Source organism: Solea senegalensis, linkage group LG1, assembly GCF_019176455.1.
Source record: "Solea senegalensis isolate Sse05_10M linkage group LG1, IFAPA_SoseM_1, whole genome shotgun sequence".
NCBI lineage: Eukaryota > Metazoa > Chordata > Actinopteri > Pleuronectiformes > Soleidae > Solea > Solea senegalensis.
In genome coordinates this window covers 5,493,505-5,617,529 of record NC_058021.1, presented here as the reverse complement: position 1 = coordinate 5,617,529, position 124,025 = coordinate 5,493,505, and the positions used below count along the sequence as shown (strand labels likewise).

Sequence of the window (124,025 nt, the reverse complement as noted above, 5' to 3'; positions counted from 1 at the left end):
ACATCACTTTAATGGGGGTTAAACAGAGGGTTTAATCCGCATTGTGTAAACTCTTTTGACAATGGTTTGAATGTGAGGAAGTATACATATATATATATATATATATATATATATATACAGTATTTATATGTATGTATATATATATATATATATATATATATATATATATATATATGTACGTAGGAATATTTTTGGAAAATAAAAAAATAGATTTTTAGATAGCTTTTCAAACTTTTCCATTCACTGCTGGACCTTTTTTATCACTATTGCAAAACATTGGTGTCATATGGTGCTTTGTCATTTGCAACTGGTGAGTCTTAAACACATTATTGTCATGAAAGAGCTCAATGTTCTTTACTTTACTTCAGTAGTTCATCTGAGTCGATCTGCCTTTTCATTTCATGTCCCACAAGCTGCTGTAGGTCATATTTAACCTGGACACTTTGTCCTTTATGACATGGTTTAGTGTTTACACACCAATATAATTGCTCTTTTAAACATTTGCCGTCATTGTTTCCAGCCCTTGTTTTGTTGTGCTTTGGTGTGTTTCAGTCACATTACCTGCAATATTTTTAACCAAATCCTCTTTTTAAACGCAAACTTTTTTTTCTGTGAAAAGTGAAGGTTGTGCCAAGTGAAAGCAAGTCTCTGCCTGCTAAAGCACCTTTTAGCAACTCCCAACCTTTACCTGAGTCTGATCTTTGACCTCACGGTTGAAGATAGCAGAGAGAAGAAAGAAAGAATTTCTCCTTTGGGGTTAAACGTTTATCACTACAAACATCTTTTTATTGCATTTTTCTCCTCACTGGTGGATGTGTGAGAATTATAAACAGTTCACGGACATGCAATTGTTAAATCTGATGGCTCAGTGAGAGACAGATGTTTTATATTAGAGACTTCACACTCTGACTGAATTTCACTTGAACTGAATTTTGGAGGAACTCTCTCAGAACCTTTTTCCTGATGGCAGTTTTTTTTTCCAGTTGTCCAGACTGCGAGCCACTGTTTTGACACCGGCTGTGTGCTTGCAGGCCTGTTTGTCTGGCTGCAGCTTTGTGATATGTTTCTTCCTTTTTGAGGTTTGTTTAAGTGTGCCCATATGCATGATGATGCACTTTTCCCTTGGCTGATATACAGGGGTGTATCTGCACATCTATGGGATCTGTGTGCATGAGGCTTTTTGTCTGTGTGTGTGTGTTTTAAGTGGAGACTGTTCCTCAGAAATGTATCTTGGCTCGCGACGCGGCTTCCTCCTTCCTCATGTTTTCTGAAGCTTCAAAGTTCAGACCTCTGACTGCTCAGCACAGCACTTCCACAGAAATTCACTGGTTAGTTCATGCTGTAAGTTTCGCACACTGGGATTGACCATTTGAGTGCTCGACCCTATGTGTGTGCTCAGGATGCATGATGGTAATGACTCCCAGCTGCCTTGTCTGAACACAGAGCACATCTGGCACAGAAAGGAGGGGGGGAATATTGACTCCAAAAAGAAGCTGGGAAAAGGCGAGTTAATGGTAGCTTATCATAACTTTAATGTAATATCCTGCTCATTTGTTCTCAGGTCTAGAATTGTGACGAGAACACCTGGAAGTAACACGTCTCTGTAACTCTGTGTATGCTGCAGAGAAGCATGAACATGTATCTGCTGTCTGACAAAAGCGGATGTGGCCATTTGCATTTGGACTGGCATGCTGGGTTTTTGCGTTCACAGAGCACAGACCGCTTCTTTGTGTGTGTGTGTGTGTGTGTTTGCTCGTGAAACTGACCGGAAAGTTTTTTTGTGCATTGTCTGTGGTTAGGCTGTGAGGAAAAGTTGCAGCGATGTTGGCAGCATCGAGATATGATTCTGGAACTGATTGTGTAGAAATCCCTCCCTAGTGAAACCCTCTTTTCAGTCCATGTGAAAGAAGCAAGGGGAAAAACTTAAAGAGTGAGAGAAAGTCTGTGTGTGTGTGTGAGAAACACAGAAGGGGGAGAGAGAGACTGTCTTACTCCTATTTGGGAGGGAGGTAATTCTTACTATATGAGTCACAGTTTAAGAGAGACCAGAACCCCTCCACTTGCTCCCTCCACCTCCACATCTCCCCATCACACACACACACTCTTTTTAAGGAAAAAGCCGTCAGGAGCCAGGAAGGACAGAGAGGAGAGATGCACAGTAATATTTCTGGCCAACAGCTGGCCTCCTCTTCTTTTCTTTTCTCAGCACACACACACACACACACACACACACACTTTGGTTCCCTTGGCACAAAGCTGTTTCATCTCCAACTACATTTAGATTCAAAGTTAAGTCACAAAGCAGAGGTAGCAGCATTTTGAGGCTCGTTCCTGCAACGACTGTGGAGTCCATCACTTTTGTTGGAAACTTTCCTCTGCGTGATCTCTGGTAAAGGTTTGGTCGTGCGTGTCAGCATCTGCCACAAGGGTTTAACCCTCAAAGACCCCTATAATCTCCATCCGCCGTCAAGTAGCCTTATCGTGTACCGGATGTAAGACTTGGATGAAAAAGCCAGTTCCTGACATTTGCCTCCTGTGTTTCTGGGCTGGACTATTCATTAGTGGCAGTGTTACTGGTGGATGCACTGACTGCTCTGTGGGCCACATCAGGCACCTGGAGCAGCAGCGAGCGTCACACAAACATCAACAGCAGTACGGAGTAAAACATTACTTTCCACCCTGAAGTGTAAATGTAAGGGCAGATGTGCACAGGCATGGTAAAATCCTCGTAAAGGGAGACCTCCCACTGCGTCCATGAAGAGCTGAACACATACAAATAGGCAGAGGGGCAGCTGAGGCACCTACATGCATGTAAACATGGTGAGAGAAGACTCATGGACACACTGTCAGTGTTTACACCGAGTGTAAACCCTCACTGACAAACTAATTGCAACCAGAGCACCAGACTCAAGCAAGGGTCTTTTGTGTGTGTGTGTGTCTGCTCTTTATCCTGTTCTGTTTTACTCAGACTCACCTGATGATGGACACTAACCTCCAAAACTCCAAAAAGAACATGAAAGCTCAGAGTGACTCTGCTGTGTCACATGTTTCCCCTGAGGAGCCACGTGATCCATACATTATCACATTCCCTAATGATAAGCAGACATTACAATCTATTGCTGGAGTTTCAGGCGTCTCTGGGGCGTGGGGCTAACTCAAAAACTCTAGCTCCGCTTTGGCATCGTTTTTTATTGGTGCATGGCTGCAACACAGCGGCGCGCGCGCACGCACACGGGTTCCTGCGGAGCTGCGGCGCCTCCAAGCGGCCAGTAGTGGACATTGGGGTGCGCCGTGCGCGCACAGGAGGAGGGATCAGAGCCTGCTGCTGGGGCTGGACCGGGACAGGAGAGCGAACGATCCGCTCCTCTGCGTGAAGTGAACGCAGCGCATCCACGGCTTTATCCCCCCTTCTCTCTTCCAGTGTCCCACTTCTTCATCGGTTTTCCCGCCTGCTGAGATGAGATAATCAGCAGAACACCAGGCACTCACGACGTTTTGAAGCAGTTGGAAAGAGTTTGGGTATGTTGTAGCACTTTTACGCACAGCCTTGTGCTGCGCTCGGTTTGTCGTCCTCTCTGTTTCTCTGCATACTCCGTCCGCCTTTCGCTCTCTCTCTCTCTCGGTCTTCCTTTTTTTTGCATGACCCAGATTTTATTCTCATTCTCTGTATTGATGCCTTTGACTTCTCATCCAACGACTTGCTTTTGACGCAAAGCTGAGAGTGTGCGCACTTTTACTGGTGCTTTTACCTCAGCACACCTTACCTGGTATTTACCGGTGCAGTTATTTTTTTTTTCTTCTTCATTACTGTTATTATGAAACATTTATTTATTTAATTCCTTTTTTTTATGCGCCGTGAACTATGCCTCTCTGTCTCAGAGAAGTGGGCATTTGCAAGAGCGACTCCTCCGCGGTCTTCAGGTGTCTGTCCGCTAGAGGGAGCCACAGCAGAGAGAGATGTGTGTTGTAACTGGCAACAGTTTGGGTTATGTTCAGTGACATGTGACTGATGGTGTCATACAGTGTAATTTTGGTGTGAGGACAGTCATCAAAGTCCTTCAGTTCCCTCATAGTCAGTCGAGCTCCACACCACTGGCCATTGTAATTAGTTTGTTGTTGAATGTGTGCAACTAAAGTGATACATGGTCCAAGTCAAACCCCCCAAAATTACAAGCATCCATGTTTTAATCCTACCGTGACATCTAAACCGGGTCGTACAGTGAGGTCGTAGAGTAAATCCTCCAGGGGGCAGCAGAGTATCACCTTGTACACTCTGCTCAGGCTGCACTGTTGAGGCTTCCTCAATAAAGGAAATATGCAAAACTTTTCCATGGCTTGAAAGGATGACGTACTTTATTATGATGAGTTAAGTTAGGCCTTTTTAGATGAAGTGGATCTGATAGAAAATCTAGTTGAACATCCACAGGTTGTGACCGCAGTGCTAAATTGTGTCCTGGTTGAATAATATATAATGTTAGCATGTCATTATATCATTATAATATATAATGACATAAATGTTATTATCATTATTATCATTATTATTAATAATAATAATGATAATAATAATAATAATAATACATTTTATTTGTAACGCACTTTATATTCTAGAAAAAATGCTTTAATGTTATGTTTCATTATGTTAACCGAGTATCGTTGACTCGTGATGGCTTCAAACCTATTACATAATTGTGGTGGCCATTTTGTTCTCTTGGCAGCAGTCAGTAGACATTATTTGTTCATGTTCAATCTTGATGAATGGATAAGTAGTTTTCAGTCGCATCGTTCAGTTTTTTCCCCACTTTCTTTGCTTTTTCTCTTTGATTTCTTGACTCGGCATGCAAGTTTTAAGGAGTAGGAGAGGAGGGAAAGAAGGGAGAAAAAAACAGAAATGGTTCACTCATGTGACTGTAATAGTGTCATATATATGAATAATAATACTATAATACTGTTATAAAAATGAATAATGGCACTTTCTGCCTCTGAGAAATGTCCCAAAATCACCAAAATCACTGACAGGAAATCAGGTTGAAAGTATAAATTCATTGTTCTACACGTTTGTCAAAACCTCACCCCAGGATGCAGACACAGTGTACACAAGAAGAAGTACAATATGCCATGTCTCAGTGGTTTTACCAGTTATGCAGCTACAGTTTGGAGAGTTCCCTCCCTAGAGACGGAAGGTTACCAGGTAGTTTGATGATCCAGTCCTGCACTAACCGAAACATGAATGCTATATAATACTATAAAAGAAAAAAGTTCAATTGTTGGTCATCAATCATGCTGATAATTAGTCATACTGTCCGTGAATTGATGTGGAAACACTACTCCATACCGTTTGGATGTTGTAAGTTGAAAGGTTATTGTTGTCTCTTGGCTTGGGCTCATCTTTATTCCTTTTCCCTCCACATTCTTTTTTATTCACTCTTATTTCCATTACTTTGGAAAGAAAAAAGAGACCAAAAAGACTGCTGGCTGAAACATGTGACCTGTTCCCTCATATATCAGACAGGAGAAGAAGAAGAAGAAGATGCTGGGTTTAGAGGTCATCGGGCTCTGTCTTCTTTTTGGAGCCCTGACTCACGGACAGATGACAGAGTGCAACAGTTGAGTCCATGTGTTAACACAGCTTCAATGCTACAGCATATCTTGTTGTCTTTTTTAGTGGTTGAGGCTTTACATGCATTCTGTGTGTCTGTGTGCTTTACAGAGAAGAATGAATGTCCCATCGACGTGTACTTCACCATTGACACATCTGAGACTATCGCCCTGCAGGAGTCGCCCCCTGGATCTCTGGTGGAGAGCATCAAGGTTCCTTGTATATCTGCAATTTAAAAAAAAAATAATAATTTAAATCAACACGGACATCCCATTTTATGCTGTCGATGCTGTTCCTGAACGATTGGCTGCGTTTGCCTTGTTGCACACTTTCATCTTTGCATTTTGTTCCTGTAGAAATTCACTGAAGAGTTTGTGCAGCGTTTGGATGATGCTGAACTCAGAGATGCGGTGCGGATCAACTGGAACATCGGTGGACTGCACTTCTCCATGAAACAACAAGTGTTCAGTCGCATCGGATCCAAGACCGATTTCATCACGGTGCGTGACGCACACCATGGCATGCATGTCACGTGAAAGTATGTGTGCATGCAGCTTCTTTACCAAGTGTTAAAAAAGTAACTTTGGCCTGTAAGGTCCAGAACTACTGAGAACAGTGACATCTAATGGTGAGAATTCAGAGTACAACAAATGGAGGACCCCTCTGCTGACCCCTCTGCTCACCCCGCCCTTTTAGCGCACCAGTTTTTCTTCTTGGATGAAAGCTCCCATTTCAAAATACAAATGCAAAATGAAAAACAGGCTGCTGTAGAAACAGTTCCGCCCAAGATGGCAGTGTCCACAAAATAAACCCTCGTATGGTATGTATTCTACAAATACAAATGTTTTTATATGGAAGTAAATCATGAAAACATGGGCCGAGATATATAAAATACTTTATATTTGCTAACAGTATTTTTAATACTAGTAATGATACGAAATTAAATTACACACACACACAGAGATGTAAAGTATATGTATCATACGTACATAATGTGTGTATGTATGTACATATATATACACACACATATATGTATGTATGTGTGTGTACATATACATATATGTATATACATACTGTGTATATAAGCTTGTTTTGTGTTTTTATTCACTTAATTTTAGATTTGTTTCTGTTTTTAACATTAAAATATTTTATCATTGTCAAGTATACATCCTTCCATATCAAAACAAGCACTTTTACTTCTGTGAAATATCGTCATGAATATCTTTGTTGCGATATCGTGATGGAATATTGTGTTAGAATTTTATAATCTATAATCTTTATAATCTGATGAGGATATATAGGATATTAAAGGTGAACAAATGTTTAAAGTCAAAGGGTAACGAGTGTTTAGTCATATGGTGTAACTAAGCAACACAAGCCCATATGGTGAAACAAGCAATATAAGTATAAGTGTTATTTTCCATTACAAGTTCTCAATGGTTTGTTCAAACTACAGAGGTGCTCTTTTTTCCTGATCCTCTTGACCGAAAACCCCCTTTCTTCATACAAATGAGTGTTGCTGGCTTGTGGCCACCCAATACCCCTTTGTTGTACCAAATGTATGTGTTGTAAAGACTTTCATTTCGGGAACATGACCACACTTGTCCTCATTTTCAAGAGATATGATATCCCTGACCCTATTCATTTTCATCCTAAGGCCAGAACTCTGTGGTACCAACAGAGCAATGTAGGTCATGCAGTGCAATTCAAATAGCATTGCACCCACACGCAGAATAACAGGTTAGGTGAAACGTAAAACCTTCACCAATTTAAACAGGTTATATTATAATAAATTTTTATTATATTATTATAAATAATAACAGAACATTTCACTTGACAAGCATCCCTGCCAGTCAAATACCTGCCTACACCAGTTAGTGAGAACTGAAGAAGCCTCTTGGATTTTCTACCACTTTGTCCTCCAATTGAGGGAGAGGTGAAATGTCTTCAGCTCATTTCAAACGTGTCCAGTTGCCTGTAACCAAACTCCTGAAGACGACTAAGTCCTGGACGACTGAGAACCTTCACAGACATTAGGACATCACTAATCCCAGGGATTATCAGTGGTGTTTTTATCAAAATGAAATGCAGACACAAACAATACTCGCCGACAAATCACAATTCAGACTATTGTTTCACAAAGGAAACCTAATTTCAGTCAGACAACTCACGATTGAATGTTTGGCTATTTATTGCATCCGAATAAAAATGCTTATGTTTGGTGTCCAGAACACAGCGCATTTCAGGCTGCTTTTTTTTCCATTACCATGTCTAAATGTACAGTATATACAGAGGCTATAAGAATGTGCAATATAATAGGGAGGTGTGTGTGTTAAACACAACTGTCTCTGTGTTTTCTAGGTTCATTGTTCCTTTTTTGCAGTAGCAAACTATGTTTTATAAATATTCTTCGGTGAGAATTAATCAAACCCCTCCACATCCTCTTCAAATGAATAATGTAACTTTCTGCCTCTCTTCTCACTGAATACAGTACATTTCTTACATACAGTTCTTTTAAACGGATACGAGAGTGGCGTTAGTCCTCCTTTTGTGTTCTTTTTCTATTAAACAAATATGCACATTCCCTGTTAATGAAATGCCTTTTTGGCCTTGATGACAAGTCAAACTTCCCACTGTTTGCAGGGTGTTAGAGGAATCCGATACCTGGGTAAAGGCACCTTCATCGACTGTGCTCTTGCCAACATGACCCAGGAAATGCTGCGTTCACCCTCGTCCCCCAGGGCCCTACGGTTTGCTGTGGTCATCACCGATGGTCATGTGACAGGAAACCCATGTGGGGGCATCAAGGTGGCAGCGGAGAGAGCTCGGGATGAAGGCATCCGCATATTTGTGGTTGCAGCATCCAAGAACATTGACGAGACAGGTCTGCGGGAGATCGCCAATTCTCCAGCGATGGTCTACAGGAGGGACTTCATGGCTGTGGATCTGAGCCAGGGAAGAGCCGTCATACAGACTGACACCATTGACCGCATCATTAGTACAATGGTAAGACACAGACACACATACAGAGACCCACAGGGATACGTGAAATATGATGATCATGTTTTCACATGTTGTCTTTTTGTTGTGTCTTCACAGAAACATTTGGCGTATGTAGAGGTAAGAGGAGACAGAGACCAAATAATCCGAAATGTCAAATGTTTTGTATCGCATCATCACCGGATGTGTCTCCTCATTACTTATTCCACAGTGCTACAAAGTGTCCTGTCTGGAGACACCAGGGCCTCCTGGTCCAAAAGGCCACAGAGGACAAAAAGTGAGTTCATTGTAAACATGGATCTATTTCATTCAGTATGTGTGTGGTTTACAGTTGGTTTCAAGAGGTTGCCACTTAATTTAGCGCGTATTTCAAATCTCAGGTGGAGGTTTTGGGGATGGTTAACAGGGAGTGGGTGGAGGAAAGAATAGCATCAGATGGAAATTCATATTTATAGATACAACACAAATGCATACCCTTTATTTCAATATTATGGAAGAGGATTAAGGCCACATATGAATTTTTTTGGAAACAAAATTTAAAAAATTAAAAAGTCAGAATTCTGAGGAAAAATAAGTCAGAATTGTGGCTTTAATCTCAGAAGTCAGGCTGTTTTCCTTTCTTTTTTTTTACATTTGGCCATAATCCTCTTCCATATAATATGTCTAGATAATATCCATATATGTATTTGATGGCCACTTAATCTTGTATTTTCTTTTCTTATCATGTAAAAGCATATGTACTAGACAATTGGATTTATATTGCACTTATGATTTACTGTGATTCTGCACAATTCTTCAAACCACTTCACATCGCAAGTCCGTCAGTCAAATCTAAATTGGAGGCGAAAACGTAACAAACAGAAGGCTTTTTAAATTCATTGCTACATTTAGCCGAGAAGAAGACAAAGCGTATTAGATATGCCTACTCAGTGTTCGCTGAGCTTGTGATGTAAGAAAAATAAAATAGAATGCTTGAATACAGCCTCTTAAAAAAAAAAGGACCTCAAGTTAACATGCTTAAATTTAAAGTGGAAAAATATCTGTATTTCAGATAATACTGATAATGGAACTGCCAATAAATCAAATACACATAATCATATATTGATTCCCCCCCTCCCCTTATGTGTACTATATGTCTTCTGCTATGCACATGTGCATAATATACTGTATCTATTATACTGTACAGTATCTGCCTTGTCATTTGTTTTATTTCTGTTTTGACAGTCACATCCTCTGTAATTCATGTTCAAGGAAAAAGCATTAACTACTATAGATTTCACAAACCACCACCAGTCACTCTCATTCTCAGTGACAGTCTCTCCATTGCCCTCTTTGAATGCAGGGAGCTAAAGGTGACAACGGGGATCCAGGTCTGAAAGGAGAAAGAGGTCGCCCAGGAGACCCCGGTATTGAGGGTCCCATCGGTCAGCCCGGTACAAAAGTAAGATGCCATACTGTCATATGTACCCGATATTCACGGCAGAGTACGAAACATTCATTTTGTTTGTGGCTTTATTAATGTTGTTCTTTTTTACATTATAGGGAGAAAGAGGTTTCAAAGGCGAGAAGGTGAGGCGCTGATTGTTGAGTACTAATAAGTAAGTATTAATAAGTACTAATGCATTGTACATGAAATGACATTTGACCTTTTGTCTGCCCACAGGGAGAGCTAGGATCTCAGGGGAAGAAGGTGGGACTTTTTTTTTCCTTTCTAATTTTCTCTTAAACCTGTCAGTGAATCCTCACCCTGGAATGTGATTGCAATTTCTCTCGTTTCAACTGTTCCTTGTCTTTTGTTTAGGGTGTGGGTGGCATCCCAGGACGTGATGGGACTGATGGTCAGAAGGTGAGAGCAGCACAAATCTGCGTTTTAAACGAACAACATTTGTAGAGCTGTACACAGTGGTCACTATTCTGAATTGCTCAAATAGTGGATTTCTGGTCTTATTTTTGTTCACGTAAAGATTTTTTTAACGTAAACTTTTCTTTCCTCTCTTTTGCACTTTAGGGCAAAATTGGACGTATTGGTGCTCCTGGCTGCAAAGGAGACCCAGGCGACAGAGTAAGAATTTGCAAAAAAAAAAAGTACAGCATTATTGGTGCACAAACATTGTTTTGCTTTATGATCCATTTATGGTGTCTGTACAATGTTTGACAGGGTCCTGATGGTCACCCAGGAGATGTTGGAGAGCGTGGTCCCTCTGGAACTGATGGCGAGAAGGTAAGCAGTCGCGTCTCTACTCAAAGCAGAAACAATCATTGTAATATAATTTTGTACGCATTCTGTCTTCAGGGAGATCCTGGACGCCCTGGTAGAGCTGGTCCCCTTGGCCCACCTGGAGAGCCTGGACCAAAAGTAAGCCTGTCCCTTTATTTAGACACTTTAATAGGCCAGAACATGGTGGAGGTAAAAAGGCTAACAACCGGTGTTTCCTCTCTAGGGAGAGCAGGGAGGTGCTGGAGCACCTGGCGTCCCTGGACAGAAAGGAAACCCAGTAAGACTCAGTTCATCGCTACTGGTAGAAATACATCCAAACACAGTACAGTATGTACTTAAGTGGCTCACAAATGTGTTGTATTTCACAGGGAACAGCTGGACTTCCAGGAGCCAGAGGAGAGCCTGTAAGAACACCTAACCCACATATGACCTTTCCCCTGTCTATCTCTGTCCTTGTGTTGCCGATTGTTTTCTTATGTTTGTTGTTGTGTTTTAGGGGAGACGAGGGGACTATGGGACAAAGGGTGCTCAAGGGCCAGATGGAGGAAAGGGAGAAAAGGTATAGTTACATAAACACAAATGCACAAGAGTGAAACGGTGAAACATTTCTGCATGATCGTAATTTCTATTCAGATGTGTTTCTGTCATTTATTTTGCCTACTGTTGTTTCAGGGTGAAATGGGGCCCGAGGGCTTGAGAGGGCTTCCAGGTGAATCCGGAAACAAAGGTACAAAGGTAGGAAGAATTGAATTGTCCTTATAAAATTCTTATATATGCTCTACAATAGGACATCATACACTCTTGACTGTCAACGCTCTCTCCTCTGAACAGGGAGACAATGGTCTGCCAGGTCCCAGAGGAGCACCAGGGGCCCCAGGAGAGGCTGGAAAAATTGTAGGTTCAACATATTTCTAACATTGTTGTGTGGTGTACTTGCATTAGCTCGAATGTTTCAAACGCAATCCATATAAATCGGTATCCTTTTAATGACGTTTAATGCGAGTATCATTGTATTGCCTGAGAGACCCGTAGTGGCAGAAGTTACATACTCATATTAAAGTGCCCCTTTGAGATTGTTTTAACACTGTATTGTAGGGTACCAGGGGTGACCCTGGTGATGCTGGGCCCAGAGGAGAACCTGGACAGGCTGGACCAAAGGTGAGCATCTGTGTGTCAGTGTGGCTGCTTTTTCCTTGTGTCGTTTTCTCCTCTGCTGCTGCATTTTTTTTGTCCTTATTTAGGGGGATACTGGAAGACCTGGCTTCAGCTATCCTGGACCAAGAGGATCACCGGTAATGTACTCACGCACTTTACTGCCCTTACAGGTGCTAGTTGCGGTGACACATGTTGGCTGACAAAGTGTTCCTGTGTTCTTCTGCAGGGTACGAGAGGAGAGAAGGGTAATCGTGGACCTCGTGGCAGCAGGGGAGACTGTGGTCAAAAAGGCGAGCCTGGAAATAAAGGAACCCCAGGAGAAGCTGTATGTACCTCATTGTTATTAGGCTTCGCTTGAAGAAATATGCAGTGTGTGCATTGTTTCATTTGTAATAATGTTGTTAATCACAATAGGGTGAGCCAGGGCCTCAGGGTGAACCTGGACCAAGAGGATCAAGAGGAGAGTTTGGGCGTGATGTAAGTGCTGTACATTCTATACATGTGCCCGCCTGCTTACTGTCATAGTGCCGATGGAGCAAACTGTCAAAAGCTTGCTGCATCCAGGCAGAAAAGGCCAAACATAGCCTATGTGTTTATAGTTTTACTTGTGTACTCAGTTAAATGCTAGTAATCCCAAACACGTCATTTTGTGCGTTTTCCTCCCCTATAGGGAGATCCAGGTCCCGAGGGAGATCCCGGCCTCACTGTAAGAAAATTTTTTCTCACTATTGTTTGATGTCTGGCACGTCATCTGAAAGACACAGAGAACATAATGATGGGTTCGGTTTTTCCTGCAGGAATGTGACGTCATGAACTACATCAGGGAGACATGTGGTTGTTGTGGTGAGTTCATCCGGCATGGCTTTGCCAATCATGTCTCAGAACACTCTCTGAAAGGCTGTGGGTTCATTGCGGGCTGTGTGTTGTGTCTGCAGACTGTGAGAAACGTTGCGGAGCCCTGGACATTGTGTTTGTGATTGACAGCTCAGAGTCTGTGGGACTCACCAACTTCACCCTGGAGAAGAACTTTGTCATCAACACCATCAACAGACTGGGATCTTTTTCCAAAGACCCCCAGTCAGACACAGGTGAAAATACAAATACAGTATAATGGTATGGGAACATAGCAAAGCCTGGGCCATTGTCACAATGTTTTTCTTTATTTAAAGCATGTGTAAAGCATGTGTTGCTGTGGGTTGCACCCAAACAAACAATGTCAAAGTCATTGTCACCCAACAGGAAAAGGTTTTACTAACAACCTTGCCAAGCTGAAAATGTGTCCGTGTTTTGAATCTTGTTTTACCAGGCACAAGAGTGGGAGTGGTGCAGTACAGTCACAATGGGACATTCCAGGCCATCAGACTTAATGATCCGAAGATTGACTCATTGACAGCTTTCAAGGTCTCATGCGAAGCACAAATACAATCATTTTATTTGATTTTATCCGTCAACATTAGATGACATTTGAATGTTTAGGCAACTTTGCATCCATAGGGCAGATAGAAGTCATCATCATCACAGTCACTTATTTACATAGTTACATAGATATACAGTATAAATGGTTTACTGTTTATTCCTACATTTACCAAAAAATGTTTTTTAGTCAACAAATGTTGACAAAAAAAACAATTATTGTAGCTAATTACCCTGCGTCATGCATTGTTGCACTGGGCGTTAACTTACTCAGCATGTGCACTGTAGTTTAAATGTCTATTGAGTAGGGCATCAAATGCATGTTAATACACAATGGTGAAAGTAGTCCCCAACAAATGCTCTATTTATTCATACTGACTAAAGTGCGCTGGCAAAATGGTTTAGGTAACTACTTTGCCATTTTTGAGAATTAAATAAAAACATATTAAACCCGGTTTATAAAGATTTGTTTTATAGACAGGTTGAATATAAATGTAGTAAGAGACGGACAAATACATTGTGCACTTCGGTCTTGACAACAAAAAGAAAAAGAGAGTAACTCAGACAAACTCAGTTAAACCAAATCTACAAAATATTGTAATTTGAGCAGATCTTACACAAGTGTTGTCAGTTGTTCTGTGTTGTGCACATCACTCACACGCAGCCTTCTCCACCATGCAGGATGCAGTGAAGCGTCTGGAGTGGATCGCTGGAGGAACATGGACCCCATCGGCCCTGAAGTATGCCTACGACAACCTAATCAGAGACAGCCGCAGAGCTAAAGCCAATGTCACTGTAGTTGTCATCACGGATGGACGCTTTGATCCTCGAGATGATGACTCACTGCTCACCTACCTCTGCAGGTGCTTGCAATTCCTGTGCTGTTTTCACTTTCCATATATACTTTTCAAAAATGTCTAACCAAAGTTCTTGTATTTATGCACTGCATGAGCAGTGATCCCAGTGTTGACGTAAGTGCGATTGGTATCGGGGACATGTTTGACCAGATTGAGGAGAATGAGAGTCTAAAGAGCATCGCCTGCCAGAGGGATGGCAGGGTGCTGGGCATGAGACGCTTCGCAGACCTGGTGGCAGAGGAATTCATCGACAAGATTGAGCATGTGCTCTGCCCTGGTACAGGCTTTACTGGAATACGTATTACATTTTTGCTCAGACCAGCTATGAGAAGCTGTTTTACTTTTTGGCCCTATCCTCTGACACTGTCATTGTCTGTTTTTTCAGATCCTGTCATTATATGTCCAGATTTGCCATGTAAATCAGGTAAGATTTTTGAAACGGGTGTCATTTGAGGCATCAAATTAGTTTCCCTTTGTGTTTTCAACAAAGTTCACACATATATGTTGCATCAACATATAGGCATGAATAATAAGCATTATTAAGGTGCCAGTATCCTTTAAACAAAATCCTTGTCAATAAGGTATGTGGAGCAGTGGTGGTTGCTGGTCTTTGAAACAGGGGAAGCTCATTTTTAGGCCCAGTTTATATATTGAATTCTTGCATAAATCCTGCAAATGAACAACTAGAATGAGAATGATAATTATGTAAAACTGAAATGCTATAATAGTGCTTTTATTTACAGTGTATATGTACAAATGAAAATGGGCTATATTGCTGAGCAAATAACACACAACGACCAGCTGTTTGTCTACACACTTCCCTCACAAAATCCACACAGGACTAAGGCAGAAAAAGGTTCTTCAACGCTGTCAATCAAAAACTGGTTCCGCCTTTCAGACAGTTCCTCCAGTCATCATGCAGAAGCCCAGCGTCAGTGTCCGCCCACTGCTCCACTGACATGCAGAGAAGCTGAGCTTCCCTGGAAGTGGTGTTTTTTTGGCACATTTGTCCAAAAAAACTATTCTGTGTTCATAGAGAACAGTAGAAGCTGAGCTTTAAGTAGTAAATGCGGAGGCTGCTACGAGAATACGAAAATCACGTTAGACGTAGTGAAAGTAGTGACACGTTCTAATCGTGTTCTAGCGCGCGTTTGGTACTGAAATGTAACTACAACACAGTACATATTTGACTTCCCTTGTTTTAGAGCAATCGACACTGATGTGGAGGTGAGACAGAGTGTTAGGTACATATACAGTAGGTTTGTTTTCTCAGTGTAACAAGATGTTGTTGAAAGTTTTCTCTGCTAGATTGTATTTTGGATTGGATTCATGCTTTAAACCACTCCCTGATGGTAGGGGAGGTCACGTCTCGATTCATAACTGGGTGAGACTGATGCTTTTAAACTGTGATAGGATTAGATCCAGTGTGGCTTTAGCTGAGTTTAAAATGACTACATATTAAAGTATTACATTAAATTGTGTGCTTCTAAAAGAACCAAACAAGACCAGTCTTGCTTTGATGTGCAAAGTGGTATGCGTTCAGCATCTTATTTGGCTGTGTTGATGCGTCGTGTTAGTGGGACCCCGCCCACAATGTCATTCCGCCCACTTGTTGCAGGAGGGGGCATCACTGTGGGGCAAACCCCTTCCCCCTGGAAGCCACTGGCTGAAGAATGCAGCCCCTCTTTGGTCCCCACCTCTTTGGAGAGTGTGGCCAGCCTGCTGAACGGCCTGAGTGAGCAGCAGTATGAGGTTGGCGTGGCAACCATGGCATACACAGCCCAGAGAGCCAAACTCGCCGGGGGAGCAGACAGGCAGCAGTGGACCCAGCTGTTCATCGACTCCTTCAAATATGTCTATGGGGACATTATGGGAGACCCAGAGAAAGCCATAGGACTCTGCTAATGCTGATATGCTAACAATGCTACCTCGCCAATATGGATGCCAATGATTAATAAGCTTAGCGTGGGACATAAGATTGATCCTATTACAGCAGTGGGCATTTCTTGTAAATCTGTTGGTGTAGTTAACACCTGGGCTGATGCATGATTTGAAGTGGGGGCTATCCTAACATTTCAGAGCAGCCTTCTCTGTAGTTGCTGTATATGATGCGCCAAAATCAAGAGGTGGATTCATGACTCCTCATCAAGTGTTTTCGATTAACTTTCTGTAAGGAAGCGGTGCGCTGTCTTGCAGAAAAGGGATATAAATATGATACATATCATTTCTTCCACGTAAGTGGAAAAACACATGACAAACACATGGAATGTGGATGTCATCCATTTGTTGGACAGATTCCACTGTAGAGTCATTCATGTTGCTCCTGTATAATGTACAATGGCTGCTGGATGAAGACTAATTCCCACTGTGAATCATGAGCTAGCTGAATCACAAACGTTTTTTTTTTTTGTTTTGTTTTGGGGATGTTCGTTGGGGTTTTTTGTTTTTTTTGCTCTTTTGCACAAATCCATGTTTATGGCCTTTTACATATTTTCTGTTCTGTGAATGACTTCCATTTGTAGTGACTCGAAAGGTGATTACATATGGGAAATATGTGATTTTGTGACAGTATTCAGTAAAATGAATCAGAAGCTGGTTTAAGTGAAGGATTGGTTAATTCGAGATTAGGCAAATTGGACACTCTAAATTGACCCTAGGTGTAAGTGTGAGAGTGGATGGTTGTTTGTCTCTATGTGGCCCTGTGATGGACTGGCAACCTGTCCAGGGTGTGACTCAGCCTATCGTCCTATGTCAGCTGAGATTGGCACAGCACCCTACGTGACCCTAATGTGGAGGATAAAGCGGTAAAAGATGGATGGATGGATGGATGGTTAATTCGATTTAGCTCTGATAATGAAGGAGATATTCTGTGAGCTTAATTGGTGTATGATTTTTTTTTTTTTGCATGTGGCTTGGCTGGTAGAATGACTTATGGAAAATCACTACAGAGCAATTATAGCCACAAGTGTTAGGGCATTATATTAGTTATTTGACTGCTGCACCATTGTTTGATATAAAATGAAATGTAGCTTGTGATGTTTTCTCAAGATAATAAAATGGCAGAGCAAACTGAAAGAGCATTTTTAGTGAGATCACTAGTGATTTGAGAACATTTGGACTACATCATGCAGCTGGACAGGAAGTAGCATGTCACATCATACTTTTACTGGCTCTCGCCGTGTTTCAACTGCACCTGTATCATTTAAAACTCAATGTATGTGTGTGTCTTGTTCCAGAGCCGGCTGTGGCTAGCTGTGTTCAGCGGCCAGTGGACGTGGTGTTCATGTTGGATGGTTCTGAGAGGATGGGACTGGAGAACCACCGCCGGGCCAAAGAGTTAATTGAGAATGTGGCCCGTCGCCTCACCCTGGCCAACGGCCCATCCGATGAAAGAAATGCCCGCTTGGCTCTGGTGCAGTACGGCAGCCCTACAGAACAAAGGGTGGAATTCCCACTCACACACAATCTCACAGTGATCTCAGATTCACTGGCAGCTGTCAACTACATGGATTCCTCTTCTGCTCTGGGCAGCGGCATCATCCATGCAGTCAACAATGTCGTGATTTTACCGGTATGACAAACACACACTAATCGGTCTGAGATTAGTTTGCATAAGATAACAACCAGCAGGGGTGTTTCAACAGACTTTGGGGGCCACACCCAAATATAAAGCCAGGTTCCAAGCGACCTGAGCCGATACTAAGTGTGACGACAGACTGATTGGCAGTGAGTGTAATCACTGGAATGAGTGCTATGTACGACACAGGAATCAATGGCGATCTGTAGATCAGGTAAAATACTTTAAAAAAATCCTGAAAACATGCGTTAATCTCCAGCATTAGGACAGAGGGATCTGGTGTATAGCAACAGCACTGCCGGAAGCCGGCGATCTTGAGCCGAATCACAACCCCTTCCGTGGTATTATAGTTTTAGTTTTATTGTAGTCATAAAATGTATAGTGGAAAAGCACCATAACTTAATTAAAGCAAGCTACTATCATTGGTTCTACTCTGGAAGTTTCTAACTATAGTGTCTCACATTAAAGCCGCCACAAACCAGTTATTCCTGGGGTAATTTTTCTGGCACTTCCTGCTTACTGTAAACTCTGTTCATACTGAAAATCAAGATCAAGTGAGGTTTTGCCCTACAGGAGCTTTCTGTCTTCCCTGAGCTCATCTTAGGACAACTGCATTCCCGTTTGACAGGTTACATATTTGTTAGGTTATGTTGTGCTTTCTTCGTCAGGTCTGACAGCTTTGCTCAGTTCAGTTCACAAAGACCAACCAGAATGATACCATCACCAAACCAAATTATCACCAAACATTACACACTTGACCTTGAAGTGTACGTCGGGAGCCTGGAGGTTTTTTTTGGATTACTTTGAACCGATCGTATTCAATTAGTTTGATCTGTACACAAAGTATTTAGCTCTAATTTGTTGTTGTTTTTCTTCTGTTAGAGGAAAGAGATTCTTAAGATTTTGACTTCATTCTCTTTTCTTTCTTTTTTTTTTGCATGCTGTATTTGTAGGGGGGACAACGCAAGACACGCCGCAACGCTGAGGTGGCCTTTGTGTTCATCACCGATGGCATCACAGCCAGTGAGCAGCTGGATGAAGGTGTAACTGCCATGAGAAGAGCAGAAGGTGTTCCCACAGTAATCGCTATGGGAACTGACACAGATGAAGAGGTGCTGCAAAAGGTGTCACTTGGGGACATGTCCGCCATCTTTAGAGGAGATGACTACGCCATACTGAACAAACCCTCATTCTTTGACCGTTTTATCCGCTGGATATGCTAGTGAGGAACTGTAAAGCTCTACGCCATAGAATTAGAATCTATAGAAAGAAATAACGGCCTTCCTTCAGTGTACAGTGTACACAGAGGCATCACCACACCTCTGAGATCATTATGTGTATGAATGATGAATGTATGGCACAGACATGGCTACTTAGCTGTTTTTAAAATGGTGATTTATTTTGCAATAGCTACAACAATCCACACAGGAGCAGCACACAGAAACAAAACCATAGGTTTGCAATACCATCTGAAATATCAACAAAGTTGTTCTATTTCTTCTAAATCCATGGTCAGCTCTCCCAGCCAAAGACACTCATCAGGATCCCAGTGGAGAGGCATATGATGATTGAATGTGTACGAAACAATTGTATGATTATTTTCTATTGGGTTTTTAGTTTTTTTTTAGTTTGCAGAACTCTCTCTCTTTCTCTCTTTAAAAAGTCACAGTATTTACATTAAAGGTGCTGATAGAAAAAAGGACATAACCATCTGATTGGTTTTGAGACGTCTTTTTACATCATATTATGTTGTTGTTATTGTTGTTTGTTCAGGGGATTTGCAAAAAAAACTAAACACATGGAGACATATTTTCATACACAAAATGCCTCACACTCACACCACACAGGAAACACAACTGAACACATGTACTGTAGTTAATTACACAGAATAAAAACAAAGCTGTAAACATGAAGTCCAAATAAAGCCTAGTGTGGTCACCCCAAGAGTGTGTATTGTGTTTACAAGATTTAATGCACATGTGTGTGTTTTCAATCACTGTACACTTTGTTTGAACAGGCTTGAACAATGAGTTCAGTAAAAGAAAGGCAAGGAAAGATTTGCCCCTCTGATGGAATGTGCCATAACATGAATAAACATTAACAAAAAATATTTGTTTTGCACTCTGAGCCCCACAGAGGAATTCCCTTTACGCTTCTAAAATGGGTGTGCACAACTTATAAGTATTAACAGATACAAATGCTCTTACAGTCAAAGCATTAGCTCCATGGTTCTCAAGCTGTGGGCACACAAGCTTCCTCTGGTGGGAAAATTAGAAGAGTGTGTAGAAAATGAAACAAACAACAAAAAATAAAACAAATAAGAATAATGGAGAGCAGTGAAACCCACCAGTTCACACAATGAGCAAGCACTAGGCATCAGTGGAGAGAAAAAACTCTCTGGGAAGAAATCTCTGACAGAACCAGACTCAGAGATGTGCGGCCATCTGCCTCGACCGGTTGGGGTGAAAGGAAAAAAGACAGAAGAGAGGTATGGAAGGACTATGATGTCCTTTATATAAGCAGCAGATGATTCAGGTTACCCTGAGCCAGCTCTAACTATAAGCTTTATCAAAAAGGACGATTTTAAGTCTAACTTTAAATACTGCTTTGTACGTGAGGAGGAGGATTTTAAATTGAATTCCAAACTTACCTGTAAAAGAAAAATACACTCTACTCTGCAATGGACAGTAGCAAAGTTATTAAAAATCATTTAAAATAAAAATTCACCAAAATTGTTTAAAAGCATTTTTGTCCAAAATACGAGCTGCTGTGTGGTCATGGGAAGTACATCTTTGTCTGTGGTGGTTTTGTAACTACAGTTAAGAGCAGGGAACTTATTGATTTTTTTGTCCAGCGACGATGAAAATGTTACTGTAGCTCGTTGAGAACACGATTCTGATTGGGAATAGACCACGCTTGTGTTTATAGAACGTTTCGTTTACACATTATTGAACCGGAACGTCCAAATCTGTCAATATATGTCCAACTTTGCGGAAGTGGAAGAGTTTGACCACTCAGGGACACCTTAGACGCAACGTGACCACAAGTGACTGACTGAGTGACCGTCAGAGTCGAGTTGCTCTAACGAGTCTCAAGTGAAACCCAAAATTCACAGCTTCACTGTTCAAAACAAGAGTTAAAAAGCTCAGTCATCACTCATCACTGCTCACGGGGCTTTTTTTTTCTCTCCAAATTACCGACGAAGAGGTCGAAGAGGCTTTCTGGAAAAAGAACCAGTGACATTTAGCAAGAATCCGCAAGACAGTGTACCTGCTGCCCAGCGGTGAGTTACTTTTAATGATCCTCCAACAGTTTGCTGCGAAAAGTAAAAAATAGTATATAGTTATAATGTGACCCAGTTTAGTTCTCTGTCTACGTTACATAAGCACTGCGACACTGTTTATGACGATTCCCTGTCATGTTGATTATTTTACACCTCAGTCACTTTATTAGGTACACAAGGGAAAGTGTCTGGTATGGTTTTCTGCTGTTGTAGCCTACAGATGGTCTTCTGCTTACCCCTTTTATTTAATTTTATTTAAAATGTATTCAACAAGGGTTAGGGATAGAACCCATTGAGATTTAAATATATTTTCTAAGGGTGACCTGTCCAAGAGGTCAGCAGCACACGTCATAGTAAAAATTCAACCAGCAGACGGGTTTTCTGGGCCAAGACATTTTGGCCCAGAAAACTGCTGTTCACTGGGTGTTCTTTTTTCTTTTCTTCTTTCTTTTGTTTTTGATCATTCTGTGTAAAATCTAGAGCTGGTTGTTTGTGTGAAAATCCCAGCAGATCTCTGAAATACTCAGGCCATCACAGGCACCAATAACCATCCATTTAAATTAATGTTTTACAGAGGTAAAACTTCCGTGTAGAGATAAAATCTACCCGCGTCAACCTACGTGATAATAATACCATAATGCCTCTGGTTCCTTCTTGTTTCTGCTGCTGCTTATTCCACACCTTGCGATTGATTGCGTCCAAGGCAATCTTAGTAGCTGCTGTTTTGGGGTGAGGTACCTTTTTTCAGCATCAGAGACACAAAACAAAACAGTCTGGATTATATAGATCCGATACCTTGACCAAACATGACTGGCACCCCATAAAATCCGGGAAAAGCTTGTTTTACTTGTTATGATCAGTTTTGATCTTGATGCAAATACTTTTGATGTAATGTTTGGACAGGGGAATGTCATGTATTCTTTGGTGTCTGATGTTTGCCATATCTCCAAAAGCCCCGGTGACTCACTCGTTATTGCCACTGAATTTAATACATTTAAGTACAAAGGTCTCATAAGACTGAATGCAGTACCCAGGTCACTACACAGGTCAAATCCCCCACATCAATTTGATAATAGGGTGTTTCTTATAAGTACACTCTATAAGTGTACAAATCATTGCATCACCAGTTTGTAACAAATTAAAAATAAACAAAGGGACTTTGTTTAAAAACGAGTCTTCGTCACAACTGATTAGTCACTACATTATAAATCAAACAGGTGGCAGGGAATCACACATAGTTACTATGTACTATGCACACACCACACCTTTTAAAGAGGTGGAGCAAAAGAACAAGAAACAAGAAACAATAACCACAAATAAAACATTTGGTTCTATGTAAGATCACCATTCATGGCAAGTAAAACTTGCAAATGGAAAAAATGTTTGAAAATGCCTGTACAGTTTGAAAAGGAAAAAGGTCAAAAGGGGGAGTTCTTTTTTCATGTGAATGATGCCTATATGCACCTAGTTGCTGCCATGTGAATGGCTGATGAGGTCTGTTTCGAACAAGTCATGCAGAAATATGTAATTGCATGAGAAGAATTGAGTTGTGTGTGTTCCAGTGCTGCAAGCGGTATGGAAGGGGAGCCCATCTCAGCCCTGTGTACGCCTGCTCTGGTGGTGGACGTGGACAAAGTGAAGAGAAATGCCCAAAGGATGATTGAACGCTTTCAGACACTCGGTGTCCAGCTTCGGCCCCACATGAAGACGCACAAAACCCTGTATGAATGGATGCACCGTTTCAGTCATGAGGCTCACTCATAATTATTGGATACTGTTGTGGTCTGACTGTGTGTTTGTGTTTATGTTTAGCGAATGTGCCGACATAATGACGGCTGGATCGCGGAGGTGCATCGTGGTGTCCACTCTGGCAGAGGCCACTTTCTACGCTGACCATGGATATGATGACATCCTTTATGCATACTCTGTTCCCTTTGACAAGGTCCTCTCAACTCACATTTACCTGTGTCCCTGCTCCCTTATACTAACTCTTAGTGATGTACGATATGAACATTTCAAACAAGATCACATTTTTTAGAAAAATAAAAGGTCTTCATATAATCCTGCATTTGTGGAACCAGGAGAGTAAAAAAGGTTCACTCACACCATTACAGTGATCACAGAATTTGACAAAGCTGTTTGTGCCCTAAGACTTTTGTACAGTATTGTATGTGTTTTGGAAATTTGTCACTTAATGCATGTTTTTATCTCTATGGATTCAGAATCCAGCCAGTTTTTTTCCTTTGTGTGTGTGTGTGTGTATGTTGTTGTCTTAGGTCGAGCGATGTGCAGCTCTTTCTGAGAGACTAGAACTCTTCCAAGTTTTACTGGATCACCCTGATGCTCTGGAACAGCTCAAAAAGAGACCACTGAGGGACGGTCGACAGTGGCACGTCTGGCTGAAACTGGACTGTGGCAATGGGAGAGGTAACCGGATGGGAAAATCACAACACAACAGGTTATCAGCAACTGAGTGCCTGCTGATCACATGTTTGCTCTTTGTCGTAGCTGGTGTGCTGCACTCAGACCCTGCAGCACTCAGACTGGCTCAGGCCATCGCTGAGGCGGAAGGGGTGCAGCTGACAGGAGTGTACTCTCACTGCGGGAACACCTACAACTGCAGAGGAGTAGAGCAAATACAGACTGTCGCCCGGGAAACCACGAGCTTAATTCTGCAGTTCATGGAGAAGTAAGACTGTAGTGAACTGATATTGGCATGTTCCAACTATCTTTGCGACATAACTGACTTGTTTCATTGTTGTGATTGTAAAGGAAAAGAATAACATAAAAAATGACTATCAACAGAAATGGTAAATGGCACTCTCAGTCTTGATGAGCACTCAGAGCTGCTTTACACTACACTTTTTCCATTCACCCATTTAATAAACATTCACTCACACTTTCAGTATGTGTACCCATGCACAAGCTGCTGGCACAGCTTTACGTAATCACTTTATACATCTAGTAGTTGTCTGGTAGCTCTAGGGCTAATGTTTAGTTTTTGCAAATGTAAGTTGTATCGCATTGGTGAGAATGATTGGGTTCAGGAAATGCTGAGAAGCTTTAACAGATTGAAGTATTGATGTCATGATTTTGAACTTGTGTCTTTTCTGGCAGACTGAAGGCGGTTGGCATCACCTGTAAGTCCAGCATTGGCTCCACCCCGTCCTGCAGTCACCCAGTCAAAGACATGGCACAGCTCTGCGAGGTGCACCCTGGAAACTACGTATTTTACGGTGAGTGCATGGATGTAAGTGTAGTTGTGTCGTCGTAACCGTTAGTAAAATCTCTCTGATACATTTTCATCTGGCCACCACATGTCAACGATTGTGCCACATCATTATCAGAGGTGGTCCACATTTGTCTAAAGATAGTCGCCTCAATGCCAGAAGTGTGCCACATCCACGTGCTATCTGGGTTGATATTCTGACATCTGTTATTTTTATTGGGTTGTAGATGTGCAGCAGTGTGTGATTGGTGCATGCAGTCTGGATGATGTGGCCGTGAAGATTTTGACAAGGGTCATTGGACACTGTCCTCACAGGAACCAGCTTCTGATTGACTGCGGATGGAGTGGAATCAGGTGTTTCTCTGTTTATTTCACGAATAATAATGAGACTAAACTATTCCACTCAAGTAAAAGCACATTTGAAAATTCCAGTCTCAAAATCTAATAAAAGTAATGAGTTTTGTTGTTGCCTCCGTCTGTCTTGACATTACACAAATCACTTCCTGTCGGCAGCATGGAAATGCCACTGGGCAACACAAGATCTAAACATTGTGGGAACTCTTTTGACAATGAGACAATGGTCACTTGTCTATTATTAAAGATTGTTTTAAGTAAAAGTGAAATGACAGTTGTTAAAAACCACAAAGTTCTACCTCTGCCTTACCATATTGATAAACGTGTGATTTATGGCACTATTGTAACCTTTAATCTGCCTACCACTCAGTCTGGATGGAGCTGGAAAACTTCCCACTGGATATGCTGTGATTGAAGGGCATCCAAATCTCAAGTAATGCTGTTACACTTGCATCTAATCATGGCGCTAAATCAAAGTGTGATGTGCTGATGTGACAGTTTTCTCCTCCAGGTTGTTGTCTATGACCCAGGAGCATGGTAGAGTGGAGCCCATCTCCGGTCAGCTGGACTACAGCAAATACCCCCTTGGCTCTCTGCTCACTCTGATCCCTTACCATGTTAGTACTGTTGTAGGTTTATCCAAAATTGCCACTTTGTCACCTTAACTTTGTAATTCTTCTCTTGTCTGACCATGTCTTTTGATTTCTGATAGTCATGTGCAACAGCGTTGATGCATTCTGTGTACCACGTACACTCTGAGGGTCGTCTGTTGGGGAGGTGGATACCCACTCGTGGATGGTGATCAGCCGTCCAACTCCTCACTCATACGTAACTATTCAGAGAGCGCACACCTCCACCGAGGCTGCTCAGTGTGCCACAGGGTCAATACGCTACAAAATGTCATCCAAACCTGCTCATTACTTACAGGCACATATCAGCTAGAGCAGAAGAAGAATGTTGATTGTGATTGTGTGCTGTAAGAAAATATGATGGAACTAGGAGTGTGTTATGTTCAAGTTCTTTTGTTTTTGGAGATTATTATAAAAGCAATTGTTTACATTAGGTAAATTGGATGCACAAGACCATAGGTGTGAATGTGAGAGTGACTGGTTGTTTGTCTATGGATGTGTCACCTATGATGGACTGGTGACCTGTGATAATTCGTGGTGTTTGCTCAAAGAAAACAAGGGAAGATTAGCTTCCAGTAAAATGTCATCCAATATGTACTGTGTTGTATCTACATTCTGAACAGCAGAACCTGTTTTCGATTGACAGTAGGGCTGACACAATTACTCGATTCATCGATTATAAATCAATTACAAAATGAATGGTCAACTATTTTGACAATCGATTAATCCGTTTGAGTGGTTTTAAGGACTTAACACATGTTTTCTGATTTCTCAGCTTCTTAAATGTGAATATTTTCTGGTTTCTTTGCCCCATTTAACAAATAAATCATTAAAACAATAGTTTTTGTTCAACTGCGTTATCTATTCACAAAGCCAGCCGGAAAATACACAATGATACAAGAGAAGCAAAGCCTACGTGTAGTACACGCAATGATATGATTCTCATTAATAGAAATAAAGAGAAATAGAGGGAATTATCGGCGCGATCCTGTGTATAATTTAACCAGAACAAACAGTGGTCTATGTCACAGAGTCCGTGTAACTGTGGTGCTTAACACCGTGCGTAAAGGCGCGCTGCGCGGCGGCAGCCCTCGTCTGTGGATGGAGTTTAGACATATTTGCAGCTAAGTCCTGTACGGTGTTACCGGGAGAGTCGCTGAAGACGTCTCAGCGTCATTTTTAGCTGCGTCCCTGTCAAAGTACAAAGGAAGGGAATCCACATTCACGGTTGGTTCATTTTTTGCTGCTTTAATAACCACTGTCTCTCTAAGAGCTGCTGTTTTCATGCCATCTTGGTCGAATCTCTTCTTTCTCTCCCCTTTATTCTTTCTAATACATTTTTTGAGTCACCAGCAGGGGGTGATGCAGCACCCATACTTCCCGCGGTACTGGATACCAACAGTGTAATATTCAAAGTATAACCTGTTTCTCGCCTACAACATTGCCATTGTCCCGATTGACAAGGACAATCATTGAGGACTACAGCCTAAAATAAATACTGAACAAAAGGAAAACCATCACACTTGACAAGGTCAGTAACGATTTTATTTTAAAAGGTGACCGTTCTTCTGTCACATGGTGCTTTAATAGCTTTATAATTATTGTAATAAATAATGTTAACATTGAAATCAAGTACGACTACTGTTTTAAGTATGTTCATTTATACAGGGAAAAAGAAAAGAGTTGCGAATGAATTCTAAATGTTTGTAACTGAGATGTTTATTAAACAAATAAATGTGTAAAGATGTGACGAAAAAAGTTGTAGAAAACAAAACGTCTCTGTTTAACTGTGTGGAGCTAGTAAAAAGCGGTAGAAACCAGAATTGAGTTAGTTTTAGTTTACATTACATGTCATTTAGCAGACGCTTTTATCCAAAGCGACTTACAATAAGCGCATTTAAACATATGGGTACAAATAAGAGCTAGAAGTAAAAAAGAGCTTCAATTAAGCCAAACTATGAAGTGCTAGTCATAAGTGCGACGTATAAGTTGTTGTTGTCGTCGTCGTCCGTTTAGGGTTGGGTTGGGTGGTTGGTGCAAAATCACTTGTTACAATGTAATTTATGAACAGTAAAAAAAAAAAGTAGTTGATTAAATATTCTCGCAAGGAAAGGAACGTGGCGTTGTGGCCCTTCTGATGTTATTTGTTCTTTACAACGTGGCCAAAACAGGCGGAACAGTATAGTAAATATCACGGACCTTTGAAGTCAGGATCCACTGTGTGTGCAGTCTGTGTAGATACTTGTTTTGAGTTATAGTTGAGTTGATGAACAGGTGAAATACAATACTAGGCCAAACTGGTGGGTCCAGTTATTTTGAACAAATCCGATTTTAAACATTTTGAGTACTGTTTGCTCATGTGTGTTTATATTGTAGTTATATTGTATATTATAGTTGTTGCATTTTTTTATTCTGTATTTCTTTATTTACTTCTGGCACCTGCCATTTTAATTTTCACCCCTGTCCTTCCAAATGGCATCCACTCTATGCATGAGCTTCCTGTCCACACTGCTGTACTGCTAGTGTGGAACTATCACTGAGAGAGAGAGAAAAAAAAACTTTGATCATGGAATTCCTTGGCAGATAAACTTCCCTTTATTTGTATGTTTGCTTTTGGAGTGTGACAGCTCCCTCTTGTGAGATAGAGTGTCATGGGTGGCATGGGTTTCTGTTTTGGACTGCAAACAGTCCACCATAAACTATATAATTATATACATGAAAATGATGTGACATCAAGCTCATCAACCAATTGTGGGTTGATTCAGAAATACACAGACACAGACAAGAAAACCTGTGATGATTTTGTTTTCCTTTGATTTTTTTGATTGAACAAATAAGGCACCATAATACAGTATATTGGCAAAGTAATGTCACACATTGGACAAAAACCTCGGATATACAGGAAATGAAAATAAACAAATGAGTGACAAACACATTTTCCATTTATTCAAATGATGCTCATGACCCATCCTTCTCTTTTCCTGGTTTTCTTTTTCAATGGTTGCACTTTTTCTTAACGTGTGTTTTTTTTCTTCTTGAGAATAAAGTCATAATTATTATCCAAGCAAATTCTTAAGTGCATCAAGATGAATAACTCGGGGCATTTGTCTCATCAGCACCACATTCTCATCAGCAGCAGGACTTTGAAAAGTTTGTAAAAGAAACTGTGTCTGTTTCAGGGAAAAAATCACACAGACTTGGCAAAAATCATCACTTCTTCTGTCTGGGTGCATCAAAGGGTTAAGAATGAATCCAGTAACATGCACCACCAGCTGATAGATTGAAAACATTTATCTGAAAAGTTGGATAGTCTGTTTTCATTTTACAGACATAATCATCAACATCATTTTTGTTTTTGTTTTCACAGATGGTTGTCTCTTGCAGTAAAACGCTCCTGGCGATGGTTTTGCTGTTCGGCATGTTATGCCTTTTATTATTGCTGTGCTTGATGCCACCATCTCTTCATATGTGTCCAGGTGCGCCAACGATGCCGACAGTAGCAGAAGAAGAACGTTCTGAAGACACCGTTGCCACCGAAAAGCCCATAGTCTTGCTGTGGTTCTGGCCTAATAATTACAAGTTTGATTTAACAAAGTGCCCACACTACTTTAATATTGATAGTTGCATACTGACTGCCAATAGATCCCTGTACAGCCAAGCAGAGGGAGTCATTTTCTTCCATAAAGCTATAGACGTCAGTTTGAAAAACATGCCTCAGGAGCCGCGTCCAAGTTTTCAGAGGTGGATCTGGCTCAATGTGGAATCTCCATGGAACACATGGAGGAAACCAGGTTTGCAAAACATATTCAACTTAACACTGAACTATCGACGCGATTCTGACATTGTGTTGAGGAATGAAGTGTCAATCAGGAATGAAGAGGTAAATGACTTTGTTCTGCCCAAGAAGGAGAGAGTGGTGTGTTGGATTGTCAGTAACAACAGCCCAACAACTGGAACTGGAACAAGAGAGAGATTTTACCGTGAACTGTCCAAACACATAAAGATTGACCTCTTTGGTGCTGCATTTACAGGGCGTCATTTGAGCTATGAAGAATATTACCCAACAGTTGCAAGTTGTAAGTTTTATCTTTCCTTTGAAAACTCACTCTACAAAGACTACTTTGTAGAAAAGGTAAATGGGCCCCTCGTATCAGGGACGGTCCCTGTTGTTCTGGGTCCACCGAGAGAAAACTACGAGCAGTTCCTTCCCAATGGCTCCTTCATTCACGTCAACGATTTCCCTGATGCAAAATCACTGGCAGAGTTTCTGAAGTATCTGGACAAGGATAACGACGCGTACATGGCTCACTTTGAGTGGAGGAAATACTACAAAGTTTCTCCTCATTATCTGACAATGTACGATAGATTCTATCATCACGTCTGCGTCACCTGTGACTACATTTCAAAATACAAGGAGTACCATGTTGTTAATGACCTTTATGGGTGGTACTTTTCGTGAACATTACAGGGTGACAGGGTCATCATCTGGTTTTGGTAGTGGCTATTTGACAATAAATAATTTAATTTAATATGCGGAGTCATTGAGTTTTTTCCACTGTTAGGTCACTTTATCATTTTAACACATGTTTTAGAACTTCATGAAATAATTTTGGTTAAGAGGTACATTCTAGGGTTTCTTCAGGTGTTTTACCCTACGTTTGTTTCAGAACTTGAAATTAAACTGAATCAGGTGTTTGTATAATCCCCCTGGGAATTCTTAATCTACGTTAAGAGGTTGTGTTAGAAAACTACTACCATTTTAAGTGGATTGGTTCTGTTCTCAACTGTTGTTTGATTTTATTGTTATATGAATCGAATAAAATAAGTAATCACAACGTGTAGCAGATTTTTCACTAATGCTAACATTTGCATGAATCAAAACAGCTGCAAATTAATTATCTCTCTAAAACACAATCATTTTTCAAATGTAGCAGGATGGATGAAATAACAAGGAAACAGGGTAATACTTGCAATAAGGTACAAAAACAAAACCTCGACTTTTGGCTTCTTCTTTTAGTGGTTGCTACAGCTGATAATCTGCCTCCATCTTGTCCTCTTCTGTTACAGCAACTGTCCTCACGTCCTCCTTCACAACATCCATGAACCTAATTATTTCTGGAGACTTCAATAATGTCACCCTGGACTCTACCCTGGCTGCTTTTCACCAGGTTGTCAACTGCCCCACCAGGAAGAATAGGATGATTGACTTACTGTATACCAATGCAAGCATACAGAGTCACCGCCCTACCCCCACTGAGAAATTCAGACCACAACCTGGTGTATATACAGCCCCAATACACCCCCCTGGTCAAAAGGCAGGCTGTCACCACTCGCTCCATCAGGAGATGGACTCCTGAAGCTGAGGAGGCCCTGAGAGACTGTTTTGATACCACGGACTGGGATGTGTTGCTGGGTGAGCATGTTGAGGACATTGAGGAAGCTCCGGTCCCGGAAAGCAGCAGGACCAGACCAGGTGTGTCCACGGTTCCTCAAAACCTGTGCTGCGGAACTCGGGGAGCCACTTCAATTGATCTTCAACCTGAGCCTACAACTCTGGAGAGTGCCCACCCTCTGAAAGACATCATGCATCGTTCCAGTTCCAAAGAAGAACCGGCCCAGCGAGCTGAATGACTTCAGACCGGTGGCACTTACTTCACATCTGATGAAGACTCTGGAGCGGCTCTTCCTCAACCTCCTCAGGCCTCAGGTACAGCACGCTGAGGACACTCTACAGTTTGCCTATCGGGCAGAGGTCAGTGTAGAGGATGCCATTCTCTACCTCCTACACCGAGCCCACTCGCATCTGTACAAGGGAAATGGCACAGTCAGGATCCTCTTTTTGGACTTTTCGAGTGCCTTCAACACCATCCAGCCCCTTGTACTAAAAGAAAAACTCACCAGAATGCGAGTGGACCCCTGCCTGGTAGCTTGGATTTCCAGCTACCTCACAGACAGACCACAGTACGTCAGGCTGAAGGACATCACGTCTGACACTGTGGTCAGCAACATCGGAGCTCCTCAGAGGACTGTGCTGTCTCCCATCCTCTTCACTCTGTACACTGCGGACTTCTGCTACAACTCTGAAACGTGTCACATCCAGAAGTCTGCAGATGACACGGCCATCATGGGGTGTATCAGAGACAATGAAGAGGAAGAGGAATATAGGAGCCTGGTGAGGAACTTTGTTGTCTGGTGCCACATTAATAACCTGCAGCTCAACACCTCGAAGACCAAGGAACTGGTCATCGACTTCAGGAGGGACAGACCCAGTTCAAGACCAGTTCTAATAGGAGCAGAGGAGGTGGCGGTCGTTCAGACCTACAAATATCTTGGGCTGTGGCTGGACAACAAGCTGGACTGGACAAGCAACTCAAGGCATCTGTACAAGAAGGCCCAGAGCAGGTTGTACTTCCTGAGGAGGCTACGATCGTTTAACATCTGCAAGAAGCTCCTGTGGATGTTCTACCAGTCTGTGGTTGCCAGTGTTCTCTCCGACGCTGTGGTGTGCTGGGGCGGGAGCACAACTTAGGCAGACTTCCACAGACTAGAAAAACTCATCAGGCGGGCCGGCTCTGTGGTAGGAATGAGGCTGGACCCTCTGGTGACAGTGGCAGAGAGAAAAAATGTGGACAAACTGCTGAGCATCCTGGACAATGCCAGCCACCCTCTGCACACTGTCATCAGCAGCCAGAGGAGCCACAGAAGCCTCAGCAACAGGCTGCTCCTCCCAAAGTACAGGACCAACAGGCTGGGGGACTCGTTTGTCCCCCGGGCCATCAAACTGTACAACTCCTCACTGGGGAGGAGGAGGGCAAACAAAACAAACAGTACAACACTATGTCCATAATCACAACTCACTGAAATGTGCAATAACCACAACAATAACAACATAATAACATGTGCAATAAAACCTTATAGACAGTGCAATAAAACCCTGGGCAATATGGGGTAACTGTAGGTGACAGACAGACAGACGAGTTTATTGATCCCTTTGGGAGGTTCCCTCAGGGAAATTAACACTGTGTGTGTGTGTACCTGTGTGTGTATGTATGTGCATGTGTATATGTATGTATGTATATATGTATATATACTACCAGTGAAATGTTTGGACACACCAGTCAAAAGTTTGGACACACTTCCTCATTCAAGTAAATGGAAAGGTATGTCAAAACTTTTGACCGGTAGTGTATATACTGTATCAGTGGTGTTTGCTCTAAGACAGCAAGGGAAGCTCAGCTTCCACTGAAATGTCATCAAATATGTACTGTGTTGTATTCGAAACGGCTCCACGGCAGAACCTGTTTTCAGTGTCGCAGAAACATACAGGACAGCTATAGCTGCCGCCCATCTTCTGTATTAGTATTGAATTAACTCCTTTTGCTATCTACAGAGGACATTTAGGGCTTTTCAATGATACCAAATGTGAAGGGGTGGGGCTTTGGTCACAATATTTCTTATTAATTTAAATGTATTTTTTTCCGTGGTAGTCAGGAAGATATTATTGTATTTATATTTTCATTTTTTGTGGATAGGCCAAACGGCATTCTGGGAAATAGTGTTTTCACTAAAGCGGCTGTTCTGATTGGCCACCGTGTGACCCTTCACTGGTCACGTGGTTTAAAAACTTCAGGAGGATGGCGCGGAAAATTGTGTCGCTGTCTTCTGTCTCCGCTCTCTGCTCAGGAGTCTCGCGTTGACGTTTCACCGGACAAACAATAACATTAGCGAGGGAGTCGCGTCAGTTTCGATAAGTTATATCATTCCTTTGCGTTTGTTGGTGATATTCTGCGTGCAGCCGCTTGGCCACGGTTCTTCTCAGCTAAAAACACACTGAGGTCTGAGGTGAGTGACGTCACTCCTCAGCCATGAGTGTGTTGGAAGTGAAGTTCATCGGAGATGGGGACGTCGTGGAACACATCGTGGACAAACAGGAGGGTAAGAAGGAACCACGGAGTCAATGAAGTGGATTTATAGTCAAGACTCTGCTCTTTCGCTCTCTGTCTGTCTCTCTTTCACTGTCTCTCTCTGTCTGCCTGTCTCTATCTACCTGTCTCTATCTCGGTTTAAAATTTCAGTTTCAAAGGGCTTTATCGGCATGGGAATATGTTTATATTGCCAAAGCAAGTGTTAAAAAAAAATAAAACAATTGTGTAGTGACAAAATGAAAGATGAGGCATGGAAAAAAAATAAACAAGTATAAATACAGTCATAATAGTACATACAAATACATGTATGAAATTTTGTGATCTTAATTTTCATGGGTTAAATAGGTTTTGTGGATTCATTTTTGGAGAGGGGACAGAAATGGCTGTCATCCTAAAGGTTGCAGACCCCTGGGTTAGGGAATGCATTATGTCTATGATGTGTCCTCACTAAGATATAAAAACAAGTTTGTGTGTGTGTTTAGGTGTGCAGAGCAGCAGTGCGGCTGTCCACAAGTTGGTGACATTGAAGAACCCGGCCAGACGGCAGCGCAGAGAAGATGGAGCAGCAGCAGCAGCAGCAGATGATGATGATGATGCACATTGTTCCTACGATGAGAAGAATTATGTCCAAGCTTTAGGAACAGAAGGTGAGTGAGACAACTGAATGCGCTTAAAAACCAAAGACGACTCACTACCACTTTGTCATTTGATACCAATATCACAACCTCGATGTCAGTCTGATGAACTACGAAGCTTTTAACGACACAGTTTGTGCTGATAATCAGCCTAAACAAACTGTTTCTACTGTGTTTAACAAATACAGATGGCATCATACCACTTTTTTCGTGTCCGATATCTCAACCTGGAGTATCTGCCGATACTGATATCAGTCCAATACAGTCATTTTAGATCTTTCGGACTGATACTGAGTATAATATCGGCTCATCCCTAGTTACAAATATTCCCACAGAGAAGAAATAAACAGCGCACACAAAATTCTGTTGTTTAATGGAAGCATTTATCTAATGTTTACGTGGGTTTGGATAGTATCAGATTTAAGTTTTTCTTTTTCCCATATCCAGTCCAGTCAGTACATTTACGCAACAAAAACATGGTTAAGTCCAGACCAGTACATTTATGCTCCGTCAGCTTAAATGATGTTTTAAAGTTCATGGATATTATAGGAAGACTCAGAATGGCATTTGACATGTTAACTAGCAACAACAGCTGTACCTGAATATTATTACAACTTTTTTTTGTTGAAACTTGTCACCACATCATAGAAAACACTATCATGTTACAGTATAAAGTGCATCTAATTTAAAGTAACACAAGTAATACTACCTGGCTTTATCAAGGTTGTAATGTTTGTAGGAATTATATTATTGTTGAATCTGTTTTAGAATCTTGTCCACATTCACATGTCTATGTACAGTGTATTAACGCATCATGTCTGTGTGACGTGCATGCGGTGCTTTTTCTTGGTTTTCCAGAGGATGAGGATGGTGTGTCTAGAGTGGCTGGATCCTCCATTTTCACCTTTCAGAAAGTTAAACGAGGCCACAGCATGGCCCTAACTGGTGAGTCTCCCGTACACACACACACACGCTGTCTGTCGTGGATGCATGAACCTTGCATTGTATAGCATCAAAGTGCACGATTTATTCTTGACAAATGAAAGCACTCAGATAGCACAGATCTCTGCTAAGGTCAGTTGCCCACAGTGCCAGAGTCACCACCAATATCTAAACATTTCTTTCTTGACCATAACCAAATTCCCTGACTTTTTGAGTTACTCTCCTCACAAATAGACAGACAAACAAATGCTGCCAGAAATGTATGTCAATTATTCTGAAATGTAACCTCTTTGGCAGATTATAGAATGTCTTTTTGAATGTTGTGTTTTGTGTCCTTAGCAAGTGAGTTAGCACGGACTCCTGGGAAAAGCGTGACTTTCAGCAAGACCCCAAATATTGAACCCTCCACTCCAACTCGAAAAGGCCATAGTGAGTCCAGTGAATTTTCAAACAATATTTTTTGCATACGTGTGTTTTCTGTTTATGTACAACTTATTAATGTAATGTCTCCCTCCTCCTTGCTAACCAGATCCCAAAGGGGAAGGTCGGACACCAAAGAAGGTGAGACAGGGAAGCTTTTCTGCTTTAAAATGTCTAAAAAGTTATTTCTAGTCAAAGTCAACTGACCTATCAAATGCCATCAAGTGACTATTAGTTAGCCAGTGTGTTCTGTTTTGTTATTTCATTTTATTGTGTGTATTTGTCACTAATGGATCACTAATGTCATCAAATTGGGTCTTTTGTTATTGTTTAGATTGAGAAACCACTAACAGCAGAAATAACCCCGTGTGCATTTAAGCATCTCTGTTGACGCACAGAGGATGTTTTCAAGCTCTAATCTTTGCTTCATTTCCAAACAGAACAAGAAGGTCCAGTTTGTATCCACAACACCCCACAGGCTCAGGAGGAGAATTACAAGTGAGTTTGATATGTTTTAATGGAAGTTTCTCCTCTTACAGTAACTAAGCAATGTTAACTGAGACTTCAGTAATCATCTACAGCTGTTTTTATCATTTCAGCTCCGAGCCTTCGGTCAGACAGTGACAGCGAGCTGTCGCCCTCAGACTCTGGAGAAGAGGAGGATGAAGATGGGATAGAAGAAGACCAGAAAGTAAAGAAAGAGGATAAAGAGAACGTGAAGACTTTGAGAACCCCGAGTAAAGGCTCATCTGCAGCTCTCTACAAGACTCCCGCCAAGAAGAGCAAGAGCAACACTTCTGAAGCCCCCAACCAGCCCACTATGGTTGAAGAATATTTTGAGGCCCATGGCACATCAAAAGTCTTGACATCAGACCGCACCCTCGAGCGTCTACACACCCCCAAACTGGACAGGGTCAGTGTATAAAGCCCCAAAGCCTCAATGTGTTGCATCTGCTACTTTCTCGATTTTTTTAAGGTGGAATATTTTTCTTTATTTTATGTCTGCAGGAGACGTTGGTGAGGCTTTTAGAGGGAAAACAGTCCTGCTATACAAAAGACATTCAGCAGCTTCACAACAAACATAGAAAGCACTTTAGTAAATGGATGTTACAGTTACAGTGAGTGTGTTTTTGAACTTTCTTACCAAGAATTTTCTCTCTGCTTTGTTGCTATTGCTTGTTAAAATTGGTTCCAAAAAAAGAAAAGAAAACAGGAGGGTATGTGTTTACATATAGGTTGGGCTTCAGTGTTCTGGTCTATGGTTTGGGAAGCAAAAAAGCTCTGCTGGAGGACTTCCGTGTGTCTAACTTGGCACAAGAAATCCACCTTGTGGTCAATGGATTCTTCCCCTCTATTACTCTTAAATCGGTCAGTATCCTTGCAAATGCACATTCAACAAACAAACCAGATGTAGGAACATGAGTTGAAATTTCAAGACCCCAAAATGTTATAATCATGCCTTAATTATGTATAATATATATTTTGATTGCAGATCTTGAATGCTCTGACATGCGAGATCCTTGACCATCAAGGAAGTTTCCGAACACCCTCAGACCAGATCATGTTCATCGCTCAGACTCTTAGAGACAGTGAGTCCATCTCTGTCAGATTAATTGTGTTGAAGTTAGGGGTGGGAGTCCCAGCGTACCTCACGATACAGCGATTCTGTGATAATCATTGTATTGCAAGACAACCGTAAAGCAATATGTCAAGATATCTGTCTAAATGATGAAAACAAAATGTGAAAAGTAAAAAAGTGCAGGATTTCTCTTTTTATTCACAACATAGAGAACAAAGTGCATAAAGTCTATGTATTTTATGTGGACGGCGCATCTTTTGATGCAGATTTCTCCACCATTATCCCACTGTAAACGCCCTCTTCTTCGGCCAGGTAACTTCCACCCAAGTTTTCCTCATTCATTTGAGCAGTGCCACCATGAGGAGACATGAAGTAGTGACACCTGGCGAGGGAAACTGGCAGGAACTGTTTACGTTAGAGCACCTTGATTTTCTTGTTGATATTTGCCCCGGCGTATTGACCCACCCCTATTTTACAATCAAGCATGTTCCTCACAGGCCCAGATCTACATGTGTACTTGCTCATCCATAACATCGATGGACCCATGTTGCGAGGAGAGAAGACTCAGAGTGCACTGGGGCAGCTGGCATCCCTCCCCAACCTGCACTTGGTGGCTTCTCTAGACCACATCAATGCTCCACTGGGTAGGTGGTCATAAGTGTTTGTAGAGCAGAGTCAATTATTCCGAGATGCACTTTTGCAGCCGAGTCTCTCCTGTGTTTTCCCCAGTGTGGGACCAGTTTCAGCAGAGTCAGTTTAACTGGTTGTGGTGGGAGTGTGTGACGTTCCAGCACTACGCAGAAGAGACATCGTATGAGAACTCACTCCTGGTGCAGCAGACTGGCGCACTCGCACTGTCCTCTCTCACGCACGTGCTCCGCAGCTTGACGTCCAATGCAAGGTAACACATACTTGTTAATATAACAAGCTGTTAAATGGCTGATGTTTTGACTTGACTTCCTCATGTCTGCGTTTCCTCTTTTTGCAGAGGAATCTTTAAGCTGCTGGTGAAATTTCAGTTGGAAAACAAAGACAATCCTTCATACACAGGTGCATTAAAGTGTTTAACAGTTTTTTAGCACAACGCGACTTATATACGATATATTGTTGTAATGTTTTCTTGTCACTATCTGCAGGTTTGTCATTCCAAGATTTCTACCAGCGTTGTCGAGAGGCGTTCTTGGTCAACTCCGACCTCACGCTGAGGACTCAGCTGACGGAGTTCAGAGACCACAAATTGATACGAACGCGCAAGGTGGAGCTCTGTTTTAATTTCAGAGGTCACGGCTCATACTCCATAAATGCCATAAATCTCATCATTTCCTTAATTCCCCAGGGTGCAGACGGAGTGGAGTGTCTGATCGTTGCTGTGGACTCAAGCACTTTGATGGATTTCTTGGAGAACGAGGAGGGTGACTAAAATGAGGATGTTCCCTCCTTAATGCCTGATAAATATAATTCATGAACTGGCTTTCCCTGCAAGGAAAATGTTTGGCTGAATCAGTCACTGATGTGCACATTTGCTATGAGACATGTACCCAGCTAACTCTTTAAATAAAGGGTTTAAGTCAACTTTACTGATGAAATGCTACAATTTGTCCCCAGTGTTTCTTTTATAGTGCTGCGATCTTTCAACACTAACATTTGATTGAAGTTAATATATTGCATTTTATTCTTACTAGTTACAGAAATAGATTTACATTTAACAACATGTACATTCATTTGTTCTTACAAGGCAAGTAGGCATGCTGCTCTGAAAAAACAACGCCAAGGAAATGACACGATTTCTCCACAAGAGAACAGGAGCGTGTAATTTAAAAGAATCGTTGACGATGATTACATGGACACCAATTATCCAGATATTGACCGTAGTATGGATTATAAAACAAGATCAGGTGTGGATGAGTTGGTAATGGAATATACTACTATACTCAAACTGGAATATGTCACATGTCATTCTGATTATTGCTTTTATTTGCATAGGACCTTGTTCTGATTATATGGCCGTGACTTACTCAGACTATTTTCTTAATTGTGGTAAGGCTGGAATATTGCTGTCCATGTAACCATATTGATTGAAAACACATCAACACATGCTTATTGAATTCAGTAGATCCCAGAAGAGACAGAGTGCATGTGCACCAATGGTGTCAAGACATTGTTTTTTTCAGTGCTGGATGTCTACAGTTTTCTGTACCTGCAGTGACTCTGTGAGAGTCTCAGGGTCTAGTGTGTAAGTCTGGAGTCTGTTCTGTGCAGCTGTGTGCACGATGCGAAGCTCCTCTTCGTTTAAATCGTTCAGCAGTAGCAGAATGGCATCAAGAGTGTGGGTCTGAAAATTCAATCCAAGCGATCAGTGAGTGGCCGACACAAATGAGAACATTTCAGATTTTCTTGACAGGTGAGAGGCTACCTTTTTTATCAGTGATCTGGTTTCTCTGGTCGATGGAGAGGAAAGTGAGGGGAACTTGTCTCTGGACAGGGGCTTCATCCCCAACTCTTCCCTGATTTTACTAAGAAGTGAGCAATCAAGAAAAAGGGAATACGTTATAGTATGACTGAAGACACAAAGAAGCAACATGGTTCAGAAGTAAAATCTACTGTTCAAAACACCCAGTTGTTCAGCATTGTCATAGGATGAACACATGCCCCCATGTGCTGCTGTTGTATAGATGAAGGACACTACATTATTTGTTCACAAAGACCAAACAGAGGCAGAATAATAATATCAACAAGAAAAGTTGTACACTGTAGTATTAAAATAAGCCTTGAATGTGTGCATAAGTTACCTATTTAGTTGCATTATGGGGGAGTCAGACCCTGCATTTCACAGTTTGATGCAAAAACAACTTCAGTAACAATTACAATGACAGAATTTTTGATAAGGCCACCATAGTTTGCTGATGGGCTTAGGGAAGAAAGGGGTGAGTCCTTCATTTGTTACTGTCTGCAGTCTCACCATTAGTTGTCATTCATTCATAAACACAAGACCTTACATTTCTGTGAGTTTGTATTTATCTGTAAGGTTTACTTTGTTTCCTCCATGTTGTAGTTGTGTGGGTCATTCTCTGTCTCTGCTTCTGGAAGTCCATTTGTGGACAACTGGGTTTGGACACTGACTGGGGGCGTGGTGACCACTTCACCCTCCATCATAGCCAGAGCAATCTCGTCCTCCGTCACCACTGAACACACAAAACATTGTACAGGTGAGCTTGTGTTTTGTCAGCTGCTGTTTTCAAAGTCCAGAATTAACTTAACATGTTAACCTTCACACCCATGTGGAAATTTAAATCACAGTTTCACAGGTTTTACAATAGCAATTTCCAATTTCTCATTTGTTCACCCAGGGCTCAAGTTATAAGGATCATTTACATGGATGTAAAAGACACTCTTTACACTGAAAACTGCATTATTTGTGATTAAAATAATATAGTAATAATAATAACAAGAATAAAATAAAATAATGGTTTTGGTTATATTTTAGTGACCCCCACAGATGCACAATTTTACTACCTTTATAGGAGCTCAAATTTTTATAGAAGCTCAGTTGCCATTGGCTCCCACATAACTCGAACCCAGCACTAACCCTGATTGTCCAGCCTCTGCAGACGAGGCAGGCAGCGTAGCACAGTCAGCCGATACTTGGCGGACTCAGTTCCGCAACAGGGATTCTCAGCCAACCAGAGAACTCTGAGATGCGTCAGCAGCCGCAGATGAGAGAGCTCGGAGAGTGACGGGATCATGTTCCTCCTCAGGTACAGCTCACACAGAGACATACAGCCAGACAGAGGAGCGAGGGAGGCGATGCTGTTAACGCTGTGCAGCAGAAGAAAGGACATCACTGTCTGGTTTTGTTCCACAATGATTATATATTACAGTATTCAAGCAGGTGTGAGAGACCAACCTCAGAGTCAGCACCTTAATGTTGGGCATTTGGGATAAGATTGAAATCTGGGGAAAGAGAGTATAAGGGAATACTTAAAAAAAAAGGATACATTCTGGGATCTCGGTTGTATAACTTAATTTTACATATTTATTTTTCTGTTTATTATTTTCAGATGGCATAAATACATGTTTTTTTTTTAAAGAAATTCACCTTTGGTTCATCAAAAGTAAAGCAACAAGAGCAGGTTCAGTGTTTTGCGGTATGAAAATAACATGTCACTGCACACATGCTCTCTGTATATATGAATTAATAATCTGATTACATTCAAATGTCTCCATCTACATACTGATATTTTAATCATTTGTATTCTTTTATACTGCTATTGCATTTTTTTTATACTATTACAGTAAGACATCCATCTTTCCATCTGTCTAACATAACAAATATCATGTTTACTTTTTATTTATTTTATTTTATTACTCACATCTGTTAGGCTGCATCCCCTATGGAAAAGAATAATGAAATGTAACATTACTACATGTACAAACAAACTATTTGTAGAACCTCTATCATCGTCATGTAAACAGAGCGCTGACTTCTGGTAGTGGACGATGATAAATACTAACCAGCAGTTGAGCTTCTTCACGCTCTCCAGGTCCGAGGCCTTGGCCTTAGCGAGAACCAGTTTCCGTGTTAGCTTCATAGCACCGCGCTCCGTCGACTGGTAAGAATACGTTGTGTTTAATCCATTATAAATTCACAAACAAACAAAATAAAAAGCATTATGACATGCGGGCAAACAACTGAAGCAACTCCGCAGTACCAACAAGGATGTTGTCATCGGACGTATGAACACGCATGCGCGTATCTACCAACGCGTCCCTAGTTACGGCTTTATAAATTTATAGTTTCATAAAGACATCGTATCCATGATTGTAGAGTGTGTTACGAAGAATAAAAACATTGAGCCAAACTATTTTAAATGTAAGTTTAATTTCTACGGCCCTTTGGCTACTTTATTTGAAAACTCAATGTCCCATAATGCACCGTAACCGAGTGAGTAAATCGCGCTTGCGCCGTATGCTCTCTCTCTTTGGACCTCCGTCTCCACTGAAACGATGGTGAGCGAAGAATGTCCTCCACATAATCCACATCAATCTAATGTGTTTGTGCTATAATTTACATTATATCACATTCTGAAACGTAGCGACACCACCTCTTGTCAGACCCGAGTGGTTTTTGTGTTGCTTTAGGAATTGTAACGACAGATTAAACGATGTTTTCATGTCCTGCTAACACAGAAATGAGTGCCGCCATTGCTCCACTCAAACGGTTCTAGATGCCGGGCAGGATAGTCAGATACGCATGATATCGGTAGCAAAACCCTGAATGTCGCTATTGTTTGGAAACCCAGCCCAGTTAAAAAAAAGTTAATTCCGATATTAATGTTTCAATGTACCTGGTCGTTTCTTTATTACTTCAGGGTAATACAGCCTAGAGGCTAGCTCGGTAGCTAGCTATTCCGCTTGTGACAGAAGCTAATGCTAAGTGGTTCTGCTGTGTTTGCTGCTTTCAGGCACAAAATGTGCTTAACTCAATGTGATGTGAAGGACTTACTACTCCAATACTGTCAACCTCATCCGTATGACCACGCGTGTCAGTATTTGGATGTTTTACAAGGGTTTATTTTCTTATTTCTTGATGGCAACTTTGAGGGTTCTGTTACAGTCATGTGTCTGAAGTGTAAACCTCACTCTATCCCAGTGCTTGTTACTACCTGTTTGCTGGAAGCATTTTAACATTAGGGTGGGAGTTGCTACTTGATGTCTCCTTGCGTCAAGAGATGCCCCATCGGATTTTGTACCCAAATGTTTAAATGCACTTATTGTAAGTCGCTTTGGATAAAAGCGTCTGCTAAATGACATGTAGTGTAATCCACATTCAATACACAGATCTTATGCGCTTATTGTCAACATGTCTTCTTTAGTTAGCCCAATATCGTGATGTATCACTCGGATTGTCACATTATATTGATCATCGTTGTATTGTATTATTGTTATTATCGTGGAGCATGTATCACAAGGTACCCTGCGATTCCCACCCCTACTGTAACAGTCATCGACTTCTTTATAATCTTCACAGGCCAAGCGCACCAAGAAGGTGGGGATCGTTGGTAAATATGGTACGCGTTATGGCGCGTCGCTGAGGAAGATGGTGAAGAAAATTGAAATCTCCCAGCATTCAAAATACACCTGCTCTTTCTGTGGCAAGGTAAGCACAATCTCAGTGGGAATTGTTCATACTCCACTGCAGCTAATTCTTGTTTGCAAATATGAGTGAAGCTGATGGCACAATTTTATGGTTCAAGATTCACTCACCATGCTTATATATTTTACATGTATAACAAAATATTTTTCTATTGACAGACCAAGATGAAGAGGAGGGCTGTTGGTATCTGGCATTGTGGGTCCTGCAGGAAGACTGTAGCTGGAGGTGCCTGGACATACAAGTAGGTTTATTTAGGTTTTTTCCAAAGATAGGTTTGAAGGTGACCTGATTGCTCTTGTTTAAAAGAAGAAGAAAACACTACCCTAGAGACTTTTTTTTGTTTATTTATGGTTAAACTCTTATCTCAAATAGCCACATTCAGTTGTATTTCACTCAGTATGCTGTTAAACTCGTTTACTGTCCCATTTCAAACACCAGAGAAAAACTTATTCAATGAATAAATTGCATTAATGTCCTTTCCAAGCCATTCACCTTGCTTGTATTAGGCATATTCTGGTTTCCTGGTGGCTAGTTATATGCCAGTGTGTGTCTTTGTCAATTAAGTTGAAAATCCTCCTGTTAAGATGGTGGAGCATAAATTTGTTGGTCCAAAATTGCACTGCTCTGGTTTTCAGTGTTCTCACTCTTTCGTGCAATGGCACTTTCTCTTTCTGGGTCGAAGCCCATTGGTGGTGACTGCAGAGCGTTCTTGGAGAATCTAGACCAGTTTTGTCTAGATTCTTGCTAACGGGGCGTCAGTGTGGCAGTCACTCAGTGTGGCTGCCCGCTGCTCCTAATTCTAGGCAGGTTCCTAGTAGAGGATGGGTCAAATGCAGAGAAGAATTTCCATAAGGGGATTAAGAAAATGAAATTTTACTTCCATTTGCATTATATTATTGGTGTGTTGGTCCAACTTGATTTAATTCAATTTCATGTTTTGTAAACATGTAATTGTACTTGCTGACATTTAGCTGTCATCTCCAACATGAATTGTTTACAACTGAATGATCAAGGAGCACATTTATTTCCTGCCATGTGCAGTTGCTATTGTATTTCATTTTTGCAGTGACTTACTGTTAAACTTTGCATGTCCTTAAAAATGTAAATTAACACTGCAAGTTTAGTATAGATCTTGTTTGTAACAGCCCCCCAAATTACAAAATCATGTTTGCATACTTGTAAATAGAGCATCACTCAGGTTTTTGCAACACCTTTCCAAGAAAAAGAAATGTGTGCTCTAGTTGTAAAGTTGTGTGGAATTGGGTTGTGTCTTATTCTGGTTTTAATAAAAATTCACATTGTACGTCTTTTTCTTTTTTCCCCAGCACAACTTCCGCTGTCACAGTAAAGTCCGCGATCAGGAGACTGAAGGAGTTAAAGGACCAGTAAACCACTGCTATGATCATTGGTAGTTTTGTTTAATTTAACTGAGCTGGACATGACCAACGTTCAAAAATAAAGCGATCTGGAGTGGGTTCCTTTTTGTTTGTCTCTTTTATACATCTCGTCATGGTAGCAGTTACATCAGAACTTAAACGCTACATTCTCGCTCTCTCATTTCTCCCTACATGATGGAAGCTCAGGCCGCCAGTGAAGTCATCACATCAGTGCAACTGCCCAGTACATTTGCATAAGCGTTTACCCTGGTCTGTTTTTCTTTTTTATAGCCAATGAGATCAGTAATGACAGATTGGGCCTCTGCACCTGGTACTGATAATTCCAAAAATTGAATCATAAACGTCACCACCTAAAAAAGGGTACCACACTTAATATTTCACTGGACGTTAGCATTGATTATGGCACTCATACAGCCGTAGCATTGTTTCGATAAGTTTCTACAGGTTTGTCAGGTTTATTTCTGTCCAGTGTTGCAATAGTTTTTCACCAAGATATTGTATTGATGATTGTAGAGTTGGACCACTGCGCAAAACCTTCTCCAGCACATCCCAAAGATTATCAATGGGGTTAAGGTATGGACTCTGGTGGCCAATCTTTGTGAAAATTATGTCTCATGTTCTCTGAACCACTCACAAGTTGAGCCTTATGAATCCTGACATTGTCATCTTGGAATGTACTTGTGCCATCAGGGAGGAAAAAAAATCCCTTATTCCACTGATGGAATAATCTGGTCATTCAGGTAGTCAGCTGACCTTGTTCTTTGGGCACATCATATTGCTGAACCTAGACCTGACCAAGTGCAGCAACCCCAGATCAAAGCACTGCTCCCACAGGCTTGTATCCTTGGCACTAGGCATAATGGATGCATCTCTTCATCAGTTCAATCCAGGTAGTGACTTTTTCTTTTGTTGACTATAATACCTGTCAAATGGTAGGCGTAGAACACAAGGTGGTATAGGAGATAAAACGGTGTTAGTCATCATAAATTCCTGATGCTGTGTAAGTGTTTGCAGCAAATTTTGGTTTCATGGTTGTGACAATTGCCTTTTTTATTTGAAGCTTCAACTGGTAGCCCCCCATTTGACAGCTACAAACAAAGAAATTGTTATGATTATTTCATGTTGTCATCTTTCATCTGGGGCACCCCCAAATCTATATACTTGGGCTAACACTATTGGTTGCAGGCCTGTATCTGCTAATTTTCTATTTATTTTGATCCAAAGACTTCCCACAAATAAAAAATTTATAGTGCAATGGTATAGACATAAGGAAAGAAAAAAGTGTAGGTTGATAAGCTTTATGTTATACCTGTATGTTTCTTAATTTTTAATATATGTAACACTTAGAATGACTTGTAAATTCTGTAACTGCAAGGAACCAGTGTATTTAACAGAATTAGGGGCAAAATGTTTACTAGAACAATTTTGAAATAGGTATTAAAAAATAATAACATTACAATATTATAATATTACAATACTTTTTTTTATCAACTTTAATACAAGAAATACTTGTTTACATGTTGTATTTAATATCAGAAAATAACTTTTGATACTTAGTACAGTAGATGTCATACTTTGAGACATTTGCATGTAATGTAATATTATAAAACAAGTGACTTTTAGATACTTTATACTAGACTTTTTGCAGGAAACTTGAAGCAGCGAAGTCGCACCACAGACATGAACTATCATAAAACATCCGTTGGGGGGCGTAGTGTCACATACTACCTTCTTGTTCTACCAAACTGAAGTAGTCAAAAAAAAGTATGGCGACTTCCAGTGTTTTCAGACCAGGCTTGTTCAATAACAGAGTCGCAGTGGTGACGGGAGGAGGCACCGGCATCGGCAAAGCTATTTCTGCAGAGCTGCTGGAGCTCGGTGAGTGGCTCTGTCTGTGTTTGTGTCTGTGTTGTTATTTCTCCTCACGGAACAGAGGCTTCGATGTAGCCCTCTGCTCAATGACTGACTGCAGCTGCCAGGTGAACTTTGGCACAGACAAAAAGGCAGGCTAAAGGTAAAAGTCTGTGCATACATGTACAAGACTCAAACTGAAGAAATTATAAGCTATTTCTGTAAATTGAGTGGTTTTAGGGACCAAGACTAGAGTGTACGAAGGGGGCAGAGACCAGTGGTATTACATTTACACAGTGGTGTATTCTGCGTGATACCCACAGTAGACCACACTTCAATACACACTCCTACACATTTTCCACTCAGAACTTAATTACGGAAGAGTATTAGGGCTACATTTAAAAAATATTAAAATAATTTCTCAGAATAAAGTCAGAATTCTGAGATTGAAGTCAGAAATCTGAGAAAAAGTCATAATTGAACTCACTTTACTTTCTTTCAATTACATTTTTCGTCCCAAAGTTAATTCAGGAAAGTTGATTATATTATTCATGGTATTATTATTGTTATTATTATAATATATAAAATAATATAAAGAAGCCCAAATGAATGTCTATCATACATCTGATAATAAGTTGCACCGATTTATAAAGATCAGCATCAGCCAGAGAAAAACACAAATGTTGACCTCTAAATTAATTCCAGGCTGCAGTGTGGTGATCTCCAGTAGAAAGGCGGACAGGCTGGAGGAAGCAGCGCAGGAGATGAGACAAAAAATCCCTCCCTCCAGCCCTGCACGTGTCACTCCCCTACCCTGCAACATCCGCAATGAAGATGAGGTGAACCCCGCGCTAATTCACACATCATATATTATGTCCTGATCATTTTATGTCTTCTTGTTTGAACTTTCTGTGCTGCAGGTGAAAGCTCTTGTGTCCTCGGTGCTGAAGGAGTTCGGCAGAATAGACTTCCTAGTGAACAATGGAGGAGGACAGTTCAGCAGCCCAACAGAGCACATGTCCTACAAAGGCTGGAAAGCTGTGATAGACACCAACCTGACTGGAACCTTTCACTGCTGCAGAGAGGGTAAGCTGCAGGCAGTTAATGCTGTAGCTGCTTTCAAGCGTGGACTGTGGGTCATGTGAGGAGATTTGAGTCCAGTCAGTCTCCAGAGTCTGTCGGTCGCATATGAAGAATGAGAGAAACATTCACCCCTGCTCCGTAGGAGAAACTCACCCCTGCTGCCTTCTCACATGAGCTTACATGGACATTATACTGAGGTCATAGCTGGGAGTAGGCTGGAGAGTCTGTAGGACCCCCATCAGACCTGGTATTAACATCCGTCCTGAGTGATCAGATTTGAAGTACCAAAGTACACATCTGAACACTCTCAATGCATTCTGAATGTTTTTTCTTTTTTAATTCTTTATTTTTGGACTGCATTGATTGCAATACTTATACAAAGCATATAAAAAGCAGAGGGTTTTTGCAGACCACAATTTTGGAAGTTTTTGAACTTCTCACACAAAGTGCCCATTTGAACAAGAAACAATATTTTAAGTATGTCCAGGAGAGGTTAAGAAAATAAAAGATAGAATAAAATTGAAATAAATAAAATTGCAGGAGTACAATCTGGCTGCTTTACATTTTTGAATTTCTTAGTCCACAACTTGATATATCCTGTTTTCTTGAGGCAGAGAGAAAAAGTAATCCTCTCCATAACATAAATATAATTTACTGTATTTATCCATTTTTGTATTGTGGGAGGTTCAGGGAGTAACTGTCGCAAATGGCAAATGTGTTTTTTTTTTTTTATACCTTCTGGACAGAGACTCACTTTGTCCAGAAGGATCTCATAACCGGACAATCCCATAATACGTGCCAATAATCGACTGACACTAAGCAAAGGTGTTTTGTGGTTATGTTCACGCTTGGCAGCACCTATAAATCCAGGATGCATTTTAATCCCATTATGTGAACCGTTGTACTTGTTGTTATCCATGTGCCCCTGGTGGGCTGTGGAGGTACCACAGGACGTTAAAAATAATTTACACAGCTTTTAATTTTCAGGTTTTGAAATGCCAAAAAATGTCCATGATACATTTTTTTAAGTTGCTATGTTTTTGTGGATGGTTTATTTTATCTGTTTTAATTTTTGTCATTTTGTTTAAATGCCTTTCACAAACAGAGGCCTGAAAGTGTTATTTTCTGACTGTTAAAAAATAATATGAGGCTATGAGTGGAAATGCTTGATTCTATAGTTCTTGACATGAATGTGTTACTGTCCTTGCCACACAGTCTACACTGCCTGGATGAAACAGCACGGAGGTGCAATCGTCAACATCATTGCTGACATGTGGAAGGGTTTCCCAGGCATGGCGTAAGCAATGTCTCCCTCCAATTCCACACACTAACTATAATATGCTCTCTCATACACCCTTTTTCTGTCTGCTGAAACACTGTGTGTCCATCCTGACAGACACACTGGGGCAGCGAGGGCAGCGGTGGACAACTTAACCAAGAGTCTGGCCATCGAGTGGGCACACGCCGGAGTCAGAGTCAACGCTGTGGCACCTGTGTGTACAGATCATGACTTAAAGCACAATGGGTTTTGGACTTTTCCTGTGACATGTGGCATTTTAAATTTGCATATTTGTCTCGATACAGGGAACAATATTTTCCAAAACTGCTATGACAAACTACAAGGAGCTTGGACCAACACTTTTCAAGATGTCTATTCCATTCAGTCCTGCAAAGAGGCTGGGAGTACCAGAAGAGGTAATGCCTAAAATGTGAACTGCAGCTCTTGCTATGTGTAATGCCGCAGTCAGACTACACCATCTTTTGGTCTGTCACGATCATGATTATGCCACATTTGGCAATCACAGAGTCTTAATCCATGCCGTGACATGAGTGAAAGCTTTGACTGACCTAACGTGACCAATCGATGGTAGGTGAAATAAGGCTGTAAACAATCAGTGGTGTCAGAAGTGTTGTGTGTGATACTTGCTGTGTTGGATTATGAGAGGAGACAGGTTGGATCATCGCCCCCTCAAAGAAAACTAACGTAACTTCCTTTCCCCCTCTTTGCGTCATCATTTTGTTGGTTTATGCTCGGTACTCTTGCACGTGCAGAGTGCAGAGTGCTCTCATTGGTCCATGTCACTGGCGTAGAAGGCAGAACAAAAATGCCAGACTTTCTGCAGCAAGGGTGTGACGTATCTCAGATCCATCCTTGATTATCATTCGCTATGACATCCCTACACCATAAAAACAATTGTCTTTCAGGCCTGATTGTTCACGACGCCCCACGTCTGTGGGATTGGAATGTATTGTATGTATGTTCAGTCTGACAATAGATCTGAGCCACAGATAGATAAAGGATGTACAGAGTGTGTGTGTATGGCTCTCTCTCTTTTTTTTTTTTTAATATGCTCTCTTTTGTCAGGTCTCCTCAGCAGTGTGTTTCCTGCTCTCTCCTGCGGCCTCCTACGTCTCTGGAGCAACGTTGAAGGTTGATGCAGGACAGAGCCTGTACCACTCTATGTGGGAGATACCAGGTAAGTGCAGTCCTATAATAATACATACTCCATTAAAATCCATTAAAAATAAATGCATGTACAGAATGTGTGTGAGATAGGCATCTACTGAGCATACATGTATCAGACCACACATACATAAATAACTCATGTCTGCTAGCCTACTATTTTAATTGTCTTTTAAATCAAATGTTCTGTGTTCATAGCAGCATTTCATCAAGTCACATCTGGGATTATTTTTATTCACTGAAACTTTTATATTCATATTTCATCTGAATTAATTTACAGTAATTCTTTTCCATTGAAAATTACTTTTAATTGTACTTGAATCATTATTTTTATATACAATATGTTCACCTAAGATGAAATTAAAGGTAGACCTGGCCAACTGTACGTAAAATATAATTTCCAGATTCTGTGCTTGAACATTTCATCTTGTATTTTCTTGTTTTTCCAGACCATAGTGCATGGCCTGAAGCTCCAGAGGGAGAGAACCTGGAGTCTCTGAAGGAGCTGCTTCATCCTAAAAGCAAACTATAACAAAGCCCAGTATTAACATGTATATTTTGTCAAAGGACTGTGGCTCATGAGTTGTTCAAAACCCAGAAGTCATATTACTGAAACATCGTGGTGGACTGCTGATTTTTAGGCACTTATAACCGACATATATCCTATACATGATTGTTTGTAATTCAGAACAGCAGCAAAGTATGATCACTTTCCTGAATAATGCAATGTGACATCATGAAATACTTTTGGTCTTTGGTAAGTAAACATGCTGTCTTCAAACATGATTACCACAAAGTTCAGTACAAAGGAGACAGAAGAATAACATACATAAGACATAAAACAAGAAATGTAAATGATTCAGGAGACCTTTTTTCCAATGGTATGTTCTCTCGCTCACTCTCTATTTTGGCATTGATGGTTCATCAAGACAGTAAAATGTTATAGTAATGAATGAAAAACAAGTGCCTTACATCAATATAAAGAAATTGTCACTTTTAACTTTTAAGTCATTCTCACATTCATACAGTCAATTGAGAGTTTACAATTAACTCTGCATATTTTTGGACTGTGGGAGGAAACGGGAGAATCCAGAGAAAACCCATGCACACATGGGGAGAACATGCAAACTCCACACAGACAGGCCCCTGGTTGGAATAGGCCTTCTTTGCTATGAGGCAACAGGGTAACTGTCTGTCCAGCATATTGCAAAATGTTTTTTTTGGGGAAAAAGGTCTTTATTTTTAATGGTAGTGGTTTTTCACAAACATTTAATGCTCCTTGTTTAATAAAAACACAACTTGCATAATAAATACAATGTTTTGTCCATTCTCTGTATTTGATCATAAAATACTCTATCACAGGGTACATAGTAGATAGTGTTGTTTACTGTATTAAACATGCAAATTCAGATAGTGTTCCTTTTTGTTTTTAGGTCTCTAAAAAAAATGTTCATTTTATTTTGAAAATTAGGTACAACATGTAGAACAACTGCACTGGGGATGAAGTAAAAATGAGACAGAAATATCCTTTGGCCTTATCTTATGTTTTTGTCCATTATTTGTAATGACTTTGAATATGGTATTTATTTATAAAAATCACCAAGTGAACAGTGTCAGAGCTAATGCGGCCTCTGCTTTGTAGTTTCCACACATTATCCGTCATCAACCATAACCAACGCTTAGTGATTTGGTCCGCGTGAGCTGCCGTACTTCTGCCGTATTACGTCGATATCTGTCGCAACCTTAAGCCCGGCAGCAGAGGTCACTGTCACAACAAAACACTCAGGTACGGTGTTTCTTTTAATAATGGTTGTGTTTTTGGTTGCATATTCGTCAGCTGGTCAGACATAGTGACAACTTTTGATTAAATCAGAGAATAATGTGTTGTAAAACTATCGCCTTCGTTGTATTTGTTGATCGAAACACGTAGCTAGCTAGCACAATGCTAACAGAAGAAACGACGTCTGTCTCTACAAACAGTTATGTGTCTGCATTTTGATTTAAATGAGCCACATTTGTTTTTATGGTCAGTTGAGGGATCTTCTATTTTTGGTTTGAAAGTTTGTTAAGTATTTAAACTCAGTAGGAGAATGTGTTATTGTATTGTGAGGTCGTTATCAGTGAACTTTGCCTGCAACGTATGTATCATGTTATTAATAATTGATCATTATCAATAATCATCAAACAACACTGTCATTCAAATATATTGTCTGGATTAAGGCTTTTACTGAAATGTCAGTAATACCTACAGAGTAATGTTAAATCAGAAATATTCTCAAGACTTGGTGATAATTAGTGTAATTCTGAAATGTTAGTTACCTGTTCTCTGTAGACAAGTAACTGAAATTGAGGGACAACTTGTGAGGCACAACCAAACATTGAGGCTTTTATCATCCAATAGAGGTAACATTTTCTTCACAGCTAGATACTACTTAAAAAAATATTATACTTACAAGACAGATATGAGAGTCTGTTCAAGACATGACGTTTCCATAATTATTTCCTGTTGGAAGTTTGAAATATTCCTCATTGTATGTTTTTGAGACCATTCAAGTGTTAGTTCAAGACATAACATTTCCATAATTATTTCCTGTAGGAAGTTTGAAATATTCCTAATTGTATGTTTTTTTATTTTTAGGCTGAATTGGAAAAAAATACACTCCAAAATTTTGACTGCTGTGTCCAAACTTTAGACTGGTAGTGCATAGTGATTTAAGGTCAGACACAATGACAAGACGGTTGTTTGACTGACTGGCTTTTATGATTTGATTAATGATCTAGATGTGTTGTGATCTCCATAATTACATATTTAGACTTTAGACAATGCATGCATGCTAATAGCACACGTATCATGATCAGTAGCTGGAGATCAGACCTCTATAATAAGAGGTCATTTCTGACATTTTTTTCTATATTCTAGGGTTTTGTCAGGAAAAAGGCTGTGCTTTGACTGAATTGCACCAAAAAATATTTTACATTAATTTCTATATCATTCCGAAGTGGCATTGTGCTTTGTCTCACCTTCTATTTATCTACAGCTGTTACCAGTGTTTCTCACCGAATCATGTCAAGTTATCCTTGATTTAATCTGGAATGTCCTATCAAATGCTATCTATTTAATGATTTGAGGATGTTTCTTTCACTGCATTGGGCCTTTTAGAGTCATCTTCATTAATTGAGCACCTACTCAGAGGAGAGTAGTCGCAAAACAAAATCATCTCTTTTCATTAAGAAAAGTCTCACAGTGCACTTCAGACTTCTGTAACTCTTTGAGGTGATCTTATATCAATTTTACCTTTCTTAATGAACCTTTCCTCATCATAATGCTCTTTTCAATGAGACAAAGTTGACATCAGTTGATTATGATTAAGGGATAAAAACTACAAGACATTTTATAAGTCAGATCTGTTTTTATTGACTAGCTTTCAGATTCACTGCTCACACAAACTACTAACAAGTTGGATATGTATATTTTTTGCAGTATGGGAGGTGACCACGGCCACAACAAGATGCCGTTGCCAGACTGGCGTCAGTGGAAAGTGGAGGGAACACCGCTGGAATTCACGAAGCAGAGACTTGCAAACAGGGGTCTCAAGGACCCGTGGTTACGGTTAGTATTTTTGCCCACATGAGGTACTGTCGTGATTGTTTTGTCTCCAGTATGGCTCCTGACACTGCTCCCTGTCCTTCTGTTTCCTCTCCCTCTCTCTGCAGTAATGAGGCATGGAGATACTCGGGCGGGTTTGCTCGTGCTGTGACTCTGTCAGATGTGCTGTTCAGAGGATTCAAGTGGGGATTTGCTGCCTTTGCTGTCGCTCTGGCTGTAGAATACACTATGTTCCCACCAAAGAAGGGTGGCCATTAATTCTTAAAGTTGTCCCACAAAGCCAGACCATAATGTAGTGTGATAATATTATGTATATTTCTTTATTAAATGTCTTTTTGGCCACTGAATCTTGTTCAGTTATTCTTCTTAAGCCCTACCAGACATTCAACAACAAATTGTTACTGAGTTATAGAACCCTGCTAATCCTGTTTGTTTTTCCTGCTTAGTTTCCGGAAACACATTTTCATGCATTTTATTGTAAGTATTCCAAAAACTAAAACTATGGTTACTAGTGTCGCTATCACGTCCAGGCAGAAATACTGGATCCAGTTTAGCTCATGGACAGCTGACTTGAGATGTTTTGCCCCTTTGTGCCGCATCACATATTCTGTCCAGTATACAGCAAGGTCCAGTGGCCGAATTGGCTGGTCTTTATGCAGAGCTGACAGCTTCTGCATGTTTTCTTTATACCTGCACACAGATGAACCAGCAGTTTAATAATGCAACACAGAACTAAAACAGTATTTAAAAAAAAAATGGATTCCAAAACTCGTCTGACAGCCATATTGTGAGTGAGCTTCTAACTCTTTACCTGACATCATATATGACCTCATTCAATCCTTGAAGAAGGCTTTCTGTAGTGATACAAGTAATATCCAACACAACTCCTGCTCCCCTTTTCGCCATCTTCTCCGCATTATCGGGCTGGTCCCCAAATAATGGCAGCATCACCATGGGAACACCATGACAGAGTCCCTCAAAAAGTCCATTGGAGCCAGCATGAGTGATGAAAGCCCGGGCTCCAGAATGTGCTAACATGTAAACAAGCAAGTTATTTGAACTGGAAGAATTAAGCACATAAACAGTGTGTGATGTGTTCACTGACCTAGTAGGTCATTCTGAGGGACCCATTTCATAATCTTCACGTTTTCTGGGACATTGTCAGGAAGGTGACCAGTGTATCTCCATATCACCTGTCAAGCAAGGTGGATTTTTTTAGTGATGGTGTTTTACAAAAGGCATTTTCTTATACAGCTCTGGAAAAAAATTAGGAGAACTTTTTCTTAAATCAGCTTCTCTCTATGTATAACACACATTAAGATGGCCATCTAATCTTATTTTCTAAAGTCTAAGTTCTAAGTTTATGTGTTATGTTCAAAACGGTGTGAACTTGTTTTTTTCTTTGTTTGTGGTTTTGGCCAATTTTCATTTACTGCAAGTAAATCCTGTCAAAAGGTTTTTGTTGAAATTGTGTTAGTGGTTCAAGTACCTTTTAATTTTTATTCAAACCCACACTTGTAAATAACAAACCAGAGAAAGTTTTTTTTTTTTTTGTATCCCTGTGCTGTATATGTTTGCAACATTTACTCCTTTACTTTCTGTGGTATCTGTCCGAAGGCCTCCAGGAAGATGGAGGTGGTTTCTTCTGGCAGATCTGACACCATGGTGCCCAAAGTGAACACTATGAACCCGTGCTCTCCTGACACCCAGGTCTCCAAATCCTGCAGAACATAAAACCATTGAAGTAAAATCTGCATGGTAACACATTTTTCCAAATGAGAAATGCTCAGCAGTCTTACCTCAGGAAGAGGAGCTCTCACGTTGCAGTTGATACCACCAACGAGTATTACATTTGGCATGACAGGACGTGGGAACTCCAGTGTGAAATCAATCCTGTTTTATCACAGTATCACAATATTATTCTGAATATGAGACGTACTTTAACATGTCTCAGTCATTTGCTGTGTATGTTTTTTGTAGCCTTGATACACATTACCTCAGCAGCCAGATATCAGAGTTTGACAGCACCTCAGCTACGCCCACCTGCTCTCCCAGGAATTGATGGGTGACATGGTCAAAATGCCAGAAAATCAGTTTGCAAAGCAGTGGCTCCAGCAAAGCTATCTGCACGTCAGAGGAAAAAGCAGAAGGTCTTAATGGTTTAAAACAATTTTTAGTTACATTTAAATGATGTTGCTAATGCAGTCCAACTTCAAATAGCTCATCAAACGTTTCTTTCTTTTATATATTTTTCTTGTTATATCCTCTTAACATCATATTATCATATTCAGGATAGTCTGAAACTCAGGAGAAAACAGCCTGATGTACAGTTCAGTCTGACCCAGTCTGGTTAGGTTAATCTCCTCAACAATCTGTCATTTTGGCTCACAAGGACACAATTTTCAAAAACATAATTGATATTTCAAACTAGGTCTACAAGTGCCAGTGGATTTTTTTAGACATTTTTTTTGTAAACGGGTAGAAAAAATGTCATAAATGCAACAAACTGTTGTTCTTTTACATCTATATATCCATATAAGAAACTTATTACATGATGTCATTTAATTTTCATGGTTTTGCAGCTCCATGTTGTAGACCCCTGTGCACACTGGCTTACGTCACTGAGTTTGGCTGTTGTAGCAGACACTCTTGCTGTGTGTCTCTCTGCTTTTTAAGTGTCTCTCTGCTTTTTATTTTATTTATGCTTTATGTTGCATCCGTTGCTACATTTCCTCCCGTCTCTGTCCAGGACACTATATCATCACTGTTTTCAGGACAATTTTACATGGACTGATACTTGGAAATTGACATTTGATTAAATGGTCCTTACTTGCAGTAAACATTAGCCAGTACATGCAGGGAGACAGCACACATCAGGTGTTTGTATAAGATTTATGATGTTTTTGGCCCCTCAAATAAAGCTTAGCTCTTATTTGCCTCTTTAATAACATGATAATTAGTGGTATTATTGTACAATGGCACGTAGTCCTTAATCAATCAATCATTTTTGTGACATGTCATATTTTGTCAGGAAAGGACACATTCTATCATTCATACAGCTCACACACTCATTCATGACATTTAAAGACGATGTCAAGTCGTATTACAGTGATAAATGATCACGGAGTTTGTACAAAATGGACTCCAGATGTATTTTTTTAAAAGTCTTAAATGCCCCAAAGTCTCTATCTTAAGAAGCCAAGAAAAATAACCCTGTTGCAAGTCTTGTGCTTCAGGCTCAACTTTGACTTTCTACAAGTGCTTGAACATAATCAGTGTCGGCTCCAAAGTTCATAGGGGAAATCAACAGTTCTACATTACAGCACATTACTGCCATTAATTGGTTAATTGGTGACTTCAGTGTGTGTTCCTTTGTTCAGAGAGGTTTTTGTATCTTGCTTTTGATGTAGACATAGGGTGTGATGCATATTTTCAGTTGACATAAAATATTAAAACATTTTAATTTCTTGCCTTGATTGCTGAATAAGATGTGTACTTTGAAATTAATTTAAAAAAAAATGTTTCTTTAGAAGGTAAAAGGAGCCACTGCAGGGGGGCTGAAGAGCCACAGGTTGTTGTCCCCTGGTCTAGGAGGATGAAGATTTGTTCAAAAAGATATAGTACTGGTATACTAGTCCAAAAATCAGTCAAAAAGTCATAGTATAGTATGTCGTCCAAAATCACTCAAAAAAGTCATAGTATAGTATGTCGTCCAAAAAAGTGTGAATAAATAAAACAATGTTTGGAAAAATGCTTGAGAAAACCCGTATGTGGATCCAAATGACTATTTCTTAGTTTAAACATGGCTTTATTTCAGTATTGGGAATGTCTTCTTATCACACATGTTATTATTTGTTTGTAGAGACAGTGTCAATTTCAGAAAACAAATCCAGGACAAGACGACACGGACACAACTGCAGCACACTGATCTTTAAAATAGATTTTATTTACCATTTTGTAATTCAACAGTTTTACGATACACAGCTGACAGGACTAAGACATTTCAATGGATTTTGGCCCTAAAGGTTGAAGAACAAGAAGAACACACGTGGTTAGATAAGATAAAGACAAATAGATATGATAGAAGGTACCAGAAGAACTGTGTTCCCTTTCTCACTTGTGCTCGTCTCCACTCCTCCCATGGAACAAATTTACAATGACACAGCAACAACACAGCGGGGTTTGTTCGTTTTATCCTTTAACACTTTCATTCAGAACACTGAGATAAGACTGTACTTTATTTCATTTATAATAATAATTATAATATATATTTTATATATGTATATATATATATATATATATACATACACACATATATATATTATATATATATATATATAAAACAAAGTATAGTCTTATCTCATACATATATATTCAAAAATAATATATGTATGTATATATATATATATATATACATATATATATATATTTAAATATACATATATATATTTCCAGTGTAAATTATTATTTAAATTTTCAACACATTCATGGTGAATGTGCATAGTTTGTCCAAAACTGATTTCCTTAAAGTGCTGACACAAAGAATGATGATTATATGAGCAGTAGTAAGAAACTCAAGAGGTAACGTCTGTGGTTTGCAGAGAGCAACAGAAAAAAAAAAAGGACGCTTTTTATTTTATTTTTGAATACACTGGAGCAGGTGTGCTGTGAGTCTGCACACACAGTGGTCCAAACCTTCATCACTTTCAGAGTAGTAGTGATACTGGACAATTTGAAAACATGGAACTCCTGTGTTTGCATGAGCTGCACTTAACTAGGGGGTTCACCAATGTAAAGTAGCAACGAAACCCTTGTGTGATACATATAGATACGTGGTGTAACGCGTTAAAATGAAACAATATTACGTAGCTACATGTTTATAATGTTTCAAGAGCTGCACAAGAATGAAAAATGTGGCTTCATGGGTCCTGATATTGATTTAATCTTGGGTGTAGTGAGTCATTTTGGTGTTTAGATTCTGAACATTGTCTAACATTTTCTAACAAACACACAGAAAAGAAAAGAAAAAAAAACAACAACAACTGTTCATTTCAAGGGCCACAAATATTAAGGTAAAGATGCAAAGATGTTGTAATATTATTTCTTTCCCTACGTTTCTGAGCAAAGCGGAACAAAAACACGGTGGTTATGCGGCTGTCGTTTACGCCACAGCTCGCAGTTTAAAACAAAACAGAAAAAAACAACGAACCTTTCTTTTGTAGTTCAAGTTTCGTTCCAAAGCTTTTTGTTTGGCAATGCTTTTAGTATCAGCTGGTTTCATATGAAGGATTTCTAAGAATGCAACTTAAAAAACAAAACAAAAAAAAGTTCCATAATTCAACATGTGTGGACAATGATTAAACTTCAAAGATACAACGTGTAGTTTCTTCATCTTCTTTTAGTAAAAAAAAATAAAATGTTTTTTGTTGTAGTTTCTTCATCTTCTTTTAGTAAAAAAAAATAAAATGTTTTTTGTTGTTTTTTTTTTTTTGTTTTTTTTAAGGATAGACTATATTATTAGCAGAGTGGCTAGTTCTGATAGGATTAGAGGAACACTGACATCAATGACACTACACCTGCTCTATGTGCAGGCTCAGCAGTTAGAGCTACTCCACTACACAAAGTACACACAATACACCTGAAATTGTCTACATTACACTACGAGAAACACACAAAAAAAACAAAATGAAAACAGCACCCACCCTCACCCAACACGTATATCAACCCCCAAAATGAAAGCAAAGATAAACACGTACGCACATACACACAGTCCGATTATAGATTTTTTTTACATTATTGTACAAAGGGAGGAAGAGTTGCAGAGGCAGCAGAGATGGAGAGGGAGGGTTGGGTTGTATATATATATTTCTATATATATATATAGATATATATATATATATATAAAGAGAGAGAGAGAGAGAAAGAGAGAGAGAGCTTGGCAACATGGAGGCTAAGCTTCACTTGCTACAACATGACCACACGAGACTGTGAGGCAATAACAAACAGGAATCTGTCCATGTTCATATTCGCCTCGGTCAGCTCATGAAGACTCTCGTTACTAGAGTGGAAATGGAAATTCTGGTGCAACACGACGTTTCTTTAGATGAGAAGACAGTGGTGACATGTGGAGACACGTCATGTGTGGTGTGATTAGTTCAGGAAGAGACCGAATCCAGACCAGAGCTACCATTTTCCATCAATGGGAGAACCTGCTTTATGTTTCTATAGCCTGAGAAAAAGCCTGATATAGAGAAAAATAAGTGGAGATTTGTGCTTGTTTCAAAAAAGGCCCGCTGTGCTTGTCATTCTGTTTGTGCTTATGCACTTGCACTATGTGCTTAACCTCAGAGTCTGCATCTTGTAAAGTTGTTTCCTGTACAACTGTTTGGAATTTTAAGGACATTTTGTGCCAAACTACCTCCAGGCTGGGAACAGTTGCCTGGCAACCAGCAGGTTTTTCTTAGATAAAAGCAACACTATGTAACGATATAGTCACAAAAGCATAGATTAACTGCTTCAACTCATGATGACGGGTCAGTGGCTTACAATAGATTCCCACTCTGCGCCTGAACCACTCTCTCTGTAGGTTTGTTGAGCAGGGAGGAAAATGACGGGCGTGTTTGCTGCCACGTCAGCAAAATAAAGAGGTCAGTATCACGTCAGAACGTGATTTACTGTTAGAACGATGTAAAAACAATATACTATTCATGTTAAAACTGGTGTGCTTTGTGCGTATCCCCCAGAAAATGTCATGTGACGACGACAAACTCCGGAGGACGTCCTGACACCAAATCTGGGGACCTCCCTCAAAGGTCATGTCTGAAAACAGCTCGGAAGAATTGTGTAACTCAATTGTCCGCGGCATCTCAAACTGCCAGGATCACGCTGAGCTGAGAGTCAGGTAAAAATGTAGTGAAAATAGTGGCGTGATTGTTACAGCAACAGCACGTCCCGCCAAAGTTACACAGTGTTGCTTTTAAGGGGCTTTAAGGCCTGAGACTAGTCAAGGACGGAGAAATGTGTTCTCTCTCTGCGTGAAAAGCCTTCATTTCCTCGCAGCCTTCGTTTGGTGCAGCTCGTTCCAGACCCATCATCTGGGCAGAGCTTCTTTCTTGTGTGGTGTCCGACAACTATCGTGTGATTGGCCAGAAATTTGACGTGGGCGTGATTAACGCAGACAAGAAAAAGAGAACACATTTCCGTACAGGCCTTCAGAGGTGACTGGGCCCTTTGCACAGAAGCCAGAAGGAAAATCACAGGTGAAAATAATCAAATCGACAACGTCCGAGTTCCATTTCACTCCTCCCCCCCTCCCCCCCACTCCCAGTCTTAGCCATGCTCAGCTAACCACTGCGTATCAAGCAAGTATGCAAACAAGCCTGGCTCCCACCAAAAGAAGACGACTTATTCCCTCTGGATATAAATATGCTGTCGGCCACAGACTGACTGCCTCACAGAAGGAACACGTGACGCCCACCTGAGTGGGTGAAGACGACCAGTTTCATCAGCACAGTGATCAACAAATGCTCCGTACACCTCCTCCCTATCATATCACCTCCTCTCCAACTAAACAGGGGAGGAATGGTTAACATGGTTAATCATGATTCTGTAGTTAGTTCTTTTTTTTTGTACAAAATAGATGTATGCTGTCTTTATCATTATTTACTAAGTTACTTTACAATGACAAGAGGTAAGATGGAGAACAACACTATACTGTATCCCTACATTTAAAACTATATATATATATATATATATATATATATGTATATGTCATTGATGATCTTATTTTTTATATTCTTCCAGAGACAAGCTGCATCTCTCTGTGTCTGTGTAAATACATTAAAGTTTCCAGGGACTGGAAGAGACTGGGACCAGGTTTAGTCTCTGGGACGCACACGTTAAACAACAAAAAAACAACAACAACAACGCGCGTCGGGCTCAGGTAACGTGTGTAAACGTGGCAGGAGACACACACTCTATGATTCTTGTCACCGAATAACCTCCCCGAGTCCAGATCGTCCGTCACAGACCACATCCCATGATGCATTTCACTCAACAACAAAAAGAAAAGAAAAGGAATGCCTGGAAGACTTAAGATGAGATGGCACTTCTATATTTAAAGTTGCATCCACTTGTGTTACGTGTGTATGTTGTTGTTTTTTGACAGTGAGGCGATTTCAGTCCGTATTATCTTAAACAGGCCATCTTAGTCAAGACGAGGTTCCCATTGGTGAGGAAGAACAACAAACCACAGAGTTTAACGCCGCTTGGACCCTGAGAAATGGCCGTGAGATCCCTTCTGTCAAGAAAACTGGATGCATGTGTGTGTGTGTTTGTGTGTGTGTGTGTGTGTGAATGCACAGGCAGAGGGTTACAGTACGGCTTAAGTTCGCTGAAATTCCTCTGCCGAGTTTTCAAACTTTAAGCAGCTTTAGTGAAAGAAAAGTTAGAAAAATGGAGGAAACTTTTTCTACGGACAAGACAGCGAGTATCAGTCGCCGTGTCTCAGGTGTTAAATGTTTGTGCTCTGCAGAGTGTGTTTCTTTTTTTCAATTTTTTAACATTTTTTTTTTTAAAGGAAGAAGCAGCATAAAAACAAACAAACAGGCTTCGTATTGAGCTGAGTTCAACTATGTTTGAGGTCACCGTGTGCTGTAGAATGTACAATAACGTGAGCGTGTGAGGGCGAACGAGTGTATCCGCCGCGCTCCGTGGCCGTGGAGTTGAGAATATTGCCATAACGCAGCATCAGCGCGCTGCGAATGACCAGGGCGGGCGAGTTCACCCTCCTCTATATTACAGCACCGCAACAACAGCTGTCATTTCACTGCCGCGCCAACATCACCGATCCCAAACAGACCCGACTAACTGAACACAAGAGAACAATGTGTGTGTGTGTGTGTGTGTGTCTCGACGTTGCTGCGTGCACAAAACAAACACATGCAGCCTCTTAACCTGCGGTACCTCGGATATGCATGTGCATGTGTCAAACACACGTTTTACAAAAGGAAAAGACAAACTGCATTATTAAATTATGTTGGACAAATTAACAACTCACTCACAAACTTTCTCGCACGCATGCAAATCTTTTGGATGATGACCTAATTTTTTCTCCTGCCGTTTAATTCTCTTCCTTTATTTTAGAGACGACACACAGATAGATATAGAAGAGGTTAGGATAGATATAATAAGCCCTTACAATATGTAAAGGTCTCCAGCGAATGGGATCTCCCCCACAGAGGACTGCAGGAAAGTGGGGTGAGGATGGAGGAGAAGGGAGGAAAAAGAGAGGAAGGAGATGGTTGAGACAGAGTGAGGGACGCTGTCTATGGGTTGGGGTTGTTGTGTGTGTTGGTGGAGCCATTGCTTCCCTGGACGGTGAGGCTGATTTCATCCCTCCTCTCCTTCTCCTCCTCCTTCAGCTCCTCCTTCTCCTTGAGGGGACGAGACTCCAGTGTTTCTTCGGGGGCCATGGGGGCGTAGCGGCCTGTCCGGTGCTCCTGCAGGGCGGGGCCCCACGATGGATCTGCTTGACAAGCGTTCTTCAACCGCTGAGACACAGAGCGAGAGAGAGAGAGGGAGACAAAGAGAGGGAAAGAGGAACACATGAATTAAAAAGAGCCCCAACTTCAGGGAGTCATAAAAACAAAATTTTGCATCACAGCCGAGCAGAAATTTTGCAGAGAGCCACAGAGGAGACAAAAGAGAGAGAGAGAGAGCAGGTGAGGTGCTGCTCTTATATGCCCATGTGGCGTCGTAAGCAAACCTACGCCCGCCCTTGGAACCTGCACTTGGAACCACACTGCAGTCCATTGACAGGTTGATTGACTGAGAACACAAAATGCAGCGCAGTCTTCTCTCAAACAAAGCCCGTCTTCTTATTGTGCTCAGCAGCCACGTGCCAAGAGTAAAAGAAAATGCTAGATCGCCCTCCATTGTTGGCCTTTGTTTACTGTGTCGTGTTCTTCTTTGTGGAATTAATTGGCAGGCAGACACTGTGTGTTTGCGCTGCTGTGACATCTTGCTATTCACGTCGCTGAAGCAGCTATCGTCATCTGGCAGACTCACTCTGCAGCAAAACGCACCAGCTGGATCATGGTTTTACCATTTGGGACCAGAATATGGAAACATAACTGCACTGAGGTTGTGAGGTGGAAACACAGAGAACAGATAACATTAAGGGTGGAGCCAGACTCGCTGCATTCCGTTGATCAGTCAAACAGAGAATCTAAACACCAGAGAAAGTCATTGATAGCTTGAATTAACACTGTGTGTGTGTGTGTGTGTGTGTGTGTGTGTGTGTGAACTCATTTAACATTGATTTGATTAGTTCATATAAAAAAGTATAAAAGTATAAAAAACTATAACTATATATATATATATATATATATATATATATGTTCTGTTTTTCACCCAATGTCAGCTGAGATTTCAAATAGATGGACAGGTAATTATGTATCCTAGAGAGAGGATTGCTGCTTCTTACATCGCTAGGCAACACAGAGTAGTCGTCAGTTAGAGAGCACGTCGTCTGTATTTTAGAGCGAGGCGCTTATTTTGATCTCTGTACCTCTCTGAAGGTGGCTCCTGGGGACGTGCAGATCTTGTAGATGGCATAGATGGGTATGCAGATCACTGAGGACAGAGCCATGCTAAACCCAATAGCCAAGGACCAACCAGGATACACGTAGTTATTGTATTCGATGGGCTTGTACTGAATCACTGTGAAGACCAGAATGCACTGCATGGGCAGAGGAGAGGAAAGAGTGAGCAAAACATCTCAAACAAATATATATGTTCAATTTTAAAACAACAAACACAATGTACAAACACAAATACTGAGATAAATGCACAGCAAAAAATAGCAATAAGGTGAATACATTTAATATTTCATCCTCTGAGAAACATGAACTCCTGAAAACGTCTGTGGCCCCCTGGTGGGCCCCAAAAATAACTACGGGTGGGAAGATTTTGGATGTGTTATTTAGCTTATTTTATTGCTGTATATTTGTGCACCTTTGATTTTGATACTGATGTTTATACGTGGTACACATTGTACTGCATGGTAGCAAATGGGTAATACAGTTAATCCTATCCTAAAGCTATCGATTATTTAGGATCATTTTTAGAGCATTTTGTGTTGTAATTGTGCAAAGGAAGATTCAAAGTTTAAATGTTAAATTCTGCTTTTTTATTAAAGGAATAATATGTATAGAAATGCAAAGTCCTTGAGTCTGCGTCAATCAGAGTTGGGATTTCAGGCTTTAGTTCTCCAGAGTTTTTCCTGCTGTGTTCTCACATGGGCTCTCTCGTACACTGTCTGGAGATTAGACGTCTGAAGTTACTTTAACAGACATGCCCACTGGATAATTTCAAGAAAAAATCTGGACTTTGATTGTTTTTTTTGCAGATGAATATCCTCACACTCTAAACCCTGACTGCACCCAGCAGCAGTGAGTTTGTTCCATTCCTCTGTGGAGTGAAATGAAAAGAACAAAACTGAATCCACAACAATGACTTTCTTGGTTTGCCCGGCAGCTTAATGGACTAATGCGGCTGCTTGGGAAAAAAAAAACATTGATAACAGCTGCATGTGTCCATTTCCCCAGTCAAAAGATTTCCTTTTAGAGGTTTATGTGGAAACAGGCACAGTGGCAGCCGAACAGATTATAGTGTTGTGATGGCAACTGAAATATAGGTCAGGTCCCAAACAATGTGTCAGCAACTGAGAGAGCATTACACTCCGTTAATGGCTGAAACCATGTACTGTGTCTGTGCGACTGCAACACTGTCACATATGCCATGTCCTGACTTTGTGGACTTACAAAGATGATGACAGGGGAGATGAATCTCCAGCAGACTTTGAAGAAGAGAGGAGGAGGGAATCCCAGCATCATCTCAACATCTTTGAAGTACTTCTGATGACCTGCACCAAAAAACATCATCCAGGGTGAAAAATTTACTTATTTGTTAATGTTACATTTTGTTCACGACATACAATATACACATTTGGTATGTGATAAAATCTATGAGAAGGTAAACTCTTAAACTTTCTCAATAACTATGGAAATTCAAAGCATCTGGTGCTCTAGTGCTCATGAATCTATTTCTACTAAATTGCCTGCAGCTAAGAGACTTGAGAAATATCTCATTTGTTGGATGAGTTTCTGTAATTGATGATGTTGAGGCAAAAAACCCTCATTTAGTAAACAAAAAACGTTGTTTTTATTTACATTTCTGCTTATCTGGGAAGAGAATATATACATTATCTGTTCAGTCAACAGCTGCAGTACATTTACACGCACAGTTTAATCCAATTGTAGTCCCACTAATGGCCCTTTTCCACTGTGGTCCTGGCTCGCCTCAGCACGGTTTAGGTTACATCTCCACTACAAAAAAAAGTACCCGGTATCAGGTACTAGTGGAAACGCAACTTAACCGTGCCGAGGCGAGCAGAGCTGGTGGAAACACGTCTGACTCTATAAGCTAGTGTGTACTGAATCAGTTTCCTGTTGACCTTTACGAGACAGAAAAACAAACAGTGGTGAGATGGATGGTGCTGTGGTTCTGTATGTTTCGTACCTGCTGTACATGTTAATCATGATACAAAATCTCCTTCTACCTCTGGATCAAAGCCCTGGGACGACATTTTGGTGCATGCACAGAACGCCATTAGACTCCAATTTACATGCAGGAGTGATCGGACTAATCAAATTATCCAGGTATGTTAGTGCGACTAAGACTAGCTCAATTTTAGTCGGACTAAGGTGTTTACGTGACATTAAGAAAACCAAATTATTGTCTTCGTCTGACTAAAATCAGACTTTTAACACACATGTTAACACACTGAGAGACAGTGACATGATGATTTCTACAGCCCTTCTACAGTTTTATAAAAAGAAAAAAATATATTTTTTACCATAAATGTACATGACACAGATGCACATGATGCAGGAGATGATGACCAAAGAGAAGCTAGCAGCGTAATTGTCCATCAGTAACAGCCAATAGATCCCTGCCTGCACAGAGAAACCACAAAGACACAAAGAGTGAGAAGTGAATGTCAATGGGGGAGACAAAAACAGCCTGTATTCAAAGCGTCTGGGACTTGCCTGTGACGTTAGTGGCACTCCCAGCAGGAATCCAACTACGGCCACTGACAGTGTTACTACAGTTTTGTTTCTGATGATCCAGTCTGTACCGATCTCATCGACAATGGCCGTCACCAGAGTCTCCAGCAGACAAAACTGAAAGAAGAGTGAGTGTGCGGGGAGAGAGAGAGAAGGGCAAGGATTAACTACATGAGACAGAAAAAAAGTTAACTAGACATCACCTGCAAACAGGCTGCTATTGGACCATACCAGCTGTCAATCATACTAATGTCCACACTATCATCCTCTAAACAGGCCTTAATTTACAAAATTGACATCATGTGCTATCGAAGAAGACCCAAAACTGGTGGAAAACATTTACTTCAGTTGTAACTGAAGTAAGACAGAGGCTGATTTTCCCATTGACTTCCATTCAGATGGAGTTCTTTTTGTAACCAGTGGAGTCGCCCTCTGGTGGCTATTCAATATATTCTTACTTAACCTGAAAACTCCATCAACCTTTTATATCCAATCTTTGGGTAGGCAACAAATCTTTTGGCACAAAAGCCTTTTAGAATAACGTACATAAAGTGATCCGAGAGAAATCTAGACTTTCTAGCCTTAGGAAAAGTCAGACAAATAATAAAATAAAACCTCTTCAAAGATCAGCACCACATTTTTATGAGGCACAATAGAGTTTTGATATACATGCTTGCAATAACAATGCTAACATGACAGTATTCTGCAATTTCCTGTTCACAGTCTTAGTTTTGTGTGTTAGCGTGGTAGCTTCAAGCCCAAAATACTGCTGAGGTTGTTGGAAACTCTAAGAACAGAGTCTGACATTACACTCTTCAAACATGACTTGTAAAAGTTCACTCATGCATTTGTATCAGTCACCTGAGTCCCCAGTCCCAGAAGGATGAGCATGAAGAAGAACAGCAAAGACCACAGTGGTGAGATGGGGAGCAGAGTGAGGGCTTCTGGGTAAGCCACGAAGGCCAGGCCCGGGCCGTGGTCAGCCACCTCAGACACGGGGACATTCAGGTGGTTTGCCATGAAGCCCAGAATGGAGAAAATGACAAAGCCGGCGTACACACTGGTCGCACAGTTGGTGACACTGATGATGATGCTGTCTCTGTGGGTAACAAAGAAAAGAGGGTATAATTAGAGCAGTAAGTATACAAAGGAATGCTTAAAGTTTATTGGGCTCCCAGAAAAATAACCTCTTAAATAATGATCAGGGGATGTTTCTGTGGTTCTCTTTTGCAAATTAAGGATTCTCTTATTTTATTCTAGAGCATGGCGTGAGATCTACACAGTGCTCCGTTTCCTCACTTTTCTTGTTAGTCCAATGATGGAGGATAGTCTTTGATGAATGTGACACAGGTGCCCTTTTTCCACCTCAGACGTCTGTCCTGTGTGTCTCCAGCTCTAGACACATGTGGCCTTACAGGAGTGCAGAGAGCGTCTCCACAGAGACAGAGCTGCAGAAGCTGAGCTGATTAGGCTGCCACGCAGCTGTGCGCCTGCATAGCACAACCTCAAGCTTCTGGCAGAGGAACAAATCACATCTATACCACCACCAACCATCCCCAACACCCTCACTCTGCATCAGCTTGGTGTGTGGATGAGCTTAGATGACAACTTTTCTTCTCCTTATCTCCTCCACTGTGCCCTTTACTCAGTTTAATTTTTTTTTTGGCAAGTGTGAAGACCTTTTTTATCTCTGTTCCTCTTCCTGCACTACCCTATCTCACCTTATCCCTACTCTCTCTCTCTCCCTCTCTCTTCTCACATGGCAATGAAGTTGCCTCCTGCACGTCCGCTGATATTTTTCTCCACCACTCCATCACATCCTCACTCATTAGAAGGATGCAGCCAGCACAGGCTTTTTGCTAAACCTGTATGAATGGCCATTTATTCTAAATCAGCTGGGATTAGATCCAGATGTGTATCAGTCTGTATGTCCTGGATGCTCAAATCAGAATTCAAATTCTCTGTCTCAATGAACACACACACTACTGTGTCAGAACCAGTGCCGTACATATTCACCCATCAAAGCATCAATCTCCAGGACGAGTATTACAATATGCACCACTCTCCTGTCACTGAGGTTCTCTTGTGCAAAGCATGATTTTTCCTGCGTACGTGACTGAAACCATGGCAGGAATGAATGTACACCCATGTCAATTTGTCCGCAATCTCCATTAAACAGTCTGCTGGAGTTTTTATCATGTTCATCAGATAGCTTAAGTCGATTTGTTTATCATCAGTCAGTTGTCAAGTCAAGTTATTGTTTTCATGGCTCAAGTTTCATAAATACCAGACAAACACGAGACCGATATCTCAGCCTGGGGACACACTAGAAATACAGCGAAGTGTCTGAAAGCACTGCCACCTTCCATTGCATATCCATTTTAATCAATTAAAATGTGCCAGGCCGCTGGCCACATGTTTGTCATTTATAGCAAGCAGACGTGCAAAAACAGAGAGGAGCTGGGGAAGAGTGATGCACTTGTACCGTGGATAACTCCTCGCAAGAAAGCAAAATGAGGGTATTTTCCAAAATGCAGTTAGTTTGTACCAACCTGAAACAGTTGTTGTGGAACTTGTTGTAGGAAGCCATGGTAATGAGACCACCCCAGGCACAGCCCAGGGAGTAGAAGATCTGAGAAGCAGCATCTCCCCACACCTGCAACACAAACCCATGTACAGTCACAAGAAGAAGAAAAAATTGATAACTGTTATCAGTAGGGATGCACGATACCAAGATCCGCTGATATGACTAATGACTAATAAGGCTTTGATGTTTATTTAGTTTGTGCATTTTCATTATAGAAGAGACTAAATGACCTACGGGCAAAAGGAAAGACGTATATATTGGTATTGGTTATCGGCCCAAGCACTCCCGATATATCAACATATCTGATATTGGCAAAAAAGTCCATTATCATGCATCCCTAGTTAACAGTTATTTCATCCATCTGCCTGTTTGTGTGAGCGGATACCTTTGCATCGGGACCTTCCCCCACTGTGGAGTCAGGTAGTACTTGATGCCATTGATGGCTCCATCCAGAGTTATGCCACGAATGAAGAGGATGGTCAAAACCAGATAGGGGAAGGTAGCTGTGAAGTACACCACCTGCATATGCAAATAAAAACACACATGCACACACTCAGACAAATCAATCAGACAAATGCCTCAATGGGCTTTGCAATCTGAACAAAGGCTGTCACTTTTTATCTGGAATTCAAATTCAACCTTAAAAACCCATTCGAGTTCCAAATATCAGCTTAGAAGCCCATCACAATGTCTGAACTAATTATTGCATGTGGTCCAGCAGAGGGCAGTGGGCACAGCTTGGCCTTTAATCCACTGTGAATGCAGCAGAAAAAAAACTAGATAGTGATGTTCAGCTGTTAACTTCTCAACCTAAAGTTTTGCAGTGAAAATGGACAACACATACAAACCAAACCAGTCCACCTGAGCAGAAAATCACATGCAAAAAGTGGATGTGAAAACATTTTGGGTTCTTTGGCGTCGACGAGAAAGCTGATGAACGAGCAGGCGGACAGTGCAACGAGTACGAAACCTCACAGGACTGTTTATACGCGTAATAACAATTCATGTCATGTTTGTTTGTTTGTTTGAATGCAGGTAGGTGGTATGGAATATGCAAATATCTGTGAAGGAATAATCGCACTTTATGTTAGTTCAAAGTTGATGTTTGTGTGAAAAAGTGACAGCTCTAATCTGTACAATTCTATTAGAAATGAAGGTTTTCTGCAGCAAAATATAACCAAAGTGTGTCACTACGTGCATGTGTGTGTGTGGGCTGACCTTTCCAGAGGATTTAACACCTCTGATGAGACAGAGGAAGACAACGACCCAGGCTATAGCCAGGCAGCCCAGGATAGGGAGACGGATCTCTCCAAAGTTCCCAATATCATCAGAAATGTTCAACACATAGTTTCTGTGAGATGCAGAGAAGAAAATAATAAGTTTCACACATTTAAGTTCTCTTCCTCACAAAAAGTAAATTAAAAGTTCACAAGCCCACAATATATTACTGATGTGATCTCGACACATATCTCTCCAAGACATCTGAGATCACTGTGAGATCTGTAAGTGATCCCCAAAAATAAAATCTAAACAAAGAGAAGCTGCTTTAAGTCACTTCGAAGCACATGAGTGGAACCAGCTGCTGTTGTTGCAATCTTTAAATTTAGACCGAAAACTTTTCATTCATAAAAGCTTTGAATCAAACTATTCCTGTTTCTTTTATGCTTTTAAGACTATATTTTTGTTTTGGAATGTCTCTGTGAGGCACCTCCTGTGTATGAAAAGTACTTCATAAACTGGGTTAAACATAAAATGAAGAAAAGAATATACATATATGTATATACATACATATATATGTATACATATATATACATATATTTTTTTATTATTATTATTGTATTGTGTGATTCTTATTCCTTTTGTACTGTGTCTTGTTTTTTACTTTTTATATGGACCTTGAGTCTGAAAATAAAGCGTATATATATGTATACATATATACATATATAAAAACAAAATGCAATATGAGAATCTCTTGCTTTCCGCTGCACATTGCTCAAAAGCTGCTGCAAACTCAAGTTCAAATATTTGAACGCTTATTTAACAGGTTTTGACCTGGAATTGGCAAGAAAGGCCCACAGTAAGAGTCCAAAGAGGTCAGTTGCATAACTTGGGAAAACCTGTCAATACTAAATGTACACTCACTTCAAAAATACTAATAGTCTTTTTCTTCTACTCATTTTGATTAATGATGTTGATTCAGCCTGTTGTTTTAACAGTTTTAACTATGACACATTCTTTTTAATCCACATTTAGCATTATTACAATAGACGTACAAAGGCTTACTGCAGAGACATAAAACAATATATCACTAAATTAAATGCAATGGATTTGAGTAAACAAATATGTCTATTTGAAGCTGCAGTGTGCGTCTTCTGCTGATTGCTGTTATTATTCTGCCTCTGTTGATTCTTCATGAACAAAAACTATGTGATGTTATTTGTATGCTGCATCATGAAAATGGGCTCTGTCAAGCAAAACTATCAGAACTGACTGAGGGACTGTTTGTGTGTATACAACAGCAGAGCGGGGGCGGGTGGGGATTAGAAGCCTAACAAACTGCCATCTTGCTTTATTAATGCAATGTTGCTGTTTTGCATCTGTCCCTCCGTACATAAAAAAAAAAGAAACCACATCCTGTGTGCAGCATGAGAAAGCTGTTGGGCACTACGAGACCTAACACTACTATACTGAGAAACACAAGAGAGATTTAATATCAGATTTTATATAATATAGATTAATGCTGCTTTTTAGTTTCTGAAAAACAAAACAAAAAATCTTAAAATAAACTACTTTTGAGTTCAGAGGTCAAATAGGAGTCTCGGTCTTAATTCACCCCACGTCCTCCTTGTATCTCCGGTACTTACTTCCAGTACTCCTCACTGGGGCTGGTCCTCTTTGATTGGTTGACCACCTCAGACACACCTGCGACCAGGCTGGTGGTGGTGTTCATCAGGCTGCCGTTGAGCTGGGACCCGCTGCCCATCACCCCGCTGCAGTCCGCTGTGTTCCAGGGGTTGTTGCAGTAGGTCCATGGCAGCAGGTTGGTCATGGACATGAAAAAGTAGTAAAAGGCGAGGCAGATGACCACGTTGTAGTAGATCCCAATGTAGGTGGACACCACCATCATGCCGTAGCCCACACCTGAGGTGAAAAGCAGAGAAGATGGAGAAACAAAAAATAGAGATAGAGGTGTAACAGAGTGTGTAATTCATATTTCAACCAGCAAGTCGCACACGTCGACTGCAAAGAGGCTCCCATTGGACGATACCAGGTGCGCTGTGCTTTACTGTATATCTTCCCCTAAATGGGAACAACATTTACATTCACATGTTCTATTGTTCCGTAGAAGGCCTGCAACTAGTGATTAAAACCATTAACTCCTCGGGAAAATGTTTATGATGTTCATAAATCCAGCAAGACGTGGGTTCACTTTCCTGTAGACTTCTTTTACATTGGAATTCTTTTTGCAACCAGCACAGTTGCCAGTGGCGAAATGCTACTCTCTTGGGCTTCAACTTTCAAATTGGAAGACTCAATTTTTATATGCACAAACACTAACTGATGGAGCAAATATGGGTAATATTAGTATGCCTCACATGAAGAAGGTCATGTCTCACAATCGTACTAAATAGCCACAGGTGCAAAAACGTTAGGTTCACTTTAAGTTACCAAGACCAGAAAGAAGATAATGGCAAAGACCCTCTTGAAATTAGACCAGTGAGTCACAACACTGACCGTAACCAAACTTTGACCCCGAATGAAGCGTTATCATACCACTAACCTTTGAACATAGGGCTGATCTTCCAAACTCCCAAACATCCAAGGCTGGCAAACTGCCCAAAGGACAGCTCAAGGAAGAAGAGAGGAATGCCACAAAACACCAGCATGATGAGGTATGGAAACATGAAAGCACCTGGAGGAGTGAAAAAAATAACATGAGTCACCAACTTGGCCTTTGAGAAGTTGCACATCAACAACATACTGCAAAAAGAGTGGCTCCAACAAAAAGCACATTAAGGAAAGAGAAAATTGATAAACTAAGATTTTGCATTTGCATTTCAAATTTGCATAATTCAAGGGCTTTGCTTCTGTTGACAGGTGGAAAGGTCCCTGTCAATCGTCACAGAAACATGGCAGTGGCATTTTCCTCCTACTGTTGTCTGACAGATAATGAGAGGTAGATGAGAATAGAGTCGAGAAATGTGGGAACGCCTGGGTCCATAAGCTAAAGGAAACAAAGAAAAGCTACAGATGTGAGCTGTTCTACGAGACAAAACACTAAAGTCACATGTAAGGGAGACTGTATACATTATAACACTGGATTTTAAAAAGGTCCACATTTGTAAACTTTGTAATCTTCTGCATCAAAATGTTAAACACACACTTGTGTCTGCTTGGGCTGCTGTAAAAAACACTGGACCATAAAAAGAGAACTTAAGACACCTCTTTATATTACATATTGGAGACACACTTGCTATGTCCCAGTCCACGGGCTGGATCCTGAAGGATCCAGTACCTCCGTCAACCATATCCTTTGAGATGGAAGTGAGACGGTCTAGCCCACAAAGAACCTACCAGTTAGGACAACAATATTTCTGCTGACGTGCATAGAATTCAGAAATATGGGAAAACGTTGGCCGCATTCGAAGGAGACGACAAATCGACAAATAGCAACACATAACTTTTGAGCATACACCTCACATCCCGTCTACCCTCTCATCAAACCAAACTGCTCCACTGATGTGACTGCACCTTTTCTACCATCTTCTGTGATTGCTTGCTCATGAAATGTACTTATTCATAGCTATCATGATGTGAGAGGACTTCAACAATTAATATTAAAAATGTGTTTCAGAAACAGATTACAGACTGTAGCTTTAATGTATGGCCTATACACACTGAGTCTTTGTGACGGATTACAGGTCTGTTGCACATGTTTGCACACTGATTTAAATATTTGCATGGTAAACTGAAAAGGGAGAAAGGTCTGAGTCATTGATTGAGGGGGACCTTGCTCCGTTAAGCAGAATACAAACTTATATAAGGGCACATGTAATCCAGAGTTTGAGGGGGCAGTTGACTTGGGGACAGAAAGGCTCTAAAACAGACTGATAGCAGCTGAGTGTGAATGCGGTCTCTTTTCACTGTGCTCTTTAGTCTTGAATACAAAGTGAAAACAACACTTCACACAGCTGGAACCTGACAGCATTAACAGCCCAATAAACAATAATGTTTCACAAAATGTGATGCCCAGGAGGATGTCTTAGAATAAAGCAATATACATATATCATGTGGCTGGTTCAATTCAGCTGCACTGTGTGGAATAAAGTTGACACATTAAACCATCGACATGGTTTAAAATCATAATTCATTTCAGTTCAAGTTCCCTGTTTATGTTTTCATATAGTTTAGGTTTTTTGAGTGTAGATTTATGAGGTATTGACACCAAGGAAAAAGAGGGACACAGATGCTTGCATTTTGTCTCGTGCAGTGAGTGAGTAGTTTACAAAGCCAAACAAACATTTGTTTCCAGTCAGAGAAGGTAAGAAGAAGCAAATCTTAAGATATCATAGACATAAGTGGGCATAGAATGGCTAAAATCAGTTTTTCCTTGTGTCTCTATTGGCAGCTGTTTTCAGTGCATAGAACAAAATCTGTGATTTTGCATCACCACACACACACTTCAGTTTCCAGCCTATAAGGCTCATCTAACTGACAGGACTTGGACTTAACAGGCACAGATAGTTTGAATCGGTTTTCCTTAGGTCGCTTCTATGTTTTCATTGAGAGTTTGCATCCATGTCCAAGGCCAGTTCTCAAAGTCAAAGTCTAACAAACTGGTGCATCATTGGCCTGGTATAATAAAGCCAATCAGTAACAACCCGGAGAGAAATGTGCACTATGTAAAGATGCGTACCTCCTCCATTTCTGTAGCAAAGGTAGGGAAACCTCCAGACGTTGCCCAGGCCCACAGCGTAACCCACACTGGTGAGAACAAACTCAATCTGGTTTCCCCAGTTCCCTCTCCGGGAGTTTTCATCTCTCTTCACTGCCTCGCCTGGAACCGCTCCGTTCTACAACAAAGACACAAAGAGGGGTTGACTTCAGGTGGAAAGAAAGCAAGTGGGTTGCTGAGATCGCGCTGCAACAGAAGGTCCAGAACCTGCAGGAAATGATCAGAAGACAGTTAACACAGAGGAAACTGGTGTTATACAACAGTTAAGAGTTTCTTCAGAGGCCACATATTTGTGTTACAGGCAGTAATATTTTGGTCAGTATTACACAGTGATGGTGAATAATACATCTTCGGTGTGCATGTGGAGCTTAATTATTCATGTAGCCTTGATAAGCTGTGTAAAATACCTCTACCCCTGTAAGTCTACCAAAAAGGTGGGTGCACTGGAGCAGATATTAAGTGAAATCGATGCCTTAAGAGCAGCCCAGAAGCATTTGGTCTTGTTGTCATGATTTTCAGCCTCTCCTCTCCTCCCTCCATCACTCCATCTGCTGGCATCAGATGGTCCCTCCATCAGCCCTCAGCTGTGTCTGTCCGTGTGTAAATATGTGTATGTAAGGGCATACACAGCCCTCAACCTCTCGCAGACATATTCCATTGCTGATCCCAGCTACTTGCAGATTGTGATAAAGAGACAATACTCCCTACACTGCAAAGAAACCTAAACATGGCAAGGGGCTATGTTGCAACGTCAAGGTGATTAAAACCATCGCACCTCCACTCGTGACGACATGTTACGAACATATCCGTTCATCAATTAACTGATTATATGGGGGTGGGGTCACTCATTATAAGATGTTGCAACTCCAATGTGGCTCAAAGAAAAAGAAATGAATTACTGTGGAAATGACTGTGAACAACCTGCAAATGATGATGTTGTAAAAGAAAATCTGTCTGTTGTGGAATCTTAAGTATGACAGGTTCTGAAAAAAGAAAGTAAGTTACTGGAGTTGAAAAAACTATAGTGACCTCAAGCAACACAGAAACAAGGTTTCCTTGAAGAACTCTCTCTGTTACAAAGAGGTAAAGAAATAAATTCCCAGTCTCAGCCCTTTTTTGGATGATAAAGGCAGTGGGGGGCAGTATACAGATGACCAACTGGAACTTTGAACAAAAGCCTCCCTGCATTCTTCCTGCAAATGCAACATTTTCTGAGCTGATAGTCAAAAAATGTCACCAACAAGTGATACATTCTGGCCTCCAAGACACTCTTAATCAAGTAAGAGAGAGATTCTGGATAATAAAGGGAAGACGCATGACAAAAAGGATTGTACATGCATGTCTAATCTGTCGTAAATACAAAGTAACACATGCTCAACAGATTTCAGCAAACTTACCTGTAAAGCGCATTGAAGAAGCGCCTCCTTTAAAATTTAGTAAATAAATTGAATAAATTGAGTCAATTTTGCTGGACCTTTGCATTATAAATCTCAAGATAAAGTTTACATTGCACTTTTCACCTGTGCCGGCACTAGAGCTATTCATTTAAAATTAGTGACTGATATGATGATATGATTTAGACGTTTTGTGTGTGACTTTGTAAAACTAAACATTCGGACAATGCAAAAATTTTCAAAAGAGCTGATATGGAACTGAATATCTTGTGGATTTCCATGTCATCAAAGAAAATAACAGGAATTTTTACAGAAAAACAAATTACCTGGAAGGTCAATGTGGAAAGAGCCGCTTGGTTGGGCAGCATGTGGGAGAGACTGGTGAGGTCGGTGAAGACTTGACAGCATAAAGTGATTGGAAAAGCATTTCTGAGGTACAAAGAAATTGAGCTTCCACTTCTGGAAGTGAAAGCAGTTGTCAACTCTCGTCCCATCACATCACCCACACAGACAGTGAGGAACCTGTCCCTCTAACTCCCTCACACTTTTTGATAGGTCAACGTGTGACAACACTTCTCTCAACTGGCAACCTCCACTCGGTGACGTCATGTTACAAACACATCCGCTCATCAATGAACTGATTACATGGCAGTGGGGTCACTCATTATTGAGATGAAATGTTTGTTAACGTGCAGTCATGCAGTCAGTGTCAGTTAAAGGAATGAAATCTAGTAAAAGTCGGACAATAACGCTGACCTAAAACCCCAAATTCCAATGTGTGATGAAAGGCATTTGAACCAGAGTCCTGACACTCTGGAACCCTCTCCCCACTGATCAAAGACACACTATATCCTTAGCTTGGAACATTGAACAAGAACAAGATAATAATTAGAGACATGTAGGCCCAACAATCAACTTTTTTCAAGTTTAAATGCAAACTTTAGCAAGGTCTAACTAACAATAAATAAGATGTTTCCATGGAGTAAATCAGAAGCTGGATAGGCTGTAAATCTACAGAAGGTTTTATTTAAAATTTTAAAAAAAGAGAAGCTTTTAGTGAATGGCGTCTGCTTCCCTTTGGCCACTGAGGCTGGAAAACAAATATGTTGGTGCACAAACGATCAAATGTCTGCAAAAGAAGGGAAAAGATGGTTAACTTCACTGTGTTTCCTCCAGGATTGTAAGGTTATTGTTTCTGCTGGTGCCATTATTGTCACAGATAATGAGGGTCCTGAAGATTTGTTTGAAAATCTATAGACAGCGCTCTGCTTCTGGTTCATGTGTCTCTATGGTGTTTTCCAAGCCCATGCAGGCCCGTGAGTGAGCTGAGTGCATCTCACGTTAATAAAAACTTCATTCATTTATTCATTCAGTCATGCTGCCTGTGTTATCTGTGTGTAGCAGAGCTTGAGAGTGTTGGGGCCTTGTTGAATGGCTGGTCTCATACTTTCACTAAGTGAAGTTTTGAATCTGACTAAAATGATGTGAACACTGGTTATAAATACGCATGTAAATTCCTAGAGTAGCAAAGTGTTTGGGCAACTAAAAACAAAATCTCTTCCTATATCCACATGTATGTTTAATAAGACAGCTCTGTATGTTAACAAGAATCATTCACATGTATATATCGTTATATTTTATGACGCAGCTATAGGACCTCAGGGCATTCTGTTGCACACACGCACAGCCTTGTTCCCACATGAATGCAAAAAACAGCAACAACCACAGAAATCAAACAAAGCTGTAATATCTATTATCTCTATATTCATTCAAGGTAGGTCTGTCCTACCAATTGTCTTTCTGGGTTCCTGTTAAGGTAGTGGAGCGACATTAAATGGAGGGAGAATGAGGGAGATGAGAGGAGCTTTGTCAGAGATTAAGGAATGAGGACGAGGATAAGAGAATGTGGATGAGAAATTATACACAAGACAATGTGCCAAACACGTGATGCTAAGCCAGTGGCAGGCTAAGATGCTGGGCAGGAGACCAGTGCTGCACACATTCCTTGAGGTTTTTTTTCTGCAGCAATTTGGTTTAGAGGGTCATTCTCAAAGACAAAAAATATAATAAATAACAATAAAAAAGAATATTTGGAAATTCTTTCAATGAGACAGGTTGATGTAATTCTGCCCGCGGGCAGTATCGCGTCGTATTGTCACACATGACGTTTCTCACACTAAGAAGTGATAAAAGTAACAGCACATAAATTAGTAATCGATGATGATTCATATAGCTGTCTTGAATTAGCAACCTATCAGCCAATCAGAAAATAGCATTTTGTGTTGCTTGGGAAATTCGGAAAATAGGTTTCTGCTGCAAGAGCACGGCTTAATGACTTTTAACACCGAAACAACACAACCAAAAGTTGTCTATTAAATGCTGGAAAGTCTCTTTGCAGCACTAGAGTGTCTTCTACACAAAGAGGTTGAGACGGACCACGGAGTGAAAACAGTGCACTCTTAAGAGTCCGTCAACACGTTTTACTAAGATCTACTCGGATCCCCTGCACTTCATCGCAACTGTTATAAAGATCATTACTTGGATGTGGGGATAAAGCAGTGCGTAGTGAAATTATGTTGTATTTAGGACAGATAAGACATGCATGACCAATTCTTTTCGTCATTTGCCTTCCCTTTATTACCCAGAATCTCTCTCTTACTTGATTTAGGGAGTTTTGGAGGCCAGAATGTATCATTGTTTCATATATGAGCTCAGAAAATGTTGCATTTGCAGGAAGAATACAAATAAGCCTTTGTTCAAAATTCCAGTTGGTCATCTGTAATCTGCCCCCCACTGCCTTTATCATCCAAACAAGGTCTGAGAGAGTGAATCTGAGACTGGGAATTTGTTTCTTTACCTCTTTGTAACAGAAATGAAAAATCAATGGTACAGAACTGCCATAATAATTTCTTTCAGTGTTTTCGCTTTCGGTTTTTCCGTGCATCCCTATTAAAGTATGAACTTCAAAATCTGCTACACACACACACACACACAGACAATGACCAATGCAGTTTAAGGGACAATTTGGGGCCAAAAAGGCAAAGATTGATTTTAGTGGTTTAGTTTATTTGTTCTTCATTATATTAACATTAACATTATCTTCTTGGTTAATCAGTTACAGCCCTAGAGAACTGGATAATGGCCACTTTGGACTAATGTTAATGTTTCAACAACAAATCAGCCAATTCATTATCAAACTAATCAGGAAAAAGTATGGGAAACAAATTATTTTATTAAAAATATTTGGTGGTGGAGTCGGTCAACACGTTTTACTAAGATCTACTCTGATCCCCTGCACTTCATCGCAACTGTTATAAAGATCATTATTTGGATGTGGGGATAAAGCAGTGCGTAGTGAAATTATGTTGTATTTGGGACAGATAAGACATGCATGACCAATTCTTTTCGTCATTTGCCTTCCCTTTATTACCCAGAATCTCTCTCTTACATGATTTAGGGAGTTTTGGAGGCCAGAATGTATCATTGTTTCATATATGAGCTCAGAAAATGTTGCATTTGCAGGAAGAATACAAATAAGCTTTCAAAATTTTGCTTTGAGTCATCAGATGTTTGCTGCACATAGCATGTGTTATAGTCACACTGATATTGCTAATGTCACAGTAACTGAAACATTTTCAGCATGAGTGCTTTTCTAGAGCTTCTAGAAGTTTATCCTGCAAAACTCAAGAGATGCATTTTTCTCTCCGGGATCTCGACAAACAATAAACTCAGTGGACCAGAGACCAAAGACCGTGTGGTTTTCTCATGTCACATTGCATTTGATTTCTAGTTTAGCCAATCATATTTGACCAGGCTTTGGTTAATCCCAGGGGAATAGTCTGTGTGGAGGGCAGAAGAGGGGGAACACACCGACTGAGATGCATCAGCTACCACTTTCTTAATGTATCCGTAGATGGAGTTAGGGTTAAGATATAATAGTTGGGGGGAAAATGTCTGTGTACGCTGACAAGAACAGAGAGTTCTGGCCCAGATCCACTGTTTGCAGTGGAAAAGAGTTGAACAATTAAGGTCATTTTAAAAAATATGTTTCTGACAGCTGTTGCAATTCTGATTTGATTTGTGATGTACATTTTCAAGTATCTATTTTGTTATCACTGTTAATGCATTCAGCTACATTTCACACCTGCTCTGTGGTTAGTAGATAAGAACCTAGTAGAAGAAGAAGAAGAAAAGACAGAGTGACAGAACAACAATCCCTGGCTGGGTAAGTTTAACAGGTCTACAGGAGGGTTTGATATCAACAACATAATCCACAGGTCTTGTTAACACCGTAAAGGTTTGGGGAAAAGTAAAACCTTGTGTTCCCATGACAACCCGCTCTCCCTTCACTGACCTTGACGTCTGCCTCTCGCTACCCAGGTGTTGTAGCCTGTGGTTTTGGCTTTCGGGAGGCAAAGACAGACGCAGCAGACACTCGACTCTCCGTATCTCTTCATTTCTCTTTCACGTGCCTCTCTTGGACCATCTGGGGTTTACATAAGACCACACATGTTCCCCCTCCCTGCCTCTATCTATTTGGTTTGCAGCTTTGCTTTTAACCCAAGGTCTTTTTCGAGTGAGAGCATTGACTCTCATTGACTGGCTCAAACTCGTGTCTCCCTGCTGCTGCCTTGCAGGAAGCAGCATATTTGACAGATTAGGGGCAAAAGGTGTTGAATTTGAGTCTGTTTGTCTTTGTCGGCTCTACGTGGCTTGACAAAAAAAGTTCTTTGAATCTTGAATTTTGAAGAGTTTGATATTAGTAATCTTGCACCGTGAAGTCGCATGTGAAGTGTCGCTATTTTATGGACTGCTCTTTGCTTTTTGTAGCAAGCGAAGAAGGACAAACAGAAAGCCGACGCTTTCGTGTTAGCTCTGCTCAGAGCCACCGACGTATTTCAGCTCACGTGGATTGTGTGGGTGGAGCAGAGAAGCACTGTCCATGCATGTTAATGCCAGGTGTAAAGGGGGTCTACGTTTCACAGATAATGTTTGCTGACAAACTGCAGATACATTTTGAAGGTCAAGCACAGGTTTTAGGCATGGAGTTTTGATAAGTGGCAGTGGGGGTGAGAGGAAAGGTTAGTTATCGTAACAAACTGCTCCCAAAATGCAGAAATGGTGAGGTTTTATAAAACGTTTCCCTACTCAGAAAACCAAGAAAACTGATTAGAGACCCGTGAACTCTGTAAGCCACAAAAATAGCAAAAAAAAAAAAGAGGCCATAACAATCAAGCATCAGAGATCAACTTTTGCAGTGCAGAAAACTTTCTTCACCTGCTTCTCATTTTTAGAAATTAAAAAAATAAAAATACATTGTTCCAAATCCATCTCAACGGGGCCCCATGATGACAACATTATGAAATGTCAATATTACAATGTAAAAAAAAGAAGAAGCTAGCATTGTCAGATTTGTGTATATGCATTGCCTATCTCTTGGGCCAGCTGCTACATTCTCCACAAATGTTGACAAAATGCTCTTGTTGGCAGCAGCACAGCAAAATAATGACTCATCATAATCTCACAGTTTTGTCAAACAACTGTCGACAAAACACAATGACAAGTCACCAACTCCTCTCTCTGCTGCGCTCATCCTGAAAAGCCCGACAGCCTTTAAATGTGAATGTGTCGGCTCTGACTGAAAGTGACTTTAGTTGGGATCAGCACCATTTTCCCCAAAAACCTGTCACTCAACAAAAGCACTTTAGGTGAGGAGGCAGCATTCACAATCTGTCAATAATTACAGCCGAGTTTATTCTTGTACATCCTCGCTGCTCACCGACAACAAGCACCGGGCTGTTGCTGTAAGAACATCAGCATATTTTGCTCCTGAAAAGATGAAGGTAAACACATACCGTACATTGTTCACATAATTCTGAATAAGGCATTTTAGATTACTTTTACATTGCTAATAAAATATTCCTGTTTACATGCTCCAGAGAATAGTCTGATTATATCTACATCAACACCCGCAGCTGAGAAAGATTAAGATGTATGCATGTCTACATTAAGCAGCTATGGTCAGAATAATCCCCAACTCTTAATCAGATTGTTTATCGCGACTAAGGTCACTAGAAAATTCTGCTGAAACGGCAAAAACATATTCACTGTCACATCCTTCTGTGACAACCGTTCTCAAAACCGTTCTCAAAAGCATGAAAATCAGTTACACCTTTGTGAATTTTAAAAGAATGTATTACAAATATAATGACGCAAATACATAATAAAGATAGTGTTTTAAGCTTTTACAGTAGCAGTAATTCACATTTATCCCTAATGCCGCTTTCGCCTCTTGTGTTTCCTCTTGAAGCTACTGCCTCTCAGTCTTCTCTCTCCTCGCAGACCAAAGAGAGTACTTCAGCTCTGTTGACACACATACACACACATACACACACACACACACACACACTATTTTGAAAGTCGGCAGCATGAAGAGTTCAAAAGACCTCTGCAGACAGCTGCAGCCATGTCTGTAAAAGATACTGTCCGCTGGAGTGAAGTAAGAACTGCTCTCTTTCTCTCTCTCACACACACACACACACACACACACACACACACACACACACGTGCATGCCCATTTTCCAAAAATCTGAAACTGTCTTTTTCTTAAAAGTTGATTGTTGAAACAATATTTCTTCAACGAACCTCACTCACTCACTGTCTACCACTCTATCCTCCACATGAGGGAGCCTGAGCCGATCCCAGCTTACATAGGGTGAAAGGCGGGGGACACGAGGTCGCCTGTCCATCACACAGAGACAACCAACTCTTCACTCTCTCATTCACAACTACAGTCAATACAGAGTATCCAATGAACCTTTGCATGTTTTTGGAGTGTGGGAGGAAACCGGAGAACCCGGAGATATTGACAACATGCTCACTACAGTAGACCACACTACACCACAGTACAGTATAGTACAAACAATTGCAAAAAGCCATTTGTTTGTCATATATCACAATGTAACACAAGCATTTTAAGGGAAGCTTGAAAGGATGTGCTTACATGATACTCAGTATCAGCATTGGACTGACAATGGTCAAAATCACTAAATCAGATATTATAAAAAGTCAAATGTAAATCCCTTATATGATCCAAAACCCATAGATTCCATGTGAGACATAACTGCGGCAGACTATCCCTCGAAATGATGGCACATGTAATCTCCATCGCTCCACCTACACAGAGTTTAGTAAACATGTCTGTCTGCAGTGGCTGAAACCACTTGGCTATTATCAGACAAAAAGCCGACCGGATCCCCCCAAAAAACAGGCGGCTCAAAGCTCCCTTTATGAGGGGGCTGTGAGGTGAGAGTAATAGGCCTTAAGACCAGTGTAGACTGTGGCTTCTCAACCTGCTACCACTAGGGCCACATACCAAAAGGATCTCTTTGGGCAGGGACTGAATAAATCCCCATCCATGGCTGATTAAATGAAACCAATGGATGGAGTTTCAGGGAGGGGGTTAAGGAGGCGGATGAGGAGGAAAGGAAGTGGAGTCCTGTCAGATGAAGGGTGGGATAGATGGCAGCGCTGAAGCAAGGGGTCACTTACAGATTATGTCACTTCATACATACAGAAAGTTGCTCGACATGTCAGGCATCTCTAGTTCACACTTGGCTCTACGAGGTGTCTTATATAGTGCTGATATAGGCCTCTTTAACTGCACTCTCAAGTGCACTTTGAATTTGGGCTGTTGGTTGTAATTACACCTCCACATAGTGCAATTAGGTATGTGGTTTTATGTATATATATATATATATATATATATATATATAATTCATTGATTATTAATTCGACTAGCAGATCTATTGTCAACTATTGCGGATCTATTGTCAACAAGTTCTGTGATTTCATTCTTGCCTTCTTCAATGACAATCCTTTGTAGTAGTAGTCCTATGCTACAGGTAAACACAAAGTAAACAGACAAGAATGTAATTAATGTTGTTTGTTGTCCATGTTAGATTTAAAAAAACAAAAACAAAAAAAAGTAATAACAGATCAATTTAGGTGCCATGGTCACACATGGAAAGATCAAGTGAGGCTCAAATGTAAAACTGAGCAAAATTAAGGAGAGGTTGTTTTAAAATAGCCCATTTATGATGGCAGCTTAAGAACCACATTTCCACTGCAGCTACCTAGAGCCAATTATCAGACCAGATCATCCTTGGCAACAATACTCTCAGTCGTGGCTCTGTAAACACTGAAGCTCATACTTTTCTGATCGAAACCTGACCCAGACCCTGCCTGAAGTGAAATTAGATTAAGATGGAGCGAGACATAAGGTGACCATAATTAATATAGAAATTAGAATAGATTACTTCTACGCACTCTGGTCACAATTCCTCAGCTCCACTCGGATCACATACCCTGGTATATACAGTAGAATAGTATTTCTGATTTTACTCCAAGTACCACCAGAGGAAGCTTGCGTACCACAGTTTGAGAACCATGGAACTAAGCTATACCATGACCAACCCAAACATAATTCAATTTTTGGCAGAGGCCTCTCTGCTTGACAGGTCTCCACTAAATCTGGTCAAGAATCCACAGAGGGCAGAGATGCCAGCAGCCACAATGCATCCAAATCCTTAAAAAAAACCTCAAAGCCTGTTAGCATCTTCTGTCTGTTAGGTCTTGCATCATTCGCCATTGTGTTGCTTCGGTAAATTTAGTTTTTCAGGTTCATCCATTGAGCAAACAAGCACCAAAACACTCTTGACTCAGCTGCACGTTGTCCACATAACGGTCTCCGGGGTGAAAGTGAAATCTGATCACAAATAGCCACTGAAGAGGCGTCTGAGATTAGTTCTGATACACGACCTGCAGTGACATCCAATAAGATATTTGGTTAACAGGTTCAACAGGAGCTCCTTACGATTCAGTGTAACATCATTTACAACATATATATGATTTCATACAACTGAATTTAAGGTGGTATTGACAGTTTTTGTCACTGACAGCCCGTGGTTTACACTAAATTCGACTTATACATCAATAATCAGGCATTGCAGTGACAACACTGACTACTAAAGTAAAACACCCAGCTGAGTCATCCTGCTCCTTACCTTGACATACATTTCCATGGTGAGGAACGTGATGCAGAAGCAGCATCAGTCTCTCAGATGTGCTAGAATAGTCTGTTGACTAACCACTTCTCTACCTCCCTGATATTTAAAGCACTAAACTCCCTAACAAGCCTGGAAACTTCCACTGGGGGAAGGGGAAAGATGGGGTAGCTATAAGGACATCTTTGTAAGCAGTAAAAATGGGAGGGCAGGGCTACGAGAGGTCAGGAGGGGAGAGTGCAGTTAGGGTATAAGGCAAGGGGAGGTTATCTGATATCACACACCAACAGCGATTGTAACTTTCCAGCACTCAAAAGGATGTGAGTGGGTTTCTACAAGGATGCTGACATGTTCATGTGCCCATTTATGTGACAACAGATCATCCTATGTTTGTATACAAGTGTGCTATGATGTAAGAGCTTTATTTTGGGAAAGATTCCCTGAGATTATCGGCAAGATCATTCCACAGATGGTGCAGGATTGTGTCTATGTGTGCCAGATACATGCTACATGCAATTCTGCATGCATTCTTTGGAGGGGGGGGGTATCCACAGATCTTTTATGCGATTGTCTATGAGTACAGGATGACAGCGTCGTGAAGATAAGCTCTCAATCCAATTCAGGAATAGGCTGCTTTCTAATAAAACAATGGGATTACGTGAGAGAGAATGAACAAGAGGGATGGGGATAAGAAGAAATCAAAGAGAGCAAGGGCAGCATGTGAATGGGTGTGAAAGATGTGTTAGAGGATGTGCTGCACATAGATGTGCTGTATGAAAATGTGAGTGAATGGATGTGAATGGGAAAACTGTAGAATAATATACGGATATATATATATATATATATACACAGACCATTTACCATTTACCGAAAGCCACAGTCGACATTTACGCGATAGAAAAATTCAATTACTGTGAAAAAAAAAATGGATTTTTCAAATTTACCCAAAATTTCTCTAAGTCAAACTAACACACCTACTGTAGATAATGTGATTGGGAGTTGAATTGCATGTTTACATTCAACTGGACCAAAACTTTACATTAAGAAGACGGCGGATAAATCCAATCAAATCCAGATTGTGCATTTTTGAACTGAGATAGGGACTGAGTTTAGACTCTGTGCACTTGAAGAACATAATATTTTGAAGTTAATGGACAGTAGAAAGACACAGAATCGTGCTCAACATGCTACCAACAAGCCCTCAGCTAAATATGTTAGGTGCATATCAACACCTAATGTAGCGGTGGTGGATAAACTTGATTCAATACATTGAATTCCCACTAGTTCTTGTATACAGGGACAGTAGTCCAGTTGTATTGCATAGTCAACTACAACTGTAGCGTGACTAAAAATGTGCGTGGAAACAAAGCTGGTGACACAGACAGAGAGTTGGAAACAGAGGGACAAGACGAGAGTGACAGTGACGGCCGATGTGCGCAGGCAGGTCGAGCAGGAGCCACCGCAGCCGTGTGCACACCCACCCATCCCCGACCAGTCCCCTCTGCACTTCCTCGCTTGTTCACTCATTTGCTAAACAAGTTCATCTGTGCGTAGTAGGCCCTCATCATCGGGGATGGCTGTCAAGTGATGCGCGAGACTGGCCTGCGGAACTGTTAGCCCTAGCAAGCTGTTCACCTGCATCCCTCTCACCCCGCCACCCCACCCCACCCCCCCACCCCCACACACACACATGCAAATATCTTTCCAGCTTGTGCAAGTGCATAGTCCTCCAATAAGGTCAGCGCACTTAAAGCAGCAGTATTTTGTTGATGAAGTGCTGCGATGGCTGTGTTTTCCTGTTTGTGAAGCTGACGCGATGGATTAATGGATCAGCTGATTAAGTTATATTATAATCAATTGATCATTTAAGTCATTTATCAAGGAAAAAATACACTAAGCGTTCTGATTTCAGTGAAAATGTGATCGATAAGTGACCTTAATGTTTATTTCTGTATATTTTTGTCCTCCTTTGTGTTTTTGGGAGGCAATAGCGTTTAGTGCAGCATACTGATTCAACAGTACGGAGTCAAGTATCTCAGGAAACACATTGAGGTAATCAAAAGGTTTTGTTTTCAACAGCCAAACTTGAAGGATTTTCTCATATTTCAGTCCAAATTGAATTGGTGCACAACTTTCTTTTCCAGACCAACCCACACAACTCTATTTCTGGCGTGTTAATAGATCAATAAGTGGATAAAAATAATACTTACAGTTAATGGTAATGTTGGTGCTTTTTTCTTTGAGACCATTATGGGAGTGAACACATTTCTAACTGATCCTCTTATTTGTCAGTTGGCTTCCGTTACCCTTAATTAACAATTGCCGCAGTGTGATATGGTATTTATTTGATGGTACATCAACTTACTTTGGGGTGAATGGTACCCCTGTCAAAGCCTGAGCAGGTCTGCGTTGCCTACATTATCACTATGGAACTTCTGGTTTCGGGTCCGTGCCACAAAAAAGAACTACAACATTCTACTTTACAGAATACGCCACAGCCCCACCTCTGCACTTAAACTAGGAAGCAAAAGAAGTGACAAAATTACAATATTCATTGAGTGGACGTCATGAAAGAGGCAGTGCAAAAAACAAAAAGAGCCTAGACAAGGGAGAATATTGGTCTGGCTTTCATGCACTGGTGTTCACTTTTGCTCCATTAGTGGAGGGATAGTCGACTGGGGGCGATTTGGTTCTGTTACTGTTGGACTAGTAAGTGTAAATAAGTTGCTTATCATCTATATCTAAAGCGTATGAGCTTGCTGTGTGCCTTTTTTATGTTATCACCCGAGAGCAAATCCTTCATTTTGTTACTCAGAACACAACAAATGCTTATAAAACAGAAAGACATCTTACAAATCTGATCTAAGGGCTGCAAATTCATAACTGATAGTCCAATGAGTCAACTGAGTAAACTGATACATATATACTTTTAAAACCTCTGTTTTATTAAGTTTCTTTTGCTCAAATACAAAATTAAAGCAGCAGTATCTCTCCATCTCTCGTTTGTTTACTCATTGTTACACCTGAGGCAGGATTGACAATCCTCATCTCTGGGGACTTGCCCTCAATCCACACACTGCATGTGTGCTGTCTCAACAAGAGTGAATATCCACACACTATTAGCCACTTTTCACCCTGTTTTCCCTGCTTGTTCACATCAGCTCTTTTCTCCACAGTTTTTTGCAAATCCATGACAAAGCTGATGAAAATGAAATCCCACATAAAATCCCCACAGCTTGTGTCAGTTCAGGTTTAGGAATACATTATATGCATACCAAAGAATGGATACTTAACTTTCAATGCAACACTAACTGTATTTGAAAATAATCTGTGACTCACACAGACGTTACTTAAAGTGTGTATACAAAGGATCAGTGTGATACAACACAATGATGCATAAGCCAGAATCCCAATAACAAATAAAGAACTCAAATAAAATCAAATAAACTATGTGAGTGAGCACATGAATATTCATTTTAACTCCTCCTCCTCATCATTCCAAAACATCCCCTGACGCTAGTTAAGAATCAGTGGTAGTTTTAGAATCAGTGTTACTGAGAGTGTTGGACGTGTTTGACATCATAAACTGTCCCACTATTAAAGTTATGAGCTAAACTGTGAGTATAAACACATCATTATCTAAATGTGAAATCAGAGGAGGGATTAAATGGTGGATTAAATGATGCTGACTGCATGTGTTTTGCTCTTGAAAAGTTTCAGAACGTCCAAGAACTTCTGCTCTAGAATCCAGGTTTGACTGTTTGCAGTTTGAATGTTCTGTTTTCTTCCACAGTCCAATGACAACCAGACTGATATCAGGTCAAATGCTGTGATAAACGTGTGAATGGTGGGGGGTCGACAGTGGCTCAGTGGTGGAGCGAGTCGTGATTTCAACTAGAAGGACACTTAACCCCGCGTTGCTCCTGGCGGCTGTGCCGGCAGCGTGTGAATGGATATGAAAGATGGATGATAGCAAAAAATGTAGAGCTGCAACTAACGATTATTTTCATAATCGATGAATCTGTCGATTATTTTCTCGATTAATCGGTTGGTGTTCAGAATATCAGAAAACCTGTCTTGTTTTGTCCACAAACCAAAATGATTGACTTTTAATGATTTCTTTGTTATCCAGAGCAAATAAATTAAGAAAATATTCACATTTAAGAAGCTTAAACATTCGTAAATCTTGTTTTAATCATGAAAAATCGATTATTCGATTATCAAAATAGTTAATTAATAGATTAATTTAGTAATCTATTCATAATCGATTCATCGATTCATCAATTGCGGTGTAAAGACAGTAAAGACTAGACAACCACTATGTAAATAGAAATACAAACCATGTGCACCCACTCCATGGGCCTCAAAGGTTAAATAGTAAAAAAGAAATTGGATGGATTCCCAACCCCCAAAGGCTTACAACATGCTGGAAACTGAAAACTTCAGACCAATCACCTTTTGCCATGATCCTAGCATTCTTAAGCTGGGTGTTTTTGACAGAAGAAGGTAACTCTAGCTGGGACACTGACCTCTGTCACCCTTCTAACCCTTTAAATAGCCTTGGAGTGAGAATGACAGAGCAGCTGCTGTGTTTATAGTAGTATTGTGCAATTAGCTGTTGGGGTTAAATTAATGAATGACTACTACAATTTGCCGTGTTCGATTAGAGTTATTGTGACCGCCCAATCAACCCTAACAATCTGCAGCATTGGCAACTATCAAGAGAGACAGGAATGCCGACAGATCCGGGAAGAGGAAACTCTGACCGCTGAGGACTGTGTGTCCAGTAGGGCTGCACCATCTTGTGATGGGAGAACACCAGCTGCAAGGCCCACTAACAATGTTAGCATCATTGCTACATTATTGCACAAGTATTCAGCGCTCATGGGTCAGACCACTTCTACTTCTTCTACTTCTGCATCATTTTACAGCATGGTAAATTTCATGGTATGAAATTATGCTGTAAAAACACACAGAGACTCACAAAGGGAAATGGAATGTGTTCCGATAGATACCATTAGATAAAAGCCTTCTATTGCTATAAGAGTCTTTAAGCATTAAACAGCCTCTTCGCTCCATCTGAACTCATTAACTAACAATTCATTTTTAACGCCCTGTGGTGAGAAAGACGTTCTTAGGAAATGACACTGCAGTTTATTTCAGTTTAGTTATTTTGCTGCTTTGTCCAAAAGTTGTTGTTTTTTTTTAATGATCATCATCACATTTGTGTTTTGCATCCAACAAACCATTTTCATTCAAACCAGATGAGTGGACCTAGGGGGGTCCAGAAGCTTTTTGAAAAATGCTGCACAAAGATACACTATACAGGATTCAATGTGAAACTATTTTAATGAGATGGTCATGTAAAATGTAAAGTTGTAATCTTTGCACATTGGATGTTTTGTGAATCTCTATTTAGGCTTCCTCCCATTCCCATTCTTGATGCTATGGTATGCTTACAGTCTGCTCCCTGCAACCTTTTATCATATTACTTATCTTCTCATGTAACTCCCACACTGAGCTACATCTAACCAAACTATTCATTTAAACAGAACCATCTCCTGCGATTGCCAATTAGCATTTCACTAAGAAAGATGTATGGTCACAAAACTCATCCAGGCAAAGTCCTGCGTCTCTATTTTTGGATATGTAATAATAATAATTGGTGGTGAACTGTTTTAATAGTGGACTAGTCAGCCATCTCTGTCTATAGATAGTTTGTAAGGCTGTTATTTGGATCTGGACCTACACAATAGACTCTGCTGTAAGCGTATGGAACAGAGTTGGGGGAGGCATCGCACACGAAAGCGAGATGACTCACTAACAAATCTTAACTTCAGAGCAGGTCGCTCCTAAGTCCCACCCACCAGTTAGCTCTCTTTTGAGGAAGCTGGTCAGTTTTTCATCTACTACTCCTGTCCGCTCATTCCTCCAACTTAATCCAACCAAGTTTACAAATATCTGTCCATGCAACCATGCATGTATTGTCAGTTTGCTGTGTATGGTATGGTATGACTGTGTGCTTCTGCAAGGCAGCTGTGAGCCCGCAAGCTTAACTTAGTGAAGTCAAAGAGAGACTGAAGGTTAGAGCCACCACAGGGAGATGGACAAGGTGGCGCACACACACACACACACACTCTCTCTTTTCCACATGTGTCTATTCCCATGCATGCGGAGCCTTGGCGCAGTGAGTAAACGCGACTACTTTGCACTTCCGCTCCAAAAACTGCAACACCTGCCCCCAGATGGGGGGAGTTAGTGTGCGACTGTGAGTGTGTGAGTTCCTGTTTGCCTTCCTATGGACTGAACTGCACATGAGCAGCTGCATTAACGTTGTATAAAACAGCCACAGACAGCCAATTCCCTTACGGACACATTCCTAATAAAATGCATTTTTAATATTCCTGTCAAAAAGACACAATACGCTGCCACCGGAACGAAGACTCCCACTAAAGCTTCTAAAAGAGACTACCTGCAGGGCTGACGGGCTAAATATGTCTGCGTATATTCATAAAGGAGACATAAAAAGAAAAGGTAGGTGTTCGAGTACACTGGAAATTATACTTTTTCACACAAAAGGACTCATTAGCTTCTTGGCAACCTATGATCCAGAAAATCTGCTTAAATTATTGCTTTGTAAATTAAGGTTAGGGTTGACTGACCTAAATGTTAGGCCGTTAAAGCAATTAATTTTCTATAATCTATAATCTACCTGTTATTCTTGAGGTCACCATGGTTAGCTAGGGGTCAAAATGTTTAATGGTTTTGCCCCAAACATGTCAAATATTGGATAGCTTCATGAAGTCAAGGTAATGGCAGAAGAATCAGAGCTGTGGCCTGGATATATGCGTTATCTGATCTGATCATTTCTTTCAGTAAGTGGACGTCAACGCCAGTCACCAGTGTTCATAGCAATTATCAGATCCATGTGAGCTCCTTATTACTCCAATTATTAGTCAGGCATGCCGTGAAGTCACACATGACCCTTAGACTACCCCAACATAGAGAGGTCAGTCTACTGCTGGGCGGAAGGATGTGAGGGAATTAAGGTGCATTGAGTGTTTTTTGTGAGATGTGAAAAAAAATGAAATTATGGGACAAATTGTGGCAATGCTCATGTGCAACTTCTAATTGGAGAAAAAAGATTCTGGCTTCAAAATGACACATTATAAAGAGCTTTAACAGTGACCTGTGATGAGCCTCACAGGTGCCATGTGTATAACTTCAAAGTTCCACAAGGAAAATCACTATTAAAGAACTGCAGTGAATCACATGGCGTTCTTTAACGCAACCAAGGAGGTTCTGTTTTTGGCCACATCTTGTCTGTCTGTCTGTCTTACTATGAGCAGCATAACTGAAAAAGTAAACAAATGATTTGGATGAAGACTAGCAGGGATTTTATTGATTTATTACCAAAAGAAGCAATTATTAGATTTTGGATACAGATGTGGGGTTCACATGTTTTTTTTGTTTTTTTTTGTTCAATTAACCTTGCATAATAGGGGAAGTTTTATATTGACACTGTGGGTAGCCTTTGGTGACGGTTATTCTTCTTGTTTTTAAGTGTAAATTACACAATTATTGGGAAAATCTAAATCTGGAGTTTTTTAAATAGACTTAGGCATCCTTTACCCCTATCCTTCTTTTTCCTTCCTTTCCTTTTGTGTCTCCTGCAGTATATAATAATCAGTACATTACTCCACTCTTTGCTAGATCAAAGATTTCTTTTTTTACCTGGGAGCTACAATGTTCTGGCCAACCTTCTGATTAAAGAATCTTGCCTTGGTTTAAAAAAATTGCTATGACTCCAGAGCTCCTGTCATGAAATTCTAAGCTATATACATACATTTATTTAGGAATTAGATAGTAAAAAAAAAAATATATATATATATTATATATAGTATTTTGTAATCCTGCTGGGACGCGTCGATAAGACTTATTTTTATTAGACTAGAGAAGCACCTCATCTGCATGACTGAATTTGACAAAGAATTAGTGCGTCTCAGTGGGAAAGAGGTTAAACAGGGCAAACAGACATGTCAGACAGCACAGGAATTACACCAAGTGACTCACGCATGGTCGAATATTTTCAGTGAGAAGACTGTGAGCATGCGGCTTAACATTTATCAAAAGACACGACATATCTTGTCTTTCAGTCAAACATTTTCAAGGTTTTGTCATTTATTTCAGTCAGTTTTCAACAACCTCCATTCGGGAGGAGGAACATGTCGAGCAACACTTTAATCGGTCACGTCTGTGTGTCCAAAACACTTTTTAGTTTCTCTACACAGTTCCCACTACCACTATCTGCATCAGCTAATTACACGACTGTAAAACTGCACCTGAGCCCCTGCATATGTGTCACGATGAAGACTGTTGAGATCAAATATGTTGGTTTAGAACTAAAAAAGACATGCGTGGAATAGTTTATTATATCATTTGTTTTAAATTTTATCTCCCTTAAGATTGAAAGAAGGCTAGTATATGAACCAAACATCTTTTTCTTCTCACAGGCTAAATAAGACCATGTGCAATGTGTGTATGTAAGTGACCCACAACGAGTTTGTACTGAGTACTTACTTTCAGTCAAAGCTTTGGAAGAAATATGGCACGCATGTGTGTGTGTGTGTGTGTGTGTGTCATAACAAACAGAGAAGATCAGCTACTAGACTGCTGTGGTGTTCGTTGTCTATGCCACCCCTCTATGGGGAGATGTTCTCACTCCCAACACACACACGCACATACACACAAATAAGGTGCATCTCAGGTTATCTTCTTCAATTTTCCTCCCACTATGTGTGTGCTGTATTATGTGTGTGTGTGTGTGTGTGTGTGTGTGTGTGTTTGCCTTAACAAATAACTATAGCAGGCAGACTCAGCCTTGACAGTAGCAATCGGAAACAGGAGACAAGGACTTGGCAAACAACATAAGCCAGCACCAAGGTTGGATGTACACACACACACACACAGACACACAGAGTATTTGCTATAATGAAAATCATTCTTATTTTAAACAGATCAGTGGATTTAATTATTTTAGAATCATCTGACAATTTAAAAAAAGACGAGCGGAGCGGAGGATGTCTGTGCCAAATTGTGCAATTAAAGTAGCTTGTGGAGGGGAGGGAACCGGGAAGGGGGGGCATAAATATCGACCTTTTCTGGACACTACCGCTTTTCTACTCTGTTACTCTCTTTCACACACACGGCGGACCGGCCCACTTCCTTACCAACCCCATCTCTCACAGCACTGCCCGGACTTCCCACTGCAATTACTTATAAAAACTTTTCAGGGCCGCCACACGTGGTCGGGTTTTTAAAGAGCTGCGTCCCCCTCCTCACGTGGTTTGAGGGGTATTGAGTCGTCACAGACCCCCTTGAATGATCACTGAAAAATAAGGCGGCGTAGACAATAGCTCGTCTTGATGAATTCAATTCTTTCAGGACCCTGTACCGTTGTCCAGGCAGCTCCAGGCAAAACAATCGTTGCTTTGATAGTCCAAGAAACACACACTCACTCAGTTGCTCTTAGGAACTCTCACTAACTACTTCCGAATTTGGATCTAAAGATGATATATGTCTGACCGGAACTTGGGACATGTTTGGTTTTCTCCTCTCTAACAAGACCCAACCACTTGAGTCGGTGCAAGGCACGACTGAGCACGCTTGCCCCGGACACAGAAGAGTGACAAAGAAAACTAAATAAAAGCAGAAAAACAACACGACAGCTTGAACTGACCTGGTCTGCTGTGGAAGCGGCAATGGTGTTAGAATCGGACATGGTTTGATGCTGTGACCCAGTGGTGCTTCTCTGCTGGCCACTGTAGGTTCCTTCATTCACACCTTGCCCTTCAGTTCCGCAGTAAGAGAGAGAGAGAGAGGGGGAGAAACACAGTATACCCTCCCTTTTGCCCTGGCTTGATTAATGCCTGAATTACTTTCACCTCATTTCATCTGATGGAGTTCTGCTTCCTCTCCGCCTCTCTTGCTCATTCGGCATGGTAGCCCTCTCTCTCTCTCTCTCTCTCTCTCGTCTCTCCCCCTCCCTTCCTTCTCTGATTCCAGCTCTGCCTCCCTTCCATCCCTTCGTTACTTTGCACTCCTACTTTTTCAACTCACCCCTCCCTCTTTTTCCTCCTCTCAACCTTTTTTTCTTATTCTTTCTTCCTTTTTCTGTTCAATTTCAGTAATATGTGTCATTCCTCCTCCACCTCCTCCTCCCTCCGCCTCCCCTCTTTTCCCAACTCCCACCATGTCCCAAAAAAGACACAGGAGAGATCCACAGTCTTTTCCCTCTACCTCCAGAATGAATGGCTCGTTGTCACTCCAGCACCTAGACTGAATACAGAGCAAGTAAGCAGTGAGAGAGAGGGAGCGATGTTAGTGGTGGTGGAGGGGACTGGGGTGTTGAACTTCTACTTAAGCTGGCCCTAGTAAAATGGGGGGGGAAGAGTGGTGGAGCGCCCATGGGCTACAGCCAAGCTCTCTCTCTTTCTCTCTTCCCTAACTATTTCCCCACAGATTAAAGTGAGGAGACAAAAAGTGAGGAGCCCACACGCCTTCCACTGGACTGCCCTGCAACCCCCCAACTACTCCCCCCACCCCCCACCACACACACACACACACACCTCTCTGTCTCTCTTATTTCTTCCGTTTGTTTTCAGAGGCAGCTGCCGCAACTCTGCAGACCACCAACAACTTTCCTTTCAGCTGCACTTGACTCTTCCAAATCCTCGTCCGTCTCTACATCCTGACATTGCCAATACCTCCCAACACACACACACACAACCCTCTTGCCGTGTCACACCGAGAAGCCAACCACGCCAAAGTCCTCCCCTTGCGCCTCATCCGCGACATGTTCACAGAGTTACGCCCTTTCAAAGTCAAGCGCTAACCCGTTTTGTTGCGCACATTGTTTGCGCCTATTTGCCGCCATATGGCTAACGGTTATCCACAACAAAAAGAGCGGGGAGAAAGCGAGGAAGTGGGTGCACAATAGGGAAAAGTTAGTGCAGCCACAACAGGGGCGCAATTGGGAGATCAATAAAAACAGCACTCATGCAGCAGCAACGAGACGCCGCCTTTCAGTGCGTCACTCAGTGTCGACTGTGACAGGATGGGGAGCGAGTCGTGTCAAAAGTTGACAAGCAATGGGCGCCCAGCCTAATGGGTGTTTGATAGCCGGGAACAATGACCGCTGCTGCTTGAGTGGAGGCCCTTCAGTTATGTTCAACACAAGATGAGCTATGCAGACAGGATGCTATTCATTTGTCTATCAATTCAGAGGATTAGGATCTCACAGGGGATCCAATAAAGGGATCATTACCATATACCCGCCCCATTCAGTGTGCTCAGAGGAAGTACTAAGGGCAATGAAAACAAGTGCTCTCAACAAATAGCCGCACAAGTTGACAAAATGAGAACAGACAAATTATTGTTCAAGAGGTACTACAGCACGACGGCAGTGACTTTTGTGTTCCTTCTTCACAGCCGTCGATTATCACGAGTCGTATGTTACAGAAGCACATTTTTCTCAGTGTTATTTAGTATCTATGTACACTACTTGCAACCAGAGCTGCAACTAACGATGATTTTCATAATCGATTAATCTGTCGATTATTTTCTCGATTAATAGATGAATCGTTAGGTCCATAAAATATCAGAAAACCTTACAAAATGTTGCTCATTGTTCGTCAAACCTGGAAATGATGATGTTCTCAAATGTCTTGTTTTGTCCACAAACCAAAATGACTCACTTTTAATGATTTCTTTGTTATCCGGAGCAAATAAATGAAGAAAATACTCACATTTAAGAAGCTATCTAAAGCTATCTAGATCGAAAATCTTGTTTTAATCATGAAAAAAGCTTCAAACCGATTAATCGATTATCAAAATAGTTGTCGATTAATTGTTTCAGCTCTATTTGCAACCATGCTACTCTACACTACATTGGTTTGTAGCTTAGGGGGAAGTGTAGCCATAGCCTCTTTCACACTAAAACTAGTGAGTACACCCAGGATTGAACCGATTAAAAAGGTGAATAACACAGTTCCCAGTGCCAGTGATTGGTCTGCCTTCCCTTCACCCTTACGTGAATTGTGACTTCACATATGTACTGGAAAGAAAATGATTCCGAACATGAAAACCGCCAAAGAGCTGAGCTACAATTTAGTTTAATCCCTGCATTACAGAGACATTTGTTCTAGGAGTGAATGTTGACTTAACACATTATATTTGTGATTACACACACACACTAAATAGCACTGTAGCAGAACTAAACACTGAAAACAAGCGGCGTATCACACAAGCGCTCTTTGATTAATGTGAAAACATTTCACATGAATAAATAAATGCAAGTCAATGTCCTCACAAGAATAGCTGTGCAAACCTGTCAGTGTTCTTGTTTGACAGCTAAACTGTGCCGTACCATTAGTTCCTCTGCAGGGATTCAGCTGCTTGTTACTGGCTCTGCCTCAGGGGGGTCTGTTGGCCTCAGATTCGGTCAAAAGTCCATGCACATGAAAGTGTGCTCACACACACTCACTGGAGGCACTTTGAGGTATTAAGTGTGTGGACACAATCAGTAAAAACCCAGTATGAATTTGGCAGAGACTAACGGATCTAGAAGTAATTACTTGTGGCTGCAGCAGACAAGGGGGATGGATTTGTTTCGTTAACTAATTGCCTTATGATGTTGGGTCATTTATGTCTAATTAGAGAAGCACAGATGCCGCTGCTGATAATAACACCAACTTGTTAAAAATCCCATTTGCTTCCTTTCATGCATCTGCTTTGTTGGCAAAATAGCCAGCGTGCACATGGGAGGATTTTTCACTGCATATTCAACGGATGCCTGTTGACATCACTAACACCAGAGATTGTCACTGTCATACATTCTGAACCTGAGAGCTCAACCACATCCACCCACTGCATAGAAGCGTGTGTTTGCACTTGGTGAAGTGGTTTACTAAGTACTGGAGGCATTTATGTCTGGAGGCTCTCGTCATAACAGGCCAGATTTGTTGTGTGAGTGAGTGAGTGAGTGACAGCTCAGTTTCCCTCACACAATATAAACGGGGAAGTGATGTAAACATGGTCATATTGAAAAGACTCAAGTATGAACACAAATATATCATATATAAAATGATTGTGAAATTATTATTGGTTAATATTGGTTTTTATTTAGCATGTGATTTTGTTGAATGCATGCAGTTGTTACTAGAGTCTGTTTTCTAATTTCTAAAAGTTCACATTTGCCTTAAAATAAAGAAAGCCATTCATTCCCCCTTCTTCCCTGACGCCACCAGTACAGGGGGCAAACTCATCATAAAGCCATGTCTAACTATAATAAACACAGACATGCTGCATACCCACAGAAAGGTCAGAAACTCGACTAAAAGCTCATATGAAACATTCTTATGTCCACCAAATACAGTTTAAACACCAATCGATCAAACCAGCAGGAGCAGAAAACACTGTAACAGTGTTAACATTGAAAAGTTGGGGGGGGGGACAAATAACTTATCCTTGCTTCAAAGCATTTTTATCTTATCAAACAGCGAGGAGAGCCTGTAATAATGTGATATTCTTACTTTGGTGTGCAGCAGGTAGATACCATAAAATTCCAGCTGGTGTCACAGGTTTATTGTAAAACATTTAGGTCCCTCACTACAGTAGAGTCCATTGTTTTCAACATAAGACCCTGTCCACTCTGTATTCAGGCATCCACAGCACAAAAATGTGTAAAAAAAAGTAAGTAGGAGTATCAATAAGTATTGATTTTGATAAGTAGTATCAGTGTCAGTATTGATAGAATTCTTTCGAACTTATTGTCTTTGATATTTTTAACTATTTTTACTTGGCATTAGCACCACATGACATTAAGTAACACTATAAATGAAGCTATTTTGCACTCTACAAAATGGTTCTATGTACATATACATATATATATATATATATATATATATACATACATACATATATGTACAAGTGCGAAGGAGAAAATAATCAGGTGCCTGCTGAAGTTGTAAAACACAGACATGAAGACACCAGACAGAAGAAGAAGAAAGTGCTCTGTTTTCATTTGATTTATTTTCATTTTTATCTCTCTGCTCATTTTTGTCTCTATTTTTCAAAGCACTCTTATCTGTGAGGACAAATGCATTCAAATATCACTGCACAGATATCTCTCCCATGCCTTTCTCTTGTTGACTGAGACAGTTTTCTGGTCCAAAAGGTCAATGAAACACAATTAATATTCAGTGGAACGTTACAAAATATCTGAAATGTGCACAGTGCTGTTTACACAGGCTGCAGATAGACTGTGTTTGCTCTCCACCAGTCCAAAGGTGAAGCGTATAGGTTTTTTTTTTTGCTTTAGGTGCTGGTTTTATATTGCTGTCAATACAGTACAAAAAGTACCTGCATTCACACTTTTTTCTCAAAGCAGCTCTACCGTGTGATAAGAGGTAAGAAAGTTCAAATTTATTCCACTTCAAGGTAAGCACACACATATGCAACCACCAATGCACCAACTAAAGCCAGACGCAAGACAAACTCATGCAAAGTCCAAAGCAGAGGACAAGCAAACACAACATTCAATGGAAAACACTCACAATGATAATAAATAGATGAAGTGTAAACAAAACTTTTTTCCAAGAAAAAAAAAGACTACATCAAAGCTCCTGTTTGTGCCACTCTATTCTGAATGTGGTCTATCACAGAGGTCACTAAATAGTGGACCGGCGGACCTGGACCCAGACACTGTCCTGGACCCAGACCTGGACATGTTTACAAGGATAGTTTGTATTCTTAATTTCCAGGGATTTTCTAGGATTTAACAGCACTAAAGGTCAGAAATTCAGATCAATTACACGTGATGTCTATCACCACGTGACATCACTCCAAAGAGAATTTGTTTCAGGAGTGAGGTACACAGAGGGAGAGAAGAGGAAAGGAAGTACAGAAATGAACGGAAAGTAACTTCACATGGCGAGTGCAGTGAGTGACCTATGGTCATTTGTTTTGTCGTTAATGATTTTATGTAAATGATGTAAACCACCTCTGATCTTTGATCTGACAGAGGGACCAACTTGTGTGTATACAGAGGCAGCACAGAGGTGCTTATCCCATCAAACTGGGGAATGACTGCTTCTTTGTGTTTTCATTATACTCCAAACGCTTTCCAGCCGTCTCGCTTTTCCAGCGAGCCGTGCTGCGGCTGTTGTCTCCGTTTGTCTTGACATAAAACAAATTACTTCCTGTGCAGTGTGGGAATGTCACTGGGCAACATGCGAGTTACACAGTGGTTTGAATCTTACGGACATTTGTTTAGATTTAAAGTCACGCGCCACAGCACTACCATGTATATAAACACGTAGAATCTTAAAGCTGTGTAAAGCTGACTGCCTCAGTGTGGCTTGTTTTTCAAAATCCATGGATCAACCCTATGGTGTTTGGACTTGTAACATCCCCTTCCAGCAATTAGGTTAATACAGCTTCACCTCTTGTTCGCTCAGCATGCCTATGAAGGGATGTCTGACTGTGTAAGAGGCCTCCAACTAAGGGAAAGGGAGGCATCGATGAGCCCGACTTTCTCGTCCCTCCTGAGTGGATCGTATGAGGTAAAGCTGAGCAACGAAGTTGGAAAGGTCCAGAGAAGAGAAGTGAGAGAAGTGAACGGGAAAGACAGGACAGAATAAGTGAAGGGAAGAGCAGTGGCGAGAGTTGATGGTTCACAACAGGACACGCACCGCAGGAGCCATAGAGCACAAGAAAGGGACAGAAACACAAAAAGCTCAGTTTTGCAACAGCAGGTCGGCTTTGTCGGACGCAACAAAGAAGCAAAATGCGTTCAAGTGCAGTTGGAGGGAAAATCACCCTGTCCTGCTCGGTCCAAAGCAGTCCCCGCTCTTTCATCGGAAGTGGGGTGTGGGGGGTTTGTGTTTCAGGAAAGGAAAAACAGGAGGCAGCAGAGAGAATAATAAAGAAATAGAAATGAAAAAGAAGGGATAGAAGAGGAAATGAGATTCAAATGAGTGAGTGATGTTGTCCAGGCAGTGTGTCTGACCTGAGGTGCCTAAGAACTCACCAGGACACACTGGACACCCAGAAGAGAGACAGACAAATGATGAAGAGGAAGACAAGAGGGTTAAAAAAAAAAAAAGAGAGAGCAGAGAGACATTTCTAACGCTTGGTTTAATCTGAAGTTTACATGATAATTTCCCATCCCCCGACCCTCATCCCTCACTGCTTTGGCTGGGAGGGCCCCAGCTGTTCAGTCTGTATAAATAGCGTGAGGCTTCGACTCGGACCCTCTGGGAGAATGCGGGCTCATTGGAGAGAAGGCATAGGAACAAATCGGGCCGGAAAAAGCACATATACACATTTTGACAAACATATGGGACCATTGCTGGGGATGAAAGTGAGGAACATGTGACTGAAGTTGGCCTCACATGGCAGAAGTCACTGTTTAAGCTTGAAATGTGACAAGAACCCGAGAGAAAAACAGAGACAGAGGGCGAGATGAAATGTGTCGTCATCATTCGGTTAAAAGACGCAACAAAGTCCAAACTTTTCCACTCAACCTCATTTGGCTTTTTACAGCACAGGAAGAAGTGATGTAACACTATCTATGTGCAAATTACAGATGCATGATGTGACCAAAAATGTTCGCACTAAAAACCTCTAATTAGTTTGTATAATTACTGTCACCAATGTCAGATATTTGAAGATTCACTCAAACCAGTTCAACATGTTATAAAAATGCAGTATTTTAGGTAACACTCTGAAGGGCCAATTTGACTTAAATTATGGGTCTTTTTGTCATTATTTATTGATTTACACACAGAAGCGCAACTTGCTGCGGATTCAAAAATAAACCTTCAAACTCAAATTTCAGACAGGGAGTCAAAAAAACAACAACATCTCCACATTGCCATGAAAACTAGAACATGTATGTCTGCTGATTAACGATCATGTGATGACCCAGATTAAATGATCCATTAAGTATTTTTTTTATTTTTTTTATAGTTACTCTACATTCGGGTCAGACAGCACAGTGCGATGGATGGTTCTCTCCTCCCTGGTTCAGGTGGGAGCAGGATGTTCAAACGCAAACGACCCTTTGAAATGAATATTTCTGAGGTGTCAGCATCATGCATGAAAGGAGCTCAAGTTCTTTCTCTGTGTAATTTGCAGTGCAGGCAGAATAGGTGTTAACGAATACGCATACTTTTTTTTATTATTATTATATTGGCCTTTGTGTTTTCCGTGTAGACGACGATGTCACGGTCCCACCTCTATTGTGCTGACTCTCTATCTTCGTTGTCCTTGTCGTCGTCATCATCATCATCATAATCGTGTGTTTAGAGAAAAGACGCTAGAACACGTCCTCGGCGACCTCAGACACAGGAGCGGCGAAAACAATAAGTGTCGAAGACTAACAGTGAAACTGAATCATAAAAAAAAGGGGGAGGAGAAAACAAAACCTATTTTCACAGACACTATTTTTACTTGTATGAGCCGATGAGTGAATGTTCCGCACACGGTCAGCTGCACTGCACGTCCACAGCTCGTTCTTGTCTGTGTGGTCACAGTGTTTCTCTCTCTCTCTGTGTGTCTACAGTCAGACCGACTCTCCGCCCGCAGTAAACACAGCTAAATGGAGCTCACTCATGCTGCAGTCAGTTAGGGTTATGCCAGAAAGTCGCTAGGGTTTGGTCTGTTCGCTTTACAATACACGTCCATTATGTTTCTCAGTTTCTGTGATTATATATTCATTGCATTGTGTATAACATCTTCTTCTCTGTTTTATGATGCGCAGGCCTGGCACATGTGCTACACCTTTCTGAGTCGCTCTGGAGAGTTTCGTGTGGCTGGAGACATTTCCGGAAACAAGTATATCCTCAGTGAAATTAATTAAGTGAAATTAATCTAAAACCATTAATAATTTAATGATTCATTTGTCTAATTTCTCATCTGTCACAGCCATTTGTGATGTTTTTTTAATGGTGTATCATGTAACTGAGATCTATTAGCATTATTATTACAAGTATTATTATAAAGTATTGTTATTATTATTATTATTAGCATACAACAGCAGTGCTGTGTTAGGAGTCCAGTTTGTAGTATGTTTGTACACGTGTTTAATCGCCGTTAAAAAATGTTATCCGTAGCCTTCGACTAAGCCTTAAACTAGTTTTAGTCCTGATCTGATCTCATCTTCCTTTTAAATGTTATGGTACAAGCGCTACAGTTAAATAAACCAAACACAAACAGGATGAACATACGGAAAATGACTTTCACTACATATTAACAGCATGCCAGCGAAGCAGTAAAAAGTTGATGGACAGACACAAAGAAAGTGATGTAACTGGTGTGATGTAACTACAATAGGACATTACTGGAAACAACTATGCTGGGGTTAATGTGGCGAGGGTGAGTCCACACACAGCACTGTAGATGATTCACTATCAAGCTGCGAGGACAAACAAGAAACAGCACAGTGTTTTGATTTTTTTTTTTTTGCTCCTCTGTCAAGTAATACTATCAGACCTGACTGATGGAGCACTTGTGTGTATACACAAGGGTACACAGGGGTGGGCGGGTGCAAGAACATTTATCCCATTTTTATTTTTTAAGTAAGACAACTCCGTTTTGAAACTGCATGTGCACTTATTTATGTTTTCAGTCATACTGTTTAGCCATCTCGCTTTACTCCGTCGGTCTTCACGTACAAAGAATGACTTCCTGTGTACATTAGACACTTGATCACATGATTTTACAACAGCCAAACACGGAACAAGTCAACACGGAACTAGTATACAAATGTCACAGATTTCATGACTGAAAGGGGATAAAGCACAGAGGAAACAGTGAGGGTAGGAAAAGTGATAAATAACACAGAGGAGGTGTGTGTGTGTGTGTGTGTGTGACAGAGCAGGAGAAAGCTGTCCAACCCTGAGAAAAGCAAACCCCACCTCGTCCCAGGCCTATAGCTGCAATTCAAAACTCACATGCACAAACAGAGCCAGGGAGCAGGTTGGGTTCAAGCGCAACAAATTACCTAAATATGGTTCTGAAAGGGCCTTTGAAAAGAGTTCAATTGGAAACTGTTGAAAATGATAATAATACTAAAAGAAAACCGGGGGAAGATTTAAGAGAGCCGTTGTGCGGACACAATGTCAGAGCCCTGTCCATAATTTCACCGACTTCACAGGACAAGGGAGGAAGAGTGTGACGTCCCCTTTTCTAACTCGCCTGTCCTTTATTGTGGAACTGGAGGGAGGGAGAGCCATTAAACCAGAAAAAGAAGGGGAGAGGAAGAAAATCAGGGGGAAAAAAACTACATTTTCAGCCTGAGTGGTTTTTCCAAATGAAATTTAAAAAGACCCAAAAACACAATGGGCTCCTTTTTTCCCCTCCTCCTTGTTGTGCATATGTGTGTGTTTGTGTGCATACACGGGGGGTTGGTCCGTGGTGGGTTACCTTTTAAAGAGTGCCCAGCAGTGGACGTGTTTGGCATTTGTTGCCCTTGCCCCTCAATTATACGTTCACCACAGTGGCTGCCGTTGAGCTGACAGTGGGCAATGCCCCTGCCCTCGAACCGCCACTTGTTTTTTTTCTCTTCCTTTTCATTCATTCCAGTCAGTCAGTCAGAGGGTGAAATCACAAACAGAAATCATGTCTGACTTTTCGCCCGGCCACCTGCGCTCACCAATTTAGAGCTGCACAGTTTTATCACAGTTTCAGGACAAAATTCATCGCCTCGTACCATATTGCGTATTTATTATTGTAAAAAGGTTGGAGAATATGACTCTTACTCTAATCATCAAACATATTCTGGTTCATCAATTTGCTGCAAGCACAGACATCTATCTTTGTGTGCATCTGTAGTTTTCTAATATGTGAAGCTTATGTGCAAGTGCATCTGTTGTGTGTGTGTGTGTGTGTGTGTGCCCATGCATGTGTATGTGTACACACACACGTGTACATATAACCTTGGGGAGATTGCGGCTTTGGGTTCCAGTATTTCTTTCTATTTGGTTTCCACTTCATAGCTTACAGCACACATGAGCAACACAACCTCTGGGAAATGCAATGAGCACACACGCACACACAGACACACACAGACACAACCCATCTCTGACATCTACCCACACACATTCACAAACACACAGAGGCTCCACACTCTGAGGGTGCACATGGTTGTGGAGCCATCTCAACCTTGCAAGTCACACTTCTGTGGTTAATCAATACTAAACACAAAAACATTGCAGAGAAATGGGATTCTATCACTTAAAATGAAAGCAAACAAATTCTGATCCTTTCTTTACTAATGTTGACTCGACACCTCAGCCTGCAGAGCTGCATTGTGTATTAGTGACTAACTATAATAAACTAAAATGAACAGAGTCTGTACCGCCATGTCATAAATGATGAGCAGCAGCGATGTGCAATTTACTTAGAAGTGTAAGAAAACATTACACATTACTGCTTTAAAAGTAATAATAGGGTTATGCTTAGTTACATGCATTACTATATTACTTTTGTTAATACAATCAAAAAATGGGGTAAAATAAGTTTCTTTTAGTACTGGATCTGCTTTGTTTAAGTAAAAATTAGCAGTCAGACTGCAAACATGGCAGCAAGTTCTCTCCCTGCTCGCTGCATATTCCTTTAAATGTGACCTGCTATGACCCACCACACGTAAATAGACTCTTAAGGACAAAATAATTAACAGTGGTGGTAATAGTGTAACTGCCTGACACAGGAGTAGAGCCACTTTTGAGAAGTTAGTGTTGATAAAGGCCAATCCAGAGAAAATGCAAAATAATCAGTTATCGTAGGGTTTAAGTGGACGTTGTCTACAAATGGCAATGTTAATTAACATTTCATTTCAACACTCTTTCAAACTGTGGGTATAAAACCTTTGTCGGTGCTGAGCTTTGATGACACGCCAGTTTTAGGTGACCTTGTCCCTCCATTTGGCCTTAATAGTGATGGAGGGGCAGCGGTGGTCTACAACAGCCAGGCGCATGAATGCGGCGCTCAGCAGACAAATGAGCAAAACCTCGGTCCAACTCCTCCTTCTCCTCTTACATCCCCATCCATACGTCCACATATCAGACATTTTAAAGACGACAAGTGCAAAAGAAGTAACTAAGGAGTAAAAACAAAGGGACAGCCATCGGTACAAGCTTGTGCCAGGGCACCATCTGCTCATCCGCTCAGTGGAAGTGGCGGCTTCCAGGGCAGTCAAAGACAACGCAGGAAGATTGAGGGGAAGGGGCTCCCTTTGAATGCCATGAATGAGCAAGGAAGCCACGTTTGGACAGAAAGGGTCCCGGGCAGAAGGTTACCAGCCGAGCCAAGCAGTAGCAGGAAGCGAGCGCTTTGTGTGTCACAAGATTTACATTGATGCGTCCATCCACCAGCCATCTGGACCAACATAAATAAATTTAACCAGACCGTAAAGAAAGGGCAGGGAGCCACAAAACAAGGTAGCATGGTGTTGAGGAAACACAACAGAAAGGGGCATATTTTTTACTTGAGTAGATCATTTGTGGCGGCCCACACACACAAGATGTGTTAAGGTTAGTTTAAAGTTGGATATTGTACGTACACAAAACAAAAGACCAGCATTTTTCAATATGGATGTTGCCACAGTGTTCGATCAAATCACTATTGTGGATCTGGGGCTTTTTTAAGGAGGACAAACTCTAACAGGAATTATTAGAGTAGCAGCAACGAGATGCATTCAAGGAACACTATAAACCGTGATCAGTGTATTTAGTGACTTTGTGTCTGTCCTCTCTGCCTTATCCGATGTTTTTAAGTCAGTGACTTAAACTTTTATTGTTTTATTGCTGGTTGGATGTATTTGTATGTGTTTATGTATTGTTAATCCAGTGTGAGCTATGGGATACTTATAAATACATTTTATCTACCTACCTACCAACCAATAAACCAAAGGTCTGCTGCTGCTGCTGCTGCTGCTGCCACCTTGTGTTAATACATTAAAAGTATTAAAAGTATGGAAATACACATCATTTTTTTGCACCTGAAAATGCTGCCGCCTGCAATCATTGATAAAACATTGTTCAGTATTGTTTCACCGTTTTTCATGATATGACTTTTTCCCCCCTGGGGCAGTGAGTGGTTAATCAGCTATAACATGCTATAAACCATTGTTATCACACTTTCTCTCACACACACACTTTCATTCTTTGTTGATGTCTCTAAGCTGACATCACCGTCTACCACCACAGGCAAAGACAACAGTCTCAGCCATGAGAACTGACCAGTCACAAAGGGCAAGTTGTAAGTGTGAATGGGTGACTGTTGTTGTTCTAAAGTCTCTGTTTGCTCTGCACCACTTTTACCATCAAAGATAAAACTTTCTTGTGTGTGCCTTTTAAAAAACAGTCACTCCTCAAGTCAAAAATCTGGCATTCACTGCCTTTGCACACACAAATGTGAAGTTGTTGTTTACTAAATGTAATTTTTACCGACTACGAAAAGCCCTAAGCGCATACACCTATTTAATTCTGTATCATTCGCCACAAATCAAGTTTACTGACCTGGAACGAGGAGTTAGTGAGTTTTGGCGAGAGACCAGAAACTTTCACAGTTCCAGAACAAAACAGTCTTCGCTAGCTGCTCGGAAACCTTGAGCCAAATGAAATAAGCAATCATTTCTAACAATGATAAGAGGACGCTGTGGTCGACTGAGACTGAGATATCACCGCAAACTAATAATGCAATAGAGCTGTTGCCTTTTCCCTGCCACACAGCTGGTTCAGCGGCATGGCATGATTTGAACTCTGCCTTTTTTATGCAGCCTTTAAAACGAGGCCGAATTTTTAATTTTAAATACAAATCTGAACTTTACCGTCTAAGAAATGATGCTTATTGTGAGGGAGGATACTTTCTGTTGCAAAGCACCTCATGAATGCACAGAGTAACACGATTTAATACTCAAACAAGGGCTGCACGACATGACCACAGAGTTTATCCTAAATATTGTTGAAACTTAGTCGAAAACTCAACCATGACAGACAACACACAGTTCTGAGGAGGAGAATCAAATTTCCTTTCTCCAGACACCTTCAAATGTCGAGTGGGAGGAGAGAGAGCAGCCAGCGAGACTGATAACGACCTCCCCCTTCAAGTTCAGACGTAGGCATTTTAAACGTGGATGTGCATCTTGAAAGGACATTGTAGAGAAAAAAATGTCATCAGGGAGGAGAAGCAAAGCTTCAAATGACCGAGAATGTCAGAAGAGAGTTTGAGTCTGACTTTGTGTTTATCACTGTGTCAAGGCAAAGTGAAGGGAGAGAGAGAGAGAGGGAGAGACAGAGAGAGAGAAATGCCAAATCTATCTATTTAAAGCTTAGTAACAGCCGAGGCCTGACATCTGCAGCCAAAAGAGACACTGAAAACCGGTTAACTGTTACCAGGGCTGCAAAGATCAGCTGAATTGGCAGAATTTTAGTAAAGTAAAGTAAAGTAAAAGACAGACTTTGGAACATTGTTTTGGGACAAGGTTTAGTTGATGATTCATGAACTGTGTCATCTTGGGGAACGGCAGGTGAGGACAGCTCTGTCTAAACAAATGTCATGTGGTCGAAAAAAACACAACACCCTTCGCCGACTGAAATTTGTGGTCCACTGCGTGGAAATTGAAAAAGAAAAATAGATAAAAGCTTTAAAAAAGGTGTCTGTTAAATCCTCTAAAATGGAGGGGAATAAGGAAAGCCACCTGGCCTCATGTGTTCCAACTGGGTAAAAGGGGAGGCAGAGTGTGTCTCAACTGGTGGTGGCTCTGGAGAGCTCCATCCCAGCGGCTGAGTCAGAGTTGTGCCTTGCGCGTTTATTCATTTGTGTGTTACTGCTTTATCCATATGAGTAAGTGTGTGCGTGTGTGTTCACTAAACAAAAGATTAACTCACCAGGATCCCAGAAAACTGTTTCTCCTCCATCCTTCAGGACCTTGTCTGCAAAGATCCCCTGCCTCTGTGCTGCTGAATCTCTCGCTCTCTCTGTCGCCCCCTCTCTCGCTCCCTCTCTTCTTCTCTCTCTGTCTCTCGCTCTCGGATGGTTGTGAGAGTCAGAAGTCGTCACAGGTGGCTGAAGTTCGCTCGAGTGTCTTCACCCCGGTGCGTCGCGCTCTCTATCTCGGTCCCCCCTCTCGCCTCCTGTGCGTTGTTGTGAGTGTAGCTGGAGTGGCGTCGCCGCTTTGTGTCAGTTCTCCCCTAATCCAGAAACTTTTCTATGCTGTGAAAAGAACATGTGACAGGGAAGGGGGGTAGAGAGGGAGAAAGGGGGTCAAGGCAGCAAATTTTAGTTACTTGGGCCACGTTCAAAACAATTCCTCCGTCCTGGTACATTACCTGCTTTTTGAGGTTAAATATAAAAAACACAAAATTAGCACTTTGTTCTGCAAGGGTTCAATAAGATACCAGATTGAGATTAAACTGTAAAGAAATCTGTGAGAAGAGTTGCAGGAAAAAGAGTTTAGAAAACAAGTAGTAACAGATTTGCATTTCGTAGCAAAGCAGCTGCCATAACAATGTACCCTTTTGTGTTAAGAGATTAACTGTTAGGGGAACGTTTAGACTGCCCATTGACTACTCTGAGGAAAGCCAAACTGGGAAAAGAGCATGCAAAAAAAAAAACAGCCTGGATTTAGAGAAAATTAGCAGGAAAAAAACAACTTCAGATTGAATGAGAAGCTTGTGAAATGTTGACACTGGCTTCAAACGTCCAGGTTTTCTTCCAGTGAACATTTCACATGATCGATTTAAACAGCAAGAACAATTTTTCACAAATGATCAGTGCAGATATACCCGGAGGAAAAAAAGTGAAAGAACACAATATTCTGGTGTCTTGGTGTTGATGCAAACAATATCAACTTATGGGATGTTAGGAAATAAAACATAATCATAATTGCAATGCAATCAAAGATATAAAAGATGTTTATAAGTTGAAACTGAGATGTAAATAACTGGTTATATGTGTGGTTTCTTTGACTCGTTTGTTTTAATCTATAATCATTTCCACAAAGTTTTTGGCATTACCATCAATAATCATAAATAAATCTTAATGGTGGAAAAGTTGGAAACGAAAGAAAGGTTGGTTTCCTTAGTTTATCAGCAAATTTTCCGACAGACAGTTGCTTCGATTTATAAAACAAAGAGAGCATTCCGAAAGACACCAAGACCATTTAACACATTGTTACATTACATTATAGCGCAAGACGTCATGTAGGACATCATCCTGGACAGTGCACTAAAAGCCCCTGAGCATTTATAAAGAATATTCACAGAATATTCATTCACACAACATGCCACACACAGACAAACAAAAAAAGATGACAAGAAACAAAAACTGGTAAAAAACTGAGCCTTACCATCCAGAATAAAATGTATGGCAAAGACCAACTTCTACATCAGACACAGCCTCAGCACAGTGAGACACTAACTAATGTGAAGAGTGAAGTCAATAACCAAGTCATTGAGCTCTGGCTCCATCCCACTAGCTACTCTACTAATGTATGTACACAAGGCAAGAAGTGAGCCAAGCCCATTGGACAACCCCAGGAGGAGTGGCAGCAAGAGGTCACATCACACAGAGCCAACACCCCATCTGTTGGCTCTGAGGAAGGATGTTCCCGCACTTTGACAATCACTATCCAGGCCGAGGTAAATCAGTAATTAGTTTGTATTTTGTTGCAATTCCAGCTGCAGGACTTCCAGTTCCAGCTTCTTAAATGAGACACACTTTCTGGCATTTGGCTTTAAATATCTTATTATTTAATGAGGAATGCAAAATGGCAAATTGGAGCGCTGTTTCAAACTAAAGCCACTGTCAGGAGGTGAAGCAGCTTTTGAAAACAGATTTCTTTTGTGTATGATTCGGGGCATGAACAGTGGGACCGTGCTTCTGACAATTCAAAGCATTTTCTTCAGTACAGAGAGGAGCGCAGATGGAACCCACACACACACACACACACAAACACGTGTCCTGACCCCACAGCAGTCAGACGAGGATAAAAGGGAAAGCAGGGTCAAAACAGAAACTGCTTACAAAGCCTCTGGTTTTAAGAAAATTTCACCACCTTGTTTGTGCTGCCCATTATCAGATTAACCTGTAGCACAGTGCAGGGATCAAAGTGCACTCCTGGGGCCCAGTTTAGAAGAACCACACAGTGTGAGTCAAAAGAAACAGCTTTATACTAAAACAAATACAAAGAAGATGTATGACATAGTATATAGTATGTTCTAATCTGCCTGTGTCTACACCACAAAGTCCAAGATAAACCACACATAACCCACAGACATACTGACTTTGTCAGGACCAGTAGTCCTCATGGAGACTAAGACCTGGTCTTAATGAGGCAAAAACTTTCTCAGGAACTGGTTAAGTTTTGCCGAAGATTTCAATTGTGTTAAATTTAGGGTTTATGGTTTGTAGAGCCTAGAAAAAAGCTATGGCTCCGGAGGACAGGAACGTGCAGCCATCACAGATTCACAAGCGCTGCACCGCTCAAGCGCTGCACCGCTCGAGCACTGCACCAGTGTTCACTCTGGTCTTGGACCGCTCTCCATCAGCCTTTTCTTGGCGGTAGCTTTCCCAAGAACTGTCTTCCATTTGTGACCAACACCTGTTGTTGGCACCTTTTCTGCCATACTGTTGTAATTTAGCAATCATATTGAACGGTGTTTTTGTCCGCTCCACAGGTGACTTGAAATTTTCCATTTTTGTGACAATGCATTCATTAAATCATTACAATCAAGTTGGATTTTAAGCTATACGGTCAAAAATGCTCCAGAAAAGCTCCCACCCTAACTTTAAGTGGCTATGGTTAATGTTAAGGTTAAGGATGAGGGAGCTGGCAGGTAAAATATCGGGAGCAATTTTTGTGGGTATTTTTCATTTTCACACAAAGCCCTTCCACAGCTATTAGAAAAATGTCCGGCTAAAAACTGAACCTTGCCCACTTTATGCTTCCCGTTTTGTTGCACACACCGCTCCTCTCTGGTGGCATGCCAGGGGCACTTGGTGGGAAACAAAGTGAGATGATGAAAACACCAAATCTGTGCAGAACCTGCTGAGGCAGCATTTAGCCTCAGTGCTCTGAGCCACTGGTGATGATTTTATTCGCTCTTCCCTGTGTTGATAATTTTGATCAATTAAATTTAAATAAAATACATATAAATAATTTTCCTTTAACTCACATTCAGTAACTTTTATTTCGATCTCCATATTGATATACTTCTATACCTTAGGTTGGAATGAATTCACTTCATTTTCTGTATCTCATGCCTCCCATATTTGCGTCATTGCTTTTTGAAAATTGGAAATGACGTGCAATCAGAATGGAGACGTGCAGGAGAATTCTCTTGCTGCAGTTTTGTGACACACACGCAGCCAAGGAGGTGAGCAATGACATCGACTTTTACCCCAATCAGAGGTTTCTGAGCTCTGATCGGGCTCAATTTACCCCATCAGCTGTGAAGCTAAACCCATCACTGTGCATTGAGTAAGGCAATGGCACCAGGTGACGGTAAAACAAACACCGTCGTACTGAGAAACGGAGAGAGAGTTGCGTTGAGTCGATCGCCTTAATCAGCATTTTGTGAACTCATTTGACAATTAGTAGTTTGACAAGTTTAAAACTAATGAAAATGTATTTGTATTTAAACATTACACACTACAGCTTCAACGCAGATTGATGATTTTCCACTATTACAATCTGCTTCCATATCTCTGAACTATCTGAACTAACTATGCATATCAGATTGTCGAGAATAAATTAGGCAACACACCAACAATCCAAGAAAACCAGATCAGATTTCACTGTTGGATAAGGTCATATAAAAACAAACACAATACAAATGAAAGCAAACGTTATTTTACATTTTTTGTTTCAAATAAATGAGTGAATAAGCTATGACCTTCTTGTAACTTCTGTTCACATGAAATGAAAAAGGGGAAGTAGGTGTTGGAAGATGTACCAGGAAAGATGAGTAGGCACAGATGGTTCATAAAAACAGAAGTATTTAATTTAAAATTATAAGTTCCAGGAATTCATGTCTATGGCAATTTTCAAAATTACTGCAACATGAAATGACCAAACTAAGTCAACTAAGCTTGGGCCACAAAGCTGAATTATGCCATACAGTGCCCCTCCTGTATCCATTTTGTGACGGGAAATGATCAAAAAGAGGATGTTCAGATGAAAAGAACATGAACTATTGGAAAAAAAACATCACAAAGGCTAAAGGATAAATCCTAACTGTGCTGTGTATACCGCAGTTAGGCAATGCTACCTGTTTTTTTTAACAGTATATTTCATAATGACAATGACTAAATGGTGAGAAGTCCAATATAAGGTTGTATTTATGGCCCCAGAATCAAGTCCACACTGGAAAAAAAAAAACGTCAACAGTTCTTGGACGGGTAACAACAAATCCTGATGATGCCCTAAAGAAGCACGACCACATAAAGACGGATCACAAAGACATTTTGTCAACACATTCATGCTCCCCTCCCCTCCTGTCATAATCCTCTGACTTTTCATCTCGTGCCATTCATCATATAAACAATTCAATTTGTCCAGTACCATGAATAACTAACAACATTCCTATGAGGTGCACTTTCCTCCATTTTCCTCTGCCAAGTAGGTTATGTTTATGGCCAGATTTGTCTGTGAGCAGCACAAAAAAAGTGATTTTAATGACATTGTCTGAAGATGTTGGTTGTGGCTCTCGGAAGAGATAATTATTATTATAGATTTTGGTGCTGATCCAGATCCAGGATTGCTTTAAAAGTGGACACTGAGGGACACGGAGCAGTCTTGGTGGACGGTTTGACACAATCCGGGAATTTCCTCTAGTTACCAAATGTTCGCACCACCCACAGGTTAAACTAAAACCACACTAAACTATGTAACTGCTAAATGCCTGTCCTGCATGTTTCCAACCACCACCATGAGAATGTTTTCATACCAAAGTTAGCATGCAGCTTGTCAGACTGCAGGGGGGTGTCACACCATTTCTGTAACATTGAAAAGCACTTCACATGGAGACAAGAGAGGGATCAGACTTTTCTTTATAACGCTGCTTTTTCATTCTTTTCACAACTATTAATATACTAAATGCACTGCCATTAAGGTCTTGTAGACATTCAAATCAAAGAGATGTAATTGTTCACACCGCAGCACAAATCAAGATCAAGCGCAACCTGACTCCCATGTGCACAAAAGGTGTAACATATGGGCAAATCATCAGCAACAGCACAGCAAACCCATCCCATCTTTGTTGTACATGCATTCAGGCACTATATTGAATTGTAGGTAACCGAGGTTGTAACGAAAACAAACTTGCTGTAAGAATACGCTTTGGGCTGCATTTACTGGCAAACAGCGTGGGCAAATGCAGCTGAGCCATTAAGTGGCCTGAGAGCATCACTGAGAAGCACATCTGTTCAGTCACACAAGTATGAGGCAGCTGAAACACTTTCTATGTGGACACACGCATTGTCTCGTCTGCCCATGGATCTCCGCGTCTCTAGGGTCAAAAGGTGTAGGGTACGTGACAGATGACAGTGACACCATGACACATTGACTTGATGAAACAACGAGCGTCTAACGTTATCAGGATGAGTATGACACCAATGTCACTTCACCCTGAAGTCATTGCTCAAATCCTGCTAAAGCAATTGTGATTTCTCAAGCTCTGGCATCGAAAAAAGAAAAAGAAAACTGATCATTCTCAGGTGAAGATGAAGATGACAGCCTTTCTGACCTTAATCAGGTCAAATGAAAGGACAAAGGTCAGTGTGCATAACTGGTCATGGACTGAATTAGTATGAAAATGATGTGAAGTACTTCCTGTGGCCTTTAAGAGTCACCAGATCTCAACCAAATTCAACGCACAAGTTAAAAGATTGGGACTTTTAACTTCTCATTTTCTTTGACTTTTTCTGGTGTTATAAAATCAAGTGAGAAGTAGGCTTCACTTTTCAAACCAAAAGGCTACGTGCATTTACGACCCATGGTCCAGACTGCAGCTCGGCTGGCAGCACATGGTGGCCTTACACCTTACCTTAAGTCTTAATGTTGGTTTTCCAGTTTTCCAGTAATACATTAACCACTATCTAAAGTGTATTTCTTGGACAGGGGCCCCTTTATGGGTACATGTCAAAGAGCTGCATGTCATGACGTATCAAATCCGCACGATCTACTAATCTGTCGGTCAAACTCTCTAATCTTTTTTTAAATTAATGAACACACTGGCCTACAAACGGGTGCAGAGTAGGAAGAGGTATCAATATGATTTTAACACAACTTTTATTGATATGGTACTTTAATAGTACTCTTATCATAATCCATAATCCATAATCTTACCTAATCATTCTTGGAAAAATATCAGTGAAGAATGAAGAGCACTATTTCAAAGCAGTCATACATAAGTATAGGAAGATTCCCTGTAGCAGCGACAATTTAAATGCTACACATTTTAAAATTGATGCATGTGGATGAATGTGTGTTCAAATATCTAGTTTGGCCATTCATTTAATTTGTGATGAAATCAATATATGGATATGGATATATACTTAAGGAGGACTATGCTCTGACTTTTAATTAATAAATCAATTAATCACACAGGTGCATATTTTCTGATGAATTACAGAACTATGTCAAATAGAATTCATGAACACATTGAGCTGGAGGTAGGCTGCCAAAAACTGACAAATATGAATGTGATGCACTTTAGCTAATTGTGTGATAAGTGCGCTCTTATTACCACCTTCACAAATGCTGTAAGAGTTGATGCATTGCCTTTAAAAGCAGTGTGTGAGTATCGATACCAAAGTTTACATATTCAGTATCGGAGATTTCAATATTTGAGTATCAATACGCACAACATCACATATCACATGGCAGTCATTAAATTCACACTTTTTCCCCAGTTAATTCTGCACCAAAATGAGCAGACAAAAATAACACATTTGAAAAACATTGTTTTAAGGACCTGGAAACACACGACAAAAGTACAGCACTGATGCTGAAATTGTGTTTACCAGGCGGCCTGGAGCTGAAGCAATTACATTAAATGTATTAATTTATCATCATTAATTAACATGCACTTTCCCCAAGAAATGTAGAAACATATTCCATGGAAAAACACCTGCGCTTGGTGAACAACACACAGAGCTGCCAACTGTACAAACACTTGAATTTCTCACACACCTTCATCTTCAAGGACAGGAAATACTCGTCTTGCTTGCCTAATAAATTTATTCACTGTATTACAGCAAAACACCCCTAAAAAAACGACACAATTGACATCACAAGGGACAGGATTTGTATAGTATTCATGCATGGGGGCATGAATACTATACCTGCTTGCTTCCTGTCTCTCACAACACAAGAAAGATCGCACTAATGTTGCATCATGTCAGGCCTTACAGGCAGAGATGCAGGACAGCCCGAGTAGTTTTCCACACAGCTGGCAGACTTCTGATGGAAGCACAGGCTGTGGTCAAATCCAACCTGATGATTCACTGCTGAAGCATCTTGGAGATGCTCGCACCAAATACTGCTACACTCATTAAACCCTCAGCTTAACTATGCTATAGGGCCCCCTGGTGGTCAGAGCATAGAAGCATAGTCTTTCTTGCTCTTCTCTGTTCACAGGGAGACTAAACATAGCACCAGCGTCAATACGTTCTCAGTTGGAGACGTCAAAGAGTCAAATTAATGTGACAGTATTACTGTGAAAATCACACCGCTCGTTCTATGTGTCTTTCTTCAACGTCAGTCCATCTTTTGCTCTTGTGGTCTCTTCCCACAGTGTTTGGACATTCCAGATGTCCAGGCTTGTTTGGACTAATCCTTCACCAAAAAAAAAAACTGTGGAATAACTGGGACCTACTGTGTCTGATGCAACACAAGGGGAAAATTCCATCATAGCCAACATCTGACTCCATTACAAATGTGACACAAGCGGCTTCTCAGACATTTACTGAATACTGAAACTTTTTTTATTTTCGGATAATAACAAAGTGAGCTCATGTGACGGACCATTATACAAGTTCTGGAAAGATTTCTGCCAGTCTGAATAACCCTGAATTACTCTCACACAAACAGCACTCTCCACATAATGTCCTGACCTGATGTCCTGGACATGCTCTACAGCTCAACTCTGAAAACAGCTACAGATACATAAACAAAAATAGTTAAGTTGCTGTTATGACACGGATACCCAACCCAGTCTGGTTAAGTTACTTGAGCAGTAATATTGACCTCTTAAACTTCTCTAGGGCACTTCTTTGTGTTTCCAGTTACACTCCGACAATTTTGCCCTTGCCTCCATCAGTCTTGACAAAACAGCACAGGGCTGTGTCGCCAGGGCGACCTGAGTCCTTACAACCTACGGGTGTAAGGAGTAGGCTAAATCAGCATTGTGTGAACTCATTTGACAATAGTTTGAATATCATGGGCTCTTGTTGATTTTTAAAGAGACAATACAGTTTTACATCGTTGTTAAATGAATTATCAGTCACTTGTTTCCGTCTTGCTTGATTTTGGTAGATTTTATAACACGATTCTTCTGAAAATGTTATCTGTATTGAACAGTGTGTCCTCTGTTGTGTTTGCTGCGTCTGTTGTGCTGCAGCTGTTGCAATTTCCCTGTGGGAACAATAAAGTACATCTGTTTTGAAGTTCAACAACGGCGGGCAGTTACTTATCTTAAAGCCATGAATAATAATACTGCAAACTTATGAACACATACCAAATGTAACACTATTAGCACAATGTCTTTCTCTGTAACTCATAAGAAGACTAAGCTGTCCCTGTCTGTTAGCAAAACTGTTTCCCCTCCAGACCAGTGCCGATGAAGTAAACAGAAACCTGTAGGATGACGAAAGAAAGGCACTCCTGTGTGAGGACAAGGATGAAGTGGGAAGGGGTTGGTGTGTGCATGCATCGGGTACTTGGGTTACTGTCATTCATGCATGCACATCTTCTGTTGACATACCCTACTTTTACCATCAGGCAACCAATGTGCTTTAGTCACATGAATACAGGTGAAGCGCACATAAGACATCGGACATAAGTTTGAATCCTGTCAACTCAGTCTTAACTTATCCGACATTCATCACAACAATTACAAATATGGGTTGACTGTAAATAAACTTTTGCCCATTCCCGCCCGTCCTATTCTTAATTAATCAACATTGTCTTTTAACTATAACGCCACGTGAAGTGAATAATTGTTCACTAGTTCAATATGCAGTTCAAATAGTAGTTCAATGCAGTCTCAGTATCAGGCCAGTAGAAAGCAGAGACAAGCTGACTTCCTAAAACTTTGTACATGATTTATCTTTTGGGTGAGAATTATATTTAAAAAAAGAATCAGGACTGCTACAAAAAAGGCCAGGAAATTTCATCATATGGGTGGCTATCTTGTGTTCCCTACAATGGATTCCGCACAGTCCTATATGTGGATGAATCTTGGTTTCAATTATTGTACATCACTACTCATCGACTTTGACAAGAGCTATATATTGATCGACTGATTCTTCATGTGTCAATCATAAAATGTGCCCATCCCTCATGGGTTTATAAAACACCAAAAGAAAAAGACATAAAAAACACATTCAAACCGATTAGTTGACCCCAATAATCGTAACTGCAACCCCAAAGTTACAGATTCTATTACAGCTCGGTTCTAAACAAAATAATCCGCCATCTCTCCTCGACCTAGCCAATACAATAAGCTTTTTTGCAAAGGTTCCATTCCTAAAACACAACCATATTTCCTAGTCATCCAGCCAAAATAAATTGACACACATAAAGGAGAATTTACAAAAACACACGTCCCTTATATCATCATAAATAAAATAGTACAACCCAAATTAAACCAAAGCATCAAACCCAGTCTGTGTTCCTCTGTCTCCAAGGTCAACACTGGTTCTAATGTTTGTATAATATTCTTTATGAGACAATAAGAGTGTGGTTATATGGTCCAAACCATATAATGCAGCAATAATTCCCCAGTTTTGGGATCAATAAAGTCTCTCTATCAATCTAAGCAGCCATTTCCTTCGCGTGTGACAAAGATGTTGCTCCTAAACTCCTGAATATCACACAGGAACAGTCTTGTATAAAGTACTTTAAAGAGATACTTGAGTAAAAGTACAAGTATCTTACCAGAAAATGACTGATAGAAGTTGAAGTCACTTCAATCAAAGTCATGGAGCTGTGCCAAGCATAACTGACAGAGGGCGATAAGCGGGGGACAACCTGGACAGTTAGTCAGTCCATCACGGGGCTTTTTTAGTATTATTATTATTGTTGTTGTTGCTGTTGCTGTTGCTAGCCTCGACCCTGCGTCACAACAAGGGGGGCGGAGGGTAAACACTGCCAGTGCGCCACGTGTTTCTCCCCTGAAAAGATGCAACCATAATCCGTCTGCCTTTAATCACTAAGTGACCAATTCACGGACACGTAGACACTGGTCGCCATTAACCACACACACACACACACACACACACACCGTGAGCGCCGTAAAGAGGTTAACGTAATCACATTAAAGCGCCTGCTCCACTCACCAGCATCATTATTACACAAACCTCCTTTTCTCTAACCTCTCATGTCACTTCGCTGTCATTCTTACCTGGAACGTGAGTTTACTGAAGTCTGCTGAACACGTATCAACTCCGACTCCCGCTAATATTAAGTTATTAGAAGTTACTTCACCGGGGTTTCCCCTCCTTCCTTCTTGGGTCACACTACGACTAACGACTTCTTCTTTAAGCCCCTCCCACCTTCTCTCCAAATTGAGTGGGGGTCAGCATCGTGTGTGTGTGTGTGTGTGGGTGGGTGGGGGAGAAACAAACTGTGTTTAAAGATAAGGTACCATCTCAGAAACGTTCAGTTGTTTCTGGTCAGAAATCAGCACTAAAAACATAAACAATGACACAAGTCTCTCATTACATATAAACAGAATTTAAATCTAAGTATGTGTGTATGTGCAATTCAATGATTTCTTAAGTTAAGTGTAGTTGTAAATGTGAAAATGTCACAACTAAATCATAGCTGTTGCATACTAATTTAAAGCTGCACTATGTAACTTTGGGTGGGTTTGTTGTAGCTGGTATTTTTCTGCCTTCACAAAGAGAAACACTAGCTATTTGTCACTTTTCCAACTATAGGTCATAGCACGGCGCGGCGCGGCTGGACTCCACTCTTTTGTTTTTTGCAGGATAATACCTGGTGCTTTTTTTAGTACCCGCTCTGGTTCCGGGTGAGTTGAGCCGATACTAAAAATGTGACGTCGACAGACTGCGGCGCCACTGATTGATCAGAGCGTGTCATCACTGGAAGAGTCATGAGCGCGACGTCATCAACACAAGACTCAAAGCGAACAATGGCGAACGCTAGATCAGTTCAAAACGTGAAACATTTAGCAAGGAAATGTCTAACAGCACTGCAGAAAGCCCGTGTTCTGGTAGCGCTCGGTAAGTCATTCCACGACACACAAAAGGAACTGTTGACGGCACAGAAAAGGGTTTTTTTTTCACCGCGGTGAGATCGACGCAGAGCTACTGCGTGATGATTGGAGGAACCAGTTTTTGATTGACAGCGTTGCAGAAACAAACACGACACCGGAGCCTTTTCTGCCTCACTTCTGTGTGGATTTTGCGAGGGAAGTCTCGTGGACGAACAGCCGGTCGTCGCTCTGCGATATAGCCAATTTTCATTTGTACATCCATCAATCCATCCATCCTCTAACGCTTTGTCCTCCACATCGCGTGTGGAGCTGTGTCAATCTCAGCTGACATAGGGTCAGTGTCACACTGACACCTACGGTCAATTCAGAGTGTCCAATTTGTCCAACATTTTACCAATAATCCCCATATTGCACGTTTTTGGACTGTGGGAGTAAACCGCAGAACCCGGAGAAAACCCACACACGGGGAGAACATGCAAACTTCATGCAGAAAGGCCATTATTTTCTTAATTTGTACATATCCACTGTACATTTTTTAAAAAAACCTATTATAACATTTCATTTCATGTTTCCTTGTTCTAGTTGTTCGTTTGCACCATTTACGTAAGAATTTATGTGTAAAAAAATTACCCTGAAATGACCTACACAGTCATGTGTCATGGAAAACAACATGCCTGATGACCTGAACTGCATTGAGCCGTGCCATGTCGAGCCGTGCCGAGCCATGCTAGAACAAATAGGTGCTACCAACACACTTGGAAGGGTGAAGCCAGGACTAATCAGCTGCAACGTGCAACTTCACCAGAGATGTTACTCAATTTTACGCACTGCACCTTTAACCATCAGCTCCGTCTGACACACTGTATTTTACTGTCTCTGTCCACGCGCACACACACACACACACACACGGTGTTACCTGCAGCCTTCACTATGGTGATGACAGAGGTGTAGTGATGAGTGAATGCGGCGCTGCAGACGCTCACAGGTGTGGTGAAGTCTCTACAGGCTGCAGCAGCTGCAGCGGCGGCGGCGGGGACGCGTCGGGGTCTCCAGTCCACGGACAGTGGATGTATGTATGTATGTGTGTGTGTGTGCGTGTGCGCGGAGCGGGTGACAGATGCAGATGTTTGTTGGTTTGTTTGTTTGTTTGTTTGTTTTTTGCTATGGCATGCACATCAACACACACACACACACACCGGGTTTACCTTGTTTTCGGAGCAATCAGGTTGTTGAGGCTCCAGGAGAACGCGCAGGGAGGAGGAGGAGGAGGAGGAAGAAGGAGGGACACGCGTGCATGTGCGGTGACGGTCAGAGGCTGGAGAGAGAGGAGGGAGGTGGTGGTGAGGAGAAAATTGGGCTCGTCATGAAAGGGTTTGGCAACTCCCAAAAAAATGATAGGTTTCTAAAATAAGTGTGTATGTGTGTGTGTGTGTGTGGACAGCATGAAAATTGGGTATAAAATAAAATAAAATGTCTTAAAATACAGCATCATAATCATCTTCTATTGTCCTTCCAAACTACAAAGAAAAAAATAGAAATAAAACTTGATATATATCTATATATAGATACATGTAATACAGAAAAAAACTGAATAAAAAAGAAAAAAGTACAAACATGTATATTTTAAAAAAAAAATTAAAGTGGAAAACCAGACACACTCAAACAATGGCACGTTTTTGTATATACAGTATATACTTTTGAGTCAAACTAATATATGTATATGTAAACTTCATAATCCATTAATCCGTCGATTATTTTCAGTCAGAAAATGTTGAAAAGATGTTGAAAATCTTTGTTTCCAAACATGGAAATGATGATGTTGCTCTTAAAATGTCTTGTTTTGTCCACAATCCAAACATGATTTAGTTCCTGTGGATGTCTTTGTCAAATGGAGCAAAGAAACCAGAAAATATTCCGATATAAGAAGCTTGTTTTAATTATTTTAAAAAAAACACTCAAACTGATTATCAAAATAGTTGATCATCAATTTAGTAATCTGCTTAACAGTGGCAGCCAGATTAGATTCTTTATTGTCATGGACATGGTGTCATTTTTGGAGAGGTGCATTCATTCATTTATTCATACATGCAAACACACATTTAAAAGAAGTAATAAAAATAAGAGAAAGTACTTAAAACTTTAGAGTAAGAAATATGAATAATAAACAGGGCATATTTGCATGCCGACAAGGATATTACAATAAACAGCAGCAGAGTTTAATTATACTATAAAATGTTTTATTTTAAACTGAGCAGCAGTTGACAGACAGGTCAATAATATGTTGGAAACACACAGTCACACAGTTCCCTGCATATACAGTATATACATATATATGGTATATACTGTGTGTATATATATATGTATACATAGTGTGTACTCAGAACACACTGTATCACAGTCTGCTGTGACCTCCTGCTCTGTAGAATAGATGCTACATATTTCACTATCAACTGTTTTTGTTCTCGACACTTAAGTTTCCCTCAAAGCGTCGCTTTCGCACAGATCCTCTCCAGCCGCCCGCACGTGTCATGTCAGTCCTGTTGCTATGCAACACACCAGCTTGGAGACTTGACTCCAGGTCTCTCTCTCCTTTCATTCCTCTTCTACTCTCAGGGACAGGTGTCTGAGACACATACTGGTTCCCCCCGTCCACTCGTCCACGCTTATTTCACCACGCAGCCGCTGACACCGACCGTCCATTATGTGCATGTAATAATTACATACACATGCTTCAGCGTGTATATAGAGTGTGGAGGATGTGGATGAATCTAAGACACAGAACTTAACACTATTACATGCAGGACACAAATGATGTATTGTCTTATCCTGAAAGCCTGGTTTGTCTTTCTGTCTGGTTGAAAAATTGAATATGAAACTGAAAATGTAGATAAGAATGACCGTAAGAACAAAAACATGTGTAAAGGTTTTTTCACATGTAAACGTTTTTACCGAGAAGTCATATTGAGACTAGTAAGACCTGGTCTGGACCGGATC

The 124,025-nt window shown here is 40.8% G+C and overlaps 10 protein-coding genes across 14 annotated transcripts; 7 read left to right on the top strand and 3 right to left on the bottom strand.

The window, feature by feature from the left end:
- The first annotated feature begins 3,329 nt into the window (after positions 1-3,329).
- On the top strand, positions 3,330-19,760 carry LOC122782414 (collagen alpha-2(VI) chain-like). 2 transcript variants are annotated; one of them, XM_044046731.1, is made up of 32 exons: positions 3,332-3,519; positions 5,506-5,603; positions 5,708-5,808; positions 5,953-6,096; positions 8,240-8,602; positions 8,696-8,716; positions 8,808-8,873; positions 9,939-10,037; positions 10,139-10,165; positions 10,260-10,286; positions 10,398-10,442; positions 10,605-10,658; positions 10,755-10,817; positions 10,890-10,952; positions 11,038-11,091; positions 11,183-11,218; positions 11,311-11,373; positions 11,487-11,549; positions 11,646-11,708; positions 11,910-11,972; positions 12,056-12,106; positions 12,196-12,294; positions 12,384-12,446; positions 12,640-12,675; positions 12,767-12,812; positions 12,905-13,057; positions 13,276-13,370; positions 14,064-14,245; positions 14,338-14,516; positions 14,625-14,663; positions 17,476-17,810; positions 18,770-19,760. In XM_044046731.1, the coding sequence occupies exons 2-32, from the start codon at positions 5,528-5,530 to the stop codon at positions 19,037-19,039; spliced, it is 3,039 nt and encodes a 1,012-aa protein (XP_043902666.1). In that variant the 5' UTR covers positions 3,332-3,519; positions 5,506-5,527; the 3' UTR covers positions 19,040-19,760. The 2 variants fall into 2 exon arrangements, with proteins under 2 accessions (XP_043902674.1, XP_043902666.1); XM_044046739.1 differs by lacking the exons at positions 17,476-17,810; positions 18,770-19,760 and adding an exon at positions 15,858-17,314 and having other exon boundaries at positions 3,330-3,519.
- A 1,062-nt stretch (positions 19,761-20,822) lies between these two features.
- On the top strand, positions 20,823-26,113 carry zgc:162816 (uncharacterized protein LOC571260 homolog). Its single transcript, XM_044043191.1, has 10 exons — positions 20,823-21,099; positions 22,662-22,820; positions 22,912-23,041; positions 23,376-23,526; positions 23,608-23,788; positions 24,217-24,335; positions 24,556-24,682; positions 25,053-25,115; positions 25,194-25,299; positions 25,395-26,113. Exons 2-10 carry the CDS (start codon positions 22,675-22,677, stop codon positions 25,482-25,484), a joined length of 1,113 nt encoding a protein of 370 aa, XP_043899126.1. The 5' UTR covers positions 20,823-21,099; positions 22,662-22,674; the 3' UTR covers positions 25,485-26,113.
- Positions 26,114-26,289: 176 nt separating this feature from the next.
- On the top strand, positions 26,290-30,146 carry LOC122780327 (4-galactosyl-N-acetylglucosaminide 3-alpha-L-fucosyltransferase 9-like). 2 transcript variants are annotated; one of them, XM_044043212.1, is made up of 2 exons: positions 26,290-26,842; positions 28,788-30,146. In XM_044043212.1, exon 2 carries the CDS (start codon positions 28,799-28,801, stop codon positions 29,768-29,770), a length of 972 nt encoding a protein of 323 aa, XP_043899147.1. In that variant the 5' UTR covers positions 26,290-26,842; positions 28,788-28,798; the 3' UTR covers positions 29,771-30,146. The 2 variants fall into 2 exon arrangements, with proteins under 2 accessions (XP_043899147.1, XP_043899138.1); XM_044043203.1 differs by having other exon boundaries at positions 28,679-30,146.
- Positions 30,147-32,376: 2,230 nt separating this feature from the next.
- orc2 (origin recognition complex, subunit 2) lies at positions 32,377-38,403 on the top strand. The gene is made up of 15 exons (XM_044041194.1): positions 32,377-33,246; positions 33,719-33,883; positions 34,730-34,816; positions 35,153-35,242; positions 35,343-35,374; positions 35,674-35,731; positions 35,833-36,146; positions 36,242-36,351; positions 36,469-36,601; positions 36,726-36,822; positions 37,310-37,456; positions 37,542-37,713; positions 37,801-37,862; positions 37,949-38,067; positions 38,149-38,403. The coding sequence occupies exons 1-15, from the start codon at positions 33,177-33,179 to the stop codon at positions 38,230-38,232; spliced, it is 1,740 nt and encodes a 579-aa protein (XP_043897129.1). The 5' UTR covers positions 32,377-33,176; the 3' UTR covers positions 38,233-38,403.
- cfap410 (cilia and flagella associated protein 410) lies at positions 38,229-41,542 on the bottom strand. Of its 3 annotated transcripts, XM_044041195.1 has the most exons (8): positions 41,325-41,542; positions 41,183-41,201; positions 40,717-40,763; positions 40,399-40,628; positions 39,844-39,994; positions 39,226-39,325; positions 39,010-39,144; positions 38,229-38,288 (listed from the first exon to the last, which is right to left on the bottom strand). In XM_044041195.1, the coding sequence occupies exons 1-8, from the start codon at positions 41,399-41,401 to the stop codon at positions 38,229-38,231; spliced, it is 819 nt and encodes a 272-aa protein (XP_043897130.1). In that variant the 5' UTR covers positions 41,402-41,542. The 3 variants fall into 3 exon arrangements, with proteins under 3 accessions (XP_043897130.1, XP_043897132.1, XP_043897131.1); XM_044041197.1 differs by lacking the exon at positions 41,183-41,201 and having other exon boundaries at positions 40,717-40,730; positions 41,325-41,385; XM_044041196.1 differs by lacking the exon at positions 38,229-38,288 and having other exon boundaries at positions 38,461-39,144.
- A 196-nt stretch (positions 41,543-41,738) lies between these two features.
- rpl37a (ribosomal protein L37a) lies at positions 41,739-44,441 on the top strand. Its single transcript, XM_044041596.1, has 4 exons — positions 41,739-41,819; positions 42,841-42,969; positions 43,125-43,207; positions 44,292-44,441. The coding sequence occupies exons 1-4, from the start codon at positions 41,817-41,819 to the stop codon at positions 44,353-44,355; spliced, it is 279 nt and encodes a 92-aa protein (XP_043897531.1). The 5' UTR covers positions 41,739-41,816; the 3' UTR covers positions 44,356-44,441.
- A 1,639-nt stretch (positions 44,442-46,080) lies between these two features.
- On the top strand, positions 46,081-51,072 carry pecr (peroxisomal trans-2-enoyl-CoA reductase). The gene is made up of 8 exons (XM_044017647.1): positions 46,081-46,241; positions 46,920-47,053; positions 47,135-47,300; positions 48,513-48,594; positions 48,694-48,790; positions 48,882-48,992; positions 49,663-49,774; positions 50,211-51,072. The coding sequence occupies exons 1-8, from the start codon at positions 46,130-46,132 to the stop codon at positions 50,291-50,293; spliced, it is 897 nt and encodes a 298-aa protein (XP_043873582.1). The 5' UTR covers positions 46,081-46,129; the 3' UTR covers positions 50,294-51,072.
- A 2,079-nt stretch (positions 51,073-53,151) lies between these two features.
- Positions 53,152-55,536, bottom strand: LOC122780614 (UDP-glucuronosyltransferase 1A8-like). The gene is made up of 6 exons (XM_044043696.1): positions 55,365-55,536; positions 55,168-55,261; positions 54,964-55,089; positions 54,474-54,561; positions 54,180-54,399; positions 53,152-54,058 (listed from the first exon to the last, which is right to left on the bottom strand). The coding sequence occupies exons 2-6, from the start codon at positions 55,225-55,227 to the stop codon at positions 53,788-53,790; spliced, it is 765 nt and encodes a 254-aa protein (XP_043899631.1). The 5' UTR covers positions 55,228-55,261; positions 55,365-55,536; the 3' UTR covers positions 53,152-53,787.
- On the top strand, positions 53,244-53,715 carry LOC122780622 (NADH dehydrogenase [ubiquinone] 1 beta subcomplex subunit 3-like). Its single transcript, XM_044043709.1, has 2 exons — positions 53,244-53,371; positions 53,476-53,715. Exons 1-2 carry the CDS (start codon positions 53,244-53,246, stop codon positions 53,624-53,626), a joined length of 279 nt encoding a protein of 92 aa, XP_043899644.1. The 3' UTR covers positions 53,627-53,715.
- A 3,283-nt stretch (positions 55,537-58,819) lies between the features above and the next one.
- Positions 58,820-111,042, bottom strand: slc6a9 (solute carrier family 6 member 9). Its single transcript, XM_044043684.1, is given in 15 exon segments — positions 58,820-62,919; positions 63,939-64,109; positions 65,194-65,294; positions 66,288-66,387; positions 66,481-66,615; positions 67,360-67,597; positions 69,051-69,154; positions 69,471-69,481; positions 69,484-69,604; positions 70,304-70,436; positions 71,950-72,226; positions 72,867-72,998; positions 75,003-75,159; positions 109,455-109,779; positions 110,915-111,042. Coding segments are annotated over 14 exon segments (1,935 nt in total). The 5' UTR covers positions 109,485-109,779; positions 110,915-111,042; the 3' UTR covers positions 58,820-62,694.
- Positions 111,043-124,025: the final 12,983 nt, after the last annotated feature.

What these genes read in the sequence shown, in the direction of transcription:
- LOC122782414 (XM_044046731.1), top strand. Translation starts at nt 5,528, where the DNA reads ATGCTGGGTTTAGAGGTCATCGGGCTCTGTCTTCTTTTTGGAGCCCTG. An exon ending in CTCTGGTGGAGAGCATCAAG is followed by an intron (nt 5,809 to 5,952) that starts GTTCCTTGTATA and finishes TTGTTCCTGTAG; the next exon opens with AAATTCACTGAAGAGTTTGT. An exon ending in CAGGAGCCAGAGGAGAGCCT is followed by an intron (nt 11,219 to 11,310) that starts GTAAGAACACCT and finishes GTTGTGTTTTAG; the next exon opens with GGGAGACGAGGGGACTATGG.
- zgc:162816 (XM_044043191.1), top strand. Translation starts at nt 22,675, where the DNA reads ATGGAAGGGGAGCCCATCTCAGCCCTGTGTACGCCTGCTCTGGTGGTG. An exon ending in GAAGGGCATCCAAATCTCAA is followed by an intron (nt 25,116 to 25,193) that starts GTAATGCTGTTA and finishes TTTCTCCTCCAG; the next exon opens with GTTGTTGTCTATGACCCAGG. An exon ending in TCACTCTGATCCCTTACCAT is followed by an intron (nt 25,300 to 25,394) that starts GTTAGTACTGTT and finishes GATTTCTGATAG; the next exon opens with TCATGTGCAACAGCGTTGAT.
- LOC122780327 (XM_044043203.1), top strand. Translation starts at nt 28,679, where the DNA reads ATGGTTGTCTCTTGCAGTAAAACGCTCCTGGCGATGGTTTTGCTGTTC.
- orc2 (XM_044041194.1), top strand. Translation starts at nt 33,177, where the DNA reads ATGAGTGTGTTGGAAGTGAAGTTCATCGGAGATGGGGACGTCGTGGAA. An exon ending in CATCGTGGACAAACAGGAGG is followed by an intron (nt 33,247 to 33,718) that starts GTAAGAAGGAAC and finishes GTGTGTGTTTAG; the next exon opens with GTGTGCAGAGCAGCAGTGCG. An exon ending in CGCTCAGACTCTTAGAGACA is followed by an intron (nt 36,823 to 37,309) that starts GTGAGTCCATCT and finishes TGTTCCTCACAG; the next exon opens with GCCCAGATCTACATGTGTAC.
- cfap410 (XM_044041195.1), bottom strand. Translation starts at nt 41,401, where the DNA reads ATGAAGCTAACACGGAAACTGGTTCTCGCTAAGGCCAAGGCCTCGGAC. An exon ending in ATTAAGGTGCTGACTCTGAG is followed by an intron (nt 40,629 to 40,716) that starts GTTGGTCTCTCA and finishes TCTGCTGCACAG; the next exon opens with CGTTAACAGCATCGCCTCCC. An exon ending in GCAGAGGCTGGACAATCAGG is followed by an intron (nt 39,995 to 40,398) that starts GTTAGTGCTGGG and finishes TTGTGTGTTCAG; the next exon opens with TGGTGACGGAGGACGAGATT.
- rpl37a (XM_044041596.1), top strand. An exon ending in CCTGCTCTTTCTGTGGCAAG is followed by an intron (nt 42,970 to 43,124) that starts GTAAGCACAATC and finishes TTCTATTGACAG; the next exon opens with ACCAAGATGAAGAGGAGGGC. An exon ending in GGAGGTGCCTGGACATACAA is followed by an intron (nt 43,208 to 44,291) that starts GTAGGTTTATTT and finishes TTTTTTCCCCAG; the next exon opens with CACAACTTCCGCTGTCACAG.
- pecr (XM_044017647.1), top strand. Translation starts at nt 46,130, where the DNA reads ATGGCGACTTCCAGTGTTTTCAGACCAGGCTTGTTCAATAACAGAGTC. An exon ending in ACATCCGCAATGAAGATGAG is followed by an intron (nt 47,054 to 47,134) that starts GTGAACCCCGCG and finishes TCTGTGCTGCAG; the next exon opens with GTGAAAGCTCTTGTGTCCTC. An exon ending in AAGGGTTTCCCAGGCATGGC is followed by an intron (nt 48,595 to 48,693) that starts GTAAGCAATGTC and finishes CCATCCTGACAG; the next exon opens with ACACACTGGGGCAGCGAGGG.
- LOC122780622 (XM_044043709.1), top strand. Translation starts at nt 53,244, where the DNA reads ATGGGAGGTGACCACGGCCACAACAAGATGCCGTTGCCAGACTGGCGT. An exon ending in CTCAAGGACCCGTGGTTACG is followed by an intron (nt 53,372 to 53,475) that starts GTTAGTATTTTT and finishes CTCTCTCTGCAG; the next exon opens with TAATGAGGCATGGAGATACT.
- LOC122780614 (XM_044043696.1), bottom strand. Translation starts at nt 55,227, where the DNA reads ATGCCAAATGTAATACTCGTTGGTGGTATCAACTGCAACGTGAGAGCT. An exon ending in TCGGACAGATACCACAGAAA is followed by an intron (nt 54,562 to 54,963) that starts GTAAAGGAGTAA and finishes CTTGCTTGACAG; the next exon opens with GTGATATGGAGATACACTGG. An exon ending in CCCTCAGAATGACCTACTAG is followed by an intron (nt 54,400 to 54,473) that starts GTCAGTGAACAC and finishes TTTACATGTTAG; the next exon opens with CACATTCTGGAGCCCGGGCT.